The sequence below is a fragment of the Pleurodeles waltl genome, chromosome 4_2 (genome assembly GCF_031143425.1).
Source record: "Pleurodeles waltl isolate 20211129_DDA chromosome 4_2, aPleWal1.hap1.20221129, whole genome shotgun sequence".
NCBI lineage: Eukaryota > Metazoa > Chordata > Amphibia > Caudata > Salamandridae > Pleurodeles > Pleurodeles waltl.
The window spans coordinates 863103321-863247499 of NC_090443.1; the positions used below are offsets into that span (position 1 = coordinate 863103321).

Here is a 144179-nt window from a genome sequence, read left to right on the forward strand (position 1 = left end):
CTGACTGGTGGGTGACTCCTCCTTGTTTTTCTCATTATCTCCCCTGGACTTGCCCACAAAAGTGGGGGCTGTGTCCAGGGGGCGGGCATCTCCACTAGCTGGAGTGCCCTGGGGCATTGTAACATGAAGCTTGAGCCTTTGAGGCTCACTGCTAGGCGTTATAGTTCCTGGAGGGGGAAGGTGTTAAGCATCTCCACCCAGTGCAGGTTTTGTTTCTGGCCTCAGGGAGCACAAAGGCTCTCGCCCCAGGGGGTCAGAAACTCATCTCTCAGCAGCAGGCTGGCACAGACCAGTCAGTCCTGCACTGAAGGATTGGGTAAATTACAGGGGGCATCTCTAAGATGCCCTCTGTGTGCATTTTTTTTTAATAAATCCAACACTGGCATCAGTGTGGGTTTATTATTCAGAGACGTTTGATACCAAACTTCCCAGTATTCAGTGTAGCCATTATGGAGCTGTGGAGTTCGTTTTTGAAAAACTCCCAGGCTATATGTTTAATATGGCCACACTGTACTTACAATGTCTAAGAACAGACTTAGACACTGTAGGGCATATTGCTCATGCAGCTATGCACTCACCTGTGGTATAGTGCATCCTGCCTTAGGACTGTAAGGCCTGCTAGAGGGGTGACTTACCTATGCCACAGGCAGTATTTTTTGTGCATGGCACCCTGAGGGGGATGCCACGTCGACTTTGCCTTTTTCTCCCCACCAACACACACAATATGCAATGGCAGTGTGCATGTGTTAGGTGAGGGCTCCCGTAGGGTGGCACAACACGTGCTGCAGCCCTTACAGACCTTCCCTGGTCACAGGGCCTTGGTACCACTGGTACCTTTTACAAGGGACTTATCTGTGTGCCAGGGGTGTGCCAATTCTGGAAACATGGGACATTTTAGGTGAAAGAACACTGGTGCTAGGGCCTGGTTAGCAGGGTCCCAGCAAACTTCTCAGTCAAGTCAGCATCAGTATCAGGCAAAAGGTGGGGGGTAACTGCAACAGGGAGCCATTTTCTTACATTGATGCTAAGACAATTTGTGCATATCCACTGTCTAGTTCAAGGACCCTGCTGTTGTCCTACCAGACTTCTATCTCTGGGCTTTTTGTGGGTACAGTACATGCTTCAAATTGGATTTTGGTGTTAGGTGAGGGAAGGCAATAGGATTGGTAGCGGATCCTCCCCACACCGAGCACTCAGAGCTCAAGTTTATTGTGGCTGTAAACTTTCAACATCTTGAAAATGCCCTGACACATTGCAGTTTGGGCCTGTTTGGAGTAAGGCATGCAGGAACAATTGAAAAAGTAAGTAGGGCTGGCCCTTGGAATTTGTACCCCTTTGTTTAGGTAGGGCCAGGAGTCATACCACCCACTAGCTCATGTCAGGCATGAATGGGGCATTTCCAGGCACTCACTTCAGAACACTTTTTTGGATCTGTGGAAGCCGAGAAGAGGATTGGACCCGCTGCCTGTGACCTGAGAGGAGCTCTGAAGGACTGGACCTGATCCCGGTTGTACCCAGAACAAAGAAGTGGACTCCAAGAGTCAGTTGTCTGACCTCCTGTGGGACTAAAAAGAGGCAACAAGCTGCAAGAGGCCTTTTTCTGTACTTGTGGCAACTGGACATGGCTCGACCCTGCTGTTGGCCTCTACCTGACATATCGTGATTCTCCTAGTGTCTCCCCTAAGGTGCTGGAGAGTGGCTTTGGAAGAGTGTTCCTGTGCATAACTGTGACTTAAAGGACTCAGTCAGAAGGTAAAATCATTAACCAGGACAAACCTGGTTGGTGTATCCAGCTCGCAGTCTATCACAGTCAGCCTCAAATTGCAACTAAGTCCCTATCTAGCGCGACCAGTGACTATCATTAGCACTTTGTGTTTTTTGGTGCTATTTCTTCTTATAACTTTAAAAAAATCATATCTTATTCGAGTTTGTCATTTTGTTTATTACGCTGCACTCTATTTTTCTAATTCAGTTTGGGATTTTTGTTGTTTTGCCTATTGACTTTATTACTGTTTTGGCACTGCAGAAATACAATACCCACCAGGGACTGAGCTCGGGTTAATTTAGTGACTTTGAGGGTTCCCCCTGACAAGGGTTGTTATAATTCCTTGAGGTGGGTAGTCACCCATCCTAAATAGTAAATCAATTTCATACACCAGTATTGTAGGTTTCATTAAAACCCTTCCTCAATATTCAGAGTCTGGGTGAAGATGTTGGAGAAAAATATTTTTTTATCTAACTCGGGACATCTTACTGGTGACAATGGTGTGCATTGGCCAAGTGTTGTGGTGTTACACCGATGATCTGGGTGTCCTCTATCTCAAATAGCCCAATGCCGTTTATAAATGTGAGAACAGAAATGTACTGATACGTCTGGGCTAACAAAAATATATAAAAATGTAATATGCTGCAGACATATTCCAGTTTATTTTGCCTGCGTGGAATGGCATGATTAAAAAAAATCACAACATGGTCATCACACCACACAGGTGTTAGCGCAACTGTCCTTATTTCGTCTTTTAGATTTGATTTATAAGTGGATGCATTAGAGGTTTGATAGACCTTTTGACTGCACTTAGAGTGATTCCACCATAAATCCCAAATACAATACAATTATATCATCATAATCAATAAACATCGACATATACCTTTGGAGTCAGTAATCTTCACACTCCATGACCCATTTGGTGATGAATAACCACACCTTTATGTAAAAGTTAGAAAGTTTATTTCAATATATTAACAAAGCCAATATCACGTAAATTAATCTCAACACCAAATGCTAAGCATATGAGAATAAAACCGGTTGACCAAATGTTCTAAAGAATCTCAATTTAGCCAAAGCGTTGACCACTAAACATTCAAGAGTCACAGTACAAACCAATAGCAAAAATAACTGTGCAATGGAAATAGCATACATCTATATTCAACAGGCGAATAACATCAACTCTTTAATAATAATTTGTTAGTATCCTCGGGGTCTTCCTATCTAACCTTCTAATTAAAATAGCACGTTTGGAATTCATGCAAAAACAATTTACCCAAAGTTAATTTGGAAAACATCTAACTATGGCTCTATCAAAATAGCGGTTGGTACCTAGAAACAAAGAACAAACTTACAACAAGAACAATAGCATGTTTTTTTATACCTCTCCTCATGTGGATCGGCAAGCTGCAATTATCCTCGTCAGTTGGACATCAGTTTGGTCAGCATCAGCAACGGACAGTGAAAAGGGGATGGTTCAGACACAGGGGTCACTAAGCAATCACTGAACCATTTAGGAAGCAGTATCTAAGGGATCAGCATTCACCATTGGTGATTTAAGCAATAAAGTCAAAGATAAGTAACACATTATCAGGAACTGTTCAGCTCCCCAAACAGAATAGAATAAGCCTCTCCTCCCTCCATGCAATCGGGCTAAGTTAAAATCACCTAAAGAACTTCCCATGTTGCCATTACTTAGAAAATCGTACGTTTACAATTAGTCCAATAGAAATAAAAACACAAATCTAAGATATAACTATACTGTCTTTCACACATCGATGATTGGCTCCTCTTCTCCTGTTAACACACCAAGTGTGTGGGGTCATATGAAAGAAGGAACAGGGCTTTTAAGGTCTTTTCGAGTGGTGCTGGTTGAGCGCGAGATGAACAAAAGGTGCATAGGTATGATCAGTGGCTTAACTTTTAGGGGAGTTCCCTTTACGGACTAGGTGGTCTCACACACATTATAGTGTCTTGCTTCATCATATGACCACCTAGTGCCACCCAGGTGAGATGATACTACCTGGGTGGACTCAACCTCGTTGTTAAAAGAACTGCAGAGGGAGTGCTGAAATTTAGTCTAGCTGGATAGTACAAGGGATCCAGATGTGAGTGAGAATAATAAAATTACCTTACAAATCACCTATTTCAGTTAAGGAACATTTTAATGTAGGTGTTTGTAGGTAAGAGTAAAACCAGGGGGGAAGACTCTGTTGAGGATAATGGCTCACGGGGTCTAAAAATTGGGGACCAACATGTTTCTGCCCACACTAAGAGCCAAAAGGGTCTGGGGCATTCATCAAGGTCGGGGATCCCTACAAATGAAGAGCAGTGTTAAATGCTCAAAAGAAAGAAAAGTGCTCAGAAGAAAAAAGGCCTGCCTTAGACATTCTGGGGGTGGCCCTGCCGGCAGTGGCAGTTTGCCTCTGGTCTGGAAACTGACAGTGGGGGGTTGCCCCTTATAGTCGCACTTACTCCAAAGGCTGCAACCTATTAGTGCACCTAGTGTCCATGTCCCAGCCGCTCGTGGCACAGTTCTTTTAACAACTAAAAAATATTCAATGAGTATTCCAAACTTTACAAAAAAACAAAAAATATGATACACAGAGAGTTTTTTCTACAGTTGCCAGCTGCAGTGACAAAAGCAGTCAGTATGACTGTGATTATAAAATAAAGCAGGGTAAGAAAGAAGAAAAAGTCTGTGGCAGAGATGAGTGTGTTCTCTCTCTCTTCAAAAACATGGTTGTCACCAATAAGATGTCAAGAGTTCGATACAAAACTATTTTTTTTTAAACACTTCTTAACATCTTCGTTGCAGCTTTTGAGTAACTTGGGGATGACATATACTCAAGTAAACTTGACCGGCCGTGTTTTAGAGTCTGCTTATACAGGGATATTTTATGAGCCCACCACTTTTTACCAGTAGATCCTCCACATAATAACTAATCCAATCTTAGGGTGAAACCCGCACTGTGGATACTAAAGGATATTAGTGAAACATCCGGTATTGGTAAATTGGGCTTGAAGGTAACTCGAAGTGTTTGAGGGTACTATTACGCCTCTTCTTGTTAATATAGCACACTTTCTTCCTTCTGTTTTCTCTGAATTGCCTGCAAGAGGACACGTGGTCCAGGAGAAGCCCAGCTGTGTTCCCGGTGTGTGGAATACCCAGAAGAAGCTTACGTGTTCAGCAGTGTGACCAGTACTCACACAAATGGTGAGGGATCAACCTGTCTTCCTGCTGTGTGCATGTGCCAAGCCACATTGTACCAATAATCCCCAACATACCAGCATGCAGTCTAGTATCTACGCCATGACCCGGGAACCTGTTCTTCTTTTGCTGCCAACAAGCTGTGGATACAGACCACCAGATAAAAACCCTCCACGGCCTAGAGGGCGCAACTGCAAAGGCGCATGTGCTATGTTGTTTTCCTGCAAAGACATCGCCTTCATTAGGCCATGTCAAGAGACTGTGTCTTCTGCTAGCACTGCATGTTGAAAGGAATAACAACTGCTGATAAGAACTCTATTGCAAGATATGAACTGAACTAACTTATTGGTCCCTGCATTTAGTGACTGCTTGCATAAACCTGATAGTGAACTCTCATGTAATTCTTGCCCAGATTTTCTGCAGTACTTGGTCAATGTAGGTTGGGAGCTTCAGCCCCTGTGCTAGACTGCTGTGGCGGGGCAGCAACTACTGCCAATGAATAAAGACTGTGACGCTCATTAGGAGTTTGGCAGGTGGAAAAGGCTGCCTGCCAAACTCCTGCAGGTCAGGAGACTGCCAATGCAGTCTCCTTCCCGCTGGCCCTATTATGAGTTTCCCGCTGGGCCAGTGGGAAATGCACAACAGCATTGACACTGGCTCGTAATACAGCCGGCGGCAATACTGTTGTGTGTCGGGTGCAATACAGACAGTGATTTGCATGATGGGGCTGGCTAGGGGGGGCTCACACTGCCCATGCTGAGTGCATGGGCAGTGCAGGGCTCCCCTGGGCCCCCTGACATGCCTTCTCCACCAGCATTTACATGGTAGCGAAACCACCATGTAAACGCCGGTGGAGTGAGGGGTCATAATCCCGAGGACAGTACTGCCCTGGTGGATTGGGACTGCCCCACCTCTAGGCCATCTGGCGGCCAAAAAGTGGCAGTGCCGGCTGTCCGACCATGGCGCTTTTGACACAGTTATAATGTTGCAGGCAGACCGCCGGTTTGGCAGCGGTCCGACTGTGACCTTGGCAGTCTGGTGACTGCCAGCGTCATAATGAGGCCCTGTGTGTTGGTTTGAGCCAGTAGAGTTACTGAACACTGTAGCCACACCCCATTACAGTGTGTAGCATTTCATTTTGTTGAGCAATTAAAGTACTTCTCTTTTGCTAAGATGAGTGATGGACTGGACAGTATGTTATTGTGTCTGCTGAGTGACTGCCGAGTCCCAAGCCTGACTCCCACACTACCTCCTTAAGAGGCCTGTAACTGCTCTCTGTTGCTTGCCTTAGACAAATGCAGAGTTGGGGTACTTGGCCCAGTTTGCAGAACCATGTTTGAGCACTAGAAACAAACACCCTTGACATTCATGGCTGAGGCCTAGTAGCCCCTGTCTGCTCTGTGGTCCTCAAAATGAAGTCTGAATACGAATACCTGCAACATTTACAACATGTTCTACAAACTTCTTCACACAGAACTGTGCCCCCTGACTGCAGAGCACGTCAGTCCCTTGTTAGGGGTAGTCTGCACAAAACAAATCTACTATACAATGTGATATTATTAATGATCAAAGGAAGTGAATGATACCCTTAGGAAGGACACCTCTGTTGTTATGAAACCGGCAGATAACGGTTCGGGGGTGGTTCTGTAATACTGCCAAAGGAGATGTACCATGCCAAATACCAGAGGCTTCTAGGGAATGAGCTACACTACAGAAAATTGAGAAAAGACCCCCACTCCTGAGATACAGGGAGAAATTTAATTAATGGTGAAAAAAAGCTTTAGATTGTGGGTGGGTAACAGAACCAAAAACACCTTATTTTCACATACTACCAAAGGTTCACAAGAACACACACTCTCCCCCGGGATGCCCCATAGTATCAGGGATTGGCTCAATACTAGAACCGCTATCACAATCATGTGATTTCTTTCTGAAACCACTTGTTAGTAAAATACCCTCATAGGTAAAAGATACAAAAGACGTCCTTGATAAACCTAAGGTCATATCCTTTGACCTAGAGACTGATCTATTGCTCACACTGAATGTGGACTCGTTATATACAAATATACCAGAGGAAGCAACATTGCAGGTGGTGAAACCAGCATTAAAGCAGAGATAGGGGTATAATATGACACCCGATGATTTCATTTTAGACTGTGCACACATGGTTTTAACCAGAAATGTGTTTGAATATGAGAGAACTTTTTTCCTGCAAACACAGAACATCCATGGGCAGTACCTGTGCTCCCAGTTTGGCCTGCCTATAAGTACACAATTTTGAGACAGAATTTGTCTACAGTGAAGATAACCCTTTTGTGAATCAGATCGGGTTATGGACGAGATACCTTGATGGCATTTTGGTAATATGGAGGGGGACAGAAGAGGAGGCTGCTGAATTTAATATTTGAGTCAACATCTTGGACCCTTTCCTCGGATTCAACATGACTACTAGTAAAAAGTAATTCCTTTTCTGGATTTACAAATATACGTCGAACAGGGGATCCTAAAGACAGAGGTGTACTATAAACCCATAGACAGAAATAGTCTATTGCGTTTTGAAAGTTTTCACCCTAGATCACTAAGGGAAGCTCTGCCCGTCGGACAATTCTTGAGATTACAACGCAACTGCACGGAGATCTCTACCTATAATGAACATACCGAGAAACTCAGCAAAAGACTCTTGAGAAAAGAACTAACCTGAAACAATACTCTAACAAGCTAAGAAGAGAGCCAGGAACAATGACAGAGAAGTTCTCCTCAGTACCTACAAAAAACACAAATGTTGAGACTAATATGTGTAACAACCTTTAGCCCATGCTCTAAAATGATTTTTTTTTAAAGCTCAGAGGCAAACACTGGAACATCTTAAACTTGGGGAAACTAAAAATAGAGCGTCCCATATTCTCATTCAGAAGAAGCTAGTACCTTTGAGATAAACTGATACACACACACGCCCCAAGAAGGTAGAGAGGAAAACTCACAGTACTCTGTGGAATATACCTGCCCCAAGTGGCCACCAACCATGTTGCACTGTCTGTCATTTTACAAATAGATGCAAGACTGCTGACCTTGGTTTGAAAACTGTCTAGGAATTAAAACATTTCACTAATTGCAATTCAGACAATGTTATTTACGTTTTGAAAAATCCCTGTAAATTGGTGTATGTTGGAATGACGACAAGAAAGGGTCGTTCAAGAATTACAGAATACATGAGTACGATAAGGTGTGGGAAGAACAACACAAAACTGACTAAACATTTTCTTGAACAAAATCACACAGCTGACAATTTTGAAAGATACGTAATTGGCAAACTACTGGAGAGGCAAGGAAATATAAGTAGGACACCGTTGAGGTACAAACAGTGGGTCTTTGGACTATGGACTGATATCCATGGCCTCAACGATGAAATCCCCTACGGCCTTTTGGAATGTTAACAGTAAAGGTCATTTAAGTATGACCTAGAAAAGAGTCAAATAAAGCAAACTCTGTGGATACACTCCTGGCTCCATGTAATGACATAAGGTGACATGAGTAACACACAAAGAGAACATGACATTGATGCTTGTAAACAAACATCATGAGAAGCCATTCGTGTAAAGATAAGAGGGCCCTTGAGGGTGTAAATGGACTCCCTTTCAATATATACACGCACACACACACACACACACACACACACACGTGTGCTGCTGGATTGTATGGCGCTGATGGGGTGCTAAACTCAGTCTCTGAGTGAGTGTGCGCATTCTCTAGTCACTGGCTGCTGTATGGCGCCCCAGAGCGTCCATAAAATGCGATGTAATAGTGTGAGACAACCTGGAACTGCCGCCCACTCCTTCAAGATGCGGTGCAATTCAAGACGAAGTAAGTCTCCAAAGCACGTAGCCTCCAATACACAGTTTCCATGCATTTGTGGACTAACAGAGGTCAGGTGAGACACACACTTTCTGGCTCCAGACTGTGCTGAGTTTCCTTCGATGAAAGTGGGTGCCAGTTGACAGAGCTACGAGCCAACAGCATCATGCAGGGTGTGTGTGTTTGACAGACAGTGGCACAGGTCAGTCCACTGGGAGGGAACTTGAACTTTACACTATAGTAACTTTTAATTTAGTTCAAAACATTTTTATTTGTGCTTTTCTGGCATTATCAAGTAGGTTATTTATGTTTCGCTCGTCTCCATTGCTTGATTTTGCTCGCGAGAAAGTGTCACTCATAGTCATTGAAATGTCACTCATAATTACAGTGAGATTATACAAATGTCACACATAGCAATCTGAAACCTTGGCAGCTATGACTGAGATGGACATTTTTCAGTCGCACCGGGGGCCCGACGGGCTCCCTGAGCAGTGACACATTATCCCATATTAAAAATGCCACAATTTACTGCACACCCTGGAAGGTATGCTGTGGTGAAGCGAACCCGGAAGTGAACGCCCGCAGATGCACTATCTAAACCTATCACTATATAAACCTGTCACCAGGGGCCTCACAGTACGAGACCCTTGAGACGTTCAGAGGTGGGCTTTTACTACAGGGTGACATGGTATTTTTTCATCCTCACGTGTGACGTGTAGTACGCGAAGAGTGAATTGCGGCATACATCTTGTTCCCTCTCAGATATGTAGATAGGACTTTGTGATAAAAAGCTGTCTCTCAAGTGTGTAACTACAGGAGGCGTCCACCCCAATACAGACCATGAGGCATGAAGCCTAAAAACAATAGGTAATGCAGTATGTGTCCCAAACTGTGCAGCACGGATTGATACTCAACATGTGCTGTGTTTCACAATGTTATAGCATGATGTGTGTATGATAGTATCACATGTGCCACTGTTGATTTTCACCTACAGTAAGACTGCAGTAGAATGTTGCTATGCAAAACAATCCTTGGCGACTATGAAATAAGAGGATTGTTGGTCTGCATGTCTCTAAAGGTTTATTTCATGTTCTTATGCTTTACCTCTTGCTAGGTTAATTGACCTGTTATAAGTGGAAGAAAGGTAGGAACCTTGCTTTATTTCTATCAGAACAAAATATTTTAAGACAAAGGGATCCCCAGTAGTCCTGATGAATGCTGGAGGCCAGACTTGGCTATAATATGGGCAGAAGCACGTTGCATAGGGGAGGGACACAAGGGCTATAATACCCAATGTGTCCCTCCCATCAATACTGTATGCTATTATTTTAATATGCCAAGGGTATCACCGAATACAGAAACATCTTGAGGTCTACCCTCAGGTATTTTTAATAGGTTCACATCGATACCAGAAATGTATCCAGATTTGTTTATTTGTAAGAATGCCCTCAAGCAAATCCCCCCTTGAGGTCGAGTCTGTCCTGGTAGTACTACCTTACTAGGGTGGGCCGAGGTAGGCAGTGCTGAAGCATGTCACATTACGTGAGTGAGCCCACCTCATCCAATCTTGGAATTGCCCGGAATGGAGGTACCTGAGTAAACACAGGTAGACCAGTATAGGAATCAGTCAAAGACTCTTAACAAGTTCAAGTTCCCGACTGAGTGGGTACTGCATCTTTTTGATGTGTGGATGATCTTATCATTGATGTCATTACAGAGGACACTGGTGATATCAGTGATGAGATGTTATCAGTGACGTAGTCTGAGGTCAGCAACTGGGCACAGTGGTATGATTTGCATAGCTAACTAGCACTGACCAATTTCAGGGGGGATAGGATTGGTTTTCATAACCTTAACTTTAACTGTGGTTTGTTTTTTTCCAGAGAATTTGTCTTTTTTTAACGTTAAGCAGAAGAAAGCATAACTTACCCTCAACAAAGTGTTTCTTTCAATTAATACAGCGACACACACTGCTTTAAAGTATGTTAAGAGGCCAGGTGATCTGGTCGTGGTCTAACACTCGAATTTAAGGACTGGGATAATTAAGGATCATTGCCAAGACGTTCATTCACATTCTAAGGAGAGTATGGCATGTTAATAACAGTACCAATCAGTGCTTTCTGTTTGTTCTGTCTGAACTCCTCGATTTCACACTAATGCTTCCAAAAAGATGGCCTGCAAGCAAAAGGCAAGGTTTGGACTGTCGAGTTACCAAACCATCGCGCATCTTAACACGTGGGCCGTTAAAAACTTCTCGATGCATTTATATATTTCAGAAAGTTAAGCAAAAATATGTATAAACTGTACAAGGAAATAATACAATCCGTCCATTCCTTAGCAGAACACTGGCAGAGGTTTTCCTTCGTGACGAAAACTGAAAGTTGTATAGTTGAGTGAATAAAAAGAAAGGTGATTACAGATAACGTGCGCGCGGAAAGGCTGCTGACAAGCGACCACTTGCCCTCACAAAACCTCCCCTCGCTGCCTCGTCTTTGTGCACAAAGCTGGGGAGAGGTGTGTCTGCTCCCTCAGTAACCTGACGCCGAAGTGAAAGTGGGGGTAGAAACCTGATCTGCCCGGGACCAGGAAAGTCCCGGTTAAGCCTTAACGAGCTTGCATCGTCCGATGGCTCTAGAGTGGCGTGATCCTCGGCAGGCGTGACCCGCCCACGTCCAAATGTTTATTAAAACACGTGAGTGTGAGAAAAGTTGTAAATGTTCTCTCGTCCTCTTCCTCTCGCTTACCAATTCATTCAGCTCCCTCGTCTCCCTTCAACGCGCCCAATTACTTGACCCTTCTCAGTCCCATCCAGTGACCCTCACCTCTGCTGGGCTCCAGCCTCACCCTGACCGACCCTGTACCCATATCCGGGTATTAGCTTCCCTTGACATACGGCAGGTCAGTCTCCCCGCCGCCCGGGCTCCGTGACCATGGCCCCCCTGCGGCCGCTCCTCCTAGCCGTGTGTGCCCTGCTGCTCGCCCACTACTCCGCCCGGGCACAGGAGGGGGCGACGGAGGACGACGACGAACAGTACGAGATGGTCCTGTCCTTGACCTTGGACGACGAAAGCCAAGCCGAGGGGGGTAAGGAGACCGACCCCGCCGGCTTCTTCTGGACACACAAGGCGAGTACCACCCCATCCTTTCTGTACCCTCGCTGGTGCCAGGTGGTCCGAGTCCCCCTGAAGTCCAGAGAGTCTTTGTGATGACGTACCCACCCCCCCTGTTCTGGACCAAACCGTCCTTATAGATACAACCCCTTCACTAAAGATACCTGCAGTGCTATCACTGAAACCGCAAAACCGCCAAACCGCCAGGGCTTCAAACGGGCAGGTGCCGCCCGCACTGAGCGCCCGCACTTCTTTAATTTGAAAGGGAGAGCACTTGCATCCCTCATCACTGCTGAAACATATTTAATGGGAGAGACCTGCGCTTCTCAGAAGCAAACAGGTACTCTAAATAGTGGGCACCTGCGCCTCTATATTTACCATTTAAAACCATGGCCGTAGCTGGGGGGTGTATGGGGTGTTACACCCCCCCCCCCAATAAATTTCGTTTCTGATGAATAGTTGGGTGCAGTAGCTTTCAGTCGCATATTGTGAGGGCTGTCGGACACACACACACACACACACACACACTCCTCTGTTTAAAAAAAACTAAAAACATGTTCATTATTTTAGGAAACATTGAGCTACCCTCACTTAGTACTCCTACCAAACTGCAGACCTTTCCTTCCCACTGCCTCTTGAGCTCCTCTTGTGCGCCATGCTTGTCCTATAATGTAATTTGACATTGTACGACAGCTTGATTGTCTGGAAATCTGAAGCTCACCCCCCTAATCCTACCGACCAAGCTGCGCCCCTGCTTTAAGCTTTGCAAACCACCAAATCTACATGAGAAGGAGGCTTTTATGACTATTGAGAAAGTGCTTCTGTGGTCAATGCTTACTTTAAACTTTGGGATAGAACCTAATTCTTCCTATATTAACCGTTTGTCCCCTGGTTCATTACTCCAGCCAAGATTTATTAATTCAAGATAAGGGAGTTGATGATGAGAATAATAAATAATAATAGTCATATTGTTATTCAGCGCCATTTAATGTACTAGGCTACTTTAGGGTACACCCTGCCACTAATGTGTAATTAGGCGTCTCAGGACTTTAGGAATGGTTGTGGGCACATACATGTTCCTTTGTATAGCAAACTAATTTAGGAAGTAATTAAAAAAAATATCGCAACAAATGCTCTTTCTGTTTTTTTTTATCACAGACAATTTTTTATTGTTTTATATGAAAGCATTGTAGCAAAAAACACAAGCACATATATACAAGAGTCACCGTCACCGAGCACCATGTACTTTTAGTGTTGGGAACAGAGTTAAACAATAATTGCAGAAGTTATTGAAGTAATATAAGGTCCACCGTGCAAAAACACAATGTTTCTATTGTTGACATATCCTACCCACAACTAAACTTCAACCTCCCTCTGACTAAATCCCTACTCTACAGAACAGTACATCCCAGAAGCCCACACTGTAATCCAGGGGTCTCCAACCTCTGATCTAGAGCGTCTGATTGATGAAAACAGTCCAATGCTACTAATGACTTTGACATTTGTTGCAGTAGTGACTTCATCAGAAACAATCACAATAATGGCCACAACTTGCAGGGTTACTGGTAGTGGAAACCCATATGTATGCCACAATATTGAGTGATGCCAAAATATAATTTTCTGAAAATTGGATAATACAATATTGTGAAAGTACATATCTAGGCAAATATATATTTACTCTTCTAAACCCCACATCAACGTACCTAGAAGATACTTCATGATGCTGTGGTAGTCTATATTCCGGGTACAATATATGGGCTGGACAATATTTAAAATTTGATATTACAGTAATTACATCAATCACCCCAATACATAAGAGGGCGTTACTAACATCAGTGTCAGGAAAATATTCATAATAAAATGCTTCCACATGACTAATGACATAACATTTACAGCAATAAGTGGGCACTGGCACAAAGGAAATACTAAAAGCTATACACCTCCACAACAGTATGATCTATCACTGAAAGAGCAGTTTAAATTGGTTTTGGATTTTACAGTCATCTTGTGTTTTAAATATCAGCATAGCTGTGTCTCAATATAATATGTTTTTCTATCAAACTTGCTCTTTAAATGTTTGTGTTAATACACTAAAAGAAAACCTTGTCCTTTTCTTGAAAAGTGACCATCTTCAATATGGCTAGAGCAGACCCTTGGACCTTGGAATTAAGTACTGTGCAATGCTGAGCTATCTCCAGGGTACTGGCGAGCTATCAGTTTCACCCTAGCAACCCATTGGAGATCCATGCTGTCACCTCACTGGGGCCAGCCACAAAATGGCATGGCAGGAAGGAAACTAGGATCCCACAGTCTAAAAGTTCTCAGTTATTCTCCATAGTTGCTGATATTATAAGCCTTTGATGTCATATTCCTTGCCCTTTATAGTGCTAATAGGTTTATGTTTCTGTTGTTTTATAGTTCTTGTTACATTCGGGGGGCAATATTCCCAGCCAAAATTCAAGGCTCGCTTGTGATTGTCAGTGCGCACAGAGGGGAGCTGCTTGCGTGCAGCGGACTTGCTTGCAGCATAGTATTTACTGAGGAGAACTATTTTTATGATGTAATGCAAATAAGAGTTCAATAACATAACCACACGAGTAACCAGATTTAGGACCTGAAGTAGAGTTTGTTAGATGGATGCTCCGTCACAAATGTGACAGATAATCAGTCCACCATATTACAAGTGCCATTTTAGATGTAATGCTTGTGTAATATGGCTGACAGGATGTCTGTCACATTTGCGAAGGAGTAACTTGTCTGCCGAACTGTAAATCAGGCCTTATGATTTTTGTTCTTTTTATATATCACAGAAAAGTCGCATATTATTGGCAAGTCAACTCACTTTTTCTTCGACTTCAGCAATAAAGTGTTACGTTTGTATAGCTCCTCCTGAAACACTTATTGGCCCACTCACTCTCTGATCGTGGTTGGATAATAGACTCCCTAGGAAAAGGATATATTATTTTTCAATGTGAACAATCATACACTTCGTTTTCCTTCTGCCTCAAACACTTACCCAACTGAGCTACATGGGACTTGGACATTGCATTTCACAATGGGAGGCATCCCATGCTTAACTGATCAATAGGGGGTGCCTGCAGTATTCAAGCATGCCGTCCTCCTTGCCATCATCAGAGCTGTGACTTTACATGGTCCTTGAAACCCACTTTTTTAATGATGCAAAAGAATGTTGCGTTCACTCACCTGCCCTAAAATACCGTGTGTCCACGTGCACCTCCCCCCAGACCTCTCCCAGCAAGTCACCTTCTGCTTCTGTTGGGAGGAAGGGCTCCTTCACCTGAAGTTTTTTTTTTAAATAAATTGTTCCAACGTTACAATCCAGAAAGCAATTATGAAATCCTGTAATCTTGGTGCAAAGCAAGGAAGTTGGAATTACAATCTCTATGAAAGGAGTGGAGACGATTGAGAACTCATAGTGTACCCAAGGGTTAGAAAGGCACATTTAAGCATGAGTTAGACTTAAAAATTGAGCTGCAGCAAAAGCATAGAGTCGAAGGGGCTTCTTAAACAAAAAATAAAAAGTGAAGACCAGAACTGCTGAGCGGAAAGATAAAAGGTGCAAAAAATGAGAGCTAGGCAAGTTGCACATGCATTTATGAGACCCTTTCTCTGAGCACTACCAGTCTGAAGGATGTGGGAGCCATTGAAGCAAAATAAATTGATATGACCAGATCGCATCATGTGGTCATGTGGGTAAATTTGACCAGACTCTGGTCACCTGGTACCACCATCAGCGCCCCATCTACTAGACTAGACCTTTATCTAGGACAGACAGGGATATGTTGACAAAGTACGGATGCCATAATAAACATGCTTCTGGAAAAGTAGCGGCAAAGGGAGAAGGAAGCAAGTCAGTAGTAGGAACACATGATGACCACATCTTTGTGGTTGTCCCTTCCTTCCATGTCAACAGTAAACCAGGTTTTCAGCCCTTAGCTTCTCAGTTACACATGAGTTACTCAGAGAGTGGAATTGGACCATCACTACAACTCAATGCACTTTAGGATGTCATATGAAAGACCTGGACTGTAAGCCAGATGGCAACCTCTATGCAACACTAATTTTGTGATCAAACAGTGGCATTGACTGCGAGTGGTACATTTGGAAATACAGGGCTGTGACTCTAGATCAGGTGACCACGAGCTTCGAGGCATCAGTTTAAGGAGGGGGGGCAAGTTGGGTGAACTCTTTCGACAGTCCAGCTGTGTTAGATCTCACACAGTCGATAACTGTAGGAACTTGATATCATATCTTAAATGGGTGGCATTCCTCCAGCTGTCTTTTGTGCCTAACTTGTGAGGCACATTGATTTTTATTTAGCTTTCTGTTACTTTTAAGCATCGACTCATAGGATTCGTTTAAATAAACAATATGTTGCCTCTGGCCAAGGTGCAGTGTTGGCTGTTACACTGGAGTGACCTTGCTCCCTTAGAGGGAACATGTCCATCACTCCTGCATTAGACATGGATAGGCAGGGGCCATGCAAGCGCCTCTGATTGGAAGGGACAAATGTCTATCACCCTGTGTTATGCCTCGATAAGGGTCTTTTAAATGGGTGACATTATCGTAGAGGTTGATCCCAGCAGTGATTGGCTGGAGCCATAGGCCTCCTTTAAATTAACATGTAAAGAGTTCTGTTGAGGGCAGGAAGCTTGGGGCAGGGCCCCCAGACAATGGTATAGGGAGCTTCAGGTGACTATTTCCTGCACTTTGATGGTTATCTGTATCTGTAGGATCTAAAGAGTTTTATCATAACTTCTGAAACAATAAACCCAAGCAGCACTATAGTTCGATTAATAAGGCAGCATTGTGCACAGGCCGAAACTGGTGCAACCCTAAGCTTCTGGTTGCAGTGATCAGAGGCCAACATATGCACATACATATATGTGATAATATCCAGTAGGTGCTCCTACTTTTCAGCCTCACAATACTCAGAGCAAACTGTGAGAACACTGTGAACATAGGTGCACAAGCTGAAGAGTAAATGCCTTCCGAGATGTTCAGTGTGACGTGCGCTATTCACGTGGCGCCATATTTTGCGATACTGTTTCAGGCCTCCTCTTTCCTTTTACAGATTGTTGTATGCTGACATTTGAGTATACATCATTCAATAAAAATGAACGTAGATTACAACTGCATGCATACATATGTTTGTCTAATGATTCCCAGGGCTCTAAAAATGGTGCTCGGTGACCTAAACCCACAAAGTTACCTTGCCCAAGGTCTCCACCAGCACATGGGTGCTTCCCTAGCCGACAGCCAAATTACAGACCAGCATCCATGATGGGAATGAAGAAGCAATCACATATAGAACACCTAAATGTATTACTGCAGACTCCTGTATGTAATGAGCAGTTGAAATTCTCTTCCTGCGTCCACACTTTACGTGAATGATATCACTCGTTTTCTGTCCACACCGGGGCAATGTCCATATTTGTCTTCCTTTGATTTCTTTAGTCATTGGACACTGTTTTATGAGATGTGGTAACACAATACGCGGCAGCTCATTTACAGGGCTCAATTAAAAATGGGTTGAGCATGGTACACTACTCTGATAATGTAACTGACGGCCGTGTGTGTGCATGCGTGCATGCACCTTTGTGCACCATTGTGTGCCTTTATGTTTCTGTAGTAATCAGCATCTCGGAATACTCATCCTTACACATCTTTTTTTTGGGTTTGGCCCTGGTGCCTCCTCTCTTGCTGCCATTTCCCACATGGAAGAGGATCCATAAGAGGAATCTGACCGGCCCTGCAGAAACCGGGGATGATAACTGCTCTTGGAAAGCTACTGACTTTTAGCAAAAAAGAGTTTACTATTAACTTTGTTTAAACACTTATTTAGTGCCAGGAGCCCTGGTCATTTATCAACCAACTACCAACTTTCCCCTCCTTTTCTACGTAATGGAAATATGGTGTGGCAACCACAGATCCATGTTTCTAAACGCCTGGCTAGCATCCAGTCTTGCATCCTGCCTTATGATGGGCCAGGGATTAGGGATGCATTGTCGCATGACCCCTTTCAAATTGCTGATATAGGTGGGAAAACTTTATTAGTATTTTTTTGGACTTGTATGCTTTATTTGAGTTTGTTGAGGAACCCACACTGCTGCTAATTTGAAGAAATTAAGTCAGTGAGTGCCCTTCCTTGGGTTAAGGCCTTTCTGACTGAAAGAACGCAGTGGGTGAACTTGGGCCCATTAGATGTCTTCTGAAACTATTGTAACTTACCAAGTCAACCTTGCGTCTTCATTGTCCCCTATTAAATGGAGTTGCTAATTTACCTCCTCATCACTGAAAAGACGCTGAAAGTGAGAAAGACCGCCTGGTCCATGTGAACATGAAGGTCGATCAGTTCCCACCACGCCCCACAGGGGGAAGTCGCAGTTAAGAGAAACATTGAGGTGAGGCAATAAATACCTGCACCTTGACAAGGTTTCTGACAGAAAGCATGTGCTGCAGCCAGAGGCCTATGACCTAAGGCCTGGCAACTGCCAGAGGGCCCACAAAATGGAAGCAGAAGTTCAGCAGCTTCCAAACAACACCTACAGAATTGACAACATAAAACAAGATTAGAGACCCTCATCCTTAATTTTGTACACCAGCCAAAACTTCTTCGAAGAGGACAAATGAAAAACCGGAAGTGCTGCAGGCGGGGAGGGCCTTTAGTAGGCAATCATTAAAGAGGAACAAAGTGACATTTAAACACTGTTATTTGTGTTGGATGCTTGCCTGGGCCTATCCAGAGGACGTTGAACTTCAACCATTAGGAATGCCACGAGGAAGAGCAGGACTGAGAGTGATGAACATTACCGATACGCAACCCCAGCATGCTCTTGACCAGTATTCTTTTCCGCAGCATGAACTCTCATTTTGACGCGGGTGACACACAGCTGTACCTCAGGTATATCATTTTGACTGTGTCTTTCAACTGACTGGGAGCTTCTTCAACTTAGAGGAACTTTATATTTTTGAATAGTCCACATTATAGAATGTTGCTTATTGGTTACTCGGTGAAGTTTTATAAGTATATTGTAAGCTGTATTGAGCATTTGCATAGGATGTGTGTTATGATTGTCCGTAATGTCAAAGTCAAAAGTGCAAGGAGTTACAGTTGGAAACTTGGCTGTGTCGGGTCACTCAGACCCGGTACAGGAGAGCCAACAGGATGTTCCGTTAGCAGCTACCTGAGAGCAGATAATACCATTATTTTCTGGGTGAACCCAGCAGATCTTCTTTTATGTGGGGCCCATTCTGCTACCCTGGAAAGGAGTCCCAGACATTACCTTTGAAAGGTGAGTTTGTCCCCTCCATGAGAAAAGTGTCCAGTGGGAGGTGAGCGCCAGCATTCCTTTTAGTTGTAGAATCTATGGTGGAAATTGTCACCTTTACCAGCCAGGGCAGAGTTTGAGTGTTTAATAATTTAAGTGAGAGTGATTAATTGTGATGTAGAAATTGGTAGGTAATGTATAGTTAAGTTCTTCAAACGGATAAAGTCAGTTGCAAAGGAGCTTTTAGCAGAAATCAACCTGACAGGATCACAGGCTTCAAGTTGTGTTTAGTGTAGCCTACCGTGCAGGGTGGAAGTTTTATACAGCTTTGAATGAGATTGAGCACTTACATGCTGTAAAGTATTATGATATATAGCGCTTCACATCCCTTACGAGGCCCCAAAGTTAGTTCCTATTTTTTGTGAAGGGTTTCTGAGTCTGCTGATGTGAATTAATTTGTTGTAGGAATAGAGAGTTTACCATTAGCATCAGTGCTTAGAAGTCAGCTGGTTCACACTGCAGAAAAAAACACAAGATTATATAACCTGGTTTCCTGTCAGAGGGAGAGGTTATCTTAAGTCCTCATGACAGATGGCATTGTCCTAGTACAATTCAACACTGTGCCTGTTGTACACAAAAATTATATATGCAGCCAGTCAATATGGTTCCATTTAGGTGTCAGTTTCACATATACAAAATTAAATTCTCTTCCTTTCTTGTTCTTTTTGTTTCGGGTAGATTTCTGTTCAGGTTCTTTCAGTGTGGTTGACAGATATCACATTTCATGGTGAAAATACCGAATTGTTAGTGCATTTTGTAGCAAGGGGCGTTAATTTCACCGCCATGCTTGATATAGTATCCTTTTGTTAGGGAAACCACTATTACGTTGTGTGTTTCATTTATGTTATGTTGTGCATTTAACACATAGTGCACGTGGAGGACTGGCACGGCTGCGGCTGTTTTCCATCTCCCTATGAACTAAAGGTGTGCATGAGTAGTGGCCGGGAGAGGCATTGATGTGTCGGATTAGGCTACTCGCACCTTGGTAATGCACAAAGACCGTGACACCATATGGCAGAGCCCGGCAGACTACAGCGCGCAGGCGGCCTACCTACACACTTGTTAGAGGGTCAAGATCACTGTCATAGTTAATTAAAACCCCTTTATGCTATGCAGAATATAAGGATGGAAACACTTGTTATTGCTCGCAGAAAGTGACCCATCTCAGCAATGTGAGACTGCTGCAAACCTTGCCAAGATGCATAGATGCAGGTGATCACCTCTAGTAGCTCCCAGCAGGAAGGGCCACATTTACCACTGAAGACTTACAACATTCTTTAACCACTACAGTGACCAGGCTGCTGTTAGTATATATTTACAATATTTAAAGAAAGCACAATTCTTCACATCGCATAAAACGACGGTGGAATAAAAGATAGGTGGTTATACATTAGAATAAAAACACTAGCGATAACAAGTACAAATCCATTTTATGAGACAACAGTTCCTTCTTTTTATGGGTTAGAAATACATCAACGTTTCTTATAAAAGAAAAATCTTTTAAGTACTGAGGCTTTTCCATGGTTATTTTGGGTCCATATTGAATTGGTTTTGTGTGTTCCTCGTGTGGTATGTGTGTGTAAAAAGCTTGTTTCACAGACTTTAGACTTTCATTGAAGAAACAGCTCTTGTCCAGTATCTCTGCGGGATTGTACACTCCTAGCAGAAAGATAAAAGGCAAAAAACAGTGTTCCGTGTGTCATAGCATCACATTTGTAACATGGCGCAACAGCATTGCCATCTGCCTGCCAAGTCATTTTAGGGAACTTTTAACAGCCTAGAATAAATATGTAGCTGTCTTAATGCTTGGAGAGACATTTTACCTAAGTGAATCTCAAAGCTAACTATCATACATTTTTGGCCTGGAAGTAGTAGGTTAGCACAGGATAAGTTTCTTGCCTTGACACTTGCATTTGTTCCTTCCAAAATGTGTTCTTGGTGGAGTAGTAGTTTTGGAGCATGCCAAACACAATGGAAGTTTAGAATCGTTAACTGGGATTGGTTGTATATGCATCATGTATGCTTGTTTGAAGGAGACAGTGTGCACTTCTTGTGGGTGATCACTAAAGAGCTTAGCAAAGGTGGGGGAAGGCGGGAAGCACGGACCAAAAGGAGGAGGGCTTTAGAGCATCTTTCAATTATATTACCCTTGAAAACTTGTTCCACCTTCAGGGGAACACTGGTGTAACTTGTCATGGGTGGAGCAAACTCTCCAGAAAATGATTGGTTAAAGCGGTGGTATCCCAAGTTCTCAGTCCCACAGACAACTTCAGGAAATGATTCTCCATGTCACACCAGCCTAATTAGCGATACATCTTTGGTCGCTTTATCTTTCTATGCCTGAAATATGAGGACAGTTTCCATATCTAAGTTTGAATAAGCAACTCATAGTTGTGTTGGAGACTGGTAGAACTTGTGACTTGTCAAAGTAAAAAATTACCCCAAGTCATTTTACTTTGGAGGTTAGGGTGTTTTTATGTTTTCTTGAGGTCTGAAACTGTAACAAATGAGTGCCATAAGTGGGGATAATAAATAGCCTGGATGGGTAAGGGCACAATACGCCAGCACATATTTTGAATGTTCAATGCTCTCTTTTGCAGCACTGGGTTTCTGTAAAACCTGTCAAACCCAAACAGTTTACATCTGTTCCTAATACCTAATTTGTAACATAATGGAAAAGCAACATAATATCAATAAATTATGATTGTGTACTCGACACAGTTCTATCAACATCCACATTTTCTGTTCAAACATGGGTCACTTTTTCTCAAACAAAGTCACCATGGGTCTGTTTGTTTTTCCACAAGCGACCAGACCTTTGTCCCTTCCCTACGTGGTAGAAATGTTTCACCATACTGGATAAGTGCAAGTTAAGGATTCCTTGATGTTTATGTTGTGGGTTAACTTGGGTTTTGTCTTGCACTGCTAAAGTACACAATTCTTAAAGCCTTCTTTGCCCCAAAATTGAGGAATTGTTAGACGTATTCTGTTTCTGAAACATTTTCTGCTCTTCTTGGGGAGTGACCGATCTCCACTGATGTTCACACACACACACACACACACACACTTTTTCTCACTTTCACTCTTTCTAAATCTATTTCTCTCTCCGTTCTTCCTTTTACCCTTTCAATTCAGATATATAGGTAATAATGTCGTAAGTGGATTAAACCGCTCAGCTCTGGAATTCCATTCTGTGCCATCATTTAACCAGAGATCTCCAGCTCACCAAGGTTTCTCATTACCAAGCAGTGAAGAAGATGCGGTTTATTTTCATACTTGATCACTCCCTTTATGGGGGTCATGTACCTGCACTGGAAAGCTGGGAGCTGTAGTTTTTAGTAATTTTCCTCCTCAAGGCTGCATACATTGTGCAAACATGAATGTGTTATTCCCAGGGTGGCTAAAGATTCCCTCATCTCTTAAAGGCTTCACATCAGCTCTAATTTGCTTGATCTTTTTGTTACTTTGCTCAGTACCAGTATCCTTTACTAGAGGAGCATTGTCATCACAATTTACAAATGAAAAAATATAACTGCCACGTTTGCCCTCTGTAGGAAGCTGGCTCTGTATATACTGTATCAAAGTGAGATATAGTGTGCACAGAGTCCAGGGGTTCCCCAGAGGCTTAACAGAGGCTAAAGTAGAAAATACTAATGCTCTCTCTTGTGGTAGTGTGGTCGAGCAGTTAAACTTATCAGAGGGTAATGCAAAGCAGACAAGAGAAGAAGCATACACTCAATGACTTAACTCCAGACCAACGGTTTTTATATCGCAAAACTAACTTTTCTTTATTTTTAGAACCACAAGATCCAAGTTGCAGGTAAGTACTCCAATAGTTTCGTATTTCACATATGTATCAATAGCACTTTGTTTGAATTTGATAAGTTATACCGTTTTTGAAATATTGCCAATTATCCTTTTAAAAACTTGACAGTACAATTTTCAGAAACAGTTCCTGGGGGAAGAAAAGTTAGATTGATTTACAGGTAAATACAACACTTATAGTTCCAGTCTCTGGGGGTTAGGTAGTCCACAGGTCGGGGTTCAAGGTAACCCCAAACACCCACCACCAGCAACACGGGGCAGGCCGGGTGCAGAGGCCAAGTGTAGGCAAAATTAACGTGGGCTCCGATGGAGACTGGGGGCACTCGGTTTCAGATCTGCAGGCAGGTAAGTACCCATGTCTTCGGAGGGCAGATCTGGGGGGTTCAGAGGAGCACTGGGGGGGCACAAGTAGGCACCAAACATACACCCTCAGCGGCGCTGGGGCGGCCGGGTGCAGGGTGCAAACAAGATGTCGGGTCTTCAATGATTCTTTATGAGGGGACCCTGGGGGTCACTCAGAGGCTCCTGGCAAGGTACAGGGGATTGTCTTGGGCAAACAACAGGCTGGACACAAAGGAGGGCCACCTGCTGAACGTCGTCACAGCTTGTGACCTGCCCCGACACCATTTGTTATCGTTGTCTTGAAAAGGTTTGCAGCTCCTGCTGCTGGCGGGGGATGACGGCACTCCTCCACCCTCATGGAGGAGCTGCCCCTGGCTATACAATGTGTTCAGCTTTTTCAAGGTGCAACTCTAGTCAGTGTGAACAGAATTTAGTGGTTTGAGAGTGCGTACATTTTGGTCTTATGTACACATGCAGTATGTATGTATATATATAGTAAAGGGTGAACCAAGCAAGAAGCAACAGGAAGCTGCCCAGGGTGGAGAAGGCTCACTTAAAATATTTAGAAGTTTGGAGCACATTTCCATCTTAGGTGTATGATAAATTATGCTAGAATGCTTAGCTAACACAAGGTTGTAAGGGCCAAGCAACTGGAAGGGTGTAGTGACAGTCTATTACTAGGCAAAAGCCTCTGGGCCATCCATGGAACATAAATGGGAAGGCCTTAAAAAACCTGATACTGAAAGTTTGTGTACATGGTTGATCGGTGAAAGCCTGATGCAGTGCATCTGTGGCTTTCTTCTGAAACTTGAATCGTTTTATGTCTGTTATTTCACTTCTAAGTTGTACATTGCCTTTCAGTACCAATATTAGATGAGCCTTCGTTTTTCGTAAGCTTGGTAGCTGCCTAGAGCCCTAATCCTCAGAACTCAACCCCCGCACTCCGAATTATGCAGCTTGAGTCTCTTGTTTACCTCTTCAAATCTAGTAGGCATGTAGGTTAATACAGTTTTCCTGATTTTCAGAGACCCATTCCCCTCTTCAGCACCTCTTAGCCTTGATATGCCAGTGTGATGGTGCCTATGTGTATGGAAACGCCTCCCTTGGCATGGTTACCCCCTAACCTTTTGCCTTTTGTTGATGCTAGTTACAATTGAAAGTGTGCTGGGATCCTGCTAACCAGGCGCCAGCACCAGTTTTCTTTACCTAAACTGTACCTATGTTACCACAATTGGCACAGCCCTGGCACACAGATACGTCCCTTGTAACTGGTACCCCCGGGAAGGTTTCTAAGGGCTGCAGCATGTATTATGCCACCCAGGGGACCCCTCACTCAGCACATGCACACTGCCTCACATCTTGTGTGTGCTGGTGGGGAGAAAAATGACTGTCGACATGGCACTCCCCTCAGGGTGCCATGCCCACATCTCACTGCCTGTGGCATAGGTAAGTCACCCCTCTAGCAGGCCTTACAGCCCTAATGCAGGGTGCACTATACCACAGGGGAGGGCATAGTTGCATGAGCACTATGCCCCTACAGTGTTTAAGCCAAACCTTAGGCATTGTAAGTGCAGGGTAGCCATAAAGAGTATACGGTCTGGGAGTTTGTCAAACACGAACTCCACAGTTCCATAATGGATACAGTGAAATCTGGGAAGTTTGGTATCAGACTTCTCAGCACAATAAATCCTCACTGATGCCAGTGTTGGATTTATTGAAAAATTCACAGAGAGGGCATCTTAGAGATGTCCCCTGTTACCAGTCCAAACACCAGTGTTAGGCTGACCAGTTCCTGCTAGCCCGCCGCAACCAGACGGGTTTCTGGCCACATGGGGTGAGTGCCTTTGTCACTCTGTGGCCAGGAACGAAGTCTGCACTGGGTGGAGATGCTTCTCACCTCCCCCTGCAGGAACTGTAACACCTGGCGGTGAGCCAAAAAGGCTCATGCCTGTTGTTACAGCACCCCAGGGCATTCCAGCTAGTGGAGATGCCCGCCCCTGCGGACACTGCCCCCACTTTTGGCGGCAAGTCCGGAGGAGATAATGAGAAAAACAAGGAGGAGTTACCCATCAGTCAGGACAGTCCCTAAGGTGTCCTGAGCTGAGGTGACCCCTGCCTTAAGAAATCTTCCATCTTGGTTTTGTAGGATTCTCCCAATAAGAATAGGAATGTGCCCCCCTCCCCTCAGGGAGGAGGCACAAAGAGGGTGTAGCCATTCTCCAGGACAGTAGCCATTGGCTATTGCCACCCAGACCTAAACACACCCCTAAATTGAATATTTAGGGGCGACTCTGAACCCAGGAAATCAGATTCCTGCAACCTGAAGAAAGAAGAAGGACTGCTGCCCTGAAACCCCGCAGAAATGACGGAGACAACAACTGACTTGGCCCCAGCCCTACTGGCCTGTCTCCTGACTCAAAGAACCTGCACAGCGACGCATCCAGCGGGACCAGCGACCTCAGAGGACTCAGAGGACAGACCTGCACCTAAAGGACCATGAACCTCCCGAGGACAGTGGCTCTGTCCAGAAACAACAGCAAGAAACCAACTTTAAAGAGACTCCAACTTCCCGCCAGAAGCGTGAGTCTTCACACTCTGCACCCGACGCCCCAGCTCAAGTTTGGAAAAACCAACACCACAGAGAGGACTCCCATGCGACTCCAACGACATGAACACCCTGAGTTGACCTCCCTGCACCCCCACAATGACACCTGCAGAGAGGATCCAGAGGCTCCACCTGACTGCGACTGCCTGGTAACAAAGGAAACCGATGCCTGGACCAAGCACCGCACCTGCAGCCCCCAAGACAAAGAGGAACCACCTACCAGTGCAGGAGTGACCGGCAGGTGGCCCTAATCCAAGCCCAGTCGGTGGCTGGCCTGAGAAGCCCTAGTGACCCCGGGTCCCTCCGTTGTTTTCTATGACAAACCAGACACCTACTTTGCACACTGCACCCGGCCGCCCCTGTGCCGCTGAGGGTGTGTTTTGTGTGCTTGTGTGTGTGTCCCCTCAGTGCTCTACAAACCCCCCCACTGGTCTGCTCCCTGAGAACGCAGGTACTTACCTGCTAGCAGACTGGAACCGGAGCACCCCTGTTCTCCATAGGCGCCTATGTTGTTTGGGCCCTTCTTTGACCTCAGCACCTTACCCGCCCTGTGTTGCTGGTGCTGAGGGTTTGGGGTTGCCTTGAACCCCCAACGGTGGGCTGCCTATACCCAGGAGGCTGAACTCGTAAGTGCTTTACTTACCTGAGAAACTAACCAAAACTTACCTCCCCCGGAACTGTTCATTTTTGCACTGTCCACTTTTGAAATAGCTTATTGCCATTTTAACCAAAACTGTGTGTGTATTACTGTTTTAAATCAAAGTTCTATACTTGCCTGTGTGAAGTACCTTACAATTTATGTACTTACCTAAATTCTGAATCTTGTGGTTCTAAAATAAATTAAGAAAATAATATTTTTCCATATAAAAACCTATTGGCCTGGAGTTAAGTCTTTGAGTGTGTGTTCCTCATTTATTGCCTGTGTGTGTACAACAAATGCTTCACACTACCCTCTGATAAGCCTACTGCTCGACCACACTACCACAAAATAGAGCATTAGTATTATCTAATTTTGCCACTATCAACCTTTAAGGGGAACCCTTGGACTCTGTGCACACTATCTCTCACTTTGAGATAGTATATACAGAGCCAACTTCCTACACTATGCATATGAAAGGAGAACTCGCTGGGCTAGTCTGGTTCACAACATCAGTCTGGATTGGCTTGTTGCAATTGGCAGTCTACAAAATGTTGTGTTTTGGTCCACTTGCTGCTCTTGGTGCTACTCTTTGACAGAGAGACATCCTTCCGTCATTTCACTGACACCGAAAGAACACTGACTGAGTTTGAGTCTGTCACCACCCCTTGGGCATACTTCCTTCTCAGCCTCCTCTTGTAGGCGGAGGAGGCACAGATTTGGAGGGTCACTGGAGCACGGTGAGTAGTGTAGAGCAAGGCTGAGTTTGGGTACGGGGCACGGTGGAGGCATACAATGAGTTTGGAAAGGTGGAATTGGAACACAGCGAGGCAGGAAGCTGTCTACTGTGAGTGCATTAAGCATGCCACAGCCAAGTGCAGACGGGGCACTGGGAAACATCTAGGAAAGCAAGATGAAGTGGAGAGTGGGCAGTGGGATTCATTGAGTTGGGCATGGATTCATTGCTGTCAAGAGGCACATAGGTACATTGGGTATAGGCGTTACAGGAATTTCAAACAACATTATAGCACGGACAGGGCTTCGCCAAAGCACATTGAATGGCACACTGGGGCATCAGTTCAGAACTGGGGGGACGCAGGAGATTTGTACCCCCATATTTTAGAGTGGAGTGACCTCTTTTTTTTCTTACTTATTTAATTGCAGTTATTGAGGTATTGAGCAATCTCTAAAATCCTTCTGTCAGGTGAGTCAGGAGTGACATTATACTAAAAGTAGCATCTCCTGGCTTCCCTTACACTTCACATATGACTATACACACACACACACACACTTCCAGTTTGATGTAAGGTGTGATAAGTGTATTTTTGGAACTCTGTGTACTAATACTAATTCATGAAATAATTGAACACAAGGCGTTGACCTTTGGTGCTAAATGGAAGGTAGAAGGATGCCACCCAACAGTTGCCTACTTGCACAATTTACCATCGGGAAACCTGAGCTCAAATCCCACCTGTCTCACTTTGCCAAATTGTGACTCACAGCTCATCACTGTACATCTCTTTGTATGTTTCTCCTTAACTAGCCTATTTGAGGGCACATTAAAGTAGTTAAGGATCTGCAATATACAAAAACCTCACTTGTGTATGTTTAATATAAAAAAATCTTGCCTCACATTTGCAAAACAACATAGGCCATTTAAACAGAGAACACGGCAATCCGAAACGTCTTGGTAACTCGTGACAACGCCGTCAGGGGCATAGGGTAGTCTTTAAAATTTCAAGTAAAAACAATTACTTTCAATAAAAGCAAATCCATTCAGTGATATAATCATATGTACTTAATTTAAACATGTTTTCATTTCAAAGTTTCTTTACCATGATGCGTGTTGCCTGTTTAAATCCTTTGATGTCTTGGCTCGGCTCTGCTGATGTCTCCCACGGACATGTAGTGTCTCCTGTACTGAGGCACAATAATTGGGCCAGTCTGAGACCGGGAAGGAGGTGCTGGGGCAGCTATGCTGTGAGAGTGCACTGCGAAGATGCTCTTGGGGTTATGTGAGTGCAGTCTTGGTGTACAGTGACGGTACTTTAAGGGAAAACCAGAGGGAGTCGAGAGAGACAATGATGAACAATGAAGAGACACCTTGAAAGTGCACTATAGCATTGGAGCCCGCCGTGGCGGGCTATAACGGCCATTAAAGGCCCGCTCCAGCGTTAGAGGCCCTCATCATGAACATTGCAGTAAGTTCCAGGTCAAATGTACTTCTCTTTGATTATCTGCTGGTACTAATTCTGCACCTACTAAGCTGACCTATGCTAGATATTACATATACAGTGTGTAAGTCTTTATGTTACATATGGCATGACGTGAAAGACAGTAAGGTAGCATGAACTACGAAATATTCAAACGTATGCAATCGGCACATGGTTGGCTGGAGGAGAGAGTGACAAGGGACACATACATACCTCCTAAAATCTGAAGAACAGAAGGCTGTATTTGGTGACACAAGTGGTGAGATCAGATATATAGAGATTCGTGCATTACAGTTTTTGTTAGAACTTTTTCTTGCAAAAACAAAGGGTTTAGGGTTAATGCAGCCTTTTTCATGTCTATACACTTATGGAGAGAGGAAACATAGGTATACACGTTGCTAATTATTTTATTGAAGACTTGCCCATTGCTGCCATCTGTTGGTTGTTCCCGGCCAGAACATATGTCAGTGCATTGGTTGGACCACAGGAGGCAGTGGTTACAGTTGGCGGGTGGGCAGGCAACACTGGACCTTAAAAGAATAATAGAACATGATATGGATGAGTATATTAGATGCCTATGGAATTACAATATAAGTATATGTGGAGTACATTTTCTCTTAAATTGTATAATAAAGGTACATTAATATCAGTGTTGGGTTATGGTAAGAGAAGCCATACAAAACTCCAGAGTGTGGTAGTATCATAGATATCAATGTGATTTACCTGTGAGTGTATGTGAGATGCATGTGGAAGCAGCATGACCTAGATGTTGCCCTGCTACTGTAGATAGTAACCCAGCACCTGCTGATGCCACCAGTGCCCTTGGAGACTGTATAGGAAAGAGTGCAGTAACATAGCTTGGAGCATTATAAACTCTAACGAGAGGGGAGGGCTAATTTGTGTGTGAGTGAGAAGAGTGAGATGCCTGACTAACTGTGAGGGGAGATCGAATGATATGCTTTTGCAGTCCAAATGCAGCTGTGAAACACATGGGTTTTGTTTCTTACCTGGCGTAACATTGGGATTTCTGGGAAAAGGCAGGCCATATAGCAGGTCAGGGTGCATGGTGGAAAGGATAAGTTCATTGACGGGTTTGAGAAGAGACCGGAGCCTGGTCTGCCTCCAGGAAGAGCCTTTGTCACCTGGATCCTGTATAACTTCTGCTTCATCTGCCTCCTCTTGTGCTTCCATGTTTTTCTTTAAGTCGCCTACGGCACAGCTCTACCAAAACGCAAGGACTTTATCTGTCACCTCCTTCCACATGGCTCTGTCTTTGCTTCATCGATGGCATAGGAGGCGGACCATGTTTTTGCCTGTTGTATTCTACAACAAAGGTCATTTCAAGGTCTGCCTCCTCCTTATTGAAGTTTCTCTTCCTCTTGAGTGAGCTTGGCTGCTTCCTGGTAACGGTTGCTGGTCTGCAGCTCTCACTCAGGTATTAAAATCAAGCACTCCGATGGGAAAGGACAGAGCCCAGAGAGTGAGCTGAATTTATGTGTTGGCATGGCTACTGTAAGTCAGACATGCATGATTTTGGTCAGGTGAATGATGATTTCCCTATACTTTTCCTTTCTGGGTTTTCTACGGCAGAGGCGGAATCTCTGTCTCCGCTGCAGAGGTCTCTGCCTGTAAGCACAGACATCTGATCATAAATTTATTAGTAGTAGCATTAAGGTAATACGTTTGCCGTAAGAGTCTCCGATCTCCCGTATATGGTGTGATTTGTAATTCATTTTATTGGGTGGATATTTCCACCCAGAACTGGTGAATACCAACAAAATATCCTCCAATCCGTAGATGGAAATCTATGTGTGTGTAGACGTCCATACACAAAAATTCCTTGGAATGTTTGTAGAGCTGAAAGCAGCAATCTGAAGTTGGTTGTTTTCAATATTCACCCTTTAAGTCTCCTCCCAGGATGCACATTCCTAGTGCTCAGGATTTCGGGTGCGAGGCTCACCTTTGAACCCTTGGTGCCCTCCTCTACTCTTGGAAGTTTCTCTAAACAAACCATTGCTGCTGTTCACTCTTCTTGGAAGCTCAGATGTATAACCAGAAGTGTATTCTTCCTCCACAATTTATACTACTCTGCAGAAAATCATGATGCAGATTTCCCGACATGTTTCACACCGCTTGGTGCTTCATCAAGGTGGAGATCTCTGTGCTTCCAACCACAACTTTCTTTTGTTAATGGTTCTCATTTCTTTCTCCTTGTCAGTCCATCCTCAGTGGCAGTCTGCACATGCAGTAGGTCCCTGATACCCCTCAGTATCCTGATAGTAACGCCCATCGTTGGCCAAGGAAATCTGGGAGAGACAGACAAAAGAAAGGAAAAAAAGAGGAGAGAGCAATTTGCCTAGGCTTTAGTCCTAATGTTACTATTTAAATGAAAACAGGTGAATGCAAAATGTGTTGTTCTAAACAATAGTTTAAACATATGCTTACCTCTCTTTGGATACAGGATGAGTGGAGATTTTCTGGACAGTACATTGTTGTACTTAAGGAGGACACTCACAAATCCCAGACGGACCGGACTATTCGAAGGCTACAAGCGCGTGCCGCAAGGCATGGCTACCTGACAAAAATTATCCATGTATTTCATGTGCTTTTCCCGGGCTTTGTGGTCAAGATGAGCAGTGATTTGCTAGATATGGTAAGAATCTCATTATCGTCAAGATGAGCAGTGATTTGCTAGATATGGTAAGAATCTCATTATCGTCAAGATGAGCAGTGATTTGCTAGATATGGTAATATACTCTTTAATAACATGCTGGCACTTTCTCAGTTGTATTTAATTCATCTCTTACATTCACAGATTATGACACTAAATCAAGTTAACTATACCTGGTTGGCATATTACAATTTACAACATCTACATTTGCCTCTGGAATCATCAGGCGTTGTATCTGCCTTGGCCTTTGTACAGTAGTTACTGTTTGATTGGGCCTGGGTTTATTGGCTTTAGCATTTGCAGTGTTCCTTATAGGAGTGTGTTCCCTCTCTCTAGAATAGCCAGTTCCTGCTGCCTGCTCTTGCTTGTGCGCTTTGCTCTGGGAAAGCATGTATGTTTTAGATCAGGGGTTGGTACACTTAACCTCATACACATAAATGCCTCATCTCTTGATGCAAAGTATGTTTTATTACATATATTTTATATAACACTCTCTGCTCTAAGCTATTGCATAGGTTTTCAAAGTACGAAAAGTGAGACTTGTTTTCTGTGTGTTTAAAAACGGTATAGTACTTAACATTTCATAAGCATATCACTTGTTTTTTGTATTTATAAGCACATGTTTGTTATACTTCCTATAATACTATCCATGAGGCATGTGCATCTTTGTAATGTGTGAAGCTAAATAGCATAATTTATATTCCCTAATATAATATAATAATGTTATAAAACAAAAGAGGCTCCTTATAAGCTTTTACATCATTAGCCATTTCAGAGTACTACTACTGAAAGAAATACTGTAACAACGTTTTCAGTGATCACATTAGAAAAGCATGCATGTATATCTGCAGAAAAATGGCGTTAAAGATCTGTTGCAGAAATGGGCAATGAATACACATTGACAGACAGACAGTTTGTTTTGTCTCGAAGGAGGCGGGCACAAGTTGTTATCTTTGTCATAACTTTGTATCTGGAAATGAGTTTTCGAGCAAAACAGCTCATCCAAGCTGCCCACCAGGAGCCCTATTCTGCGTTAGTGGCAGGGCTTTGGGGCAGGACACGCCCACAGAACATTATAAGGTGAAATATTGATAGGAAAACATCACATGACATAAACATTGATCAACGAACACTGGTTGGTGTTTTTTGCCAAATGCTGGTTTCCAAAATTAACTGTTGAGCATGAAAAAATGCAAAACTCGGTTTTACATTGCACCAAAAGAGTTTTCGGGGGTGTGCCGTGGAATTATGTGTTTTTTTCACTACAATCACATAAAGGTGGGGGAGGAAGAGTTATGCACTGGTAAAAAACAGGGGTTTTTATTTCGTAGGGGCAGCGGTTTTCCATTGGCTGAAGAAACATTCACAGTACGGAACTTCTTGTTATAAAATAATAAACGCTTCGTCAGTACTGTAAATGGGTAAATAATAAACTCATGTACACAAAGTAAAAGTGCACGCCTAATCGTCTTTAGGGCGACCTAACTCTTTTAATAAAGCAGACACTTTTTCTCCAGTTGCTTACTACTTCCTAGATGTCGTATATGTGCATCTAAATTAATTTTAGCCACACTGAACAGCTAGTCATAAACATTTCATTTTGTTCTGAACGTCTTAGGATCAACTACCATCTTTGTGTTGGTTATGTGTGCCAGTGCGGAACGGTTCATGTATGTACTTGTGCATAAGTGACTGCTGCTTTCCAGTCCATCAACAATAACATTTTAACTAGTTTGCATAGCGTCGGTCTTCGTGGCACTCCACAGTATTTAACTTGTTCATCTACAAAGCCGTTAACAAATTAAAAATGTGTGTTCAATGCTAGAATCTAATCCAAGACTGTTAAAATTAAATTTGGCGATAAATGTGCTTCCTAGGCAGTGTCTTTAGAAAGTCACAATGAACATTGTGATTTTTTCCTGTTTTCTTAGGCCCTGAAGTTACCACATGTGGACTACATTGAAGAAGACTCTTTCATATTTGCGCAGACTGTCCCATGGAACCTGGACAGAATTATCCCCCCGCAGCATGCCGCCAACCAGTATGACCCTCCAAGTAGGAACCGCCTTTTATTCCTGTATTTGAAATCAGCTAAAGATCACGTGGGGACCAGGGATCCATAATGTTGATGTGGAAATGTTTGCACCTTTCTTCCTGGTGCCTGCGGCTCTAGTAAAATGTTGGTGACATGTTTACACTTGAATTGATCTGTCCTCCAGCCACTAAAGTGAGGTTATCTCTCCTTGCAATATCACAGGAGGTGGTCACATTCATACATTTGGTTGCCTTCTGCTGGTGAGGGGGGTGTTTACTGTTTTATCAGATTGCAAACTGCACGGCAGTATTGATTTATTGAGTTTTAAGAAATTATTAACAAAGTGCATTTGTTTTTGAAAGACGTTCCAGCTTTTCTGGGAAAAGGATGTTATCATAGTATCCAACAGAGTTTCAGGGTCTTCACAAGCCAGCTTTAGACGTTCCATTGTTTAGTTATTTTTTAAAATCTTTTTAAAACAACACGAGAGAGTAGTAGGGGGCAAGAAAGGAACAGATGCTACTTGGCACAAGTATACAGTGGAGTTAATAATCTGTGGATTGTTGTGTGCAGCCTATCAGCTTCCTTCTGGTCTGTAATTAAATGAACACTGTCAAAGCCAAGGACCTAGACCTAGGACTGATATGTCTGCAATATAAGCAATAAAAGTACATCAGATTACTTTGTAAGCCAACACGAGAGCAGTGGTATAAATGTTTACTGATAGCTGAAATATTATCTTTATTAATGATCTATGTTGATAAGGACAATTTAGCTGCTTCTGAACTGAGATCTGGGTGGGATGTCTTAAGATCCTTGGCAGCTAGCAGCAAGGCTTGCATGTAATAAGACAAGTGACAACTTAGTTATCACACTGTTAAACTGTTGTATGTTACTGCATGCACAGTTCTTGTTGAGTTGTCATTCGAGTTGTCTGGAATTGTGGTGAACTTTGATCCTGTCTCAGGTTGTCTGTGTCTTGATTTCGGTCAGGGGCACCATTGTTGCTTCACTGTTGTGGGGATTGAGTTTGGGACATGGCTCCACTAGCCGGCCTCCAACCATCTAGCCAGTCCCGATCCACGTCCGGAGTTGTGACTAGTCAGGTGTTCCTGTGTGCCACCCTAAACTGCGCCGGAAACATCACGGAGTATTTCAGTTCTTATTCCTGCAGAGCTCTTTTAACTTCAACAAAGCTGTGGTGCAGCTTCTGGACTCAGAGTGTGAAGTCCAGGAAGAAGGTGATGGTGGCATCGTCAAATTTGACTAGTGGGGTGCTGTGGGCTGTTTCTAAAATGACATTTTGATCTCACTAGTTAAAGATACGAGCTATGATCAGGTGAGGTGGCACCCCTGGGTTTTTGCTGGGTGCCCGGGATACTATGAGCTCACTCAACTGAGCAATATTGCGAGAGGCCTCGGGGTCAAATCAATTTGTGTATGAAGTCTTCTGCAAAGAGGTCCACTACTGGCCCTTCTGATCTCTCTGGGACCCCGATTATTTGGATGTTGTTTCTTCTTGTGCGGCCTTCAAAGTCTTCCAGCTTTGCCCGTAGGACATCCATGGATGTAAGTAGTTCCTTGACTTGTCTCTTCAGGGTCACTCTCGGCCTAAAGGGTAGCAAGTGAATCTTTAGTGTCTTTCATTTGGGCTCTCATGTTGTGGTGGTCTGCTCTCAAAAGTGTGACTTCTGTAGAGACTGAATCAATTTTGGTGTCCAGGGGGCCACAAATTCCCTGGATTACCGCCATGATGTCTTTGTGTGTGAGTGATTCACCATCAGGTGTTGGCTGGTCCATCAGGCTCTGCAGCATCTCTGTCGCGGTTTCTACAGCTGTTTCCACGAAAGCATGTATTTATCAAGTTTGGTTTGGTGTGCTCCACATGCACCTCTGTCCCTGGCCATTGCTGCTGGGCATGTGAGTTTCCATGCCCCACAGAGGAAGAAAAAGGAAGGGGTGGGAGGGTCTGTTGTGGTTGTTCCTGCCGCTACCCAGGGGGTGATCTCTACCAAGGACCTTCCTTGTGGCCTGTCAGTTTTCCTACCACCTGCCCCTCCGGCACCCAGGTCTCCTACCAGATCAGTTGGAAGCCTATGTGTTCCTGGACTCCCAGGATAGATGAGGAGTGCTTTGCACTGTGCCTTGCCTTACGCCTCAAATCAGTTGGTGCCAAGTCAGTTACTACAATAGAGGGTTCACCTCTTCATTTGTCTTGCGGTCTCTGGTGGTATTCATAGAGACCTCACTACCACTGCTGGTTCAGACAATGTTGTGCACATTGTCTGCCAGTTTATTTCAGGGCAGTCAACACCCTTTTGGGGGCCTCACAACGGGCTTTGTAATCATGGGGCTCACTCGCATAGGACTGTAATTGATCAGGCAGCACAGTCTGCGGGTGTCCCCCTCCACACTGCACGGGATATACATAACTCCCTCACCTCTTAGGGTCTTCACATCACACATGAGGCCGCCTGTGAGAATTAGTTGTCACAAAAAGGCATCTTTGACATCAGAAGAAGCCTGTGTCATTGATCGGTGAACAATGCAATGCCAGCTTCACAGTGCAGTGAACATCACCTATTAGGCTTGACCCTTGTGAGTGCTCGGTGTGTGCACTGGTATGTGCTCTCAGTACCCACAATGACATGCAGTATGTAGAAGTACCCAGTTTCTTTGCTATACCTTGTGACAAATGGGTAGATATCAAAGGAGTGCAGTGCATGTCAAATTAATTGCACTGTTCATCTCTGGTTGCACCAGCACAATAGATGTCTTTATATTTCTGCAGCTGTGTGCAGCGTACAAATAACGAATGTGCAGGATATGTGCTCCAGCAACAGCTCACTGAATATAGGCTTCTACAGGTTAAAATAAAATGCTGATTAGCAACCACCTACATAGAAGTTAAGAGAACTGCGCAGATGAAGCCAAAGCAATATCTCATGTGTGATGTTTTTTGCATAGACAAAGGCGATTTGGTGGAGGTGTATCTGTTGGACACCAGTATCCAGAGCAACCACCGGGAAATCGAAGGAAAGGTTTTTGTGACCGACTTTGAAGATGTCCCGGAGGAAGATGGGACCCGTTTCTACAGACAGGTGAAACTTCTGATTTTGTTGGCTCTTTTTGTGCATGTCCTTTTGTCCTCTTCTCAGTGATAGCTTCTTCCTAGCAACCTCTCCAAGGGAATAGATGATGTTCTCTCTGTTCAGTTATTCTTAACCATGGATTCCAGTCTCAAGGGTTGGGGGAGAAACTCTGAGCCCTTCTTCCCACCTGTGTCTGTGGTCCTGGTGGAGAGCAATTCACTCATCAACCTGGAGGGAATGAACTGCCGCCCCCAAATCCCCGTTACAATTTGCTCCCTCTCTAACATGACAGGTGGATAAACTGGTAGCGAAATGCTATGTAAACAGGCAGTGGGAATTAAGATCGTAGTCTCTGGGTGTAGTTTTGCATAGAATTAGTGATTGGGAAGAGTCTTGCCTTCTTTCCCTGTCTATCAGCCACATTACAGGGATGGGCAATGTGTCTGTGGGTGCTCTAAGCAGAGTATTTCCGACCTCAAAAGAGAATAGATCTTTTTCAGTCGATTTGTTACAGGTTTGAGATGCCACGTGTTGTGAGGACCTCTAGGACGGGGTTGGTCATCCCTGTTTTAGTTTGGTTTACAGTTCATCTTTTATTCACATTTTAGACAGTTTAGCAATGCTGCTATTCAGCAATGATTTTTACACATTTTATGAGTTTGCTTTTACTCTAGGAAAGCAAGGAACACTCTGCTTGTTTAGTTAACCTTTACACGACATACAATAAGTACTTTTTGTCCAAGGCTATGGAACACGGTACACAATATGCTAGCTTGTGTTGCCCGTTCAGGAGATGGCTTCTACAACCTAGACACAGCATTGCATCAGAACTGCATTTCCAATGTGGTTTGGTTTATTTATAAACGGTGCACTGACCCAAGAAGTGTAGATTGTATTGGGGCCACAACGATCCTGGGATACACACTGTGTGACATGCAGCTTGGCTGGCGCTGATCTGCCAGCTTCCTGAGAGGATTGCCACACACACCACAGGCTGATTTCTGACACTCATTTCAGGTACGGGGCTGGGGCTGGGGCTAATCCCTTAGATCGGGCCAGACAGAGGGTTACAACCACCATGCTCTCAGAATAGATATAGGATTAGGTAGGAACTTCTAGCACATCTAGAACCACATACATCATGGTTAGATTGTTTATCTCTTTACCATGTTCGTAATGCTGATTACCTTGCTTTGTTTGATCTGCCTAATTATCACAGCTCACTCTCTATATGCTAGATTGCCATTGTTTCAATAAATGTATTGAAAACGTATCTTGCATGTTTTTGTTTCACCTTGGTATGCATGAATAATAATTTGAAAGGGGTACGATCTGTTTCTCCGACTTCCCTGGGTTCAGGTTGAGATAGTCACCTTTTACCCCAGTGGGTTTGGAGGTTTGGGTGAGGCACTGTGAGCTAGTCAGGAGTTGGGCGAACAGTTACTAACTGCGTGGACAGACTCAGTCTCCCATTCTGTATCATTCTGCCATACTAAATACGCAGTCCTATTACCAAAGTAGGAATTGCATAACAACAGATGAATCTCTCTGCAAACTCACTCAACTCAACCGGTATTTTTTCCAAGGGCGAAGATCTTCTATGGACAAGTCTTTTCTTTCCCCCATTTTGCTTTGATACAGACAGGAGAGGACTCAGGCAATATTGGTGGCCCATGCATGGCATAGAAATCATTGTTTCTCCTTCTTAAAGTGCTGAGACGGGCGTAGGGCTGGCTTCTACCTTTTTACCTAACTCCTGTGTTGTGGTCTCTCCTTCCTCTTACAATCCTGCCACAGCTAAATTTGACACTCTGGCTTGCGAGAAGTTAGGGTTCTCTAATTTGAGAGTCTGTCAGGAGTTTGTCTGGACAATTCAGCAGGCAAGTTTTTCTTCTACTCTTAGGTTATATAGTAAAATAAATATTGTATATAAATATAATAAAATATTTGTCCTCATTCAGACGTTGGTGCTCAAGTAAGGACCTAAAACCTCTTTCTTGGGACCCTCTCACTTTTCTTGATTTTTGTCACTAGGGTATTCTTTTAGCTTTAGCATTCCCTACCCTGCATTTTCAGTTGGTTATCCTTTAAGATTTTTCGTTCTCTCTGGAGGAATATGTGTTTGTTACCAGAATTAGCAGCCTACCCCCTTGTTTTAAGATGATTAGCTTTGGAATGGCCTAAAACCATTCTCCAGTTCCCCATTGGGATCTTACATTGATTGTAAGAGTCAGTCTGCCCCTTTGATCCACTGAAGGATGACCCCCTTAAGTGTATTTCTGCTAAAGTTGTTCTAGTTACTATTATTTATGCTTGATGATAGAGTGTGATTGGGACCTTTCTCTCATCCGCACATTTTCTCAATTTTTCTCCTGAGAGGGCCCAGTCTTGCTTCTTTCTCCTGAGTTTCTTCTTTCAGTCTTTGCTGATTTATGATCTCCCACAAGTGCATGAGGTTGTCATGCCTTATCTGTGCCCTTCTCCTTTTACAGATGAGGAACATTCTTTGAATTAATTAGATGTTGGGAGAGCTACAAACTCACTCAGAACACACATCTAGCATTTATCAGCCTGAATTTTTATTTGCGACATTTGGCGCCAGTCACAAGGGTTATAAATCATTAGTTGTACCTCTTAGCCATTGAGTATGTCATACAATCGCTATGGCTGACATTTCAGTTTCACTAGTTGTGTTAGGTCGTTCTATCAGAGGAATCACTGCTGTGGGATGGTTGCTTGTGGTATTTTCTACTGTTGATGCCTGCAAAGCTGCTGCTTGGGCTGCAACGAGTAACTTTATTCAACGCTACAAGCTCAAAGTGATGAATTCCTGGGCTGCCTTGGGAGCTGCTGTTTTTGAGGGTTGTTTAAATTTCTGGTTTATCATTATCTTTACTTGAAAAGCAATATTCACATGTGCAGTGATGGGGAAGTTGTCGTTTTGGTTTATAGCAATGCCCCTTTTAATTGTTTTTTTGTAGCTTTTGTGAAAAAAATTATGAGATGACAAACTCTTGATTGAAGATAAGATTTTTTCAGCAGCAGCCCTGTAACACCAAAAGTACAGTCACACCACATCAGCAACTGACTCGGACTATTCTAAGGTCAACAAGTCTGGAACACAAGTATGGAACACTCCATTGACATACTCATGGTTCCTTTGCACAGTTGAGTTAACATTACTTCAGCCTCCTCATATGTGAAGACAGGGACGAAGAAGAGAGACAAAGTAGTAATGCTTGGTTTACTTACCATTGATCTTCATTACACTGTGTCCTACTCTTCTTCCTCCTAGACCTACTTGCACGCTCCCACTCTGGGAGTGGTCGGCATTGACAGAGGTTTGAATTGCTTGCTGCTTAACAGAATTTCCTGAATGGGAATTAACATCTCTGCTTCCCAAAGAGAGGAATAAACTTCCATTCCAACAAAAATATACTTGCATTGTTCTTGACCTATGTGTAGTACCTTTCAGGGTGTGAATACACTCCTCGGCCAGAGTGAGAGAGCAATACACATTATATGATATTCATTTACATTCATGACTTTTACTCCTGTGAACTGACTGAATGCACCTTGTTGCAGGCTAGTAAGTGTGACAGCCATGGGACCCACATGGCCGGAGTCGTTAGTGGTCGGGATGCTGGGGTCGCCAAAGGAGCGAATGTCCGTAGTCTGCGAGTGCTGAACTGCCAAGGCAAAGGAACAGTCAGTGGAACCCTTATGGGTGAGTGGTACTGTTAAAGGGATCTCATACCAAATGAATGTTGTTCCGGCTTCTAGCTCGTTGTACCATTGCTTGTTTTTTGTTAGGAATTAATATTCTTATTTGTGGACTCTATTTCTGTCACTTTTGAGATTTGAAAGTATGATTAGAAAACTGAGGTGATGGTTTGTGAAAATATTTTTTTGCATGGCACACATTGTGAACAAAGAAATATTAGTGTTTAAAATATAATATATAATATAATATAATATAACTTTGCAAATATGCTCACGTTTCAAGTGTTAACTTGAGCTTGCAAATATGCAAAATGTGCCTACGGTTAAGGTTCTACAGAAAGGGTCCCCACGGCTTTCCTAAGTCAAAAGTCTCATTAAGCTGTCACCTAGTTGTTGCTTGCCTCATGTGATTTTTTTAATCAAATTAATGTTTATCAGAGTAAGCGGTACGCATGTTTATTCCTGTCTTTGTGTTTTAAGGCAGAATATCAAGACTGCTTAATAGTGGGGGATATTAGACTGTGACAGTTTGGATGATCTTGCCGGCGTGCATGTTCACTGCAGTTCTCAGACAGCCTGCAGGGCTAATGTAACATCCATCCTGAATGATGTAATGTAGGGTGAGGTTTGTGAATAGCAGTGATTGGCCGATGTGTATGGTGTGATTGGCTCCCATCCAATCAGGTTTCGAATGTCTGATGACAGGAGTGGAATTTTCATGTGTGCCTGGCTGCCAGTTTTTTTCCTGGTTTGTTTATTTATTCAGTAAATAAATGTAAAGGGACTATGGCTTTTCCAAGCACCTTTGTCTTTTTATCTATCAGCCAATCATTTATGTCTGGGCGTTCTTAAATTCTGCCGTGGGTTTCAACTTGCAGTTTTGGGACCATCTTCAAAGGTGTTGTATGACCAACATTCCAGCACCTTAAATTTCTCTGGTTGCCTCTTTATGGTAAGCACACATCTTCCCCCTCTTCCAGGCGAACTCTATTAGGGTTCACTGCATGGCTATTTGTGGTCCTCATTCAGGCCCAGACTCTCTAGATCAGTCCCCTAAGCATTTTTATGCTAAGGTAATCCCACATTTATGTGCTTAGATGCACATATCTTTCTTGCATCGGAGAGCACATACTCACATGCAGCTAAAATTGGAATATCACTTTTCATATTTGAAAGCTCGATTAGAAATCTGAGGTGATGTCTGTTCAGGTTTGTGTGTGTCATGCCTGTCTGGTAGACTAATATATATATATGTGACAAGAATCTATATATAATAGTGTGACTGCAAGTTCTAATTCCAGTGGGGCTAGATTTGTAACAGTAAACAACTGTCATCAGCGGCAAAAAACAGTTGGCTGTGAATGTGTGCTTTACAAACTGGGCATGGTATGGTGGCATGTGCAAAAGAGGTGCCACACCACCTACCAGAATTCTGGCTGTTGCCCAAATTTGTTATCATGGATATGTGTCAAATGCTTTTCCTTGAGCTGCAGACTCCACCAGACACAAATGGCAGGATTTATTGCACAATAATTTCCTTAGGTCTCTGCTCCATAGAAGGGAAATGAGAGCTAATGATAATATTCAAGTGCAAAGGGCTCACACATGGAGCTGGGGTATACAGCTGAGCGGTGTGACTACACAGGGACAGAGATACAGATAGGTAGGAACACAAATGAATGAAACGGTGGGTATTTATTGAGAGAGGCTGGCTTACAAAACACGAAGAAGCCTGCCACACATCACAATTTAGTCTTTCAATTAACAGAGCATAGGAAGAGAAGGAAAACAAAGCCCTAATCTAGCTGTATAGAAATCTGTCATCTTTAGGACGAATTCTCTCATCCATTGTAGGTGACATGCTTCATCATAGAGAATCTCCTCACACAGTGACACCCAGTGACTATGCGGGCTACAAATGTCTCACTAAGGGGGAGGAGCTCTTTGAATGTTGTGGGACAGAGATAGATGCCCTATGGTGAGCTAATTACTTGTGAGGCCTGCAGATCGTGTAAAGCATGAAAAAATGAAATGTAGTGAAGTAAAACTAACTCCAGTTTTATTGGTGCATGCGTGGGTCAGGATTAAAAGAAGAAAAACAGACACTGCAGGTACATTGATCCTGCTCCTGTATGTTATTAAGAATAGGTTAATATGATTCTGCTCCATGTACCTTTACATGAGGCGTATAGGTATTTGTCAAGACCTCTTGATTGCTTCTGCTCAGAAAAACAAAATGTACATACAAAACCTAAAGTGGTCCACGATATGATTCAAGGGGGTCCACTGAGATTCAACCTGTAAAGATGCAATAACAGCTAGGTTAAGAAAAGCCATGGCACTACCAAAACATAGTACCTCCGGTTACCCGAAATCTGATGGACCACAGTACACCATATGCAAGTGAGTGTAGTCATTATAGAGTCTTAAAAACCACAATCCTACTCTCAACTGTCTGGTGTTATCCATTTTCTCAAGGACTCTGGTGACAGGGTTCAAGGTGCACTCATTCCGCCTCCGCTCCACCGGGATCCAAGGACAGGCCCTGGACTGGATCACCTCCTTCCTCTCCAACCGCTCCCAAAGAGTCTACCTCCCACCTTTCCACTCAGACCCCACCGAGATCATCTGCGGCGTCCCACAAGGCTCCTCGCTCAGCCCGACTCTCTTCAATGTCTACATGAGCCCCCTCGCCGACATCGTACGCAAACACAGCATCATCATCACCTCCTACGCCGACGACACTCAACTGATACTTTCCCTCACCAAGGACCCCACCAGGGCCAAGACCAACCTGCAAGATGGAATGAAAAACGTCGCAGATTGGATGAAACTCAGCCGCCTGAAACTGAACTCAGACAAAACGGAAGTCCTCATCCTCGGAAACACCCGACCGCCGGGGACGTCTCCTGGTGGCCCACGGCCCTTGGCACCGCACCGACCCCCTCAGACCACGCACGCAACCTCGGTTTCATCCTGGACCCACTTCTCACCATGACCAAACAAGTCAACGCCGTATCATCCTCCTGCTTCCTCACCCTCGTCATGCTCCGAAAGATCTTCCGTTGGATCCCCGCCGACACCAGAAAGTCCGTGACCCACGCCCTCGTCACGAGCCGCCTGGACTACGGCAACACCCTATACGCAGGAACCACTGCTAAACTCCAGAAACGTCTGCAACGAATTCAAAACGCCTCCGCCCGCCTCATCCTCAACATACCCCGCAACAGCCACATCTCCGCCCACCTGAGACACCTGCACTGGCTTCCCGTCAACAAAAGGATCACCTTCCGACTCCTCACCCACGCACACAAGGCCCTCCACAACAAGGGACCCGAATACCTCAACCGCCGCCTCAGCTTCTACACACCCACCCGTTCTCTTCGCTCCGCCAACCTCGCTCTCGCCGCCTTCCCTCGCATCCGCCGCACCACGGCGGGTGGGAGGTTCTTCTCCTACCTGGCGGCCAAGACATGGAACTCCCTCCCCACCATCCTCAGGACCACCCAGGACCACTCCGCTTTCCGGAGACTACTCAAGACCTGGCTCTTCGAGCAGCAGTAACCCCCTCCCCCTAGCGCCTTGAGACCCGCACGGGTGAGTAGCGCGCTTTATAAATGTTTATGATTTGATTTGATTTGATTTTAGTTAAGAGAAAGAAGTAAAAAGACTTAGGCCCTCATTACGCCTTCAGCGGTCTTTTCGTAAGACCGCTGAAGCCGCAGGCGCCAAAAGACCACCAGCGCTCGCGGTCTTAGGACCGCCTATTACGACTGATTTCTGAATTCCACCCGAAAATGGGCGGAATTCCAACACCAGTCGTGTTGGGGGTCGGCGGTGAGGACGATGCACGCCAAATTACGACCCGTAATACGGCGTGGCGGTGTCCTGATGGTGGGGCGCTGCTGGCGGTGAAAGCGCCTGCACCCGTCTCCCCCAGGACGACCTCCTCGACAGATGATTTAACTGAATTGTCCGACAGGGGAGGGGTGTGTGTGCATGTCTGTGTGTGTGAATGTCGTGAATGCGGGGTAGGGGAGGTGTTTGTGGGTGCGTGTCTGCATGGGTGAGTGATTATTTGTGGACGGGGTGTGTGAGTGTTTGTAGATGGGGTTGAGGTGAGTGAGTGTGGATGGGGAGGGATGTGAGTGCGTGAGTGCATGCCTGTGGGTGTGAGGGATTGAGTGTGTGAGTGCGATTGAGCAGATGGAAGGGGTGAGTGCATGTATGCATGTGCATGTGTATGTAAGTGGACGGGGTGAGTGTTTGTGTGGGTGAACAGGGAGAGCCGGTGATAGCGTGTATGCAGTCTAGGGGGAGAGGGGTGTGAATGTATGTATGCGCTGGGGGAGGGGTGTGTGAATGTATGTATGTGCTGGGGGAGGGAGGTGTGAATGTATGTATGCGCTGGGGGAGGGGGAGTGAATGCGTGAGTGAGTGCAGTGTTTCTGTATGTATGTTACTGTGAATGGGGGTGTATGACGCGAGTGTGGGGGTGTGTTTGTGTGTGGCAGTATGTGGGTGCATGTGTGCGGGTATGTGGACGTGTGTACGAGTGAAATGCTAATTCCTGTCGCCAGGATGCAAGACCGCCAGCTTTTTCTGGCGGTGCGACCGGCAAAACAAATGCTGGCGGTCTCCCGCATCGTAATACCGCTAGCAGTATTATGGCGTCCGCCATGCTGGAGGTGCTCACCTCTAGCCAGCGCACTGTGGAAAAGAGACGGGATGGGCAGAGTATGAGCCATTTGGCTTCGGCCAACCGCTGAATTCGTAATTTGTCAATCTTCACTTCCGGCCCATCAGCGGTGAGACCACCACCGCGGCCCTGGCGGTCTTCGGACAACTGGGAGTGGGATAACCGTCTGGAATTCAGAGGATAAGTGCTATACTTTTAAAAGTAACAGCTTCCAGCATAGCAACAGGTAAAATGATCTAGAAATCCCCTGTAGATAATTTTAAAACAAAGAGGGGAGGCATGAAGTGTGTTTTTCTACTTTTAAAGAACAGTAAAAAGATGGTCATGAGGTTTTTTGATGGTGTAAATCCAACCCTTATCTCCAGAGCACCCATGCGAAAAATGTAAATTGTACCAAATATTTATGTGCCTGAGTTCATACAAAAAAAGAAAACAGAACAAAACATACATACAATGTGCTGTTAACCTTTAGGGTATCTAAACATAGACACTACTGTTTAGCAGCAGATTAAGTGCTGTAGGCATTTTGCTTGTTCTCTCTTGATGCTATTTAACTAGTTTCAATGATCTTCTTGGCCATCTTGTTGTGTCCTGCCCTGGCCGCTGCCATCTTGTTCTTCCCTACCAGAACTATCATTAAAATCCCCTGCTCCTCTATAAAGCACCAGAACAGGGAATACCATTTTACCAGCCTTCTGATCTGCATCCTTTGGACATTGCTTGGCCAAAGACATGTTAAAGTTTCAAGTTTAAGTTTATTGACACGGTTAATTAAAACCATTGCAATTCCAAAATGCATAATAATATAAATACTTGTCCTACTCATTATGTTAATAGAGACCCAAAATAAAAACATAAAAGCTTATTTGAAACTAAAACATATCATGGTAAAGAGTTGTGCATAGCTAAAATGTTCTCCACTAATTCCAACCTTGGTCTTGAACTTAACATTAGGACTTTCTAGCTCCCTTACGAACACTATAATAGTAGATGAGTGAAGCTGAATGACAATCCTAAGTAGTACCTTGAGGCTGTTTCCTGGCTGGAACTAAACTTTTGGTGCTTTACTAATAATAAAATGATGGCCCTTGCACACTCTTCAACTTTATTCACTAATTCTTTCTGAACCTGAATCTCGACAAGAAAACGGGATTGAAAGCCAAAGACATGAACTCCTACCAGAGCTTCTTCAAATTAGGACATGGGGATTAATACCCACAGGTTGGAATCAATATTTACTTTCAACCCATCTTGGATTAGTAGTTTGGGCCTGTACAATTGCTTAGGGGAACTGAGTGAAGTGGACTCCTGTGGTACCAACCTTTGGGCAGACATGAGGTAGCATATATACTTCCTCCACTGACCCTCATACTTCTCAGAAAATATGCTATGGGTGGATCCCATTGAATCTATAGTGAAGTCTGCTTATCTCGTAATTTTGAATAGTTCTTTGGTAGTAGTTCAACCCTCTGCCAAATGATGTGTGTTCCGCCACTCATGAACTTGCTCCAAGGTCAGAAGTGACTTCTTTAGGAAAAGCTACAAAGTACTGCAGTAGAGCCTCAGCTACTGCAGGTATTTGTAATAATTTTTCATTAGAGTGCTAATGGAACACAGGACCATTGACATATGATGCTAGATGGATGTGTCCGCGGTCACAGGGATGAGTTACTTGCTACTATTGCTGATCTAGGTCCAGGGGACCAGCAATGCCAATCACTACTTGCTGGAAGGTGACCCCCTACCACTAAAAGTTGACCACTAAACTGTATGCATTTGATAGTCACACAAACTGTTAAACACCAGACATGATGCAATGCAGTGCCTTGCATCAATTCCTTGTTCATTCTGTGGGAGAGCTTAAAGCCCAGAAGTGCCTGTATTTCTGTTCCAGCAGAATCTAGAGGCTCCGCATGTGACACATTATTGTGAATTTGTACTTTCAGATGACTCTTTTCAGAGGGAACGTCTTTAGAGGGTACTCATTGCTACATCCAGTGAGGGTTGAGGTGTTGCACAGACACCAGGGAGAGGAAAAGGACTGTAGCTAGGAAGTGGAAAAGGATTGTAACTAGGACTACTGGTGTGTCGGGTCTGATGCACTTGGAATCAACTATTTTTTGTAACAAGTTGTCCTAAAATCCTGTTTATTCTCCATTGCTGCAAACCATAATTTCCATAAACATGTTTAATGTATTACTATGTAATGACCATCTGTAAATTTGCCCCGGTGTAATATAGAGCATTCACATTCTTTATGATTCTATATTTAATGTATAAGTATCAATTTAAGTAGAATAGAATTATAAAGTTAAGTTTCTCAAAATTGATTTTCTGTTCCGGTCCAACAGGCTTAGAATTTATCAGGAAAACCCTTCTTGAACAGCCATACAGCCCATTGGTGGTTCTGCTTCCTTTTGTTGGTGGTTACAGCCGCACAATGAACGCTGCTTGTCGACTCATGGTGCGGACTGGAGTGGTTATGATTGCTGCAGCGGGAAACTACAAGGATGACGCTTGCTTGTATTCACCTGCATCTGAACCAGAGGTAGACACACTTTGTCCTTACTGAATGCTTTCCTAATGGAATGTTCCTCATAAATTCATTTTATACACAACTTTCTACTTCTGTGTCTTTACTTAATGTTCTTCTTTAGGTCGAGTTGTTTCAATATGGTGTTTTCCTTTGTGATTCTTCCTTATGTCTTTTTCTCTCACAGGGTTCATACCAGCCATCAACCCCAAACAGCTTTTTCTCTTCACCTCTTTTTTATTTTACGGTGTTCCTCACCTTTAAACCTCCCTTTTCCAATTTTCCTTTTCTTTTTTGAATTTTTTTACCTTACAACGGGTAACCCCCACGCTGGCTTTTTTTTTTTTTACTCACCACCTCTTTTCCATGTTTTCTATTGTCCTTTTATCCTTCTCATTTTTGTAGCATATTTTTTTAAATCTTCTTTTTTAGAAGTGTTGAATTTTTCAAATTGTTTTTTAGGAATTGAAAGTTTCTCATTGTTGAACTTCCAAGTGGCAATTTCTCAGAACTCGGAGGCAAATTTTCAAGGAATTGGAATAGGGCAGCACAGCAAGCCTTTTTGTATCACTGCCCTACACCAATTCGAAAGAACAGAAATGCACCTTATTTACAAGATACAGTTCATTTCTGTCCTTTCCCGCCTGTGCTGGCACCCAATTTGCTGCCTAGCGCCAATGCAGGCACCCCTGCACCATGGTGCAAGGGTGTCTGCATTGTTCGCAGGATTGTTTTTGTGCAGGAAGGGACACCTTCCTGCACAAAAACCAATCCTGAGAGGCGTTTTCCCCTTTTTATGTGTGTTGCAGGATGCAGCACACATAGAAAGAGGAAACAACGAGGAAAAATAAAGATATTTCTCCTCGTTGTGTATGCCCTAGGGAGGTGCACAGGTTTGACACATTCCCAAGTTTACAGATCCTTGTAAATCTGGGAATGCATCAAAACCCTTGAGTGTTGCACGGAAACACCCACCTCATTGCCCATGGAACGCCTCCCTAACACAAGCCTTTCACCATATCTATGACGGCATAAAAAGCCAGGCAAAGTGGCTTTGCGTGGCCTCATAGATATGGGTCTGCGCTCTGCACCACCAGAGCGCCATGAAAAGTGATGCACAGGCAGCACAAGGGGCTTGAAAATATGCCCCTCGATTTGCAACAAAAGTAGCAAACCTTCATATGCAGTAGCACCCTTATGAACAGATGCAGATGTATTACTTTTGGCGCTGTTTTCCAGTCATACTATTGGGAATATCATAAAACATGTTTCTCGAGCTATCATATCACTTGTGATGTTGAACAATTCTACACTGGGGAAATGCACCCGATATTTTCCCAAAAGTAAAACATTTCCCAGTGGAGAAACTCTTTCCTGTACATTCTGTACATGGCTGGAGGTGTTCCATTCTCCTCCCCAGTAAGGATGGGGAGTTCTCCAGCCTTTTGCTGTAATAAAACACCAACCATATCTATGATGGGAAACGGTTGGAATAGAATTTATGAATGCCAATGAACTTCTGAGCTTGTAGGCATTTACAAACTTGCAAGGCACACCATGATTTTGTCTGCCCACTTCCCATCCTCTACCTGGGATTAACTATTGCAGACGTTTCTACACTAGAAGCGTAGGAATCTGTAGTATTAAAACCATTTATATTGATTGAGAATCTTTCTGTGAATACCTGACAGGTGTAAATGAAGCCATTTTTCACTGTAAATGAACATTTACAGCTCAAAATGGCTTTCTGAATCAGGCACTCAATGTTGACATTGTCCCCCCTGATTATCTCACTGTGCATTGAATTGTTGAGGCTCTGATTTGGATCCTGGAACAAACAACATGTAAACATTAATTTCTAAAAGAATGGCCATTTAGAAAAGTAACTGTAGGTAGGTCTTGTAAAGATCTTGAATGGCATGGCATGGATCCAGAGTGGTATAATGCAAGGCTAGTTGGGCACAGATAGAGGTGTTTTTAGTATTGTACGTCCTATTCAGCGTAAGCCAAATTGCAGGCACTTTAGTGGGAGTGGGACAGAGCACTTGTACTATCTTCCAGAGTGTGTGGATTGGGTACCAGAGTTCTCTAACAAAGGATAGAATTGTTACATGCCTACTCTTGAGCACTGCTGCTGTACTAATACTGATACTCTGATATTTGCAATACGTAGGTCATCACAGTGGGAGCAACAAATTACCAGGATCAGCCGGTCAGTATGGGACCATTAGGAACAAACTATGGTCGCTGCGTCGATATCTTTGCACCAGGTGATGACATCATAGGTGCTTCCAGTGACTGCAGCACTTGCTTTACATCAAAGAGCGGGACCTCGCAAGCTGCAGCACATGTTGCTGGTAATTATTTTATGTATCATGTCGCAGAAAGTACTTCTAAAAGGCACGTCCATACCAGAAATAATTATTTCGTTTTTATTCCGTGCTTATTTGACTTTTTTTTAAACTCATTTTTGTCTGAGGCAACAAGACAAAAGAAGGGGAGGTACTTTGCACACAACACACACATCTAGTGCAATTTAAGAAAGAAAGTGATAACTGCTGGACATTCCAGTTGACAGGTTCCAAACTGGACACTGGACTGTGTGATTCAAATGATATAAATTGACACTCTGTGCCACTAGAGATTAACTCAACCTTCTGCCAACTGGTATGGACTTTGCATAAGCCCTGGTCGTGACTGACTGAGACAGTGGGCAGGATTGGGGTTTGGAGCCTCCCTCATATAAGTAATTCAGTCCTACCCCTCTGTCCAAATTGTCCAAATGATAACCAGTATTACAGAGTTTGTGGACAGAGGAGAATCACCACCCATTATTAGGTACAGCTTTTTCTGATCTAATCCACAGTGGTGTTTGAAGGAAGCACTGGTGGGTTGGCTCAAAATCCACCAAAATGTCAGAAGAGGCTTCAGTATGGTTGAGCATATTTTGATCCCAGGACCATAAAGGCTCCCCCACGGGTGTGCTCCTTATATTGATAATTTCTTCCTTGTTGTGATGGCAGTCAAAAGTATGACTGGAGAGGGATAATTCTTTGAAGGTCATTTTCATGTGCTGCATTTTCAAAACAAGATAAATTCTACGAGTTAATAAAAAATACATACGGAAATTAACATGTCTAATTATATACCAGTAACCAGTCCAAGAGTCAACTTGAATACAATGAGATATTTTCCATAATAGAAACCTATTTGCCAATTATTGGACCCAGTAGAAATCATTTGTAAATGGTTTGTAGCAGCTATAATTTAGTTCAAGGATAGCCACGGGATTGTTAATACTGAGGAAGTCAATGAATAGAAACTTGGTCTGCACCATATTTAGAGGGCAGTGGTAAAGTTACATTAACCACACAATTTTACCATTGCTACAAATTCTAATCGGTGATGGTATTACCAGGGCACTGAAAGATATTTCTATCACAGATTGCTGCCATAAAGCTTGCCAGACAACATGTGGTGTTAAAAAGCAGGGTAAACATGCAAAATGCACCTGGGTAACCCTTCTACTGATGAGTAATTTCCCACCTCTCCCACTGGGGTCAAAATTACAGTAGTAGTACTCTGAAGTAACTAGGTGCCAGGTGTATGAAAATGCAGTCTTGCATTTCTTAAATACCGACTTCATAGAAATCGCTGTTTAAGAAATGCAAAATGCTCTGTACTACAATACCGATTTTCTAACAGCGATTCCTACAAAGCAGGAATCGTTACTAGGAAATCTCTATTAAGAAATCCCATTGCATTTGAGTCAATGGTCCGGTTTTGCATTTCTTAAATAGCGATTTCTTATCAGGAAATCGCTATTTAGGAAATGCAAAACCCAGGATGGCAATGGTCAAAAGGCCCCCGTTGGTGCACCCCAAAAATAGGTGTGCACCTGTAGAGCACACATATGTCTAAGGGCCTCTATTGCAATTTAAAAAAAAGCACTTCGTTTTTTTTTTTAAATTGTACCTGGGGCATTTTTGAAATTATTCCTGGTTACCATCTACTTCAAGTCAAAGGTAATTGAACTCCTAAATGCCCAAGTCGCATTTAGGAAATGCATTGTACATTAGAATAGGAACCACAAATAGGAAATCCCTATTTGCGATTTCCTATTCTAGGAATTGCAAATTGCGATTTCTAGAGGGTAAAAATCGCATTTTGAGATTCCTGAAAGGGCTTTGTACATAAGAAAAGCCCTGTTTGCATTTCTTAATGGCCCGAAATAGTGTTTAAGACCATTAAGAAATGCAGACAGGCTTCGTACATCTGGCCCTGGATCATTACCATGGATAAAGGGCTGAGTTATAAAGGATGACATCAGTTGGGCATGCATTGCAGCATAAATAGAATAATGGGCACAGCTAATGTAACCTGGGGTCTTGAGCTGCTGTCATTGGGACCAGTCACAAGGATCCAGGGCCAGTGTTTCCTTAAGGTGAAGCAAGGCTATTGCCTGGAAGCGCCACCACGAGGTGGACAGAATTACAAGAAAAAGCCAGAAAATGAAATTTTTCTGGAGTGACGGAGAAGCACTGCAACAGCAAAGTGCCATTAATCCCAGAGGCGAAAAAATCTAAAATGTAAAATTGACACCTGACCTTCATTATAATTTCCCTGAGGATATAGGCCCTCATTAAGAATCTGGCGGTCTTTTGACAGCTAGACTCGCGGTGTCGGTCAGACCTCCATGCTCCTGGCAGTGTGACTGCCAAATTACGACCTTGGCAGTTGGGCCGCCATTGCCAGGAACAGGTTCTGGAAGGGTATAGGCGGCAGTCGAAGTCGTGCTTAGCCACAGCGGTGCTTAAAGCAGAAGTGCCGTTCTGATCATAACTTCATTTTCCACGATCCTTTTTCTGGTGGAACCCATGAGAAGCCGAGGCCAATGCCACCGCAGGGTCTCCAATGGGCAGACTGGCAGAAACCTCAGATTTCTGAGGTTTCCGCCAGTCGGCCCAGTGGAAAGCTTGTAATTGGCCTGGAGGAGACAGCCAGCTTTGCAGCCTCCTCTCTGTGAGGCTCGCCAACCTCGTAATTAGACCCTTAGTCTCTCTGTTCTCATACCTGATTGATTGACTGAAGATTGATTGACTAATCGATCTTCAGTTCAGCTTTTAATTCCAGCTGCTCCAGCACTTAACTGCTACCAAGGTTCACCAGGAACCAAGAGGTAATCTCCCATAAACTTATATGAAGTTTGAGTAATGTAAAGGTCTAACTTCTAACAAAAAAAGATACCCATCTCTTATTGTTGCTTCATTCTTTTATATTTTTAATAAGCAAACTGTCTACCAATGACTTCATCAGGCTTTCTATTATTATTTTTTAACACCAGCGTGAGTTTAGAAAAAACCTTTGAAAGTATCCTTCCCCATCTCACTTTCAGTGATACTTTGGATGATACTGAGCCTACCGGTGGCTAATGGCCTCAGAATGTCATAGGAAGTGTGATGGCAATGTGCAATACTCAGCCCAAGGCAATTTCAAGGGGTTCTTTAAATGTCACAGAGCTCAACACAGAACCTTCTAAGCAAGTGTGGATCTTGTCTTTTGTCATTATAAAAAGTTTGACCATCTCTCGTTAGGGCTAATTGTCACACTCAGAAAAGAAAGCCTAGTCATCATTAACTCTCAACAGATTGCCATCCCTTGAAAGCTTGTTTTAATTTTTTTGTGTTCTAAGTAATTGGAAAATATAAGCTGTTCTGCAGGGAACCACAAAGTCTTTTTTGCTTCATTGTTAAGCACCAACTGAATGTTTGGCATGATATAGATAAAGGTTTCAACAGCATCCTGGATAAGGTGTGTTACGCACAAATAGACTTATTAGACTCCCACCATTAGTCTTTGCGTTTTGCTGATGAATAGCAGAATGCAGACCAGGATTGGCTTTATCAGGCAAAGTAGTTACCTGCTGTAGACAACACAGGTAGAATATACTGAGGAGTGTCTGGAGGAAGCAAAAGAGCCCATCCATTGAGAAGTGGGGGCATCAAAAGAGGGGCAGTTGAGTACATGGGTAACATGTAAACTATGTGTGAACCACACAACCCAAGGCACAAATATAAAGCTTAAGGCAATCTTCCTTCAAACTGAGATAGGAAGAAAGGCAGATATCCAATGTCTTCACTTTAACAAGAAAAAAAGGAGCACCACTGAGGAGACACTACATTGAAATGCCAGGAAGAATACATTTGTGTTGTTTTTATGAGCTGAATTTTGCCTTTTTCAAATCTGGCTCTTGCTGGAGATGACCACTGTGTTCAAAGCAAGTTGAAGGTTGTGCTTTCAAAAGACAGGGTAACAAATATATTTGTTTGCAAACCACTCCTATGCCCCATTATAACTAGAATCTTATTTATAGTCCACAATATAATTGTTGCATAACTGTAATTAAATAAAATGTATTTTCTCTTAGGTATTGCAGCCATGATTTTGAATGGTGAGTCTAGCCTTACTGTGTCAGAGTTAAGGCAAAGGTTAATCCATTTCTCCACAAAAAACGTGATAAATGAAGCTTGGTTTCCAGAGGATCAGCGATTAATCACACCGAACAGAGTTGCAGGACTTCCTCCAAAACTCTCAACAGGTAAGTTCTACTAGATGTGCCACTCCATCTTGGTGTGTAAATGCGAAGTGACTCTGAATCTTGGACCAGATCCTTAATCTATCATCACACACAGAATGTCTTATTTTAAGATCAGTATGGTGTACTGGGCTTGCACAGAGGACAAACAAGTGTATGACAGCCAAGCAAGTAGGAATAAAATTCATAAAGCATCTGCTAGGGCTCACTCGGATGCTTCTTATCAATATCTAAAGGAGGTCTGCTATTTTACTTAAGGCTTTGAGTGCCAACAGTTTATTTATGTTAGGAATTTGTATCAATGCACATATTGCCACTGGGCCCAAAAACATTGTGCAATAAGAACATTAAAATGTAACTGTATGGATTGTACTAAATCTGATGAAAGATAAATAACAGTACAATAAACCTTTGTATCACAAGCATAAAATCAGAGAAGAGATAAATCAACAACATCCTCTAAGCAGCCAATACTGGTGATTGGTTAGATGTTTGACAGATTTGAAGAGTGATTGGTTAGATGTTGGACAAATCTGAAGAGTCAATATTTACCTTCTGAAATAGGAGTGAGACTTAACCAATATTCAACAATATTCAACTCTTGACTAAATATATTTTGCAGATGTGAGAAATCAGTAATAATGTGTACATGCTCAAACATCTTCTGCATCTGGAGTAGTTCTCAGAGTAGCAAATTAAGCACAGTATTAATTTCTCTGATTTCAAATACATTATGAGTGCTACAGATTTTGTTAATCATGTAGGGACTTATGGCCATGAATTTCTCAATTTAATTTTGAATAGCAGTGTTCTTTTGGGAATTGATTCAGTGATTAATGATCTCAAATTGTATTGTAGTTTTAAGTGGGTCAATATGTTAATAAGCACCTTGGCCTTCCTCCATACATTTTTATGAGAACAATCATATCTCAAGAATGCAGATGCCATCTCAGACCCAGCTGTTGCTGGATGTACCTATTCTCCTGAAGGTCCTAGGAAATAAATGTCTCTGGTTAAGTGTTTGCAGCATTTTAGATTCATTAAGATCAACAGCTGTGTTTCAGCAGTAAAAAGCAGACTCCCAGCTGGATCTGTGCATCAGTTTCAGACTGAGGGCCTTATTCAGGGTTTAGCGGAGTGAGAGGAATGCAGTGAGTCAGCAGTCCTTCCACCTTGCTAAACTTGTGGTTTGTCCACTCCATTCAAAGGTGGGGAACTGCTGAGTTGTTGTAGCCCAAACCTCATCCTAACCTCTGATCATGCGGTTCGGCAACTCAAGGATTGCTGGGCCATAGTAACTCTGCTTGGCAAAACGTAAGAGCTGGAAGGGAACTGTGGGACCTCTCTTCATAGCAAAGATATCCCCTCCAGGCCGGTGGGGACCCCCTAAAAATTCTAAAACTGGAATATGGCTGTCCACCAGGGCTGTGAAGGCTGTGGCCTCAACCCCTCTGGTGGACAGGTGGACCACCGGCCAGATTGTGTTTAAAACTGATAGTCCTTAAGGAGTGGAAAGGTGTGTAAATAATTATTACTAATCTGCATTAAAGAAACATTAATTTGTCCACTTAAGCCTTTTAAATGACTGACAGTGGAATCCTAGGATCCCTTGAATGGAGGCACCCACATTATTCTGTTGGAGTTATGGTTGCAACTCTTCTGATGAGACTGGTCAGTAGTCAAAATAACAACTTCTCCATTAATTTACATTTTCACTTAATACGTGCAAACCCATGGGCATCGAAAAGCAAGTTCAGGCTACTAATGTGCAATCAGCTGTGATACATGGCAGTTTCCTGTTATCAAGTACTCCACATTCAGTACACAAAGATTTCAGCACTAGCTGTCTCCTATTAGAAATGAATCAATGCCAAAATTAAGTAAAAGAGCTGATTCTGTGTAAGCTATAACAAAAACATATTCTAATGCAAGTCTGTTCATATGTCATAAGAAGCTCCGCTACTTCATCCCTTGTGTAACTTGGTTCCAAATACTGTAACAATTGTCTGTGGAGCTGCATTGTATTTTAATGAAGGTGTAATTACAGATCGTTCTGTAATTTAGCAAACTCTACTACTCTAAAGCTTAGCTATAATTTCTAGTAAATCTTGTAATTACATTTGACAATATTGGTCGTCCTTCAAGAACACTGCACTCCATAAGTACTTAAATCAGGTACATCACATGCAGACCTTAGGCAAAGTTATGCTGGCACTGCTAGAGCAAAGAGGCTTCTTCAAATTATCATAACATTTTGCTTTCCTCTGTACTGAGTGCCTGACTTGACTTTGGGCATATGGACAGCAGTAGTAAATTTATTGCAGTTTAAGTAAATCAGTATTGAAAGAAGCAATTACAAGATAAATTAGATGAAAGCAAATCTATTAAAACCAAGAAACTTGGAAGCAGAAGATGGATTACAGACTTCATAACATTAGGTTTGAGAGAGAAAAACATGGTAGAAAACAATAGAAACTTGCAGTTGATAAAATTAGTGAGGTAAATTAGCCCACATGTTTTTATTTTAAGCCTCATTGTTCTCATCAAGTTAATTTCCTTTCCAAGACGACCACCAATAGAGTTCATGTAAAAGTAATACAATCATAATACTCTCTTTTTTTCGAGTGCACTTATTTATTTTATTTTTGCCCATGTAGGCAATGCAAAGATTTGAAAACCACCTACCAATTAAAGTAAAATGCAATGCATTAAAAACACCATATTGATCAAAATCTTTTCCAACATAATTTTTTATTTTTTTTAAAAGGTGCTAGTTACAGTCTACGATAATCAACATGTCACAGAATTACAAAACACTGAAGCAGGGTTTGAGCGGGTGTTTAACATAAAGGCCACTTTAGATCTTGATTCAAGGTTTTCCTCGAAGACACCCTTACTTCTGGATCGGTAGCGGACATATCCTTAGCTGCAGTATTCACTTTCCCATTACATGAGACTGAATATCCATTGTGTATTGGTACAGCTGTTCTTATTTGAATTTAGAATTTATTTTGCAAACCTGATGGTCTAACTGATAACTTTCTTATTTTAATAAAGTCCTAATTCAATTTCAATTCAATTTAACTTTATTCGGTCAAGTTATTTAAAAAGACGATAAAAATAAAAACACAAACAGCATGTTAGGATAAAAACCGATTAATATATACGTAACTAAAATTACCTACAAAAGTCTTAAAGTTACAAATCTTCAAAACTTCTGAAAATGTTTCGTTAAAAATCCTTAACCATATCTACTAACATGTCTGTTTCTCAGTTTAAAATGCATATTTTCTTCTAATTCGTAAAGCGGTTAGTAAATAATTTAAGGCTCTTGAACAGATTTGCAGGGATGGCTGTCACTGTAGGTAATACAACCCGTCCCTATAGGATAATAAACCGTTGTTCAAAAGAATGGGACTCACAAATCCCTGTCTGGGTGAGTAATGTAAGGGATAAAACAACATGAAATTATCTGTTACCCCATCGCATGGACACGGTGCTAGAGATTCATGCCACACCCTCAACACTGGAATGACTAAATTCTACTGTAATCGGGTGAGGTAACACCTATATTCGGGCTTCATTGACCCTGTTAAATAGAGCTCAAATGTAGATAATGTGGTTATATGCATATATCTTTTTACTGAAGACATGCCTAGAACACTTGCTATCCTAAGTTCTTCACTATATGACAAGGAACACTCCATCACTTTCACCTTATAACTTGGTGTAACAAGCTCTGGATTTTCAAATAAGTGCCCACAACCCACCTTATAAAACACCTTTTCTATATAGTTAAACCAGGGGATTGAAGCCTTATTGTCCAGTTTCGGCAATCTACCAAAACTTGTCTAGAGAAGGTGGCCTGCGGTGTACTCCAGATTTTTACCCATAGGAGCAGGGGGGGCAACGCAGCACAATCTTCAATATGACCTTCTCCTAGTTCCATATATAGTAATGGGTAATAAAGCTAGAAATAGTTCAAGGAATGGCTAAATTCCTACAAAAGAAGCTATTTTCGATAATCTGGAGTTCCGTTGCTCCAGAAAAAAAACCTACTTATTTTCTTCCAAGATATGTTTGTTACTCACAGCATTGTAGCCCTCTTACAATTTCAAATTCAAAGCCCAGATTGACCTAAATTTACATACCAGGTAAATTTTTTGCTTACTAGATTTTTTTTCAATATTACAAATAATACCCTGTCCTGCTGAACTAATATGTTCCAGAATCTCACTGTTCATGCATGGCATATAAATAAAATACCCAGAGGTATATTGTGCCAATCTTAGTCAGTGCATTTCAGAAATATGTATAGATGTTTCCAGTGTAGAATGTCACAATTGTAGAGTAACAATTCAATATTTTTAACACTTAATTTTCACTTACAACTTATATTGTCTTATAATCAATACTAGCATGTAGTTTCCCCAAATCCCCAGCAACCGCCCTTGCATGACCATTAATGGAATCAAAGTGATTATTGCACAAGTTAGTAGACAAATCACGCCCAAATACCAGTTTTGTGTAACTATTTCAAATGCTCATTTAGCTAGTGTTCAGGAAAATTATACTTTGCTCCTGTTGGGATGCTATTACTTTAGTTCTACCTATGCTAATCTTTGAAAGGTTACACTTGTAATATACACCAAACATATTTAAAGCATGTTGTAAGCCAGTAGGTTTCAGCTCCAAAGGTACAGTGACTGCTTAAAACGTGTGTTGCAAAGGCATTGTGTTTGCTTTAGGGCTCTTTAAAAAAAGTCTTAGCTAAATTGTTTAATACCCCCCAGCAGAAATCCATTATAGTTTCTTGTTCTAACCAAGGTAGATTGCTGTTTGCCAGGGTCGCTTGCCGATGTTGTACAGCCAGTAGTAAGGAGGGAGGTGTACACTCTCTCCACTGACATTGTGGGAGACAGACGTTTACTAACCAAACTCAGATCCATGCCTGCCCTAAGTGGAGCACCCCAATTATTTCTGCTGGCCCTGCTTAGTGTAAAATGTTTTGTAGAGGCTATGCTCCTATCGGAGTAACACATTTGGGGCCATATGTACGAACACATTTTCCCATTGACACAGAATGGAAAAAACCCTTTGCTACATCTGGCCCTTGGTTCTTAGAAAGAGGTACCTAAGTCTCCAAAGAATGCACTGCTCCTTGTTTAGTCTCTCTGCTATAAGGTTAATCTTGTAATAAAGATAGTGCAAGATCATGTGTCTGGAGTGAATGTATATGGAAGCCCATCCTGGAACCAACAATAATTGTGCAACATGATGGTGAATGCTGTCACCGTTCTGGAAGTCACTTTTAAGTGTTTCTTAAGGACTTCAGTCACTGCTGTAGCTCTGCCTACCGACTATGCCATGTCAGATCTCTATCACACACACCAAAGGAGTGAGTAAAGAGGCCTCGCTATTTTACCATTGCTGTTTCTGGATATGTTTGCTCCATTGAGACACCAATGGGGCTATTTTTAACCTTACATCCATTAGAACGTATCCTTTGTAGTAGAATTTCACACATTTATTCAAAACAACCTTCATGCATACAGCTTAATAAATGGTTTTATCACCAGAATAAAGGCACACGCAGTAGCTGAGAGTATGCAGACTTTCACTCAAGCACATCCATGTTTTGCTATAATAGGTCCAAGCAAGAGCTCAACATAAAGTCACTGAGTGTTTAAGTCCTCATTTTAGCATATTATTCAATGCAGTTGTGACTGCTGAATTGGATAAAGCTGCATTCATTCTAATATAACATAATCATTGGACAGTGGCTGTAGACACCGTAGGGCAGCGGTTCCCAACCTGTGGTCTGGGGACCCCTGGGGGTCCACGAAGCCTTCTCGGGGTCCGTGACTACTTAGAAAATTCAATAATATTAACAGATTAATACAGTGTATATTAATAAAGTGGCTGAATGTACAGTTGAGCATTTTAAAATGTACTGTAAATGTCAAGGACTTTGAAATTGGAGGCTAAAAATTAAATTAGTGTCCTCAGATTGATTCGTGGGAGCATTGCAGTTGCATCAAACAGAATATAGTATGGACGATGTATGGCTTCAATTAAATTTAGAAAAGCTTCAGCCGTCCTATAAAAATGAAATGTTTTATTTTTTTTATGTATATTTGTTTGCAAATTAAATAAAATGTGTTTTTATTTGTGCATATGTTTGATGAATACTTGTTTCTGCATTTTGTGTGTATTGTTTTGCCATTCAAATCATTGATAATTTTATGCCCTGGTCCCTGGCTTCCAGTAATGATTCAGTGGAGGGTTCCCTAATTCCAGTAATTATTCATTGGGGGTCCCCAGGTTCCAGTAATGATAAAATGGGGGTCCACAGAAGTCAAAGGGTTGGGAACCTCTGCCATAGGGCATGCAAACTGGATCCTTCTTTTCCAAATTAATGGACCAATTATGGCAGGCTTACCATTACACTCCCCAACCCTAAACAAATACACAGGTAAATACAGATCCAAAGCAAAAATCTTCACCATAAAATAAATCCATTACAAATGCTGAAATAATTAGTGGTGCAGGTGAAAGAAGTAATAGATAGGAGTAAACAACATAAGAATTTATGAGATTTTACTCTTAAAATGCAAAGTTTAGCCACAGAACATCACCCTCTTCCTCCAGAAGAGACATGGAATAATGTGTGATCCAGACACAACAACAAATAGAAAAGAGTATCATGTCCAACTAATACCAGATAGAGGATCGTTAAATATAACATATCACTGTATCTGAAGTAGCTGCTCGCTTATTGACAATTGACAGCCATTGCATCTGAAGTTCAGTATGTTAGCTGCTATAAACCATTACATACATTCCATAGTCCGCCATTAGTAGTAATTGCTCGAAGTCTGGGGCTTCTTTCCATGCAGTAGTTTATTGAGCTACAAGCACAAGACAGTCCTCCTTAAGAATGCATGCATGAAACTTTTATTATTCCTAAACATTGTGAGCTCCAAATCCTATAAAAATCCTTATACCAAAGGCTTTGTAAAGTGAGTTGCTGTGACTTCCTACATGATATTGTCTCTCTCTCTGAGCATGATCTACTTCCCTAGCTGACCATCTCAGGAAGTGATTGCCTCCGTTTGGGAAAATGGTTTGTTGTGAAGCATGGGACCTCTAAGTAGCAGAATGAACCATTTTCAAAATACACCATTTGTCATTACATTTTAACATGTTCTACTTGGGACTCCTACATCTCTTAGTCCCTTACTTTAAAGTGCCATTTGATACCCTTCTTTTTAAACAAATATTAGAGACTTAAACTGGTCATCAGCTGTATTATATTTTATATCTGGTTGAACTCTTAAATTGTGGATAGGTAGTTTAAATTAAACTTGAGGATTGCTAGTTCTTTTCATTGATGCAAGACATATCTTTAATTTGCACTTGACCATTAGGATGGAAAGTCTTTAAAGGTCTTTAAGGAGCCTTTAGTCCTTCACATCTGTGAATATCTGACCAGCATGAGTTACTGGATAACTTTTTGTAACTTCATTGTGTATAAAAAATATACATGGTGATAATTTTCTATTGTTTGTGACTGGAAAATGATGGCATTTGTAACACCAATATGTAAGTCAAATAACATTGCTTTCCCTTGTACAGTTTTAAGCCAGTGTAGCTAAAGTCTGTTTTGGAATCTTACTTTGTTTTCAGAGGAGGATCTGTTTTGTCGTTCTGTTTGGTCAAAACAGTCTGGTCTATCTCGTGCAGCAATAGCTGTTGCTCATTGCAGTGGAAATGAGGAAATGCTGAGCTGCTCCAGTTTCTCCAAGAATGGAAAGCGGAGAGGAGAGCACATGGAGGTATGCTACAGAAACATAATCAGTCTTTCATCAAATTACATTTCAATGGTTGTATTTCATCATTGGCCCTTTTTGTCAGGTCTCACCTACCAGACAGCACAAGTTGTTAGTAGCTCGTTCTTGTTTGCTAGCTTGTGCTGGTTTAACTTCTTCGTCCTGTGCATGTCCCTAACCTAGAGCATTGATGCATTACTTGTGTCCTACCACTGCAAATTTTTCAGGCACTACTTTTTTTCTTTTTATTTAAGGGCTCCACAATAATGCATGTGTTTTCTAGCTGTCTCTCTCATGTACTTTTGCTTCCCCACTGCTGTTATTGTATTGTTCTCTTGCCTGTATGCTTCTCCACCACCCCCTCCATGATGCACTCATCCTTCTGGGCTTATTCTGCCATGCATAGCTTTCATGGCCATGTGCTTCTCCCTCCAGCTCCATTTTTCTCCTGCTTTCTCTCTCGACGTTTTTTGATTTTCTCCACCCTCTTCATGTTGGTCTGTCCTCCTTTGTGACCCTCCCCGTGTCCTTCGTGTTCCTACCCACCACCTGTGCCCCCATTTGGTTCCCCTAGCTCTTCTGTTTTCCCCACCCCGCTGTCAGTGATACACTCCAACCTCTATTACTTCTTCCCCCTTGTTGCCCCCCCCCCCCAGTGCTATTTTTCCCCTTTTATATTTACAGATCCAACTCGGATCGGTAAACAAAAACAAAAAAAAGTGCACCCTTCAACAAAATGACGCGGGCTGCTGCCTCAAAGGCTTTTCTTTTCTTTTAACTATACTACACAGGATCGGGGGTGCTGTACAACATGACTAAAACTATTGTCAAAGCCAGTAGGCCCAAAAGGTGAGACTTATTGGCTTTGCCAATGCTTGTTCTTTGCATGGCATTTTGACCTACAACATCTCATCATAGTCCATGGTAAAGCTTGAGTGAGGTATTACGTAGTACAGGAGAAAATTTATCTGAGAGCGTATATCATCTTGTTGAAGGACATGCTGTAAGTCAAACTACAATGCTTTGAACATTGTCCTAAATAGCAACACGTTTGGATAATAATGCTTCTTATTGATGCAATGACTGACATATAGAGCTGAATACAAACATATATATATATATATGTATATATATATATACATTCTCCACATACAGAGGCTCTCCAAGGAATCACATGTAGCACTCTGCGAGCTGTAAGCTTGACATTTATTTTGCTGATCGATGTGTTTCGGCAAAGCTGCCTTATTCGTGTCAATTGTATGGAGACCGTCACCAAACACTCTTTAAATACGAGCCCATTTACTGTAATGCAATAATGAATCATAAACGGTGAGAGAGGACTGCCAATACGCCAACAGAATGGCTTTTGATTGTCCGACATTGCAGCGTGTAGATTTAAATATTCAAATAGTTACAGTTCTAAAGCCCCAAATAGTTAGTTTGTACCTCTAGTAAATATTGTTCCCACATTAAGTGCAGGGCATGTTATATATCAAAGCATACCCGTGGGCACCTATAGGCATGTTACCGAGAGGCAAGTTTTGCAGCAAAACGTGGCTAATAGCATTACATTTAAGAATTGGAGCCGGCACCCTGGAAAGGGATATTTAAAGCAACGAATTGCACTGCATGCTTTGACAATAAAAAGCCATTCAGTTGGAGTATTGAGGGCTATAAGGTCCATGAATATAGTATTAAAAATTATATTTTTCATTTTTAGACCAATGGCATTTTGGGGTGTTTACAAAAGGATATTGAATAAAAAGTATCCAATAATATATAGATATATTTATATACCGTGTTGTAGCATCGCAACATTGTTTTTTTAGATTAGTTTTATAATCCCTGCACCAGTCCAGCTTTCTAGTATTTGTAGATGTTTTGCTGGCAATGCTGAAATGTTCCTTGTTTTCCTATTGTTTGAGTCACCAGTATAATAAATTGCTTGTAGCATGTGTGGCTGTAGATACACATGTGCTCTGCATGCTCCTAACATTTACTGTTGGGCTCAGGTGATTACAACTTCTTTTTTTTCGAAGGAGTCTTTCGAGTCACAAGGTCATGGTGATTTCTCCTCCTGTCGTGGATACACATGGGCACTGACTCCATTGCTAGATTGTTTTTCTTTACCTGTTGGATGTGATTCATTGTGCTCCCTGTCTCAACGAGTTTGCCGGTTCCCGTCATGCCCTTGGGGTCCGTTTCCTTCCATCCCATATGAGAAGACTCTTCAACCCGTTTCTTCAAATGGTGGCAATTCTGTTCTTCCAGTACATCGTCATCGTACGGCCAGGCGCATTGGCGCCCTTAGGCCACCTCGTGCTCTGTGCTTCTATTCGGTGAATGAGCACCCCGGGGCAATACAATAGACACCTTTCAAGAGATGTCCATAGTGCCACTCTAAATACCCCTGGACTGACCTCCATCTCTTGCCATCTACAACCTTTTCCTCTTGCTGGATCACAAAGAGAGCTGCTGTGACTTTGTCCGGCATTTTGCAGTAAGAAAACTCTGCACCAGCACCAAGACTGATTATGAGCGCACAGCAGTATGGCCAAATCCTCTGCAGAGACACCGGATATCTTCAGTGAGACTAATCCCCTCACTGCCAAGAAGGTGAGCCACCCGATCTTCCTCCACACCAGCCAACTTCTCAGTTCCTCAACTCCGATGTCTCAGTCAGACAAGAAAGAACTCATGGAGGAGAAAGAGCAGGCTTGAGAGGACGCTCCATCCATCTCAGATGTTTCCGCTCCATGCTTGAAGACTGCGTATCATGTGAGTACTGTTGATACCCAAGCCTCCAAATCTCACAAACGGCCGCACGTTGGAGCTGAGTTGTGCCCCACTTTCAGTGTGTCACCATGCTCCAAAGCAAAGCCTTGGAGCTGAAATAAGACCATTCCAAGGCCCCGACCCTTGGCCACCCTCGAGCCTGTGGACACCTACCAGTACTGAATCTTCAAAGCCAGCTTTTTCATCGATGTGAAGCAGCCTGCGCCAAGACCAACTTGGGATCTGAGACCTAGTCTTGATGTCGAGGATCGCCCCATCCTCGAGAGGCTGCAGTAGGAGCTTGATGAAGATCATTATCCACCCTTGCACAGGCAAGATCTCTGCCTTGGCAAAGATCCGGCAAAAAAACTAGGCTTGCCTCCGAGTAGAGGTCATGTCAGCAGACACTTCAATGCCTCTCTTGCCTGCTGAGAGGCCCAAAGACTAGGCCTCTGTCTTTCTTCTCCTCCTCCTACTCCACCACCATCTCCACAACCACCACCTCCCTCACCTCCTATGCCTTCACCACAGGGATCCCCGGAGCCATTCTCTGGTACTGGCAGTATTACCCCTTATTTCTCAGATGAGGACTTAGTCCAGAAACCTCTGGGAATTTGTGGGAGGATTACGATATAGATGCTCAGACAGTTCCACTCAGGACCTCCCCACCAGATGACACCTTGGCATACTACAGCGTCATTCAGTGCATGGCCACCTATCATAAGGTACAGATATATGCAACCTCGAGCAGTATGGCTTTTTTGTAGAATTGTTTTCAAAGACAAAACACTCTTTCAAGTATCTCTTGATGCTCAAGGCGAGGATTAAATCCACCTCTGAAAAAGGAGTCAGTGAAAGCTTGTGTGGTGATGACACATATCGAAAATAAATATAACCTGGCACCCTCTGACACACTCTATATCCAGGGTTGTGTCCCACCAGTCTCCTTTATGGTTACTACTGCTGGGAATATGGCAGCAGCCCAGGCAACTGGGGATGCTATACCTCCTGACAAGGAGAACAAGGGGATCGATGCTGTTGTGAGGCCACACACTTGCGCATTGCCAATTCATTAGGCCTCCTTTTTTGTTGTGATAGAGCCTACTGGGAGGAGATGGAGGGCGCCTTCAGCATCTCATGATCAGTATCACAAGCGAGGGGATGAGCTAGTGGATGAAGGCAAGGGTGTTTCCAATACAACCATGAGGTGTGCACTGAATGGGCAGATACAGCAGCCCGGGGGGTCAACACCTCGATCATCCTTCAGCACCATGATTGGCTCTCTGTGTCTGGCTTCAAGCTGGAGGTGCCATAGCACCTTGTCAAACTGCCTTTTGTCAGGAAACACCTGATGACACCATGCTTGAGAAGATCAAGAGAGACACAGAAACTGCAAGGGCGATGGAAGCCTTTCAGGTTTCTTGATGCAGGGGATACTTTCGTAGGCAGCAGTTAAGAGGGAGCTCCAAAGCCAGTCCTGCCATTGACAGCAACAGGGTTATCACCCACAGGGTGACAGAGGTTTCACACATGAGGGTCCTTTGGAGGAAACAGTTCCAAGAGCTGTGGCATAGGCACCCCTATTTGCTAAGGGGATGTTCAGGTGCTCCTTCTCAATGGAGTCATAGAGCCAGTGCCCCATCAACATCAGAGCAAAACCTTTACTCTGTATACTTCCTCATTCCCAAGAGGGACAGATCCCTCAGATCAATCCTCAACCTCTATCATCTCAACAGATACATCTAGTAAGGGCATTTCTACATGATCACCTCACAGGATGTCACCCAATACTGCAGCAAGGCGGTGTCATGGCCAACTAGATCTGAAGAATGCATACTTTCACATCCCAGTCCAGTCAGCTTATCGGTGCTACCTCTGCTTCATGGTAAGTTGTCAGCACCACCAGCCCAAGGTACTATCCTTTGGCGTCACCATAGCCCCAAGGGTCTTTACCAAGTGTTTACCTGTGGTTGCCACTCACCTCAGGAAGGGAGGAACTCACAGCTTCCCCTGCCTCGATAATTGACTGATCAAGAGCTGAAGCAGAGAGGAATGACTAGCCCACAGTCAGACTGCAAACTCATTGCTGCTCAGCCTGGTCTTCACGGTTCGCACCACCATGTTGCACATGCAGCCCTTCAAGTTCAACCTTTCTTAGGATCAGTACTCAACTCTGTAGTGAGCAAAGGCTTTCCCAGCCTCCAAAGGGTACTGGCATTCCAGCAGCTCCTCCCTCTTTTTCAGCCCCTCCGTTCACTTTCAGTTTGCACTGCAATGCGCCTTCTGGGCAATGAGAGTGCCCCATGCCAGACTACATATGCACCCGCTTCAGGAATGCCTCTCAAGTCGTCATAAGCGAAGGGTCAGTTGGAAGATCTAGTGTTGGAAAGGGTCAGCACCCATTGCCCTTTGCAGTGGTGGAACTACAACAATCTGTTGCAGGGCAGGTCCTTTGCAGACTGAGGCCCAAATTTATACTTTTTTAGCGCCGCATTTGCGCTGCTTTTTGTCGCAAAATCGGCGCAAACTTACAAAATACAATTGTATTTCGTAAGTTTGTGTCGCTTTTGCGTCAGAAAACTACGCAAATGCATTGCTAAAAAAGTATAAATAAGAGCCTGAGTTTCACAAGTGACTATCACCATCGACCATGGGCTCATCTCTGGTCGACTTGGGAGCACACCTCGATAGGACTGTCCAGGATCTGTTGCCACCTCATTAAAGGGGTCTCCACATCAACCACCTCAAAAGTGCATGCCCTTAGTGTACATTGGAAAGTCTTTAGGCCCTCTACATGGACTGGCTATGCTGATAAGTGGAAGTGTGTTGTCCAATACTGTACTGCAAAGCACATAAACCTGTTTATGCCTACAGTGAAAGGCATTATTTGCTGCTTCCTACACTTACAAATGTAAAGGTTAGCCTACACCTCAGTCAGGCTACACTTAGCAGCCATTGTTGCATATATGCAAAACACATATAATTAAAGCCTTTATGGAGGGTCTTAAGCATGGCATTCCACCAAGGGTGCCTCATCAGACTTATGGGATCCCCACTTTGAGCCACTGCATTCATGCCTATTGCATTTTGTTCTCTCGGAAGGTTGCCTTCTTGGTACCTGCAACATTTCTGAGACTTATTAGCCAAGTACAGGCCCTTACATTGCAGGCACCTTTCTTCCAGGTATATCAGAACAGGGTGGTTCTTATAACCAATCCAAAATTATTACACAGAGTGGTTTCTTCATTGCACCGTAACCATACCATTGAACTCCCAGTTTTCTTTCAACATCCCCTTGGTAGCTGAAAGGGCATTTCATATATTTGATCTCAAGCGTGCTCTTATGTACTATATTGATAGAACCTTTTGTCTACTTACTTCCAATTTTGCTGGAGTTGTGCCTTTTAATGGCCTTAAGACTCTGTGCACTTTACCAGTGCTAACCAGTGCTAAAGTGCTTGTGTTCAATCCCCTAAATATGCTTTGATTGGCATATACCTAACTGGCATATTTAATTTACTTACAACTCCTTTGTAGAGTGGTATACTATATGCCCAGGGCCTGTAAATTAAATGCTACCAGTAGTCTTGCAGCACTTATTGTGCCACCCACTTAAATAGCCCTCCAAAAACATGTCCCAGACCTGCCATTGCAGCCTGAATGTAGTGTCACGCTGCCATGTCGACTTGGTATTTAAACCCTCTTGACAAGCCTTAGACTCCCCTTTATTAAATATAAGTCACCCCTAAGGTAGCCCCTAAGTAGCCTGATGGGTAGGGTGCTGTGTAATTAAAAAGCAGGACATGTAATTTATAAGTTTTACATGCCCTGGTAGTGAAAAACTCCTAAATTCATTTTTCACTACCGTGATGCCTGTCCCTCCCATAGGATAACATTGGGGATTCCTTATTATATTTAATAAGCTGTAATTCCTACTTGAGAGGGGGTAGATAGATCATGTTTGGTACATAATAAATTGTAATGATAAATACTCTTTAACGGTAAAGTCAGATTTTTCGTTACATTTTGGAAAATGCCACTTTTAGAAAGTTGGCATTTTCCTTCCCTCTGCCCTTTGTGCCTTTAGCCTGTCTTGGGTCACATGACTGGGTGTAGGTGAAAGTTAGATTTTGTGAATTTGTACCACAGTGGTACAATAGAGGGATTAGGTGTGCCTCAATGGGCCATCTGTTAGGAGGATGGGAGGCACAGCCCTACTTACACCCGAATAGCCTGTGCTCTGCCTTCACACAAAGGACCTAATGACCCTGTATTGTCATTGCAGCCAGCCTGCAGCCAGGGCAAGGAGTACAGAAATTCCATGTACTTCAAAGAACCTTTCCAGAAGCTTCTCCCACATTCCAGAGCCAAGGCACTAGGATATATAAATAGGATAGTCAGACCGACTCTGCAGTTCACTACCGGACCTGTGGAAGGACTCTAAGGGGACTGCCTGCTGCTGTGACCTGCTGTACACTCTGCCAGACTGCTGCTGCTGTACCCGGAATGACTGATTTGCTGTCTGGAGCCTGCATTGAACCTTCAGAGGCCAGCCCTGCTTCTCAGCCCAGCATCTACACCTGCACCCAGGACTACCAAACGTGACTCCAAGGGCTAGGTTGCTGGCCTCCTGTTCAAACCCACAGGGACATAACCGGCCCCATCTTGAACCTGGATCTGAACCAAGCCTGAGTGAATCCTGAACCCCCAAGAGGTGTCCCATCAGTCCTGGGTCCTTGGTTGTGCCCAGCTAACCTGTTTCTAAAACTTAGGACTTAGACAAAATTTGGCCAAAAAGTGCTCTGCGAACCAGTAGGAGATGGGTACCAACTTACTCGCCTATCTTCCCGAGGTACATCGCCATATTGACTTTGCGGCTTCTCCCGCTACATTCTTTCCCACAGCAGCAGTCCTTTGCCAGAGGGGTATCGGACCTCATGGAACTGTCATTGGCTACAGCCTTCTGCCTCATCCCGCTGGAGTTTTTCGACTTCAGTTTTGGTGACTAAGTCTGAACATAGAAATCTTCACAGTGGCTTCGACCCAAGGCCATCTGACAATGATGCTCCCTCTTTGAACACCTCCCGCAGCCTTGCCAACTGAACTTTACCTTCTCAGACACTTTTCTTCGTAATTTTTTCCAAGACCTAAGATAAGTGCTGACCAGGCTGAATCCACTTCTTGTATCCGAACCACACTCCATCGTGGTCGGCCTTTTGACTTTGACCCAGTTTCGTGCGACCGGGTGTCTATGGTTGGCACTTTGATCTTTAAGATGTTATTTGGATCCTTAAACTTTAAAAAATCATAACTCCGGTTCTACTGATTTGATGTTTGTCGTTTTAATGTCAAATAATTTACTAACGTTTACTTAATTTTTTTCAGTTGGCTTGGGATTTTTTCTTGTGTTCTGTATTCACTTTGTTACTGTTTGTGTGCGCCATAAATACGAGATTACCTTTATTTGACTGCTTTTCGTGCCAGGGTTAGGCACCGGTTGACTCAGTGACTCTTTGTGGTTCACCCTGCAAGAGACTGTACCTTTTGCTTGACCAGTGCTCACACCCCAGTCAGCCAATGACCCAATTTCTCACAGTAGAGATTGCCAACTGGATTGTCAAATGCATCCCACAAATAGGGAGCTACAATGGCCTTTCTAGGGAACATACTCATAGCAGATATTTGTAAAGATGCCACTCCAAACACTTTCTCAAAAGCATTACTGTGTGGATATTTTTGCCAGGCAGGAGCCAGAGTTGGTCAAACTGTCTTCAGGGCTAGCCCCTGCTTAGGGGGATACTGCTTTGCAGTCAATGCAGAACATGTGTATGAAGAGCCACACAAGCTACAAACAGATGCTTACAGAGTAACTACCATAATCCTTCCTTATTCCTGCTTCACTTACCCTTTGCCTGTGGTCACTTAATGAAATCTCGATCAATTCAAGATCACAATATCACTGTCCAAGTCAGTTTGTATCATTTCAAGATCACAATATCACTGTCCAAGTCAGTTTGTATAATACATATGTATTCCTTTAACAAAAGCTCACTAAAGTAAGTTTTACTTTAAAATATTTCATATTATCATATTTTTTCTAAAATTATAGGTTCATGAGGGCAAGAAGCGGTGTGTGGCTCACAATGCTTTTGGTGGTGATGGAGTATATGCCATTGCAAGATGTTGCGTTTGGCCAAAAGCTGAGTGTCATATTGCTTCTAGTTCTCCATCAGAAGATGGTACTGGGGTGACGGCTAGCTGTTCAAAGGATGAACACATTTTGACAGGTAAGATGTTAGCTTAACTTAAATGGTTTTGATATCTGTGCCATGAGAGTCAATTCTAATAGTCTGTCATTATTGTAAATTGTATTTGTTTGCATGGCAGCATTTTAGTAACGTTTGCCATTTGACAATGTATCTGCAAAAGAACCTGATCTTTAGTTAACAACTGTACCTAATGTGTGCCATTGGTTGCCAGTGGGTAATCTTCCTCACTTATTTCACAGGACAGGTCCCCTTTGCCACTTCCTAAACTGTCCCGGTTCTTGTCCGCAGACTGGAGCTACTTTAACTCAGAGAGCAAGGGACCGAGTTGCCACTTTTCCAAAAAACACAAAATATTGTGATTTTGGTTCTTATTTTTAGGCTCTGCAAAGGCCCGGGTCTGATACATAAATAGAACTTCATATAAAATCATCCATATTCATTTGTAACATGACTTTCCTCTTTTTGTTTACTTTACTTTTCATCAGGGATCATTAAGGTAGATCTATCTAGAGCACATGTTAAAGTACTTTTTTCTTATATTTCCTGTTTGAAGTATGTAGTGGTAAGGGGAAAAAAGACCGACTTAGGTGATTTTCTTAATTTTTGTACTGGCAGAGGCATTAAAATAATGGTCATACTCGTAGAAAATCGACCAGGCTATAAGCCTGCCAAGAGAAGATAGCAGAGGAGTCCTTTTTCATTTATACAGCAAAATAAGTCCAGCGAATACATTGGACCTTTACTGTTTGTTGCATTGGCAGTCCTTCTTCTGTTTTCACTTAATGGAAACAAATGAAGGACTGTAGTTCTGCCTTGTGGAAGGTGTGCATGCTCCTCTCTGGGCATGTTGAATACTAATTCTTTCTTTTATGGTAATGTGGTCGAGCAGTTAGGCTTATCAGAGGGTAGTGTAAAGCATTTGTTGTACACACACAGACAATAAAGTAAGCACACACTCAATGACTAACTCCAGGCCAATGTTTTTTACATAGCAAAGTATATTGTGTTACTTTATTTCCAGAACCACAAGATTCAGTTTACAGGTAAGTACATTTGCAAGTAAATATCAAGCATATGTGTCAATACCACTTTGTTTCAATTTGGCAATTGAAAAGGTTTTCGAATAAACAGCAATAATCTGTTTTAAAAGTTTACACTGCAATTTTTTGAAACAGTTCTACGAGGGAAGAAAAGTTAGCACAGTTTCAAGGTAAGTACAAGACTTACAGTTCCAGTCTCCGGGGGTTAGGATGTCCACAGGCTGGGGTTCAAGTCAACCTCATACACTCACCACCAGCAACATGGGGTCGGCTGGGTGCAGGGGTCAGAGTTGAGGTAGATTTAACATAGGCTCCTATGGAGACTGGGGGCACTTGGAATCAGGCCTGCTTGCAAGTAAGTACCTGCGTCTTTGGAGGGCAGACCCAGGGGGTTTAGAGGAGCACCAGGGGGGCAACAGGTTAGCACCAAACACACACCCTTAACGGTGCAGGGACGGCCGGGTACAGGGTGCAAAACACAGTATTGGGCTTCCAATGCTTTCCAATATGGGGACCCTGAGGGTCACAAAGATGCTGCAGACTAACTCCAGGGGGTCGGTTCCGGGAAACCAAAGTCTGGAAAAGAAGGAGGGCCACCTGCTGGACGGTGCTGCACTGAAGGTTGGATTCTCCAAGTCCAAGGGGCTGCGTGTGCAGGGGTACCTTTTGGCATTGGGAATCTTCGTCTGGTTCTCTCACAGTCAGGGGGGTCCTCCGGATTTAGGCTGCAGGCATCGTGTTGACAGGAGGGGTCAACCCAGGGTGGACACCAGGTCAGTATTACCTGGGGACCAGCTCTAGTCGGTTTGAACACGTGGACATGGGCCGTCTGGTGCGGAGTGGTTAGGACTCGTGGATCCGGGGTGGCTCTGGAGTCCTTTGTTGGAGTTTCTTTCTGGACAGGGTCCACTGGAGTTCTTGGTCCTCTGGGGAGCAGGCAGTCCTCTTGAGGCATTTAAGAGGTTGCTGGTCCTGCAGGATGCACCTCCTTTTTGTAGCAGGGCTTCAGAAGCAGAAGACAGGCCTGTAGGGCTGGGGCCAAGTCAGTTGGTGTCTTCAGTCTTCTCTGCTGGGGGTCAGCTTAGGAGTCCTTCTCCTTTCTTCTTGCCTTCTTCTTGAGGTCGCCAGGAATCTGACGAGCTAGGTTCAGGGGAGCCCTTAACTCCTGGATTTAGAGGTGTTACAGGGGTCAGAGGGCAGTAGCCACTGGCTGCTGTCCCTGAGGATGACTACACCCTTCTGGTGTCCATTCCCTTTGGGGAGGGGGACACAGACCTAACCCTATTGGACCCTGTCCTCCAAATCAAGATGGAGGATTTTGCAAGGAGGGGGTTACTTCAGCAGTGGACACCTTAGGGGTGGTCCCAGCTGAAGTGGTCACTCCTCCTTGTTTTCCCTAATTTTCCCATTGGACTTGCCGCCAAAGGTTAGGCTGGGGGTGGGTGGGTGGGCGGCTTCTCCACTAGCTAGAGTGCCCTGGGGCACTGTAACAAGAGGCCTGAGCCTTTGAGGCTTACTGCCAGCTGTTTCAATTGCTGCAGGGGAGAAGTGTGAACCATGGGTACTTTTTACAAGGGGTTGAACTGTTTGTCAGGGTGTGCCAATTGTGGAAGCAATGGTACATTTTCAGGGAAAGAATTCTGCTGCTGGGGCCTGGTTAGCAGGATCCTAGCACACTCTCAGTCAACTCAGCATCAGTATCGGGCACAAAGTGTGTGTGTGTGTGGGGGGGAGGTAACCATGCCAAAAGGGGCACTTTCATACAGTTGGGAACCTGATGTACCAGTTGAACGGTTGGACGGTGCCCTCCAAATCAGCCTAGTGAAAGGGTTTCAATGGCCCAACTTGTGCATGTCAAGTGAATAGAACAGCTCTTTTACAAGGAGTGACATCACAGAGTCACACTGATAGTCTTAAATATAGCATGTTAAAGCCTTATAATATAAAATGCTGAATAACCTTAGATGTTACACAACTAGATAAAAGGGAGGGAATTAAGATATAGAGACTATTGTTGCAATGCCAAAGTCCCCCCAAATAATCCTCTGCCTTCAATTGCTGTGTCATCAGGTCTCTATGGGAGTACGGAGGGGAATAAAGGTACCCCTTTGAGCAGTTCTGTGCATGCTAAAGACTCTTGTTACCGTTCATCTGGAGCTAAGAATTTCATGATTTTCTCAATTGCAAGATAAAACGCTGCAGACCTACAGAAAAGTGCACACCAAAATGGTAGACTATTCTAAGTGAATAGGTGGGATTTCTGTTTGTAAATGATTCCAAACCATTGCCGCATATAGTGTTGTGGGTGGCGGACAGGCAGAAAATGCATACGTTTCCCTTGCTGTTGTATATATTCTCTCCACACATACTAAAGCAGTCTGCTTGAGACCACTGCTCTGCTATGCATTAGCTCAAGAGAGATTGTGGTTATGCTGATGGAGTCTGCTAATATCATGAGGCCCGTTCCCCTTACCTCAAGATACCCAAGAGAGATCTTCTACATGTACGAGTATTGAAAAGCTTTCTACTTGTCAATGCACAGTTGTGTGTGGGAATGTAATTCTGTACTCCACTGCGCATATATTTTGTGAGTGGTGAAGTATAGGGTTGTAACACAGACAGCTAGGTCTGCACAATTGTAGGGCTTTAGGGTGTGTGTCTGGCTCAGAAACAGTTTGTAGTAAATTAAGTAGTAGTACAGTGGTACTACTCGTATACCACAAAATTCTATTCACAAACCAAAGCGCGGATACCTTCATCTCTGCCAAGGTGGTGGAGGGATCTACACAAGTAGTCGTATGCATCCATAGTAAATGAGAGAGGAATAGGTGTACGTAGCAGTAGTAAATGATGGAGTAGAGGCTGGAAAAATGGGGAATCTTTGTTTCAGGTGGGAGGTGTTTAGGGAACTTAAGGGTGGTGGTTTAGGGAAGGGCATAGTAATACAATCACTAATACAGTCACACCCACAAAACAGTAATTCTGTTGATATAGGAAAACTGCAATTCTAAATCTACTGTAGCACTAATGGCGTCAGAACAGGTGTAAATATACTTCAGTCCGGCCTTGGTGTAACCTCCCCCATAGAAAAAAGTGGAGGCAGAGACATAAAATAACACCCCATAAGAAATAATGCTAAATTAATTGAATAATAATTTTGATATTGATTGTGTGTATGTACATATCTATATCTATATATATATATATATATATATATATATATATATATATATAGATGTTTGATGGCATGTGTAGCTGCAGATACGCATGCTGTGCATATCTCGCCATCTAGTGTTGGGCTCGGAGGGTTACGATTTATTTTTCTTCAAAGAAGTATTTTTTCGAGTCACGGGATCGAGCGACTCCGCCTCTCGGTAATAGTGCGCGTGGACATCAACTCCTTTGTTAGACTTTTTTCTTTCCACCGTCGGTTTCGGACGTGTTCCCTCTTGCTCCGGGACTTTTGAGTCGGAAACTCTATATTCTCTCAAACTTTTGTCATACCGTTCGGTGTTGTTTTGAACGTGGTTTCTTCTGCACTCAATCCGATAGTACCATTGGTATCAAGAATCACCCTTTTGAGCGCTCCCGCCCTCCTTGGGCCTGTTTGGGCCTACTGTGTCATAGCCTGATGGATCGGACTCCATTCCGATTCTGTCCTCGGTGCCATGCAAAATATCCTTATACCGACCATCACTTGGCCTGTAATCTCTGTCTTTCCCCAGAACATCAATAAGAAAGCTGTGAGGCATGTCGGTCTTTTCGATCGAAGAAAACATTACACGATTGAAGGGCACGAAGACTGGAGATGACGTCCAAGCACACAGAGTCCACCAACTACACCCTTGAAGAGGAGCAGGCACAAAAGGCAGTTTCGATCCCAGAATCCGTCTCCAACCAGGGTTCAGATGACGCCAGCCAGCCAATAGCAGCGGCGCAGAACATGAGTACACCTGCCCCAACACCAGCTTATAAAACATCAGGCAATGCCTTGTGTGCATCACTGCTGTCAAGCCATGGTTCCACCCAGAAAAATTTAATTGTCAACCAACCCTTGGGATCGGCGCCGAAAAGGCTAAAACACTACATCAACAGCTTACCACGTCTGTTTCGGTGTCGGGGTCGAGCTGAAAATTACAAACCTTAACCCCCGAACCGAGGCGACACCCAAAATCATCAGATCCAAAAGGAGTTTGCTCTGCTTCGGAGCCGAAACCTCGGCCAACAGCTTCGGAGCCCGAACATCTCGGTCCGACTTCAGAGTCGAAAACATCATCTTATACAGAGGAGACAGGGTTTTCAGCTCAAATGAGGCACATGCCCAAGACATTGACTGAACATTACTCTAAGGGCACAAAACATACCTCTAAACATCAAATGGAGGAATTAGACATTCACCCTATTTTAGAGATTATGGACAGCAAGCAGAGAAGAATCCAAATCCAGAAAGAGACTAGAAAATTATTTCTCTGCCTCCACAGACTAAAAGAAAGTTAGCATTTCAGGAGACTCTTAATACTGCCCCACCACTGGCAAAAAGTTTCAAGCTGAAGGAAAAGCTGAAACCTATTCAGCTTTCTCCACTACATTCACCACAACTTTCTTTTTCACCACATCCTCTCACTCCACCACCACCACAATCTCAAACTTCTTCACAAGAAGAACAAAGGGGTGATTCCAGTTGCACATTAGACCCAGGGGACATGTATGATTCGGATCCTATACCATCGAATGATCCGGATTTCTACCCTAGTAGACCATCCCCACCAGAGAATAACACAGCTTATAACCAAGTAATATCCAGGGAAGCTGCATACCATGAAGTACAAATACATGCAGAACCTTTAGAAGAGGATTTCTTTTTTAATAAACCATCCTCAACTCATAAGCAATACCAGTGTTTACCAATGCTTCCTGGTATGCTTAAGCATGCAGAATAAATATTTAAAGAACCAGTTAAAGCTAGGATTCTAACACTGAGGATTGACAAAAAATACAAGCCTGCACCAACAGACCCAATTTACATGACACAACAATTACCTCCAGATTCTACTGTGGTCAGTGCAGCCAGGAAGCGTGCCAATAGTCAGACTTATGGGGATTCCCCAACCCCTGACAAAGAAAGCAGAAAACTTGATGCTGCAGGGAAAATGGTGGCAACACAAGCAGCCAACCAATGGCGTATTGCCAATTCCCAGGCCCTGTTAGCAAGGTATGACAGGGCACATTGGGATGAGATGCAAGAATTCTTGCAATACCTACCCAAGGAACACCAAAAGCGGGTGCAGCAAATTGTGTAAGAGGGTCAGGCCATAACAAATAATCAGACTAGGTCTGCTCTAGATGCAGCTGACACTGCTGCTAGAGGAATTAATACCAGCATCACAATTAGACGACATGAATGGTTGAGGTCCTCAGGTTTTAAACCAGAGATACAACAGGCGGTCCTTAATATGCCGTTTAACAAAGAGCAACTCTTCAGACCAGAGGTGGACACAACCATAAAGACACTCAAGAAAGACTCTGAAACAGCAAAAGGCATGGGAGCCCTCTAAACCCCACTATTTTGGGGTTCCTTTTGGAAATCGCAATTTAGGGGAGATTTTAAAACCCAGACTGCAGAGACTTCCACCGCCCATCCAAAGCAAGGACAACAGTACTACCAAAGGGGGTCACATTTAGAGGCTCTTAAAGAAGACAACATTTCAGAGCCAGAGGAAAATTTTCAGCCTCAAAGGGTGCTTCCATACCCACTAAAGAATGACTTCCCAAACATCCCACAATCCCATATGTCTCCTGTGGGAGGAAGATTGCAACAATTCCATTCTCACTGGCAAAATATCACCACAGATCAATGGGTACTCTCAATTATCCGCAATGGTTATTGCCTAGAGCTCATCTCTGCTCCACCAAATATTCCACCTCGTTTTCACAGACTCTCTCCAAAACACACTATTCTACTAAAACAAGAGGTACAATTTCTATTACTCAAGGAGGAAATAGAAATAGTTCCCATCTCACAGCAAGGGACAGGAGTATACTCCCTATACTTATACAGAAAAAAGGATGGTACTCTGAGACCCATTCTCGATCTCAGACCTCTATATCTATATATCCTTTTAGAAATTTTTCACATGGTCACTCTACAGGATGTCATTCCCCTACTACAAAAAAAGATTACATGACTTCGCTAGATCTAAAAGACGCTTACTTCCACATTCCCATACATCAATCTCACTGCAAGTATTTAAGGTTCGTAATCTCAGGCAAGCACTACCCATTCAAGGTACTACCCTTTGGAGTGACAACAGCACCAAGAATGTTCACAAAATGTCTAGCTGTAGTAGCGGCATAGCTCAGAAGGCAGCACATACATGTCTTCCCTTATCTAGATGATTGGTTAATAAAATCCAGTACCATTCTAAAATGGCAGCAACACACACAATAGATACCCTACACACATTAGGGTTCACAATCAGTTACCAGAAATCTCATCTTCAACCAGCACAAATTCAACCTTATCTAGGTGCAATTTTGAATACTCAATCAGCACTAGCCAACCCAAATCCATAATGGATACAAGCCTTTCACTACCTTATATCACAAATGCAGGTCAATCAAACTTACACAGTAGGATTTGTCAGGAAACTATTGGGAATGATGGCATCATGCATAGTGATAGTACCAAATGCACGGCTAAACATGAGACCCATGCAACAGTGTCTCTTGCAACAATGGTCTCAGGCACAGGGTCGGCTACAGGATCTAGTGTTGTTAGACCGCCAAACTTACAAATCTCTGCAATGGTGGAAACACAACAACTTAACAAAGGGATGGCACATAATCCCAACAGATGCGTCAATGACAGGTTGGGAAGCCCATCTCAACAATCTAACAATACAAGGGGAATGGGACTCAATACAAAAAACTTATCACATAAACCACTTGGAATTATTAGGGGTGTTCTTAGCCATCAAGGCATTTCAACCACATATCATACACAAAATAGTCTTAATAAGAACAGACAACATGACAACAATGTATTATCTGAAAAAACAGGGGGACACACTCATCCCAATTGTCCCTTCTAGCTCAAACTACATGGGAATGGGCAATTCACAATTACATTCACCTGCTAGCATTCCAGGGATACACAACCAGCTAGCGCACCTTCTAAGCAGGACGCAGCAACAAATGCACAAATGGGAGATTCACCCACAAGTAATTCAATATTACTTTCAAATGTGGGGAACACCGAACACACACCTTTTCGCAACAAGCGAAAACGCAAAATGCCAAAACTTTGCATCCAGAGACCCACACCGTCAGTCCAAGGGCAATGCTCTATGGATCAACTGGTCAAGGATATTTGCTTACGCATTTCCCCCCCTCTCCTGTTAATTCCATTTCTAGTCAACAAAATACGTCACACTTCCCTCACCATGATACTCGTAGCTCCCACATGGGCACGCCAACACTGGTACACAACACTGCTAGATCAGTCAGTAGTACCACATTACAAGCTTCCAAACAGATCAAATATGTTAACTCAGAACAGCAGTCAAATCAGGCATCCCAATCCCAGTGTGCTCAACTTGGCGATTTGGCTCCTGAGGTCATAGAATTTGGATACCTACAGCTTCCATTGGAATGTATGGAAGTTCTAAAACAAGCATGTAAACCAACGACCAGACAGTGCTATGAAAATAAATGGAAATGGTTTGTATACTACTGTCAACCTAAAATATAGATCCACGTAAAGCATTGGTACAGGATATTGCTTGTTATTTGTTTTATTTACAAAAAGCTAATCTTGCCTATTCCTCTATTAAAATTCATCTAACAGCCATATCAGCCTAGCTACAGACAGACAGACAACATACCTCTCTGTTTAGAGTTCATTTCATAAAACATTTATGGAAGGGCTTAAACACATTATTCCACCTATAGTTCCACCAGCTCCTGCATGGAATCTTAATATTGTACTCACAAGACTTATGGGTCCCCCATTCGGACCCATGCACTCCTCCGCTATTCAATTTGTAACATGGAAGGTTGCTTTCTTGGTAGCAATTACTTCCTTGAGAAGAGTAAGTGAAATTCAGGCATTTACTCTAGAAGAACCTTTCTTCCAAGTACACAAACACAAAGTAGTACTTAGGACAAATCCAATTTTTTTGCCTAAAGTGGTTTCACCTTTTCACATTAGTCAGTCAGTTGAATTGCCAGTCTTCTTTTCACAGACAGACTTGACTGCTGAAAGAACTCTCCTCACTCTTGATCTCAAAAGAGCTCTAATGTATTATGTAAACAGAACAAAGGACTTTAGGAAAACTAAACAACGTTTTGTTGCTTTGCAACAACCTCACAAAGGTAATCCCATTTCAAAACAAGGATTAGCTAGATGGATTGTAAAATGTATTCCAACATGCTACCTCAAAGCAAAAAGGCAGCTATTCATAACTCCAAAAGCACACTCCACTCGGAAAAAAGGTGCCTCCATGGCATTCTTAGGAAATATACCAATGGCAGATATATGCAAAGCAGCCACATGGTCCACACCACATACATTCACCAAGCATTCCTGTGTTATCGAGACAACAAGCCAATGTTGGATAAGCGGTGCTAAAAACACTATTTCAAACTACTTCAAATCCTACGGGCTAACTACTGCTTACTTGGGAGGAGAACTGCTTTTTAGTCTATGCACAGCATGTGCATCTGCAGCTACACATGCCATCGAACGGAAAATGCCACTTACCCAGTGTACGTCTGTTCGTGGCATGTAGTGCTACAGATTCACATGCACCCTTCCTCCTCCCCAGGAGCCTTTAGTCATTGTAGTACTTATTTGTCCATGTGTATGTACATTTGCATGGACATCTTATTAACTTTTAAAATATCTATAGTTGTACATACACAATTCTTCACTCCTTACTTCACCCTCCTGTGGGAAAACAATCTAACAAAGGAGATAGATTGTACACTATCACCGAGAGGAGGAGTCACTCGATCCCGTGACTCGAAAAAAGACCTCTTTGCAGAAAAACAACTTGTAACACTCCAAGCCCAACACTAAATGGCGAGATATGTACATCATGTGAATCTGCAGCACTACATGCCACGAACAGATGTACATTGGGTAACTGACATTTACCATATAAACACACACACACATATTTATAAATTAAATTAATAAATCAAACTTAAGCAATTATTTAATATGCATATAATTTATTGAGTTAATGTGCTAGTACTATGTGAAACAATTTAGAAAAGTAAATTTATTTGCATTTTTACTTTACATTAACATATTTTAATTATTTTTTAAGAATAATAATCTTTATTAATTTTTGCTGTAGTTTCACGTAGGTAAATCTCTGCCATAGTGACAGAGCTCTACAGCTACATGTGCACAGTAACTAGCAGTAACTTTACACTTGTACATGTATTGTTGGCAGCTCTACCCTCTACCCTCTGATTTGAGGGTTTGCCCAAGAAATGTCCAAAAAAGACAAGACTCACTAGGAGGCTTAGAATAAATAATGTTACCTGGTAACCTATGAGGTAGTTCTTTTTGGGCGAGATCTTGAGGCTTTTGCTTAAATCAAGGAGAAGTTACCTGGGAACATGCTGCATAGTAGTGAACAGGATTTTAATCTAGGTCACCTGTGAACAAGGATTTCCACTTTTAAATCAGAGCACTTAAAGCAGGATCAACACTCATTTGCATATGGCTGGGCCCAAACTAACGTGGCATGGTGTGCAAAATAACAATGGACCGGGATGTGTTGCTGAGTAATTAACAGTGGCTGAGATTAATTCAAGTATTTCATCCATCACTTTTTTGTATATTTTAGTGTGTTGCTGTAAATGGGATGGGTATGGTCAGATGAGGGTCCGTTGCACACAGGTTCACTGGAACCAAACTATACCTGGCTGATGACCCCAAATCAGGGCAAAACTGGTCCTAGATTGCTTATGTTTTAGTTTAGGAAGGACCTGGCCGGGCAGTTCAGGCTGCACTGTTCCCATTGGAGCAGGGTCAAGACCAGAGGTGGCTACTGTCAGGGCAAAGCAGCGGGGTGGGGGCACAAAACAAAGACAACAAACTTAGAAATAAAATAAAAAACCTGACCCGCTGCATCGCCCCCCGCCGCGCTGCTCTTCTGGCTTCTCTCACTGCAGGTACAGGCTTCCAGCCTGCCCTGGGGCCAATCCTAATGCTCCTCTCATGCTGCTGGCAGCATGAGAGCAGTATTAGGGATTGGCCTGAGCGCCCTGGCTTTGCGCTCCCAGGCAGACTGGGAGCCTGTGCCTGCTGTCTCCAACCCGACAACACAGCTCGGGTTGGCGAGAGCTCAGTGCTCATACGTGTTTGGCCATCCTTAGACGGCCTGCCAAACACGCATTCGCACTGAGGGGAGTGCACACCACTCCCCCTTCCTGCCTGTCATCCCCCATGGCTCCATCCCTTGAAAAATGAAACAATGATAAACATTGTTTATTATCGTTTAATTTTTCAATTAACAGCTGCTGCTGCTGGCCATAGCGGAGGAGCCGCCGCTGGTCAAGACTGAGTTGCAAATGCCTGGGTCCAAGCCGGGGTGGCATGGTGTGCAAGAACATGAAGGACTAGGATGCGGCCCAGTAATTACCAGTGGCTGAAATTAATTAAACCATTCCATTCATCACTTTTTGAATACATACCTGGTGCTAGCAACCTTGCTCACTTTCTCACAGTTGCACTAAGATATTGACAGTGAAAGAATTAATGATAGCTTACATTAGAAATGACAGAAGAGTTAGGATTGTTTGATGGCTATAGTCAATCTGTGTAAACATCCAGGACCTGATATTATATCGTCAATGTTTGTGGGGCATAGTTATACTGTATACGTGTGATGTCTCATTGGGAGGAATGGATGAGGATCCCTTGCACACTTTATTGATTTTCTAGATGGGTGAATGAGATAAATATTGAAGAGGACTACGCAGGGGAAGCTCCAAATGCCATTTGGTTTGAGTCTGGAAGGATCTCCCTTTGGGTTCCTCTGAAGTGAATCTCACGCTAACATCTTAAGTGGGAAGGTAGAGTACGAGCATGTGATCTATAATGCTAAATTCTGCACCTAGAACAAGTATTATCAGGAAGAAGGTTTCTCCTTATACCCTACTTCAAGCTCATTGCCTTAATTATGGAGTAAAGTAGTTTGTGTAGGAGATTTTCGTTGTACAAATGCATCTTTGTTAGGCAGCTATGGCTTTCTTGTGGAATTTCTGTATGGCATTATGTTAGTGTTAAATCTCCCATCATTTGTCAGCGTTGCAGGGGGTGGGTGTCCAATAGCACATCGGAGTGACCGTGCAATTTTTCCACTTTCTTTTTCTGGAATCTACTGAAATAATTTTTATATTCACTTTGCCACAGAAAATCGTGAAAATATTAATAGCAACTGTCACTTCTAGTATTATGAGAATTGAGTCAGGGGGATGGTTGAGCTAATGCTTGCCGCTGAAGCATATGGGGATATGCAGGTTACAAATTTAGATGCTGGTGCAGCCGACTCAGTCTTCTGTCTCCCAAGGAGGATGAACTGAGTACTGTTAAGATCGGTAATAAGAGCACCTAGTACTTACAGTGCTTAGACTCGGCTGAAGTGTTTATGAAGCTGTAATAAACAAATGTATCATTATATAAAAGGATAGGAATTGTAATGTTCTAATAACAATAATTTACGTTGCAGAGTTAGCCTCCAACCCAAAAAGAATAAGATACATGACCTAATGCTGGTTTAGCACTGATGCACCCAAATTTCCAGGGAATGTTAATCTGAACACGTTTAGCTCCGTGACTGACTTAAAAATGTGTATAAATATTTGAAGAATGTAAAGCCTCTCTTTTTTTTGTATGCTTACACCGAAGTCTTTCTCTTGTGCTTGCTGTTTTGTGATGATGTCATACTGCACTGAGTGGCAAAGTATATTGGTTTCTTCCACGTTTGATATTTGATCATTCGGTCTGCATTCCATTTGATACAGGCTGTAGCTCCCATTCACTTTCGGCCCCATTCAGTGACAATGTACGACCAGTTGTAAGCAAACCAGATGAGAGAGACCTATGCGTGGGGAAGAGTGATGTGACCTCCCACGCATCCTGCTGCCATGCTCCCAGTATTGAATGCCACGTCAAGGAGCATACTCCAGTAGGATTCACAGAAAAGGTAAAGCGTATAGTGAACATCTAAATCCTCTTATACTGTATATCTTTTCTATTCACACAGTAAAGTTGCTCACAAAGTATTTCTCAAAAACTATACAGAAGTATTATTAAATGTATGTATTTATCATATTTCAAGTATGTTCCATTGTGCTGTTTGTTTTAGCAACTGCTCCCATGCAAGTACATACATCACAGTACATAAGGTAATTTGTCCTACTTTGCACACGCTGCCTTTATTCACCTAACCAGTCACAATGTTCTACCACGGAAGGAAAGCAGGTAGGTCCAGAAAAGTGAACCTCCAGGTTGTCTAGGGAATCTGACTAGAAGAACAGTTTAGGATGTGGCGGACTTTACTGCAAGCAAATCATTTTCATGATGGTCCTAATCACATGCATAGCATGCTCCTCTCTGGTGCAAGATCTTCGCTCATTGCTCCTTCCTATCAATGCATGTCACTTCTAAATGTATATGTAACTAAATGCATTATAAAGTAACGTTGAGTTTTTCAAAATTCTTTGTTCCTTCTTTTCAAATGGCAACTTTATTTAACAGTAAATATTGTCAATTTGTCTTCATCTGATCGATCTTTTAATGAATGTGCATAGTTTATGTTGTTGTAAGACCCATTTATTCCAAATGCTAAAATCTTTTCACTTCTTTGATTCAAGTGTCTTGTGGGATCTTCCGGGGGTGTTTTTTTTATCTGAAAGAAGACACCCCTTCGTGAGGGGTAGGGTCCTTTTCACACAGGATATTGGACCCCAAAGACTGAAAAAACATAACAAACAAGACCTTGCATAAAAATTCGTAATTCTTTTTTAGACAAGTCCGATCTAAGGAACACTCTTTCGATTGATCTGTATAGACATTGGTAAGGGTGTATTTCGGTCACTTCAAATACATTTTGCATAAATACCCTATTATGCACACACCCAGAGAAACGTAAATTTAATTTCATTCAGACATTAATTTGATCAGTCACTGCGTCAATGTGAGGATTATATAATCAGCAGAAAAGGAGAGTTAATAAAAGTGTATTACCTCAAGAGAACTTCTTCCAGCAGCACAAAAGAATCGTGAGAGGGTGTCCTATGTCCCTTGAGTCATACTCACACCATCCAAGTTTGCATATGATTCAGCTTCTTTCGGCCTGTGCTTTCCATTCACCAAAGTGAAAGTACCCAGATCCAAGTCATGTTGAGACCCTCCACTGAACTAGGGTCGAAACCTCTGACATTTATCCCAACAGAGAATAATTTGATTTACAGCTTTAGATCAGAAAAGCAGGCCAGTTCAAACATAAGAAATTACTTTTTGTTGCTCCTAAATCGTGCAGCCAATAGCCTCCCCTTGGGAATGCATGAGGAATGAGGATGATTTCCCTAAATACAGAATATTATTTCTCGTAGACCTTGTTGCAAACCTTTCTGTCTCTCCCACTTCATTTTCCTTTATTTTTCCACATGAAGAATTATGGAACTGGCCCATATGAATGTGAATCCAGATGTTTTCAGATTGCACAGATTGATTCATGGGTGACGGGTCACATGCACAATAGGAAGCTTTGAGTCGTATGTTTCTCTGTGTATGTACACGATAAGGTATTTATGCGAAATATATTTGAATTGATCCAAGAACGTCCTAATGAACGCCTACACTGATCAATCAACTGTTACATTGATTTGACTAGTCTAAAAAAAAAGACCTAAGAATTTCCGTGCGAGGTATTGTTTGTTTCGTTCTCACTTTTTTGAGCATCGGAGCACAGTCGTTCCCAGATCCTGTGGAGAAAAAGTCACCTTCAGATGTGTAACTTCCCCCAGGAGAGAAGGCGATCTCTTCTGCCTTCTACATTTGTAGTCTATCATGCTGCAATTGTTGTACAACAATCCAGTGCACTGTTCGGATGCCTGCTCGAGTTGTAACCTAAAATTGTAAGCTAAGATTTGAAACTGCATAGGCTTTCGAAGTCCCACTTTATCATCAGAAGGCATGTGGTCAGTGCCATGTGATGAAGGTCTTTGTCTGGACTTCAGCAGGCTTGCACTCTGCAGCACGTATGCATAAGGCTTTTGATCAGTCAAATAAAATAGTTTTGATCTAGGATTTGTACACATGTTTATAGTGTAATTTCGCATTTTCAATGATGGTACTGTCCTGTGTTTACTCAAATCCTAGGCTATTGTTAACAATGTAAATACAACACTAAAGGGGTTATTACAACTTTGGAGGAGGTGTTAATCCGTCCCAAAAGTGACGGTAAAGTGACGGATATACCACCAGCCGTATTACGAGTTCCATAGGATATAATGGACTCATAATACGGCTGGTGGTATATCCGTCACTTTACCGTCACTTTTGGGACGGATTAACACCTCCTCCAAAGTTGTAATAACCCCCCAAGACTGTGTGGTTGACTGCTTGACAAATTTCACTCTCACTATGTACATTGGTTGGGTCTTTACAAGTAAATCTTCATTAGCAAAAGAAAAGGAATTTTCCCAGATAAGCAGAACTAAATAAGTTTCATTGTGCTGATTCTAGGTGAGCATCTCTTGCGATGGCGGCTGGACCCTGACTGGCTGCAGTGCTTATTCGCGAGGTTCTGGGACGCTAGGAGCGTACGCTGTTGACAACACATGCTTCGTGGTAAATGCAAAAGGAGGCAAGGGGGCCGCAGCGATAGCAGTCTGCTGCAGAAGCAAGCACCTGGACAGTGACAAGCACAATACTAACTACAAATGATAATCGGATGCCCTGAACCTTCACCCTCTTGCACTGAAGCTCAAATGACATTCTCAAAAGCCACCCCTTTCACTAGCATGCAATAGGAAAACTGTATGTGCTTTCTGCCCTGCCCTTCGCCCATCCAGAAAACCTACCGATCCTTTCTGCTGACAGGCTGGCTTTTTTGGTGTACTGGCCATTTTTGCTTATGAACATTGCTCGTTAATATGGAATGATTGCTTGCCCATCAGTGCTCGAGGTTTTCTCCAAAGCAACATTGTGTAGGCCTTCTGCTTTTTTAAGTAGGACTTTACCACTATATTAATGTTTTTAAGAAGCACGCAAAGTTGAATTGAATTGAGTTATGCGGAGCTGAGAAGGGGCGGATTTCCAGATCGACCACACATCTGCAATGTTCGCTTCCAAAGAGCCACTCAAAGGCATGAAACAACACTGGTGGGATTTCTGACTCCTCGACTGTAAAATAGAGAATTGGCAGAAAGCATAAATCATGATAACGCATGTGTATAATAGTCAAACAAACATCATCCAAGTTTTAGCTTTACAGTCCCAAAACCCACCAGGTCTTTGACCTTTTCCGTTTGATATAAAGTTTGCCATTATCTTATTATACATTGGGGACACTCATTACGTCCATATGCCACCTCCTGGAAAATGTACGCTCACGAAATGATTAGTAAAAATCATTTCTGTTCTAGTGTATTATAAAGATGAAGTATTTTTATACAGATATAATGCAAAAGCTAATTTTATAACTAATGATTTACATAGTTTAGTAACCAGCACATTACCTACTGCTGGTGCTATCACTGAAGAATCTCAAAGAAAAAATCGAAAATCCAAGTGCAGCCAATATGCAAGAGCCAAGCACAATACAGATGTGACAGCTGGAGGAGGCAGTCGGGGCTTGCAAAGAAATTGTACTGTTTTTGTTTCCTCGCCTCCAAAGAGAAGATTCCTTTGATGCGGCAGCTGTTATTACTATCAAGCCATCTTCTCATCATGATGAAGTTAGCATCCTCCAAGTCCATGCACAGTTCACCACAAGCACCCCTGTGTCTGGCGGATCGTCTTTGGCTGGTTTCTCTAAAATTGTAAAAACTCCCGCTTTTTAAAGAAGTCCTTATCTAATTAGAAACGACGGTCCTGATGCAGTATGTCTGCTGATTGTGCCTCAGGTTGCCTGTGAACAAGGCTTCTTTTGGTGATGTGACTAATGTACCAATCCGTTTTACATACATTTCCTGGCAATTACAAACCCTCCTGCCTCATGAATTTTTCAGCCCTATGCGGATTGAGGGATGGAAGCCTAAACGAGACAGAAGGCCTCCTTCATCCATGAACTTTTTCATAAAGGAGGCAGTATCCCTTCAAGAGACAGTGGGTGCTTTTATTACTCAATCGGGAGGAATACCATTGAGGGGCTCTGGCAGTGGTCCTTTGGGCCACTGTCTGCTCCCTTCAATGCGCCTGTCACAATTTCAAGAGCAGAAACTCTCCCGGGGGAACACTTCCCCTCTGTGAATTAGCTTCCATTGTGAGTTGGGTGTCGATAAGTGATCAATGTTTTGCAACCGCAATTGCATTCTCAAACCACTGATACGTGGTATTGCGACTTGCAAACAGGAAGAAAATGCCCATTTTATGACCCTACTATTTGTGATGCAGAATGAGACACAAAAGATGTCAGAAATACCTTACCCGCAAACTAGATATCTTTAGTATATTATGACAGTGCTTTTTGTGGTCGCAAAGCCTGTGATTTTGTTAATCGTGGGCTTTCCAACTGCAAAAAGCTTCTGTACATCAGGTCCCGAAATGCTGCATAAGCATAACACAATGTCCAACTGCCAAGCTCCGTATACAGTCTCCCTCAAGACCATTATACAGGAAGTCAACAGTTTTGAGTCACTATACTTCTGTATGTGGGAGGGAGGCCACACAGCTGAACAACATTGATTTTTGCTGTTTTTAAATATTATTTTAAGGCAAGTGAATACTTTATTTTCTTGGTGCCACTATGGTACGTTCGAACTGAATGTGCAGGAAAGAACCCCTGTTCTGCTTTCAACAAGCAGGTTGTAATGTCTTCTTTGCCATTTTGTTTGTATTTTGTTTGAGAATGTCCTAATTGTCATGATGTGTTTGCTATGCCTTTGTTGGTGATTTGTCTTCTTGGGCTCTGAAAGCTATTCGATCAGTAAAACACTGAATGGTAGATAAAGTAGATGAATGAATGGAATCGCTTGTAGAAGGTGTTGATGGGTTAGATGTTTCTAAGTGGAATCTTCGCTCATTCTTCAGTAACTGTTCCTAGGGACCATAAGCCTTTGTTATGTAATTGCACATTATATTGTTATTCTCACTGAGTTTATTATGTGCTGAAAACAAAATGTCTAACAACTTTCGTGATCAACTGGAGTGTGTGTGAAGCATGGGTTTGGAAAACTTCCTGGACGCAAAGCTTATGCAACATGCTGTGTGATATTTGTGAATGTGTTTTTTATTTGTTTTTTAAAAGTTTGATTGTGTATTACTTTTTTATCTTGAAGCTATTTATTCTGAGTTTTGTATACGACACATTTTGTACGGAAGTTGAATATTTTGGAATAAATACACTACAACCCCCTTTGTGCTGGCAGTGATTTACTCTTTCCATTATAGGAAGGAGGAAGGGCCTTAATACTGGTTGATGATGAAACAGAAAAGCAGGATTAAATACTTGCAAACATGGGCCGCAATTTCAGCTACAGTTTATTATGGGAATAAGTACTATTAGTATTTGATTGGACTATTTTTTGATATCACTGAAATGTGCTTCCTAGAAAGAAAAATAAGAAATAATATTTGGGATTATCGGAAAGTGTCCTAGCTCCGGTATTTGCAGGGCCCTCATCTGAATTATTCCTATCATCTTATATCTCAGTTCTCATTGCGATGTTATGACCACCATCCACACTTTGCCAGAAAACTGGGACTTAAGAGAAAGAGGAAGTGATAGTCCTCTATGTAGATAAATATACAATGTGTAATAGTGACTGGTAGTTCTCGAGTTTCACCCTTGGCTCTGCAAGTCAGGGGACCCACATACATTTTACTTTATTCTCAAGGCTATCCAATGCCATTGGTGCAAAAATATTTCTGGACCTTGAGGTAGGTAGTTGTGTCATGTCTCTGATTGGGTGATTTGGGCCGACGGGTATTTGTTGGTTCCTTAAATGTTTGCGTTTACTCGTGTGATGCTGATTCGCCAACTTAATTGTACACCAGAGAGCAATGATTGCTTTGTTTGAACTGGGTACTACAATGACAATACTTGTGTTTTCGGGAGTGCTGGTTGTAATAATTTTTTTGTCTTGGATATTTTCTTCCTAAAAGCAAGTATATTAGCAGAAGACACCGTAAGAGTTACAGAGTTAGATCTAGAATAGTCTTTGCACACATCAGCATATGTTGTGCCTGATGCGTGCTGCTAAAGTGGAGAGGGCAAGCAGCAACCTACAGCAAAAGACAGCTAAGGGTATAACGTCCTTACTTGTCCTTTCCTGACATGCTGAATGGCTGGTGGTGGGCATCTGGGAAAAGGAAAACAACACAAGGGAAGGAAAGAAGAGCCATGCCCCTGACACTGCTGGATATTGTAAGCATGTCTAAGCTAGCAGCCAGGGTCAAGGGTGCTTGTTGTCCATCGGGACATGTTGCTCCATAGGGCAGAGGTCCTGCTGCAAGTGTAGACCATGTCGTTGAAGCAGAAGTTAGCTGTGGAGTCTGTGTCTGCAGGAGAATGTCCTTCTTGTTGACTAAGGCTCTTCTAAGCAAAGGAAATAAATGAGCCCCATGCAGATTAAGGTACATAATGTAGAGCAGCGCATCCCTGACACGGTCGAATGTTATAGGTACAATGAAGTACGTGGTGAGAGCCGTGTGTGCCTCTTTCCAGCCTCAGGCGACATGGCGTAGGGAGTTGAAATCTTTCCAACAGGCAGCAGTCATGGTGTGAGGGGACAGCAGATTGTTGAAGCCCCAGCAGGTTGTGGCACCCTTGTCCACCAAAGAGTGTCCTTCCTGTAGACTCATACACTGCTAAACAGTTGAGCTGAATGAACCAAAGGCAAAGTCAGGCACTTGATGCTGCATGGGTCCTCCCTGGTGCCACCAGACATAAGAAGCATGGCAGACCCTGCCATGGAGGCATTGGGGGGGTTCCTTCCTTCCAGTCTCGGTTGGCACGGCATGCCCTGTTTTGAAGTTCCTTCATTGGGCAGTGGTCCTGCTGCAAGGAGAGAGCGGGTCGTTGAAGCCACAGTGAGATGCTGAGCTTGTGTCTGCGAGACAACATCATTCGTCATGACTCTTACACCAGATGAGCCAGTTGTGTTTCGAAATATTCTTCAGGCCTAAAATATAGACACATATGTATAATTTATTTTGTTTAGGTCCACTATCTGTGCCTGTCCTTCTTGCCAAGGTTATGTTGAAATGTTTCTTGCTTCCAAGGAAGCCCAGCATTCTTCAGGACAGTTGTTTATCATTCTTTAATCTGGTTGATCATTTTGTCAGCTATTTAAACAAGAAAGAGAAAAAATGCTTCGTTACCTGCAACACACAGGCCTTCGTTTGCTAATGTTCTTCTCGTGTTATTTTTGTGGGTTTTACCGTTTTCCTATTTATTATGCCCAGTGTTCAGTGTACAAACGCGGGTTCGGCTGTTTTTCCAGAGATGCATTATAAGGTTGTGCTGGTTGAAAACTATGGAATACAATTCATATTATTTATATTTGTTTTAAACCTAGCCCCTGCTCTGTACCTTTGATGCGACTCATCAGGTGTATACATCACGTCACTGACTTCTGGCCATGCTTCAAAAGTTAGGCCCGTATTTATACTTTTTTAGCGCCGCATTTGCGGAGCAATTGTATTTTGTAAGTTTGCGGCGATTTTGCATCAAAAAACGACGCAAATGCGGCGCTAAAAAAGTATAAATATGGGCCTTAGTGCTGGAGGACAGTGGCGTAAACACCTGTGAATTTTTTCTTGTCTCTTTCACATATAAAATCCAAGTTCATCTTTCTAGCTAAGCAGCTCTATAACTTTAATTTATTACCAATTGAGCACGCTATACAGAATGAGGGGTTGTAACCCAATGACGCTAAAATGTAATTTCTTATGGCTCCCTCATCTCACCAACCTGGGTATGCAGCTGTAAAATGGTGACATACAATGCCTCAACCACCACCTGCTTACTCGGCAATCTCTGATTTCAGGTCCCTGTGATTTTCTTCCACCATCCCCACCTTTCACATATGGGCTGCTGACCAAGATGTGTTCTCACCAGTGGCTTGTCCTAGGCTTAATATAAGACCTTATTGACCATATTTTCCAGAAAGTCCGGTCATTCTAGGGGTCGACTGTATCTCTAAGATCCTTCAAAGAGGTGATCTTTAACCTGGACACCCTTGTTGGGCCTTGCAGGGCAAAGGACCTGAAAGGCTGTCCCACAGGCTTTGTCCCTGAAACGCCTGGAGACTTAGATACCTTAGAGGATTATGCCTACCTTTGGAAAATTTAACATTTTACCAGCGAGCCACGCCCTACATAACTCAGCATTCAGATCACAGCAGTCCTGTCATTCATCCTGGAAATGGCTAACATCGTCTGTTCCTCCCGAAGGACATGCATGGTTTAGTTTCTTCGTGTGCCTCACCTCCTATGGCATATCTTGTTGTCTGCAAATAATTGCACCCACTGCAGCCATCTAGGGCCTCTACAGTCACACTTGGTGTAGTAGGGAAGGCATTTGTATAAGTAAAGGATTTAGACATGGGAAAATAAGTGGCTGAGGAGATACTTTAATTCCGACCTTAAGCATCCTCAAAGGTTTCATGGTGAGTCAACAGGACCAATTCAAAAGCCCAAGGAGAGACAATAAGAGTGCAGGCATAAATAAATCCACATAGTTTGTAGAGTGTGAACGTTGCAGAGAAGTGGGCAGCTGGACATTGGCAGTTTCACTATATATTTTTGTGATGAGGTGAGTGAGGTCACACGAGCAATCCAAATTAAAGGCATATGTCGTACATACGTGTAAGGAAATGCCACCTTTTGTTTGGTAGCTCCCAGGTTTTTCGACTGATGCTGCTGGTTTTTCAACTCTGAGTGCACCGAGGCCTGCTAACCAGACCTCAGTGCCAGTGCCCCGACCCTAAGTGTATGTCAAATTGCCTATACCCAATAGGATATGGGTAACTTGCCAGTAGGTCCCTATAAATAGCATCTTGGTGCCCAGGGCATGTACCTTAGAGGGGTACCCAAGGGTTTGCAGCACTGATTGTGCCACCTTGGAGGTCCCTTAAGAAAAGCAGTAATGGTAGAGCAGTTGTGGACTGCTAGCATGACTTTGTCATTGGAAGCAATGGCAAAGCCACCACTTCCCCTGGACTTGTGTATAAATCACTCCTCTGGCAGGCCTAAAGGCAGGGTGCAACATACGACACATGTACTTTACATGTCCTGACAGTAAAACATGCAAAACTACAATTTTTACTGTGGCAAGACTTGGTCGCCCAGTTAGTGAGTATACGGCTACACGCTGACCTCTCAGCTGTGCTAACTCCTGAATTAAGCCGGTCTTGTATCTCAAGTCGAAATTAATGTAGCCTGTTGCAGTGTGCAGCTTTAGAAAAGCTACCACTTTTATGCCTTTAAAACTCCTGTGCCTTCCCGAGCACACATGGAGTCTGCTCCATGAGACAGCTTTCTGTCCTCCTGGAGAGACATGCTAACGACTCTCAGGAAGGAGAGCAATGAGTATTGCAAGCCAGGGAGATGTCCCCCACTACTGCAGGAAGCCACCTGGGGGTTAGCCCTAAAATGCAGGCTTCAAAGGTGAAGCCACCTTTGTAGGGCACGCATGTAGTACCAGTGGAGGGCTGACTTATTGTTGAGGTAGACAGGCTGACACTGGAGGCAGAGAGGGGAAACCAGTTGGCAAACTGTTTTCCCCAGGGGCATGTAGCCCTGATGTAGCCACATCCCAGGGGTGGGCCATCGAGATCTGTACACCAGAAGAAGGGTCTCCCCGTCTTGAGAGTGGACAGAATGGTACATATTGGGACAGCCAGACGCTACACTCCACAGAAAGTGTTCAACAGGTGGGAGGGAACCTGGTAGCCCATTGGCTAGCAACCGCATCCTGCCCTGTGGGCACGTTCTAAGCATAAAGGGGACACCTCTTGCACCCAGCCCTCAGAACTCGGCTGACTTGGAAGAAAGACCAAAGAAAGACTGCCCTGCTGCACCAAGGGACCATCAAAGAGAGGCTGTACCGACGAGGGCTGAACCTGGTGGCTACGGCAAAAGAAAGGACTGTGCCAACATGTCCTGCTCAAGGTGAAGCCATCTCCAGAGCCCAGTCAAGCCAAGAGAACTCCATGGGTCAGCTAATTGGTCTCCCATTCACACCACAGGGACACAACATCTGAAGAAGTCTGCTTGGGCAAGCTTGTAGGTAAAAGTTTTCAAGTCACTACCAGCGTCACCCTGCAGCACTGAGAACCAGGACCTGATGCACAAAGTTGCACTTGAGTTCACTGAACCAGGGAGTGCTCTCGAAGAGTTGTTGGGATCCTCAGAATAAAAGTTATTGACCCAGGAGGATTGGCCTGCTACCGTGACAACGAGTGACTGGTAGTCCAGTGGCGACTGGACTTTGGCCAGACCAGAGAGGCCTTCCTGAAATGTTGACCCTCCAACCAGAACTACCTGACCATCTTTGTGGACAGGTGAATTCTTGCAGGGAGTCCCTCGTCAACTGTGCCGCATCCACAGCATCCTGGGAGCATCTTCAGCATCCTTCATCCCTTGTATCAGTGCCACTCCATAGGAACCAATTGCAATGCAAAACTGATAAGTGCCTGGAACTGCGGAAAGACTGCTTCTTCTGTGAAGGTAACTGTTCTTGAGGACCCTGCTAGTCCCCCTGAGTAACTCCCTGCTGGAGTTAGTTGCCCCAAGTACTTCTAAATGGCCACATTGAAACTTGCCTAAGTTTTCTTTGAAAATGTTTGTGTCCAATTTGTTGATGTTGCCAAGGTTTGTTCGCAGTTGAGTGTAATTGCATTGATTTATTATTGCTTTTAAAATGAACATCTCCGGTTCTCTCCAGTAGATCTTTTTTGTTCTAATGTCAAAAATCTTGTAAAATGCAGTCTATTTTTAAAAATTGGTGTTGGATTTCTTGAGTGTCATGTCATTTCTTCTTCAGTTGTTTTGTGCTGTTTAAATACTAAACACCTGTTCCTCTGTGTAAGCCTTGCTACTCGGTGCCACAGCTACCCAGGGTTGAGCTGAGGGTTTACAGATGAAACCTACTGACCTAAAGGTGTTGGTAAGGGTATTACACAGTGAGGTCACAACCACACCCTATAATACACTCCATTTCCTCACAGTAGCCATTAATTAAAGGGGGGGTGTCACATAAAAAGCGATGAAGGACATGCATGGGATAGGTTAAGACAAGGAGAGTGGGAATTGAAAAGGGAACAACGCATATGCAAAACACCCATAGGGACAGGAAAGAGGATTTAAACTGAGGACAGCAGGAACTGGGCAAAGTGCAAGTTTCCTGGAAGCTGTAAATACTCTCAAGTAGGTAAAGAGTGTTCACAGGAAATTGATTTGTATGGATGGCAGAGTTGGTAGCTAAACCATCAGTAACATATGACAGTAATTAGGAGAATGCTTGCAGTATGGCTGTGAGCAAAACAGAAGAGAAGTTGTAAAGGAACCTCTCAACAGTCTGTGCTGCATGCAGAAGAAAACCTATGGAAAAGACAATAAAGCTCATTGGCAAATGTGGGAAGGAAGTGCAAGGCGGGAGTGGTTGAGGTAGTGCAGATATTGCTAGGAACCCAATAGCACCTAAAGGGAGTATGGCAAAGGGAAAATCATGGCTTAATACAGTATGGCTGCTGGGCAGGTGCACACAGCCAAACCTTAAACATTCCAGAGGAAAAGCGCCCCTTGGAGAGAGAAATGAGAGGAACAGGTAAAAGGAAAGGCTTGGACAAGAGTAAGCCACGGAGGGCAGTTGGTAATCTATTAACTGTCAGTTCGTACAATAAAACAACTGCAGTTTGAGCATGTTTCTTGAATAGACCCATCTTCATCTCTCCTCGGATAAGGACAATAGAGGGCCCTTACCTCAGTCCGTGGGAGACAGAGTCTCAGGTTGTGGGGCACTGCCAGAGGATGGCTGACCAAAGAACAATTGATCCTTGAAGTTAGGTATCCCTAATCACAGGTTCTGTTTGGTGGGAAAGTGTCTGCAGCCTTCAGAGAGAGCGACTTGGATTTGCCAGGTATCTCAATAAACATAGATGTTGGACCTTGGGAAAGCCTGAGCTTGAACTACTGAGCATAGGTTAGAAAGTAGGGTGAGATGATTACCTTTCCTGGAGACTGAGCACTGTCCATCACATTTTTCAAACTCAATAAATATTGTATGAAACCGTTTTAGCCTTGAGAACATCAAAACATGACCAACACACCCCACCTGCCCCGTTCCTAGTCAATGCACAGCACAATGAAATGTCCATCAATTATGAGGCTTGTTAGAGCTATCATAGAGTGATAGTTCACTTTGTATCTTGATTCCTTATTATGGGAGTATCTAGAGTGATATAAGGAGCATTGGGCAGATCAGATTCATAGAGTCTATGGCAAAACAGCCCTAAAGTGGCTCCCATTTCTTTGAGAAATCCTTCATGGTATCAAAGAGTTTGTGATATTTTAAATACCAATATATACACGTGTTATACTAATCATGAACCTGTGGGACAATTGGGGGTGCCCCATTTAGACAACTGCAACAAAAGTAGTATATAGCCCAGGGATCGGGATTGCCTCCTACTCCCTCACAACATTCATGATATACACTGCAGGAATATACTCACTGAGCCTGAGAAAGATGTGTTCTCAGAATACACCTTATCGTCACCAGTATCCCCAACCAAAATAAATCTATCTGGGAGCACCCCCACAGGATATGGGAAATGTTGCCTCCCTTCCCACACCCTCTCCACCACGGGGCTGGCCTCCTGCTTTCTATTTTGTATACTCGTTGTGGTGTCCAGTGCCACCTTAGGAGTATCTTCTCTGCTTATTTATTCAACTGGGCCAATTGTATCAAATTTTTCATATGGATCTCGGAGGACCAACTTGAAAACTTTGCCTTTGTGTGCTATTTTGTGCCTTTATGGTGTTGGATTCATTTACACAGCAAGGTCGACAGCCTAATTGGCACTGCTCTTGCAAAACTGCAGTTCTCCCCACTACTACTAGCTCCCAGCCATTTCTGTTTTCTCCTGCTGTTTCTGAGTGATACATAAACCAAACATAGAGTGTGTCTTCCAAAGCAAGCAAGCACTACCCTAGTGCTCACCAGGCATACAATGTGTGTTATAACACAACCCTCTCCCACGTGCTAGTTGTAGGAAAGTAGTATCTTTCTGACATATTTGCCCTCACCTTTTGCCTGGTGTCAGTTTGATTAGACTGAATTGCTAACCAGGATCCCAGTGTCAGTGCTTTCGCCCCTACATTTAGTTGTATGGTAACTTTAACACCCCACAATTGGCACACTGGTGCACCCATGTAAGTCCCTAATATTTGGTACTTAAGTACCAAGGGCTTTGGTACACCACGGTGCAGGATGTATTGTGCCACCCATGGGGGCCCTTGCAAACTGTGACTACAGGCCTGCCATTGCAGCCTGTGCAAAATAGTGCATGCACCTTTCACTCCAGATATGCACTGCGTCTGTTTGCCTTATATCCTGGTCACTGCACTCTGACCCTGTAAGTCACCCCTAAGGTAGGCCCTTCAGCCCAAGGGCAGGGTGCATGGTTCTGAGTGTGAGAGCACCCCTGCATGAGCAGAGGCATCCCTACAAACCCTGGGCTTTGTGAGTGCAGGGAAGCCATCTTAAGGTATGCAGTGGACACTGATCAACACGAGTTGTCCAACTACATAATGGCTTCACCGAACCTAGGCATGTTTGGAATCACACATGGTGAAATCATGCAACTACACCAATTCCAGTGCTAGTTGCATGATACTATGTACTCCGGGGGTTCCCTAGGGGATATCCAAAGTCTGCCTGTACAGCGTTTCAGGGTCTGCATGCCAGTCCGTGCTGCTGCTGACCCCATACACTGCTTCTAACCTTAACTCTTCTTTTGAACTATGTGTCTCTGGGCTGGGTTGGGGGTGCTTGTGAGCACCACCAAACTGTTTTGAAGGGCACATTTGGTGCCTTCCTTGCATAAGCCGGTTTGCGGCAGTACAGGAACCCCTGGTTCCCGCTCTTGCACAAAACCAACCAAAGGACATTGGAGTGACCACCTCCATGTCCAGGTCCTCCCCTAGGGAGGTACGCAGAGCTCTGCACGGTGGATATTTGAATCTGCCATCTTGGAAACAAGATGCGCAGAGGCTCCTGGGAGCATCTGATTGGTTAGTTCAGCTGGATGACACCCCTGACCCCTCCTGATAGGTGGGTCACTGCAGTAAGTGTCCAACCCCATTCCTGAGTTATTTAAGGGCTCCCATGGGAGTGGGATCCTAGATTCCTCTGCAAGACTTCAGCAACCATCTGCAAGTCTTCTCTGAAAGACACTTCTGCATCCTGGACACCAGAATCACTGCTGCTCTTCGCTGGAACCAGAAGCAAAACTGTAACCAGTAGGAGGGCTCCTACTGTAACTTTGTTTCCAAGTTCTGCAAAAACATCTGCCGCCCTGTGGCCTTGCATCCTCCAAAGGCACTGGGACTCTGCCTGCACTTAAGAAAGCAAGAAGGAATCTCCCTTGGAGTGAAGGAGTCACTCCCCTATATCTGCAGGTACCTCAACGACGATGACTGGCTGTGCATCCCACTGTCCCATGGACTTTTCAGGGCTCTATCTACAACACAGGTGGTCATTCTGTGGCTCTACAGATGTCTGCCCTAACGTCCTTGCAACTGGGAAGTATGTGGTCCCTAACAGGAGCTGCTGTGCACCCCTGTGCACCGTGTCTGTCTGTTGTTGCCAAGGCTTGTTGGCTCTTCAGTCCATAGATCTCGTAGCTCCAACAAGCCCCAGTCTCCAGCACTCTCCAGCTCCAGGAACGTTGTCCTCTCTGCAACTCCTGCGACGTGGGCATCCTTCTTTGCATGCTTTTGAGGCCTTCCTGTGACTCGCTGTGCCTGCTACAAGAGGGTCCCGCTGGGGGCTCCATTGATTCCTGCTGGCTCTTCTGCGTGCTGAGGGTTGGCCCTGACTTACCTGCCAAGGTTGGGTCACCTGTACCTTACTGGTCCCCACAAATCCTGCAAACTCTTTGCAACGCATCCCTGCATTTGCCAAGGCTTTTTTGTGGCCCCACCATCCACTGACCTAGCTGAAATTCGACGACCGGCATGTGATCTTTCTGCATCTCCTGGACTCCACAGCTGCACTTCTTCTAACACCGTCTTACAGAAAAGCATCCCCAAAAAAGGATGGGCGTTGCCCTCCTACACTGCCTGGGCACCTCTGGGTGGTCTGGATGCTGTCCCCTCTCTTCTCCTGGAGTCCATGTCTGGGTTCCACCAATCTGGTCCATGGGTCACGACAGAAGTTGGACAACGAGATCCCCTTTGACTGAAACCGGCAGTTCCAACACAAATTCACCCCTATGCACCTGGGCTCTCTGGTGAAGTTACTCTACTGATCTGGGTATCCACAGGTGGAAGCACTATCCAACCTCCCTTGTCCCAACGGGTTTCCTCTGGGTCCTCTGGGAAGGGTCCTAAAACATGAAAACTCCAACTTCGACTTCCTTATGTTGCCCATGGACATTGACCTGGGATTTCTACTCTGCACATGGGTACCTGGGGAATCCTACCTACTTACCTTTGGGGTTTTACTACATCCCCAGTCCTAAGGGTCCTTGGGCAGTAGTGTGATTTAGGAGTGAGTTTGGCATCCAATTTTCTTAGTATATGATTTGGCCCCCCCTTAGAGGCCCATGTTATTTTAAGCCTTTACGTACCTGTGGCTAAGTATATTTTTGTATGACCATACCTCCAGTTAGGAGATACACCCAAGTTAGTTCTAAATTGTGTGTTACAATAAATATAAAAAAAAAATCTAACACTGATGTGGTTCATTCCTGTGTGTACACCACTGACTGACCTGTGAGGTATTTGCAAACGCTTTACACTCTCTTGGATAAGCCTTAGCTGCTCTCCACTGCTACTCTGATGAGCGCTCTTCTTATCTAGAACCTCCTACACTATCACTAAAGGTTGCCTGGACTCAGTGCAGGTTGCCTCACCTATATTGGTGTACACCATATACTGAGCCAGCCTCCTAGAGTAATGATGAGTCATGCTTCATCATCGGGTCCTCATCTGATGAGGTACTCACCAACAGATGGGGTCAACCTCGGAGTCGGAGGAAACACTTTAATATTCTCTTTTTTCTTATTAGGATCTTAGGACAGAAAATATAAAAATATCTCCAGGGAACTCTAGCCCAATTCTTTATTAAGAGGGACCTTATGCTATGGTTAAAAACTTAACATGACACAAAGAGGCATTTATGGAGCCAATGTGTCTATTCTAGATTGACATGTTAAATCTGCTTTGCAGGATGCCCAAATTTCATTAGAACCTCTATGAACCTTGTACTCCTAACCTATAGAGAGCAGGATTTATTCATCCGCACACATTCCATGCAAGATCAAGAGATAGTTGTGCAAATCTTCTATACAGGGTGAGGTGATTTTAAAACTGGGAGGTTATCCTCTTCAAGAATTGTTGCAACAGAGATTATCCTGGCTTCATAGGAGCATATGTGGGGGCTTGGTGGGATAAAAGGTCACATATGCACCAATGCTCAGCGGGGACTACCCAACATAGAGCCAAATTTAATAAAAGCGGTGCTGCATCATATGCAACACCACTTTTCTTGCACCCCTTAGCGCTCCCCTAATGCCACAATGTGTGTGCAGAAAACAATGGCGCAAAGAAATCTTTTAGATTTCTTTGTGCCATTTTTTATTCCCCCCCCCAATGGAGGACCGCCTCCCTTGCATACATTATGTCTGGCTCAGGCATAATGTGGCACACGGGGTTACAAAGTGGCACAAGGCATGCATTGCACAACGTTGTAAATATGGCGCGTGGAAAAAGCCACTTTAGTGCCGCCTTTGCTAAAAAAAATGACGCTATGGCAGCACTAAGGCTCCTAAAAATGCCCCATAGTTGAGTGGGTCGCATCTCCTGCTGCCACGATTCCGGAGGTGGACATTCTCCAGTTTTCAAATTAACTCCCCTTTGAATGCCTTGATTTGTTTTTATCATATTAAAATCTTGGTTACGGTCACATTTTAGTATGAAAAATGTGTCTTAATTATGCTTTCTGGCTGATTAAACATTTTGAAATATTTGTACAGTTCATTTACAGGTGTTTAACTTTTGTTGTGGGATAGAAAAATATACCATTCTACAGCCTTTCCTTTCAGTCTCCCTTTACTCCAGCAAGACTGTCACATAGTTCACTTTACAAAATATGACCCCTGTCTCTGAACGCATTGCAAATGCGACAGAATAAAACAAACTTAGAAGGCATCTATATTGCTCAGTCACCTTCTGATCTGTAGTAAGGTTATTTTGGGATTGCTGCCGCCTCATCTAATTCCAGGATTGCTTGCGATCTACACACAACTGTATCTCAACTACAGGTTTTTATTTGAACGACTAAGCAGCAGCCCCCCCAAAAAATGGGTAACAACCGACCCTTCTCAGCAAATAAAAAGTAACGAAAGCTGGCACTTGAAAGGAACAACACTGTACTTTCCTCTGATGCTCACCAGTCTAAACCCCTTCAAGGAGGTCAAGTATGTGCCACAATTTCACTACATCACTACATACTATGAACACTTTAAAACCTGGTTGGTGGAAAGAAATGACATCCTCTCTCCCCCTGCATAACGTCAGAGATGCTGGCGGGCACCAGCTGATGGCACTGGAGAACTGTAGTGAAACAGCTGTCTGATGCTGTCTCCCTGGGATCACCAACAATACTCTGCTCTTCCCTTGGCTGTAACAGCCTTATTGGCTACCCCAACATCCTGGCAGCATGATATTGGATATAATCTGGACCCCTAGCAAGGTGCCTTCACCGTCCACCATTGTCGGAAGAAGGCACCATTTGAGCTGTCAAGCAGAGATTTGAAACACCTCTGCTTCCCTTCCATACCACTCACCTCAAAAGTGTGCACGTCCATATCTTGCAGGGTCTTTGACCCAGTACGGCAGCCTGCAGAAGGGCAGATGAGACTAGTGGCTGCTTCTAAGTGAGTCTGGCTCGCATCTACCCACTAACCCCTGGATTCACATTAAGATAATTTATTTGGTACATAGAGCCTTCTCTGGGCTCAGAGACATAGATAAGGCCAGTTCCAAAGAAGATCTCTAGTTTTTGGCTATCTCCATCCCGCTGGGACAGCTCTAGTCTAAATAATTATAACCCATCCATCGCAATGCGTTTAGGACAGATCAAGGACAATGAAATTAGTTTGAATACCACAGTTACTAAAATATTTGCAAAACAATTGCTGTGTAAAATGACCGCCATGGAAACACGAAGCCAGGCACCAGGCAAGACCACCTTTTTATGAATATCTTTAGTAGCATTTCTTAATAGTAAACAACATATTTGCATGTAATTTTTCACAATCTACAGTAATGAGTCCAGTAGTATAAGCTGTATCCTGACACAGTAAAGCATTTTAGTACAGTATTTCGTATTTCTTGATAACAATCCTTTACATGCTTTTCGGAAATCATTACCTCTAACACCCATCTCCTGAATACTGCTATTTTAGTCTCCGAGAGGCATATTTATACTCCGTCTGCGCCGAATGTGCGTCAAAAATTTTTACGCACATTCGGCGCAAACCTTGCCCCATATTTAAACTTTGACGCCCGACGCCGCGGACGTCAAAATCCCGCCGTCTGCGTCATTTTCTGTAATGCGGGAAACCGACTTCCGTTAATCATATGCAAGGTAGGCGTTCCCGTCCAAAAAATGACTTAAATGCCTGTGCGTCGTATTTATGCTTCCGGGCAAAAATCCTGCCAGGAGGTGGAGTCGGAAAATGACGCACAGCCCGATTTGCGTAAAAAATTAACGTCAGGGCAGGCGTTAAAATGGGGCAAACATACCTGTATTTAATCAGAACACACAGAAGCAACAGCAGAGCAGCAAAAGGGAGACATGGAGGTGCTTCTCATCTAGCGTACAAGCAGACGCAGAGCGCAGCAACAACAGCAGCTACCACAACACCTGCAGGGACCCCAAAGGCAACACAGAAGGCATGAGAGGATATTCTGCACCAGGACAACCCTTCATGGCCTCAGGGAACATGACATCATCCAGAGGTAAAGGTTGAACTGGCAAGCCATTCAGCAGCTACTGCACAACATTGAGCCACAGTTGGCACCCAGCTTGCTGACACCCCGCACCATCCCAACAGAAACCAAGCTGCTAGCTGTACTACACATGTTGGCAAGTGGCTCCTTTCAAACCACTGGCGCCCTGGTTGCCGGGATATCACAGCCATCATTCTCCGCCTTCTTGCCCAAAGTACTGGATGCCATCATCGGACTCACACCCCGCCACATCTGCTTCCCAAACACACAGCAGAAGCAGCAGGAGACCAAACAGGGGTTTTACCTCATTAATGGATTCCCACACGTCCTTGGTGCCATTGACTGCACACATGTACGCCTTGTGCCACCTGCTGCAACTGAACACCTATACAGCAACAGGAAGCACACACACTCCATCAATGTGCAGGCCATTGTGGATCACCAAGGATTGTTCACCAACATCGTGGCAAAGTATCCTGGGAGTGTACATGACTCATTCATCTTCCGTCACTGTACCATCAATCAACACTTCCAGGATGGACGATATGGCAATGGACTACTTGTTGATAAGTACAGAACCCTACTTATATACACACTGCACAGCAACCTTCTAGGACACACAACACATGCACCACGACAGCAACATGTGGACAGGAACACACTGAGGTTGTGACACCGCTAGCCATGTTTGATAGGTCTGCAGTGAACGTGTCACACATCTGAAATTAGTGTACAGTCTAATGTCAAGATGTCAATGATCACAACGTATGGAGAGGTTTGGCCAATTGTCACCTTGTAAAATGTAAGCATCTAACTGATGTTAAAATTAATCCATTGCATATGTCTAAAGGTATGGGATGTCCAGGGTACATAGATGCTAACGTGTTACCACCACTGTCAAGTTGAAAATGTGTATGGAACTATCATCTCACCCCCAGTTAAGACACAGGGACACCTGTATCACAAGTCACAATGTTAGGGAGTGCACACTGTACTGCAAAACATACTGCTGACAACCGGTCATCAGGCAAACACTCGTTCAGCCAAGGAAACAACCCAATGCAGATGGTGAATCCTAGAAGCCTAGGAATCAACACAATAACACAAAAGAGCCACAGACAACACAAGGCAACTACTGCCATGCAAGGTGATATGAATGGGGCAAGCTACGTCAACATGATCCCAATAATTTTCTCTTTCAGCTGATCAGGGGTGTGGTATCCAGCCATGGATTATGACACCATTTGGCAACCCAAGCACTGCAGCAGAGTGTGCCTACAATGAGGCACATAGGAGGACATGCACCATAGTCGAGAGGACCTTTGGCATCCTCAAGTCGAGATTCAGGTGCCTTGACATTACTGGTGGCAGCCTCCTATATTCACCAGAACTGGTCTGTAAGGTCCTTTTAACATGTGCCACCCTGCACAACATTTGTATACGAAGGAACATTCCCCTATTAGAACCAGAGTCACAAATGCCTGAAGAAGAGGAAGAGGAGGATGCTGGCCTGCAACATGAGGGGGAACAACAAAACACAGCTGCTGGATTGCGTAGGCGCCAACATATTGTGAACAATTTCTTTTGAAAAAACTCATCATCACCACTGTAGCAACATATGTAAATAAACACTGATAATAATCACCATATCATGGTCTGGCTAATCATTTTTGCTCACCTTATCTCTAACTATCAAAATAAGAGTGTAACCTCATGGAGCATTGCTGACATACCGATCAGAACACAGAAATTTCCAAAGCAATTCTGATGTGTATTATACAACAGTCACATACACACACACTGTAAATGACATATATCCTGTACGTTTCACCTTTGAAGGGCAATAGCGGAGGACCACACCTATTTCACACATACATGTTGGCAACATGGTTCATCTCAGTATATGGCACACAACTAAGACACCATCAGTCAATAAGGAAAAAATCATTCATGAGGCAGTGGATGTGCTATTGCATTGGTAACAGGAATGTATGACCAGACCTGTGACAGCAGTAAGTCGTACAGCACCTATCTTTTCAAGGACTATCTGTGACTAGAGTTCCATATAAGCAGAACATAGACAGCACAAGTGCCACACCTAAGACAAGCATTGCGCACATGACATTCCATGTACACGTCAGCCCATGTCCTAACTCCTGACACACCAATGCTCCTGGTCTCACCCCACCTGTCTTAAAAGGTCCCTGGAATGGTAATATGTGTACCCAGATATTTTCCCCTCTACACACACACACACACACTAACAATAGTAATCCAGTGTGCTTCACCCTTTTGTACAGTATGCCATAGTCATTGTACAACTGACTGCATGACGTCAGGTCAAATAATGCACTGGCTTGTAGTTTCTAAGTCCTGCTATCACCTGTAGATTTCTTCCCATGTGAAAGGTATTGTTGACCATTTGAACTCAAATCTCAGCTACAGGACTTGTGAGAAACTGATGCAGCACACACCTGTGAGCACCTCCATGCAGACCACCCATTTGAAAATGCACTGCCCTTGCAGTTGCTTGGAGCATAGAAGCTGCCATTTTGGCAATTACACTGTTATGCATTGCTAGAAAAATAAGCCGTGTAACACAGCCCTTGGGTTTATGTGTCACCTTCCAAAACACAGGACTAACACAGTCTTCCATGTCAACTGTCTTGTTCTTCCTCCGACCAGTCTTAGTCCGACCACTGAGTATGTACCTTGTGAAATTGCAGAATCCTGATTGACCCTGCATCCTGTCAGCCTGACTGGCACCTGTCTGTGTGTTACCCTAAAGGTTCCTTGTGGCTACATATGTAGCATACTTTCTTTCCCAACCCTCACATTCCTCCGGGGGTATTTTGTCAGGTGCTTCCTCAATGCATACTCAAATACATTGTATAGCATAATCGCCTTTTCTATCGTACCATATTTGTAAACGTGTCTCCAAATACCAAAATCATGGCCTATCCCTTGTCTGGGTCTCATGTATGCATGAGTGACAAAGTGTGACAGTGTACCAGGGCCGTATGCAGGGATTGGGTATGGTGCCTCCAACAGAACCAGCAACCTCTGATAATGTGCATCAAAAGTCCACACATGTTAGGACCCGGACAGTTCACACGCTGAATCAGATTGCTCACAACATATTGATGGCCTGTGCCTGCTGAATAGCTGCAAGATTAATCAACACAGAGGCTATGATGTTCCCAGATGCACTGGGAACTTTACAGGCCAACCTGTGTACAAATGTTTTAATGACACCTGCAGGAACATGACTCCTGAGATATGATCTCACTCAGCACACCAAGGTTGCCCTGTTGACAATCTCATAACAAGTCTTCAGTGACAGGGTGGGACCATCCCCATGTAGGTTCTCGTGTCCTCATTGGCTTTACTTCCATTGATCTCCGAAGGATACTCAGTAGATACAGGAACAGCCGCCACTGACTCATGATGAGACCTGGACGTAACTGTGACAACATAGACCCCTAAAAATATACAGGATCAACATTAGACCACACACATGAACCAGACACCTCTGTGCAATTGACCACTGGAAATATGTGGCCACGTGCTGCCTCGTCTGCTGGCCCACCACTGCCACAGGAGAGTTGTGGCTCAGTCATATGACCACACCTGTGCGGTGATATTACAGTTGTGGGTCACCTTTGGCTTTCCGTGTCAATAACATGGTACCCACTTAGTCTGTACATGTGCCTGACTCACGGTGGGTTCACCAACAAGTGCCTAGGAAGCAGTATCCAAATTTCCAAGACATGTGATGGGCAACTTTTGGAGCATTGACATGAACAAGCGTCTGCCATCTATCCGGTGCATGCTTTGTCATTTGTGGTGTCTACGTTACCCAAAATCTTGGTAGTGCACACAACAGATGTTGCTACATGTATGACTAACACATGTCCTCTCTCATTTCCACACTGACTTGCATCTAAGGTTTGGACACATTGACTTCACATTCACGAAAGCATATTTGCAATAATGCATCTTGTGATGCACACACACTGGGTCAACAACTACATTAGTAGCCAATGCACACACATTGAGCCATAGGCACTGAGGTATTGTACTTATGTGTGTCACATTGCTATCCTCTCCTGACGCCAAACATGCCCAATTTGTGCAATACATATATGTAGGCCACACATATGGCCATCTAGTGCGTCAGCTAAGAGTGAAAATCCTGTTAATGAAGTAGCGGATCATGGTCCGCAGCAGTATGATGTCTCACATGTACCCATACACCGTCAAGACCAATCTTGAGTGCAATCAGCATATCTCAGTTGTGTCACAAATGTTACATAACATTAAAATGGTAAAATGACCCAAACCCAGTTAATGCCCTGAAATTTTGACGCATGCGCGTCAAATAATTACACACAATCGTAAAAAAATGACGCTTATGCCTGAAAAACGACTCATAATGCCCTGAAAACACCATTTACTCTGCCACACTGTAACTCAGAAAATTGGTTAAGTGTTAGACTATTTCCAAATATAAGGATGTGGGCTCATTTCTACTCCTGTGCGTCGAAAAAAATGACACCCAGACTGTATGCGTCAATTTTTTTTTACGCATAACGATAAAAACGGCCGCCAATTTAGGCAGGAAGTGATGTAATAGGATATCCTGTTTACAGATTATGTACAGTGGGATGACTTTCACTTTCACTTTGCAGTCTGTGATTCTTCTAGACTGTGTGGCTGTGTTGAGAGTTTTGTCTGGTTAAATTGTGCTTTTGTCTCCTGTGTGGTCCATTACTTGTCATTTTGTGAATAAAATATTGTTGTTGTATCCTGTCTGAGTGTTTATTGTGTACAATTGTCTTGTATTGTATTGTCTTTGTTGTTTTTGGAAGTCTGTTGTGAGTAGTGATAGTTTGGGTATAGTCGGGCTGTTTTAGTTGTTTAGTTTAAGTTTTTCATATTATACTTTCCCCCTATTCTCCTTTGTTCCCCTTTATCCCCTATTTCCCTTTTTTCTGCTAAGATGTTGGGTAGGCCTCGTCTTGGCAAGATAGGTGAGAAGGAGCTTGGGGGTTTCATATGGCTGGTGTGCCATTTCCTACCCCTTATGATTGAGGCAGGTGGGCGGGTGATACAGGGGTATCACACTGAGGCACGGAGGCTCCGATGGGGAAAGGTTTTGCATCACCTGCAATGCATCTATCGGACACCAAGGAATGACTACCAGCTGAAGCACTGCTGGGCTGACCTCATCTCCAGGGAGCAAGATCTGCTGGACCACCTGGGCATTGTGATTGGTGGCCCTGCTGGTGAGTACAAATCATGCACATGTGCCTGATTAAATGCTCTGTAGTGACATCAGATGATTTGTACAATATCTGCAGGCAATGTTGAGTGTGTGGTATGCTTTGGAAACATACAGGGTCATTTATGTACTATGTTAAGGACCACATTTGCTAGCTGTTAGGAAGCAAGAGCTCTGCAAACTTACTGAATACTTTTGCTTAATGTAAGTTGGTGCCGCCTTTGTGTCAAACAGCAACACAAATCAGGAGCCAATTATGTATAGATATAGGTCACATTTGCCAGTGAGGTATAGATTTTCCAAATCATTAACAACATTTGTTGACGCAACAGCTAGACTGACTTTTGAAACACTACATGAGGCTGAAAATGAGTGCAGGCTTCACGTCAATTGATGATAGCAATGTGGCCCAAACATATGTCTCATGTGTGTCTGATGAGTGTGTAAGGACAGCGATCACGCAAATTCAAAAAATCTTAGGGATTATTGTGGTCCTTCGTCATTTCGTATACATGTCAGATCTGGATTTGGAGATATAGGGGACCAGTTGAAGCTGCCCTCAGCTAACACCTTAGACTGGTATTTGGTGTTTGTTGTTCCACCTTTCGTTTACGGATGGCTGGGCAAAGGTATGCACATGGGTTCATATCTCTATGGTTGGTGCAACTCATCATAGTTGGGCCACATCAAATGAAGAAACTGTAACAACATGAGGGCTTACAACTGTCCCTGCCCCTCTGTACATTGTACCTGTGTGTCATAAATTTGTCATGGGCACAATGGCTGTTTGACTGGTAATGCACTCCTCAAGGAAAGTGGCTTTGGATGTCTCTCTTGGATACACATGATGAGACGAATACACTCCATTATTATGTCTGCTCACTAATGAAGGAGCATGTTTGCCACCACATGATAGTTAGGGCCACTGCATGTGTGCAGATATGTGTGTAAAACTCACAGGAGACCCATGGTATGTACATGTTAGCCGTGCAATATCGGATGTAGTATCATCATGTCTGAGTGGCTTTACTGACTTATGTAATCTTACACATTGTATTTGTCTTTGGAATTGTTGGACAGTGCACAGAATTTGAGCACATTTCTCCCTTCCATGCCTTACAGGTGGACCCGCACCCTACACTGTTGGTGAGGTGGGTACATTTGAGGACTCAGACAGCTCCAATAAGTGTTGATATGTCTGTTATGTGTTGTGTTTGCTGGTGATGTGTGATGGACTCCTGTGTGTTGAACACATAGCAAGGTGTGATACGCTGGCCAATCGTTTGTTTTGTTCCATGAGTGGGTTTTCATTTTATCACCATCTTTGAGTTGGCCAATCCTTATCCTCTTGTCTTATTTAGGGATTCTAGGTCAGTCCTGTAGGCCCCGCAATGTGAATGGGGATGAGTCATGTGGATAATACTTGTATCAGCAAAAGTCGCACTGGACCTAATCTGTGATTTAGTCAGCCTGTCAGACACACATTCTCCCAGAATGGGGCTGCTAAATGCTTACCCACAGACTTCTGCTTCCCTATTCACTGATGTACTTATTAAACTGTAGGTTGAACTTCCTAGCAGCATGTAGCTCCACATGTAGTGCTACGAGTATGTGGCACTATAGTGCAATGGCCTAAGTGTGCATGCAACTCATGGCCAGGGGTGTTCTTGCATCTCTGTGTTTGTTATAAGTCATGGCTTACTGGAAGTATATGATACAGACAAAGGTCTGCTTTCCCAGACATGTGTGGCGCTGGGATTGGTCAAGGTTTTGCTGTCTCCTATTTGTAGATACACCTTATCTGTGGTGTGTCTGTAGAGCCAAACACATGTCCAGCTTTCGTAAGCTTCCTGGGTGTCCATGTTGTTTGCAATTGTTAGTTGTTAGTCCACCCCCCCACCCTCAAACACAGGCACGGCTTTGTGAATACTGTACGTAGGACTGATGATACAAGTTTGGTACAGAGACATGAAAATCAGTGGATCTTTTGTCTGAACCTAGTATACACAACCATTTTTCCCACATGAGTACCATACTAGCAAGTCCATTTACAACTTGTAGTTCATGTGGCCCTAGATTTCCATCTCGTACAATTACATTTGCAGCCCTGGCATTGGCGGAGGATGTGCTGCATGATTGTCAGCTGACAACTGGCAGAACTATGATGCCATAACATCCCAGTTGTTACCCATCTTGTAGGGTTTGGATGTGCTATGTGTCATAGAAGCTTTGTAGGCTGGCCTTGCATGTACTTCCTCAGGGACAATCAATGATCTGTATGATGATATGAGCTGTTACAAGTACAGTAGCTGTATTGTCTGATTTACTTCTTGTGCCATTTCACACAGTGCAGTTCCTAATGTTAGTTTTTCTATTTGTCTTCACAGCTGCAAATATGACACCCATCCAGGTGTGAGAATTCCAAAAGCGGGCAATGAGGTACCAGCATATACTTCAGGTAGAGTCTGGGTACCGAAGAAGGGCCCGCAGATACCGGCATGAACGGGCCTCCGGAGCCTGGAGGGCATTCCCACAGGGCGGCCCTTCTTTGCTCACCACAGCCACCACCAGCACCACCACCACTACCACCCAGGTGGCACCACCAACAGCTGGGAGTGTTGCGGCAACCACCTCAGCAAGTGCTCCAGGCCCTAGCACAGCACCACTTGTAGGGCAGCCCACAGCCATGGACACTACACGTCCCCACACTTCCTCAGCTGGCACCCAGACCACCCCAGCTACAGCTATTCACCCTGCTGCTTTTGTTGAGATGCAGCGTAAATTGGACCGTGTCCTGCGAAAAATGAGTCGCCTGCGGCAGGATGTGCGACATGTGAACCAGCGGGTGCGGTCAATCAAGCGGACCCTCTGGAGGGCCAACCTATAGACATGTTGATGGACATGATTCCCTCCTCTTTCCTTATTGTTATACTTTGTGGGTTTAGGGGGCTTAGTGTTAGGTTAGTATAGGCTTTTAGTTTAGTTAGTGTTAGTGGATGGGGGGTCCTGATTATTTATACTGTTTCTTTTCGAGTGTGGGGGTGGGTGGGGGGCAATGTTGGGGTTCTTGTGTGTTTAAAAAAAATAAAAAAATATATATATATATCAAAAAAAAGAATACAAAAATATATATATTTGTTTAGTATAGGATAGTATGTGTTTAGGCTAGTATCTGTTGTCCTCCATGTGTCCTGTCTCATGAGGGGGCTGGGGGTTGATGTTTATAACGTTTCGTTAAATGTGATATGTAAGTTTAGCTTAGGTTAGTTAGGGACAGTTGTGGGTAATGAGTAGTTAGGGTAGATTAGGGTAGGTAAGGCTTTTCCCCGAGTTGTCTCTTTTGTTTTTACAGTTTAATAAATATGTAGTAAACCCTTTACAGTATGTGTGACATGCTTGTAAATCAGGGCCTTGGGATGAGTGTACATGATTTCTTTTGTATTACAATTTGTGTCCTATGCTACAAACAAATCCAAAATTAGCTGTAACACTGGCAGCTACCCCAAAGCAACGTTGCAAAGATTAGACCATTCATTGCAACCACCAATCACAGTTACTGTGGATCCCAACGTTTTTTTTTAAATAAGTTTGTTTTCAATGTCACATACAGTGCTTCCAGATTTGGTATTGGGGACACTGTGTTATGTCTGACTGCAGTCTGACGTTCAAGGAAACCCTTATAAGGTGAATGGTAGTAAGCACTCTTGTAGTATCGTGTTCATGACTCACATAGATCATTTGTTACACTGTTCAGCATGATTAGTTATTTGGATGTAAACTCAGACACCTCCATTCATGCAGTTTGGTGACTGTTTGCTTAGATTTGTGGGCAATCTTATATGTGTTAGTTTTGCATGGAGGCAACATTTTTCAGGCACTATTTAATGGCTTAGATATCCCTTAAGGAAGCATTATTCTGTCCAAAACAGCATTATGGTGTATAGTTTCTCAATTCATCATATATTACCCTCAGGAAGGGCAGAGTATGGTAGAATCCATGCAACTGTGCATAGTTAGCAGACTACATTATTTCCGGACAGTTGTACTGACAAGCAATGTAATTTGACAGGAGGCAAGATTCAGTGGTCTACTGCATGGTTGATGTATCACATTACACAGTGACAAAGTGGTTGTGTAAGTGCTATTTATTGAAAAATGCTGTAGTGCTATATGTACATTGTCCATGATTGTGAGTCCATTATAGTGACATCTTCCATTGTGATCCTACACAAGTGCTAAAGGACAATTCATTGGACATGCTGAGGTGATGTGTCAGACAGTGCAGAGGGACAGGATTTGCCAATGAGTAAGTGAGAGACGATCACAAGGCAGGCTGACAAGATATACAGTGGTTTGCAGAACAGTCCTTGAGTACAGTTGTTGCAAGACTGGCATGTTACGAAGCGCAGGACCTTGGTAATAGGTGACCATGTGGCAGGGACTAGTGCTCCTGGGTACTTTTACGTGTGAAGGTGATCTGTTCCATGTCTTCTTCCGATGTGTGTGTTGCCTCCTCTGTCCTTGGTGGTGGTGGTTGTGAAGGGGGCAACACACACCTCAGTGTTTGAAGACGTGGAGTCAGACATCCCGGTAGCTGATACCTGTGGGGGTCTTAAGGGCAGTACTGCTGCAAGGAGGATCTGCTGGTTCTTAAGAATAGCAGCCACATCACGATGGTAGGCAGCCAGGTCGGCACTGAGGGGTTCAATGTTGCATCCGTGCACACGGTGACAGGATTGCTGTTGTAGGTGCTGGGTCAACTGTATTACAGCTGTGCTGATTTCCTTCAGCCTTTTTTCTACTTCCTGCAAGATAGCTGTTCGCCCTTGCATAGATGCTTCCTGTTCTTCAGTTGACGTCGTGCACGAACGCAGCGCCTCTAGGCTGGCTGCCTTAGTTTGCATCCCCATGCGCACCTCCTTGGCCAGCTCCCGCTGTACTCCGACTACAGTTCTCTCAAAGCTAGTGCCTGTGTCGTCTGAGTCCTCAGCTGTAATGGAGCTGGCAGGTATTACAACTGGGGTTGTGGGTGGGTCCTGTGTGATGGCTGCTTGTTCTGTGCTCCTCCTTGTGACTGAAGGTGGGGTCTGGAGGGTTCCAAGGACATCTTGTAGGGTCTGGTGGCTGATGTTTGTCAGCTCATCATCCATTTCATCAGGGTAGTCCTGGACAGGCATATCCACAGGAGATCCATCGTCCTCTGCAATGAAATAGGGTACAATTAGTGTGTCTGTGTTGTGGCATTTGTGATGTGACATGCCTGCCTTCTGATGATTTCACATTGTGATCTTGGTTCCTGTTCATTGATCCAGTCTCTCAGATGGACATTCTCCCAGGCCTATACCCCACCTGCATGTCACATGTATTGTGGTAAGTTATTAGAGTTGTCGGCATCATCTCCTCTAGGTGTTGGTTTTGGCCAAATAGTGATTTGCCATCTTCTTGTCCTACTCAACCCTCCCCCTACTTCCGTTCTCATGGTGAGACCTTTCACTGGCTGTGGGTGCTCTGATGGCACTAGCAGCACTCTTAACAATCTGCCCCAGTCTCTGATCTTTTACATCCACTTATATGTAGTTGAAATGTAGCGTATACTATGCACAGCATTGTTATGGCACGATATGGGTGTGAGCATTGGTGATGTGTACAGCTAATGTAGGAGAATGTGTGGTACATTGGAATGCCCTGATAGTCGTAGCAGTGTCCTATTTCCTCCTCTGACTGTTCAGGTGTATTTCAGTGACCAGTTACATGTGTCCTCCCCCTCAATGCTGTTGTCTGAGCAGTATGACAATTGGGATGTTGCATCGTGACCCAGGCACAGGATGGACCCTGACATATGCAGCATGGGTGTGACCTTAGTGCTGTGTAGCTCCTACTGTTGATGACATTGGCTGATGTTTGCGGGAACTATGGGCATTCACAATTGACAGGACTGGAACATTTGTCTTGTTTCAGGGGATTGTTAAAGTTGTCATCCTAAACCCTCTAATTTAGGTGTGTATGATCCATGGGGACGTTACTGCCATTGGCTACCTGAGCTGCACACACAGCGGAGGTGGTAGTGGCAACTGTTGTCACTGTTACATTCCAGTTGTCGGTATGGCTAGAGGTTGTTAATTGGGCCCTATTTAATGTAGGGGGTATAGTGGCTGACGTGTGACAAGATGTCAGTTTGACATTGTACTCTCCCCTCCTGGCGTGGCTTTACCTTTGCAACATCGTTGGCATGGCAGCATACCCCCATGGAACTGTTGTTGGTGTTGTTTTATGGTGTGCCCCAGCTTTTCTCTGTACAGGCCATGCCCCCATGCCGTACACCTTTACCCTGGCCACTCCATGTATATGATGACTTCCATGCATTTTGTAGTCGGTATCCACCCCCCGCTGGCAGTTAACATTTGTGCATTTTAATTCCCCATGCGACTTACCCTGCATGTGCGTTGTCTCCTGGTAGTCTGCACTGTCCTGTCTTTGAATCCCTGTGACGATCTCCTCAGGGAGACGGCTGCGACCATCTCCTCCATGTGGTCCAGGGCCTCCTGGTGTGCTGGACTCCCACCTCCAGTCTCCAGTCTGCAGTGCTGCCTTCCTGTTCCTGGCCATCTTTTCCTTCGTCCTGAGCTTGCAGTCATGCCAGCGTTTCTTGCACTCAATGACTGTTCTGCGTACTTCTGCCACACTGTTAATCTTGTCAACAAATTGTTGCCATATTGCCTCTCTCCTACTGATTGGCAACTTTGAGGTGACAAACAGTTGGTGCTGGTGTTCTGTCACCTCTTTTACCAGGATTTCCTGCTCCTCTGCACTGAAGCAACACTTTCTTTTCTTCTTCTCCGTGTCCTGGTTCTTGTGTGGGTCCTCCTGGCTTGTTCCTGGTCTGTTGTCATCTTCCTGGAGTCTGTACAGGCATCTGGGATCCATTTTGGCTCTCCTCTCCTGAAATGGCTGTGTTTGAGGGGCATTTTGACACAAATTCTGTCAAAAAACGCCGCATATCCGGTTTGCGGTGTTGTAAACCGGCTCACAGTCATTTCCGCAGCGTTAACGTTGTTTTCCTTTACGACGTGATGCTGCGGTGTGCGTCCAAAAAAATTACTTACACCTGTGGTTTGCGCCACCGTGCGTCAAAGTATAAATTTGACGTCCGCACGGCGCACAGTAATGGGGTTAGCCGGCGGTAATATTTTTGACGCAAAACTGCGTCTGCGCAGTTTTGCGTCAAAAAGTATAAATACAGGCCTGAATACGCTTTTCTTTCGTTATGTTCCTTAGTCAAAGCTATAGCTGTTCTTTCAGGTATTTATACGGTAGTGTAAATGTATGTACATTGCACACTGTCACACATGCACATAGCTACTAAAGGTGGAAATATGTGCTAGTGTAGCAAGAACTTTTTGCATATAGAGGGGGGGAGAAAAGTTCGATTGTAACAGCCCAATCAAAGATGAACAATGTGAAACTGGAAACAAGTAAAAACAGGAAAAGAAAGAACAATAAAAGAAAGAAAAAAGAAAAAAACATGTAATTCCAACTATGGCGACTCAGGTATTATGTGATGGGTTAGGAATTGGAGCAAGTCTGTGATAGTTCACAAGCTAGTGTGTTGTACCTGAAAACCTCACTTTCTAAACGAAGCAAGGGCGAGATGGTCCAAGGGCCCAAGGGCTTGAGATGCAGTCATTAGTGTCGCAGTCAAAGTAGGCCAGAGTGATCACCTCCAACCATCTCCAGGATCTGCCCCCACCTCAGCTTCTTCATCTATAGTCATGCCCTTTAAGCTGGTGCCCTCCCCACTCTCAGAGTCTGTATCGCCGTTAGGATGCATCCAGAATTCCAGAATTTCTGTCCAGAGGTGTGCCATAGGGCACTTCCTAGGCCCTCTTCTTTTTTTTTTTTTTTTTTTTTAATCTTTTATAGGAAATTGAAGGATAATACAGAATACATTGTAACAAAGACTAGTTTCACAGTTAACATATGAGTGAGTTTAACTGAAAGATAATATGAATGATAGGATATGAGGTTAGGAGTGATGTAGGGATGGATTGGGGGGAGGTGGGAAGAAATATTAGGGACGGAGATAGGTGAGGAGGAAGAAAAGAGGGGAGGAGAGGGGATAGTAGAGGTGGACAGAGAGAGAACGGGGAGGGAGGGGGAGGGGGACGGTTGGGTCAGCGAGCCAGGATAGCTGGAAGAGTATGTTGATGATTATCTTCATAGGATGAAATATCATGTGAGCTAATGTATAAGTATGCATATATATATACTAATAATGTGGGGCACGAGGTCCAGGGTGTCAAGTGTGGAGTATCCGGGGTATTGGGGTGATGGGGGGAATCGAGCGGCGGTTCGGGACATAATTATTGTGTTTGTTCGAGTGACCAGGGGGAGGGTTAGGGCGGAAGCTCCTAGGGATGTCTTCCCACGGAATGTTGGAGGTATGTAGCTCTAATTTATAGATGTGTATGCGCGCTATTATTGGACTATGGGACCATCCGACAGGAGAGTGATGTCCCGGCGCATTCTGTTAATATCTTTCCTACTGGTTAAGAGAGAGGTGAGTGTTCTATGGGTCGATCGATTGTGTGTAGAGTACGGTATGGGTAATTTCTCTGCTATTGCCTCTCTCGTATCTCAGGGGTCGCCTCCTCATTGATTGAGAGGAAGAGAGTTCGAGGGGTGTCTGAGTGGATGTCCTTGACAGCTTTAACCTCTTGGGAGCGGGTCTAATAGTTCTGCACTGGTCGGACTAATGTAAGCTGGATAGAAAGAGAAGGATAGAAGGAGAAGAGGGGGAGGGCATTTCGACCTGGGGGGGAGTTAAGGAGAACGAGGCTATTGATAAATATTTAAGCATTTTGGGGCCGAGGGCTCTGTCCGAAATAGGTGATCTAGGAGTCGGAGAAAAGGAGGTATGCGTTGACGCGGGAAATAAGAATAGAGGTGAGTAAAGACGAGACGTGGGACGAGACGGAAGGAAGAAGAGAGGAGGGGGGACCAAGTTGACATCTGTCGACTGTCCACCAGCTGGAATGATACGGGGGGAAGGGATGTATGGCAGAGGTGATAGTTATAAGGGAGGGGAGAGGTTTTTGTCAATTATGGTGCTATTAGAAAAGGTCTCCAAACTTCTGTAGACAGGGCCGACTGATCCTGTAGATTGTAAATTACCCGTTCATGCGTAGCGGTTTGGATCATAGCAGTCATCCATTCTGCCGGGGTTGGAGCGGTGCTGGATCTCCAGTGCCGAAGTATGCAAATTTTTGCTGTGGCGAGTGCCGTATGTAGTAATCGGTGCTGTGATCGTGGCACGGGGGTATGGACGCATGTCGTGGAGAAGTATAAGTGGCAGCGGGATCGGGTACGGTACCTGAAGGGAGTCCGCCAAGGTGTGGCGCACAGCGTCCCATAAGGGTTGTATCGATGGACAGTGGCACAAAATGTGTAATAAGTCGCAGTGAGAATCTGCGCAGCGTCAGCAGTTCGCATGTGACATAAGACCCGGCCTCAAGAGTTTCATGGGGGTCCAGTATCCGGTCCTGGAGGACTTTAAATAGACAGAACTTCAGACGGGCCTCGTGGGTGCCTCTGTCGAGGGCCTCCAGGATATCCGACCAGACCTCCTCGGTATAGGTAGTCCCAAGCCGGTCTTGCCACTTGAGGCGCAACCTTTCAAGAAGGGGTTGCGAGTAAAGGTGATTTGCTAGCACTTCGTATAAGCCGGCCATTACACCTCTGTGGCGACCCCATGTCTGTAGATCGGCGACAATTGGTGAGGCCTTGACTTCCCATGAGAGGGTTCCCAGTACTTTGTGCAGGCAGTGCTTAAGCTGTAGGTATCGCCATTCTTGACTATTATGAATGTCGAACTCCTCTCTTAAGTTATCAAAGGGTCGGAGCCGATCGCCATCTATGATTTGGCCGATACACTGGTCCCGTAGGAGTTTCTCTGTGACTACCCACTGCGGGGGGTCTGGGGTTCCGGGAAGTGTATATGCCAATTGCGATAGCTGTAGGGCTAGTGAGTATTGTTCCACTGAGGGGAGTCCTAAACCTCCGCATGATCGTCGTGCCAGTATTTTTGCCGGCGTCAGCCTCGGGCGTGTAGAGCCCTAAACAAAAGTTCTTATTGAGGCGTCTATCATCCCGAGCGAGGGGAGGGGCACATGTAGGGGAAGCATGCCCAGTATGTACGTAAAGCGTGGGAGGGTGACCATCCTGACCGCCTGCGTCCTGCCCTACATGGAAAGGCCCAGCAGCAACCATTTTGCAAAGTCCTGTTTCATCCGTGATACAAGAGGGTCTAGGTTATCTCTAACCATGTGCTCCAGTCCCCGGTTGACAAGCGTTCCCAAATATTTGCGGCGTGTCGGAGTCCATTGGAATGGGAGGCCGTGGTTTGCGGCCCTCGTCGTTACTCGTGAGAGGGGTAGTGATTCGCTCTTGTCCCAGTTTACCCAGTATCCAGATAGGGACGCAAAGCCCTCTATGATTGAGAGCAGCGATGGTAGGGTTCTTTCTAAGTCAGACAGGGTTAGCAAAATATCAGCATAGAGATAGATTTTGGAAGTGCTGCCTCTTATAGGGATACCTTGTATCTGCTGGGAGTTTCATATGGTAGCTGCCAGAGGTTCCATTGCTAACAGGAACAAGAGCTGTGACAGGGGGCAACCCTGTCTCGTACCTCTTCCAATGAGGAACGGGTCAGATAGAAAATCCCCGCAGTTAACTTGCGCCGTAGGATGGTTGTACAGTAAGCAGACTTTGGAGATAAATTGTTCTCCGAGGCCGAAGTGTTTCATAGTTGCGAACAGGTAGGGCCATTCGATGCGATCAAACGCCTTCTCTGCATCGAGGGACAGGGCCAGGGTTTCCTTTAGCATGTTTAGTGATTCGTATAGAGTATGACAGAGAGTGCGCATATGGTTTCTGGAGGTGTGGCCCGGTACGAACCCTACCTGGGTGTTATGAATTAAGGAGGTATTACTTTACGTAAGCGTGCCGCCAGGACACTAGCCAAGAGTTTGACCTCTCTGTTCAGGAGAGAGATAGGGCAATAGCTACCACAGAGTAGGGGATCTCTACCCGGTTTGGGTAGGACAACAATCGTGGCCTTGTTGGACAGTGCACCTAAGGAGCCCTCTTGGCATGTCTCCGCGAGTGCCTCATGCACAGCAGTGACTGCCTCTTCTCCTGCACACCTATAAAACTCAGCAAGGAAGCCATCCTCGTCCAGGGATTTGTGGTGGGGGAGATTCATAATGGCTTGCACTATTTCTTCCCTGCTTATGTCACCCTCTAGGGGAGCCTGGCCTGCCTCTGAGAGGCGGGGTAGGGTGGCCGTGGTGAGAAAGGACTCGATTTGCGCATTACTAGCCGCTGTTTCAGCGGTATAAAGATGTTGGTAGAAGGCCGCAGATTCATTTACGATATCTTGTGGGCGAGTTAGTGCTGCTCCTGAGGGGGATGTTATGGCCGGGATGGCGGAGGCAGCTTCTCTCTGCCGGAGTTGTGCCGTAAAAGAGTCGTCCTGCCTTCTCGCCTTGTTCATATTGGCGGCCACGTAGTCGTTGCAGTGCGTATTCCGCCTGCGAGGTGTAAAGCTCGTTGTGTGCCATTCAGACTTGTTCGAGGGAGCGACGTAGTGCGAGAGACTGCTGGACGGTGTATTGTCTGGTAAGACTCTGAATGTCGTCTTCAAGGGTTCGTTGGCGAGTCGCCCTGTCCCTATTAGCCAGTGCTGCATCGCGCATCATATTGCCTCTCAGAGTTGCCTTCGCCGCCGCCCAAAGAACCCATTTGGAGGCCACAGTGGCAGTGTTGTCGGCCATGTATGTGGACACATGGGTCCTCAGTTGTGCTTTCCCTAGGGGGGAGCGGTATCTATGCACCGTGAAGCGCCATGGTTTGCGACCAGGGGAAGTGAGGCCCGTTTGGATCAGGAGCAGAATAGGGGAGTGATCTGAAAGTCCACTATCTAGTATACTGGTGTCTTGGAGTTGGGGAATTACGGTATGCGACACGAAAAAATAGTCCAAGCGAGATTAGGTGCTGTGGACAGGCGACAGGAAGGTATATTACTTGTCCTTTGGGTGTATCAGTCTCCAATAATCGACTAAGCCCGCATCAGTAGTTAAGTCTGTCAACAGCGCCCTGTTGTGGTTGTTACCCGTATCGATGGGATCTGTCCTGTCTAATATGGCATCCCGGGCAAGGTTCCAGTCTCCCCCTATGATGTAGTGGGTGGCCCCGATTTCGGTCAGGAGGCGGTTTAGTTGCAGGAAGAAGGGTCGCTTAGTACCGGTCGGTGCATAGACTGAGCCCACGCATAGAAAAGTGTCTCTTACCTTCAGTTTGCAAATACATATCTCCACTAGCTGGGATGCCCTGTGGTGCTGTAACAAAAGGGATGAGCCTTTGAGGCTCACCGCCAAGTGTTACAGTTCCTGCAGGGGGAGGTGAGAAGCACCTCCACCCAGTACAGGCTTTGTTCCTGGCCACAGAGTGACAAAGGCACTCTCCCCATGTGGCCAGCAACATGTCTGGAGTGTGGCAGGCTGGCAAAAACTAGTCAGCCTACACTGGAAGTCGGTATGTTTTCAGGGGGCATCTCTAAGATGCCCTAGGGGTGTATTTTACAATAGATTGCACACTGGCATCAGTGTGCATTTATTGTGCTGAGAAGTTTGATACCAAACTTCCCAGTTTTCAGTGTAGCCATTATGGTACTGTGGAGTTCGTGTTTGACAAACTCCCAGACCATATACTCTTATGGCTACACTGCACTTACAATGTCTAAGGTTTTGCTTAGACACTTTAGGGGCATACTGCTCATGCACATATGCCCTCACCTGTGGTATAGTGCACCCTGCCTTAGGGCTGTAAGGCCTGCTAGAGGGGTGACTTACCTATGTCACAGGCAGTGTGAGGTTGGCATGGCACTCTGAGGGGAGTGCCATGTCGACTTAGTCATTTTCTCCCCACCAGCACACACAAGCTGAGAGGCACTGTGCATGTGCTGAGTGAGGGGTCCCTAGGGTGGCACAAGACCTGCTGCAGCCCTTAGAGACCTTCCCTGGCATCAGGGCCCTTGGTACCAGGGGTACCAGTTACAAGGGACTTACCTGAGTGCCAGGGTTATGCCAATTGTGGAGACAAAGGCACAGTTTAGGGAAAGAACACTGGTGCTGGGGCCTGGTTAGCAGGGTTCCCAGCACACTTTCAAGTCATAACTTAGCATCAGCAAAGGCAAAAAGTCAGGGGGTAACCATGCCAAGGAGGCATTTCCTTAAAATGGGGAAAGGAAGAAGGAAGTGGTTAGCGTAGAGAAGTAGGAAAGAAAGGAGGGGGGATGTAATCAGGAAGAGAGAGGGAGAAGGGAGAGGATGGGAGGAAGAAGTAAGGAGAAAGGAGCTGGGCTGGGAAAGCTAGGGGAACAATGTCCCCTGGGGGTAGATCTGTAGACTGCGTGTCTGATTCCTATAGGAGCTCCCAGTGCCGCCGACCAGGTCCCGGCCTGGGGAGGAGGGGTGGAGAGGGACAGGCGCTGTCACCGTCTGTTAAGGATCTCTCTGTCTCTGGAGGAATGAGGGATGTTGTGGGTTTGTTGCGGAGGAGCTTAGGAGAGGGTGGTGGTAAAGGGAATTATTATCCTGTGTGGGGAGGGGAGAGAGTTGGAGCGGAGGGTAGGGGATGGAGTATCTATAGCTATTGGCAGGGTAGCATCCTATTGTTATGTATAAAGGGGGATCGTTTGGCTGACGGGCGAGGATTGATATTGTTTATGTACCCCTAGTGGTGGGGCAGGGAACCGCTATGTCTAGTTGTCGCTGTTATGTAGGATCCTATACCATAGAGACGGTTTGATGAGAGGAGGGGGGAGGGTGGGTGGGTGGGGATGGATGGATGGGTAGGAGGGGGAGAGGGGGCGGTAAGGAAGAAGGGAAAGGGCAGGGGAGGGGGGAGAGGGGCAGGGGGAGCAGATCAGCATTGGGCCAGGAAGAGGCTTAAAGTGTACATACATACATATGCATATATACTACCAGTCATAGATAACATCTCTGTACCGTAATATCATAATGTTGCATGTAGGACCTTGATTTATAAGGCATATCCCTGGCCCATGCGTAAACAGTGGGAGTCAATAAGGTCTAGTCTAAATACAGGCAATGTAAACTCGGTAATGGGCCAGAGATGACTTATATTACGTTGTTGCATCATGTTACTTTGCATTATAGGGGTAGGAACGTGTTAACTACACATTAGCAATATCATCATAGGGCATGTCCCTGGCCTAGGCGTAAACTGCGGGTGTCAACAAGGTCTAGCCTGAATACAGATAATGTGTGCTCGGTAATAAGCTAGAGATAACTTACATTACATTATTACGTTATGTAACATTGTCTTTTAGGGATAGGAGCATATTAGCTACTTATTAGTAACATCATCAACAACAGTAAAGAAAATGCAAATGCAAAGTCTGGGCAGGTACTCATCCGTCTGTCGGGTTGGCGACGATCGTGCTCCGAGGCTCCCGCCGTTGTCTCATATAGTCACTGTGTCAAATCACCGTCTCAGGGGGGTGTAGATGCCGGTTTCAGGGGTGAGCGGGATTTGTCCCTCTCTGAGAGCTGAGTGTGGAGTGCCACGGCATGTAAGACTTGGCCCCTATTGTCATGTGACCTGGTTAGCCTCTCCAGGTCTCTGCCTCTAGGGCAGGTGTCGGGGTCTTACCGTTCCATTCCTCCCCTCTCCGGACCTAGGGAAGGGGTATAGCTGTTGTCTCCCGAGATGTCTTGTGGTCGGGTCGAAGTGGTGGAATCCATGGGTTGGTGCTGGAAGGAATCCAAAAAGAGTCGCAAGTCCTCAGGCTTGTAGAAGTCTTTAGATACCCCATTTTTGGTGACCCACATTCTCGCTGGATTGAAGAGGCCGTATTTCATCTCCAGCTGACGGAGTTGGGGTCTTAGAGCCAGAAAGGCCTTTCTGCGTTCATTGGTGTCTTTGGAGTAGTCAGAGGTTTTGTGGATTTCATATTTGTCTATCCGAAAAGGTCCGTGGTTTCGTGCTGCTTGGAGGAGTTGGCGAGTCTGGGCGTGGCGTAGCAGGCATGCGATGATCGGGCGGGGTCTTGAGGCCCCATCAGGGTGTTTCGGGCCCACTGTGTGTGCTCACTGGAATTCCAGTGGCGGGTCGAAGTTCAACGAGGTTAGCTTGGGGAGGATAGAGCCAAGGAAGACCTGTACATCTGGTCCCTCCTCATTTTCCGGGATTCCGAAAAGGCGAATATTATCTCTTCGGCTTCTGTCTTCCAGGTCTGTTATATTGCTCCGAAGATAGAGAAGGTCCTGATCCCTGTCCTGGACTGTGGCCACGTGGGCTTCTAGGGTCCCCATGCAATGCTCCAATCCCGTCACCCTGGATTGGAAGCCTGCAATGTCTGATAGCATGGATTTGGTCTCCAGGGTCAGGGAGGATATGGAGGCATCCATCCCTTCTATCCGGCGGCTGACGGCAATGATCTCCTGTAGTATCCGTTCCATGGTTGTAGGCTGTTCCTTATCAGACAACGTAGGAGGCTGGGCTGGAATTAAGGATGTGTGAGGTCACACTATTGGGGAAGTAGAGCACTTATGTTGGAGCGCCTCAGAAAATAGCAGTTCTCGCGCCGGTTTGCCTGTGGATTTGTGTCCTGTATTGCTACTGGGCATCTCAGTACCAACCTGTAGGAGAAGCCCTATTAAGCCCAAGACCCTTTTTCCTTCTCGGAGACTGGTGAGGTTGGTAGTGGGCAGGCCAGTCGGCACCCGGTCCTCCCTCTCTTTTTTTTTTTTTCTGTGCGGAGCTGGTGTCCACTATAGTATGCAGGGGTCTTCTTTTATCGCCGGTTAGGAGAGTTGCGATGAGGGGCGTGAGTAGAAATGGTGATAAGGGCGTAGGTCCGGCAAGGTTATGGATACCAGGTGGTGGGGTGATATTGTCGGACGATTATGATGTTCCCTTGAAGACCATAAGGTGGCAATAGAGCAGGACCTGCTCGTTAGTGTTGAGTGACTGTAGTAGGGAGGCCCGGGATAGGGATATCTTGAGGGGTAAAGACGAAAAATCAAAGGCCTCTGCTTACTTGTGTCATTGAACTGAACTCGCCGCTGTGGAGCTGCCCATCTTTTGGGGTGCTGGAGGTTGTTAGAGAGAGGGCGGGTGATCTCATTCCAGCGTGGCTCTCTTCTATGTTATGTTAGGGTTGCTGTGTCCAGAGGTATATTCTCCGGGGGGTCCCCTTTCCTAGGTAGGGGCCCTGTTGATTCCAGAGCACTTGAGGGTGCTCTAGTAGTTGAGCAGCCGGAAGGGGCAGGCAATGCTGGCCTGTGCCAGTGTCCCGTCACCCCGTTTTTTCCTTGAGAGGGCAGGCACCTTCCCCCTCTAATTACTGGCTTCCGTTCTCTGGGGGTGGGGGGATGTATGATGTTCAGATGGGTGGCACGACGCTATAATCCGATGATGAGGTGCACGGGTCGTTGTCTCCGTCTTTGCTGGGTTGATCTACTCTGGTTTCGAGAGACGCGACTCCGCCCGCAACAAGGCCTCCACTGCCGAGTTGTGCTGCAGTCTTCCCGCCTGTTTATTTATGCGCCTCCTCTTCAGGGATTGGGGCTCGGCATGTTCGTAGAGCCTCCGGAGTTGGTGGTGTCGTGTTTACGGCGGCCGCAGGGCTCCCGCAACCTCCCCGAGTCCGTCGCAGCGTGGAGCTCATGGGTTAGGTGGCCATCTTCCGTCATGGCCCGACCACACCCCCAAGCCCTCTTCTATCCTCCTTCCGAAGTGCCCATTCCTCTGCCCTGCCCACTTCGCGACATCCTTTTCCCATTCTACCAGGGCAGGGCACCTGGCCGACTTCCAGGCCATCGTAATGCATCTCCTTGCCAGGGCCAATGCTAAATCTATAAACCGGGACCCCACCCTGCATTTCATGGGTCTAGGGAAATTATCCACTAAACAAACGTCAGTGGTGTGTGAAATCGGTTGCCCGAGTGTGAGGTGTTTTCTGTGGATAACCACCCCCCAAAATACCTGCAAGGGAGAGCACCCCCATTTCATGTGGCTGAAATCTGCATCTAATAATCCACACCTTGGACAGCTCAGGCAAGACCACCTTTTCGAGCTAAGTGAGCTGCCTCTTCTTCAATGGCCAGAAGCCTGTTGGTGGACCAAGTTTTCTGCCAAGTGGAGCAGCATTGAGGGTAGCAGTGTTGTAGAGGTCACTCAAAGAGGCTCGGGGGAGACGCATGCAGGAAGCCATAGGGGATCTCTGTGGAACAAGGCAGAGCAGCAAGATGGCGTTGTGGTGGAAGCTGACCCTGGCTGTCAAGGGTTGTTCAATGAAAACTGCCTGTGGACAGCTATGCTGCTTCTCCTCGGGAAAGATAAGCTAACCTGGGGTCATTGAGAAAAAAACCTAAGCCTGCTTGACATTGCCTTAGAGAGGACACCAGTGTGTTGTACAAAGGTTTTCAGTGTGTCGGAGAAGTTGCAGTATAGACCTGCAACCATATCCGGAAATGGACAGAAAACAGAAAAGAAGGATTTTTTCTCAGCCCTTGTGTGACAGAGGAAAGAAAAAGTATAAGAAAATGAAGGCTGAACAGAGATGTTAGGAGGAGAGACAGAAACATTTGATGGTGGCAATTGATAGGATTCTGCCAAACTCAACATTATGGAAAAAGTGACCATGGTGGTAGATTCCCATCTGAGACTAGTGGTGGATAGAATTTCTTGAACTGAGACCTTGATGAGAGACCTGAGCTCTGGGACGGTTCAGCTGGAATGTCAGGTGAGCCTTTTGCAGGCGAACGTGGGAGACCTGGTGAGTTTAAGTGATGGAATCACTCAGGTGATGGAATCACTTGACAGCAGGTTGAAGTTGTTGGCAATGTATGGTGCATGACACATGTATGAGTCCTGGGAAACCCTGTAACAGCAGGGGACACTACAATTACAGAATTGATTAGGACTTTCTTCAGTGAATGCCTTACACCACGAGGCTGGGTGCCATGGTCAGAAGAGCATATAGACTGCCCACTTATCTGTGACTGCATGAGGTAGTGGTACTATCATTGTTGTCCTGCTTTTTCCTGACCCTCCAAAATCCTTTTCTGAATAGGACAGTGCACCTCAAGCAAGGCTTGGATGGAAGGCATGTTCTTCTGGACGTGAACTCCATGACAAAAATGAGGAACAAAGACGTGCAGCTGATCCGCAGAGGACTAGGGTATTGGCTCCCTTGTGTTATGCTACATTGTTGAAAGTGATGACAGAGGAACTCCTATGTTTTTGCCCAGGTTGAGCTGGTACCGTCTGTCTTGGATTCTCTGAGAGGACACTCTGATGCCCAGGAATGGACTGAGGTGTTGTGATCAAAACCAGGCATGAGAACTCCTAAAGCCATTAGGTCATATGGGGAAGGCAGATAGCTTAGATGTTGGGGCATTCTGGAGTTGACTAGTAGTGGGGCGTGCTGCCCTGTGCTTACCCTGTTTTTCCTCCCTTCTCCCCTTCCTTCCTATCCTACCTACCTTCATCCCTACCATCCTTTCCCTCCCTTGTTTACCTATGGAGTGAAGCTTTTATTGTTTGAAGATGCTCCTCCTTGTAAAATTTGCAGCAGTGTTCCTGCTGGTGAATTTGGTAACAATCTACTCTACATTTTTGCTGCATTGAAAGAGTCTGTTGCTCTTGTCGTTCTGTTCATCTATAAAACTGATTTAAACTTAAAATGACCTTTGCAGAGACAGCATGTTTTGATTGTGCATGCGGCAGCCCTTATCTAGTATGGTGCTTTAAAAATTGGATAACTAGTCAGAGAATTAAGTATATTTTAAATACATTTCGTTTAGTATGTAAGTACTTAAGGCTTGATTTAGAGTGCATTAAGATATAATGCACTTGTTTTGTCATGTTTGTGATGGAGTACCTGTCTGCCAAACTGTAAATCAGGCCTTAGGTCTGCTCAGAGCCTTTAGGTTCAGAAAAACATTTATTTTCGATTCATGGGCTATGGAAAACCAAAAATAAGCCATGTCATTCATAAATCTTTGAAAACAATTAATTCTAATGCTTTTCCTCAAGTATTTTGATATGTTTTTTCTTTTACTCTTTTAAACAGTAATTTATCGGCAAAAATTGGCAAAACCACCAGCTGAGCACTAGCATTAGAGAGGCACTACCTGTTGCCAATGCTTGTTTCTTTTTTACCTTTGCCTGTGCAATGTAGATTTTCCTAGTAATTTATGAAGGAAAGTTTTAACTTTATTAAAGACACGGAGGTGAGTATTATGCTTTAGTCTTTTCTTTATTTTCAACAGCAGCTGTAGTCAAGAACAAAACTCCTGATCCCATAAGGCTAAGAAAAAGTAGCCAATGAGGATCAAGAGGTATTTCAAAGTAATGGACTAATCACTAACAATACTACTAATAATACCTATCTTGACTGGGAACAGCCCTCTTTTCTTGTGCGAGGTCAAACCGTAACGAACAATGGAATAATGAAATCACAAATACAAATAGCCAGGCAAAGTGCTAAAAGTTCTTGTAAAATGAAAATCAGTCTTTGAACAAACTCCGGAAGGGTGTTTTGATCCAACAGTTGATACATCGTGAAGGTAGGCGTGGCAAAGGACGAAGTAGTCACAGAAACCAAGGAAGAATCCTTATGAAGCGGACTGTTGTCCTGATGTTGATGCTGAAAAGGGAGGGAGACAAAATAACAGAGTTAATCTTTGTAGAGGCGGGATAATACTCGCCTCCGTGTCTTTAATAAAATTAAGACTTTCCTTCATAAATTACTAGGAAAATCTACATTTTATGGCAAGACCGGAGGCTCCTATTATGCTATTTTAAAGCGTATTAATCACATTTAGAGAGGCATGTTGAATCGGTTTACAATAGAAAACCTTAAAAACATTGTCATTGGACCAGTCAGCCGACCTGAGAATATCCTTCAAGCGGGAGCCGGCCAAAAAACTTTGGACGCCATGGCTCCCCTAGCCGAATGGGCCCCAAAGGCAGAAACATCAATGCCAGCTAAGGACATAACCCAACGGACCCAACGTGCTAAGGTTGGAGAGGACACAGGTTTGAAAGGTTTCCTGAAAGAAATCAGGAGCTGGTAGAGGAGGAATTCCTCAGACCGGCTGTCTGTTGTTCATAAACTTTTAAACATTGACCTACACAAAGTTTAGGGTGATCTGGAAAAAAGGGATAAAAAACTGAAGAAAGATTAGTTTTAGTACGCCTAAACACATTAAACACAACACCAGAGGGTGTAAAATGACGAGCTGTAACTTCCAAAGCTCTAACGTCAGATAAACGTTTGAAAGACACTAAACATAAAAGCATGGTAAGTTTAGCGGAAAGCTGTTTCAATGATAAAAAAGTATTGTCTGGCCAAGACACAAACAGCTTTAGCACAGCATTAACATCCCATAACGAACTATATTTCGGTTTTGGAGGATTGGAACATTTTACTACCTTTAAAAGGCAACAGACCAAGGGGTGTTCTCCAATAGGTTTTCCCTGGAAAAAAGAATGTGAGGAAGAAATAGCAGATCTATACAGGTTAATGGTATGGAACGATTTACCTTTGCAGGCTTCTGCCGCCAGGAAATTAATAATCATTGTTGCATTTGCTGTAAAGGGATCAACTTGTTTTCCCACACGCCAGCTATGCCAGAGAGCCCAAGCTGATCTATATGCTTTCCTTGTTTCTGGAGCTCTTGCCAAGTCCAAGAAGTTTGAAGATTCTGTCGAAATAGAAGCGCCAAGCTGGGATTCCCTGAGATTTTCCAGGCTGAGAGGGTGAGGGCATTCTGGAGTATTAGATTTTGGCAGAGACCTTGAGGTTTGGTTAAGAGATCTGGGAATGAGGGGATCAAGAACAGAGGTTCTATCGACAGTTCTAGGAGAGAGGAAAACCACACCTGGGAGTGCCAGAAGGAAACTATGAGTACTATTAAGGCCTGCTGACGCCTGACCTGTGCCAGAACTCTGGAAATCAAAATGAAGGGAGGAAAAGCGTAATTGAGGGAGGATGACCAGTCCTGAGAGAAAGCATTGAATGCTAGAGCTAGCAGATCCGGATGCCAGCTGAAGAACTTCGGGAGCTGTGCGTTGAGACGTGATGCAAAAAGATCTATGCCGAAGGGACCCCATTTGTGGAGAATGTTGTTGAAGACCTGCACATTGAGCATCCAGTCGCTGGAGTCCTGGAAATGGCGAGAGTACCAATCCGCAACACAGTTGAGATTGCCCGGTAAGTACTCCGCTTGAACAGAGATCCTGTTTTGGAGACAGAATTCCCAGAACCCTTTCGCCAATTCCGCTAAAGGTTTGGATTTTGTGGCTCCCAAGCGATTGATGTAACGACCCGCAGAAATATTGTCCATTCTGAGAAGAAGTGAACAGGAAACTCTGTCTCTTGCAAGGCTTCTGATTGCAAAGGAGCCGGCAAGCATCTCTAAACAGTTTATGTGCAGTTTTGCCTCCTCTCGAGACCATGAGCCTCCAGTTGAGATTGTACCACAACAGGCCCCCCAGCCCAGAAGACTTGCATCTGATTCTAATTCAAGATCTGGGGCTGATGCGAGGATAGTCCTGCCGTTCCAGGCGTCTAAATGGTCTATCCACCATTGAAGTTCCGATTGAGAGTCCTGGTCTAGAGCTATGGAATCTGAATAGGCTAGCCCTCTTTGGAGATGACGAATTTTCAGTCTCTGCAAGGCACGGTAGTGGAGAGGACCTGGGAAGATAGCTTGGATTAAAGAAGAGAGGAGTCCTACGACTCTTGCAAGGGATCTGAGGGAAAGTCGAGAATTGCGTAGAATGAGCAGAATTTCTGACTTAATAGTTTTTATCTTTGAAGATGGAAGAAGAAGAGTAGCCGAAACTGAATCTACCAGGAAACCTAAGAATTTGATCTTTTGGATCGGATCTAAGGAAGATTTTTCGTAGTTTATGATAAAGCCTAGATCTGAAAGAAGAGTGCAAGCCAAGTGCACCTGGGAAAGAAGAGAGGAGCGATTTTAATTCATGATCAGGATATTGTCAAAGTAGATAATTAATCTGACCCCTTGAGCCCTGAGAAAGTCTGCTACTGGTCTCATTAGTTTTGTGAAACACCATGGGGTGGAAGACAGACCGAAAGGAAGGGAAGTAAAACGGAAAGTCTTACCGGCCCATTGGAATTGAAGACATTTTTGGGAGTTCGGGTGTATAGGTACCATAAGGTATTCGTCTTGCAGGTCTAACCTTACCATCCAATCTCCTTGGAGCAAGGTATCCCTGAGATGTAGAATGGTTTCCATCTTGTAGTGACAGTAAAGTACAAACTGGTTGAATTGCCTTAGGTTGATAACCGGGTGCATCTTCTTATTCTTTTTCTCTACCAGAAAAACAGAGCTGAGAAACCCTAAAGGATCTAGAGAACAAGGGGTTATCGCGTGTTTCTGTAGAAGAGATTGGATTTCGGAGGAAATTAAGTTCGTCATTTGAAGAGAGAATTGTGGGGGAGGAGGACATTTTTTTGAAAAGGCTCTGAAAAGAGTTCTATAACATATCCCTGAACGGTATTTAGAACCCAGGGATCTGCCCTGAGTTCCTTCCATTTTGACAGGCATGTTGAAATACGACCCCCTAGAATAGGTGAAACAATCTTTTGACTTACCGGCTTATGTAGAGAATCTGGGATTACGGTTCCTCTTTTTCCTGAAGCCCCTGCTCCTTTGGGGGTAGAATTGTGGCCTGTAATCCTGTGTAGCGTTGTTTCCGTAGTAGCAGTGGGAACCTTGATTGGCATAGGTACGGCTGGCAAAGCGGTTCCTGCCTCTGCCGGGCGAGGCAAAAACACGTGCTGAAAACATCTTTTTTAAAGATTGCTTGCTGTGCTTTGTCGAGGGACGAGAAAGTTGCCACATATTTGCTTAACTCTTTAATAAAAGAGTCACCAAAAGGCATACCCTCTGCTTTGACCCCAGGATCCGTACCTGCCAGGTTGACCAGCTTCGGATCTAATTTAAGAAGGAGACCCTTCCTACGCTCATGCGTGATGGAGGAATTCGCATTTCCTAATAAACAAATGGCCCGTTGAGCCCACAAGGAGAGCTCAGCTGGGTCAACCGAAGCCTGTTCCAAGCGAGCAGTTTCTGCCAAATCAAAAATGCGGGTTAGGGGTCCCACAATGTCCAACAGCTTATCTTGGCAAGAAGACCAAGCTTTGTCGACACCCTTCCGTGGGTCCTTGCCATATTTTGTGAAAAAGGTAATAAGGGAAGTGTCAATAGACGGAGTTGCAGTGATTTTTGAGGAAAGGGCGGGACGAGGACATTCGGATTTGAGTTTCGCTCGCACCTGTTTATCTAAGGGGGTGCGCAACCTGGCCGTCACATATTCTGCTACGTGGTCAGCAGGAAACCACTCGGTCGAATTAGGATGATGGATTTTAGCCAGATCGAACATACGCACCCCTTCAGCATCCAGTATTGTGCAAGAACCCGCAAAGTCTTGGGACCCAACTTTAGCTTTTTTGAGAGGAGGAGGGGAGATAACATCTCCAACGTCCATGTCGGAAATATCCGAATCCAAGTTAGGGTCTTGCACTTCGTCATCAGTGTCCATAATTTATGATATCGAGATTGGTGAAGAAATATGTTTGGATTTTACCATGCATTTTTTGGACGGTTTAGCCAGTAACCCCTCCTTAATAGGAGGCCTTTGAGGAACCACGTCCTCTGCCACATGTGAACTTTTGTCACTCACCAACAGCATCGCTTTAGTGTTTTTTGATGGATTGTGACGCTTTCTGCATTCCCCCGCTGATTGGGCCAGCATGGTTTTTGACACTAGATTGACTACAGAATTTTCCAAATTCTTTGATAATTTCTGCCAAGAAACTGCCATAGCTTGTTCCATTGAGGACTGAATAAAGTCATTTAGATTCTCTTTGAGGACGTCTTCCTCCTCCTCCTGAGTCAACATTGGGTGGCCAGAGCTGTCCGTGGTGCTAGCAGTAGTTCAACAAAAGGGAATAAAAAAATTGACTGAGGAAAGGATTAAAGTTCTCACTGAGGTGAGAATAAGGAGATGGCCCCGCCCCTGGGCGTATTGAAAAAGCTGCCAGAAAATTTAAACCGGAAACCTCCACAGAAACGCGGAGTCCGGCGCTGGGAGGAGGCAGGAGAAGGAAGAAAGACTACCTGAAGCAGTAAGCAATTAAATTAATGAAGCGTGTCACTAAGCACGCTAAAGGGTCACCAGGAGAGGCAGCAGGTAATGGAGCGTGTCGCTAGGCACTGAAAATGAACGCGGTGAGCGGCAGAAAAAATCTGATACCGCCCTGAGAGAACGTGCTCCGAGAAGCGTGTCGATCGGTACTGGAATTCTCCTCAGCGGGCGGCGGAGATAACGGCACACGTTGAGGAGAACGAAGTTAGAAGTAACGGCAGCAAGCGGCGCGTGCCGCGCACGGAAGAAATGGAATGCGGCTACAAGCCGACTTTGAAAGAAGAAATAACCTAAAACAAAGGAACCTCTGGTCTTGCCATCATTTTTTTGGCTGTGGCGCATGAACCAATGTACCAAGGCCAAACAGTGTTAGAGTGTGCAAACCAATTAACTGATGCAGACAGGGAGTGAAGTAGGGGCGAAGTAGAGAATATAGGTAGGAGGGCAGCATATTGAGGGAGAGGACAGAACCAGGAAAGAAAGAGGGGCAGAAGGAAACACAGAAAAATGAGAGCAAGGACGGAGGAGAGAGGAGCAGGTCAACAGAGAGAAGGGGACGCTGATAAGGAAGAACTCATGGATGTCATTTAGGGGGGGCTGCTGCGAAACCTTGCTCTTTCCTTGCGACCCCGGGCACTGCCTTTGTGACCTCTGGCCCCCAGCAGCAGCCCCCGCAAATCTCAAGAGGAGGGAAGGGCAGGGGGAGGGATGGGGTGGGGGGAGGGGAGAGAGGGAATAAAAAAATAATGAAAAAAAAAATGTACATGTTCCCGTCGCCGCCTGCCACCTTGCTCCTCTACTCCTCTTCTGTTGTCCCAGCATAGTCTCCCCAGCAATCCTGTCACTGCTCCCATGCTAAGCTTAGCATGAGAGCAGCACCAGGATTGGTCTGAGCAGCTTGTTCTGCCGTTCAGACAGTGCACTGGATGGAGCCTGTGCAGTTTCTCCAGCCCGGCTGAGAAACCTAAGTGCACATGTGTGTTTGGATGGCCTGAGACGGGCCGCTAAACACACATGCGCACTTAGAAGTGCACAGACTCCACCCCTTGCCCTCCTCCCTTGGCCCAGCCCCATCCCGTCCCTCCTTTCACATGCTCCTGGCTGAGACATGACCTGCAAAATAAAACGATAATAATATCTTGCTTTATTTTTCAGCTCCTGGCTTAGCTGGGGGGTGCCAAAGAGCTGCCCCTGCTGGCCCCAAATGTGGCAAAAGGAGTGGCAGGAACACAGGGGCAACTCGTCCTTTCGGACGTTGGCTAGAGCTCCACTTTGTTTTCTGTCAATTTTCTATTAAGCTAATTGTGAACAATGGTATATTATTCACTATTAAAGTAATATAAAATGGAGTACACTTACCTGGAATATGACCCTCTATGCTTGTAAATATTTGTTGTGTGTGTGCTTGTGTGTGAGAGTGTGTTTATGTGAGAGACAGTGTGTGTTTGTGTGAATGTGTGTGTGTGGGTGAAAGTAAGGGTCTAGTGGTGTGTGATGTCGCTTGTGATGTCGTTTCCGCTACTCCTGGCATTTTGGTGAAATTACCTCCACGGAGGAGAGGCAGAACACTGACAAAGGACCGTAGAAGAGGAGGAGAAAAGTGGAGAGAGAGGAGGATGGGGGAAGAGAGTAAAATGGGAAAGAAAAGCGGGCAGAGAGGAGAGCATAGGAAAGGAGAGTGGATGAAAAAGCAAGAAAAGAGAGAGGAGGGAAGAGTTAGAGAGTGAAGGTGAGAGTCTGAGGAAGAGAAGAGGAAAGAGTGAGTGGGGGGGGGCTAGATGTGCTGCAGTACACGTAGCCAATGCTGATTCGCAAATGTGCCTCATTGAGGCCTGAAGTGACTATTCTTGTTAGATCCCTGTACCTCCCTGTCCACAACTCTGGTGTTCAACTAGGCGCTACATGACTTTACTTCTTCCACTAGGGGGCAGCAATTGTAAGAATATGAGGGCGCAGCTGAGCATCGCAGGGTGGAATCTGTTGCTGTTTTGTGAAGTTGCACTCTGTAAAGGGCCCTTTGTTTCCCCTGATACCAGGTTCCGGTATCAGGGGGCGGGACTGCCACATCCCTAATGACTGTGATTGTCTGAAGGACACCAATGGCACTGCCTTCCCTCTGTAGTGTATCTCATCACAGGGACATAAGTGCACTGAAAACATGAACATGTCATTCACGAGCAAATGGAAAACTTGGCAGCTGTGACTTTCATCCCCTACCCACAGTGAATAAAGCACTGGATCGAGAGGGGACGCCGTGGACATTATTGTAGAGATTCTATTGATTTTGGAAAGGTCATAGGAAAGTATTTCCCATGACACACTAGTACAGAGAGAAGTAGCCGAAAAAGTATCGTCATGATCAAACGTCTTGTAGACTTGTTCGCAATACTCAGAACTGAATTAAGTGAAAACAGTCGGGACTGAAACGGCCATTCTTAGTGCGACAGCGCCACCAGCTGTCGAAATATCTTTATAACAAAGAAGAAGTTGCTCCTAAAAATGTTTGCACATTCAAATAAATCAAACATTGACAAGTCTGGAACTTGTATTATTTAGATTTTTTTGTAAGCGTATGCAGTAGACATTAAAAGTGCAAATGCAAATAAAAAATACATGTGCAGACATCTAAAGGTGGCATCAATTCATTTGTAAAAAAAATGTAAGTAAAAAGTGGACCAGCACAAATATAAATAACACTAAGGGCCATATTTATACTTTTTGACGCTCAACTGAGCCAATGCAGTTGTGCGTCAAAAATTTTAACGCCGGCTAACGCCATTCCAAAGCGCCATGCGGGCGCCTTATTTATGGAATGACGTTAGCCGGTGCAGCTGACTGGTGTGCGTAAAAAAAAATAACCCACACAAGGCTGCGCCGGCGTAGGGGAAAATGGAGCTTGTGCGTCAAAAAATGGGGCAAGTCAGGTCTGAGGCAAAATATTGGCCTCAACCCGATTTGCGCCATTTTTTTTGACTCCCAACCCCCATTGAAATGACTCCTGTCTTAGCACAGACAGGAGTCATGCCCCCTTGCCCAATGGCAATGCCCAGGGGACTTAGGTCCCCTGGGCATGGTCATTGGGCATAGTGGCATGTAGGGGGGCACAAATCAGGCCCCCCTATGCCACAAAAAAAATATAAAAAAAATACTTACCTGAACTTACCTTAAGTTCCCTGGGATGGGTCCCTCCATCCTTGGGCGTCCTCCTGGGGTGGGCAAGGGTGGCAGGGGGTGTCCCTGGGGGCATGGGAGGGCACCTCTGGGCTCCTTCCGAGCCCACAGGTCCCTTAACGCCTGCCCTGACCAGGCGTTAAAAAATGACGCAAACTCCAAGATCTTTGGCGCTAGACGGGTCTAACGCCAAAGTATAAATATGGAGTTAGCTTTGCGTCGGATTAGCATAAAAAAAAACAACGCAATTCCGGCGCAAACAGAGTATAAATATGCCCCTAAATATGAAAAGAAAGCAGAGTAAATCTGGGAATGTGTCAAAAAGCTATGCCTCCTTGAAGCAGGTGTAAGAAAGAGAAATATCTTAATTTCTTCTTGTTTCTCCCTCTTTCTATGTGTGATGCATTCTGCAGCATGCATAGGAAGAGGACCACGCCTTTAAGGATTTTTTTGTGCAGGAAGGGATATTTTCCTGCACACAAACAATCCTGCCTGTAATGCAGTCACACTTGCCCTATGGTACAAGGGTGCCTGTGTTGGTACTACGTAGCACGCAGTGTGCCAGCGCTAGGAGACAGCAGACATGTGATAGTTGATATGGCCCATTTCTGCTGTCTCCCATTCACTCATCAGAGTGCAGCAGCTTTGCTTGCTATCCTGTGTTGCATGAAAAATGAGTGCATCTGCCCCTTACATTTTTCTCAGAGGCACTAACAGAATATGTTACTTACCATAACACACTAGCACACAAGCAATACAGTGCCAACGCTATATATTGCGATACCAAGTCGGCTCTAGTGGCAGTAACAAGTCTTTCAAGTAATGGAGAAGTGTGCATCCCATGATAAATGGCAAAATCTTAGAGCACAATTACACAAAATACTCTACTAGATCCGTTTAAGGATTGGACTCATTATATATACACAACCCACCTCAGTAATAGGAACCCCCACTTTCTAATTCAAACAACCAGATCGCATTATATTTAAAAAAATGACACCAGACCACCGTGACTCAGGTCAATAACAAATCACGGAACCACGTGAAAAGGGCACTTAAACTCCCAAAATTGCTAGACGGCCTAGTTGTGCAAAATATTGTGTCCATTCCTGTGTTACTGCAGCAATGCACATTGGCACAAGCATGGCATGCTCTGTTCTGATCTTACAGCAAAATAATTTTCAGGGAAAGGATTAACAACAAATGGCCATAATTTTCCCCAAATGTACAAACTGCTCATTTGAAAGTGAAATGAGCACACAAAACATCAATCTGTGCAGTCTGTATTTTACAGTAAGAGGTTCTTAATTAAGTATCCAGTATTTCCTGTAACAGAGGCAATTTGTGTTCAAAACTATTTATTATAGCCACTTGAATAGTGTTAGAAATGGGGTCTCTAGATGGCAGTCGGTTTGCACCCTGTCCAAGTAGGGACCCTCACTCTAGTCAGGATAAGGGAGATACCCGCTCAGATAACCCCTGCTCACCCCCTTGGTAGCTTGGCACGAGAAGTCAGGCTTATCTCTGAAGCAATGTGTAAAGCATTTGCACATTGTAGCAAAACAGAGTCCAAAACCAGGAGGTCAGAAGGCAAAAAGAAAGGGGAGACACGCCAAAAAGCTGCCAGGTCTAACAAATAGCTTCAGGTTAGCTTATGCATCATTCAGGAGAAAACAGACCGGGCCTAGTATCTTTTGACATGGAAAGAGTGAGCTGTATGTTGTAAATTTAGAAAAGGTGAACGATTGAGACCTTCATACCAACATTGGTGGGCTTCCAGATTTAACATATCCGCCTCTTGGCCCGGGCCTTGGGCAGGCTTGTGTGGAAGGGAAGCAGCAGGACAACACCACATCTACTACGATATGGTACTGTTGCTCTCTTGCCATGTGCTGGTGCACATTAGGCTGCCGTGTACCATGCACACATCTTTGCAAGGGCCTCTGTGTGATGTCTAGCATAAGTATTATATTGGAAGGGAACCCTTTCAGTACCAAAAACTGTGCTTAGACATAGGGCCTGATTTATATTTTGATGGTATTACTGCCAATCTGCGGTGGCGGACCCAAGTCCTCCAACAAGTCAACGGTGTTCTGACTGCCGTATATTTAGATGTATTGCGACTGAGCCACCAACTGCCACGACGCAGTGCTTTTCCTAGCTGTTAGGCTGACTGGTCCCCACCGACTGTATTTAGATGTCCCAGTTCTGCAGGCGGTGTACTGGCGGCAGATTGCTGACAGAGGGAAACCGTCGTGGAAGCCAATGCACAGTGTACAATGGCAGTGGCTATGACTAGAGGTAAGTCTTACACACACACACACACTGTACCTTAGCCATATGTGTCCACCTGCACAACACACTACACAACATACTACATACACACTATTATCCACTACCATTCCACAACACCACATGTACATGCTGAAACACACATTGCCATACATCCATGACACAACATATCCACACTATTGCTACTACACATATAACACAACCCAACAACCAGCACAACTACTCACTCATCTACACAAACACACACACACAAACGCACAACTACGCACATCATGACGACCACCACCCAATGAAAACACTCACCTGAATGTTACACACAACTAAACATACACAACAACATCAGACCCATATGTAAAGGACACACATACTGACACATCAACATCACCCACTCCAGCTCCCTCCACATTACCCAGCCAATCCAATCTCACCCACACAAACACATACTGACTCACAATTGTAAGCACAACATTACAGGTACAGGTTCTCTTGCAGTGTGCACACATGGTCATAGTTGACAAGTATGATTGTAACGTAATTGTGGTGCCAGCATTCATTTGGCAATGAATACTGATACCAAAATGACATTTGTGTATGTGTACGATATGTGTCTTGTACCAGTGTGTCCCCATCCATGTCCGACACAATTCTTTGCCTGACATATATATGTCACAGTAATTGGAAAGAAATTTCTGTGACATGTATAAGATTGCAGTGGTCCCGAGCTCCTGTGCAGTGACCACACAGCGTAGACTGACAATGTCGATTCCCTGCCTTCGAGTCCAAAGACAGGGGGGTCATGTTTTCTCTGTGATGCAGTGGAGCACTGACGGAAGGTCTTGTCCAGTCATCTCCAGACAAAAACAGAAGTGGAATCGGGAAAAAAAAGGTAGGTTTTTACCTCATTTCTTCTCCAATCCGCCAACTCATGTGTGGAGGTATCACCTCCACAGTTGGCTTGGAAGGAGGCACATCAAAATCTGCTCAGCGGGTGTCCTGCTGCCAGCCATTATTTTCAGTAGTGCTGTCGACGCGGGTGAGGATTCCTGGCGGAGTCAGCAGGACTTGGGCAGTCTTTTGCTCATGGTCCCGCAAACATCTGGATCAGGTGGCGGACAGGTTTTCAGACAGAAAATCAATGGCGGGACGATTAGCTCCAGGATCTAAATCAGGCCCATAGTTTAAAACGTTTCCACATTTATGTTTATACCGCACAATAGAGCACATATACAAAGGAACAGAGTTAATAAATTCTCACGCTGTGCAACAGCCAAAAATGTTGCGCTGCATTGCATAAGAAGGAGAAGAGCAGGAGAGCGCCATAGCTACAAAAATATATTCTCCCCTCACCCTAGCGCCGGTGCCGACTTTTTCTGCTGAGCGCCATGCACACACCTCTGTACCATAGTGCAAGGGTGTGTGAATGAATCTAGCATAGGTTTTGTACTGGAAAAGTTCACTTCCAGTACAAAATAATATTCCTAGACAACTTGTAAAACTTTTCCTACTTTGTATGTGTGCTGTACAGTGCAGCACACATGCAAGGTCTGAAAACAAAGGAGAAATGAAAACAATTTTTCTTTTAATGCCTGCTTTGATTTGGTGTTAATTTTTTATGCAAATCTCTGTTTTTGGTAGATAGGGTAACATGCGTGATTGCAATGGAACACCACATACCAACCACGGAACACCCCCCGATGATCCGTTTTGCACTAGAAAGTAAATAACAAAAAAACATTTTGTGCTAGTATGCGCCATTATTGGGATGCAAAAACAGCACAAAATGTTTGTAAATCTGGCCCAAAGTTCTAAAGTGTATCTTTTCTCCAACTTTACACCTGCCTCGAGGAGGTGTAATTTTTTGGTGCCAAGTCCTGTCTATACATGTTAGTAGTTGGAGCTTTGTGTAAAATCCTTTGGTGATGACATTGGAACACCCGTGTATCACCCATGGGACCATGGGCGTAGGAAGTGTGGGGGACGCGGGGGATATGTCCCCCCCAGATTTTGGAGTGGGGGGGACACGGGGGACAAGGGTGGGGGGGACGAGGGGACAGAAGAATTTTCCCTTCTCCTGTAATTCGCAGGGCCATTAGCGCCGCGTGAAAGGCTACCTATTCTGGCCCTGCACTTGACCTGTGACCTGCCTCCAGGACACTTGCCCTCTGCCCTTTTGTTGTGCTGCAGCACACAAGGGATTCCTTCTCACCTTGCCCCACAGCTGCCTGCAGTCTGCACTTCTGAGAACAAAGGGAGAGGAGAGGCCCTTTGTTGATTGCTGTCTGCATCCCGTCCCTCCTGTGCCCTACCCTTCCTGTCCCTTGAAGAACGAACCCTGAAGACAGCAGCAAGATGTGAGAAGGTAAGGAGGTTTGTGTAATTAAATAAAGTATTGCCAAGTAACTCCCTTTCTTTTTAAAACCAGTGCTGTGTTGCAGAGTATCTCCCTTTCTAAAAACAGTATTGTTGAGTTACTGTGAGATATGAGCTGGGCAGGCTTTAGCGCGCTGGTGGCACCCTGTGCGCCAATGTTTGTTAGGGCTCCCCTTTCTGTCACCTCTCTCTCACTCTCTTCCCTCCTCTGTCTCCAGCTTGCCTGCCCCAGTGCTAATTATTGTCCCCTAAATTGACATTCTACCCCCCCCCCCAACATTTCGGTCCCCTGTCTCTCCCTCAGCCTTCCTGGTATTTGTGAAAGCCCGCTCTAAAGGCCAAGGGCTGTCTGTAAATCTCATTTCCTGCCAATGGCCTGTGGATGCGAAGCCAGCACTGGGGCAGCTCACAGGCTTTGCAGGACTTCACAGGCTGTCGTGGTACAGAGCCTGGCACTGCTGGATAGACAGCGGAGAGACCAGCACACAGCACGGGTCCCAGGAAGAACCAGATGGCCTGAGAGATGGACAGGACTAGGTAAGGCAGCTAGGGTGATGCAACCGGTGCTGCCGCACTGGGTGCTGACTTAGGATGGGGGTGCTGCGTTTGCAAGTATATTGTGACTTTAAAAGCACCTGCTGGATGTTCCTTGCCACCAACAGTTTTCGGGCAACAATAAAAATCTTCAGATAATTCCGGTGATTAATGGTCATTCTGGAGAGAGATTGAAGTTTTGTCTAGTGGAAGTTTTGACTCATCATACCGTACAGGGTTACTATGCCTGCTACAAAGGCCGTCTACATGCAGATCATAAAGTGTATATAATGTGAATAGGTTAGTGGGTTACTGCTTTTGTCAGATGCAGAAAAGTACCCTCTTTTTGGCATGGTTACCCCACTTTTTGCCTGTTGTCAGTATGTTTTGACTGTGTTCACTGGGATCCTGCTAACCAGGACCCCAGTGCTCTCTCCCATTAAATTTGGTTGCTTGGACCACACACACTCCACACTTGGCATACTGGTGCCCCTTATAAGTCCCTAGTATATGGTACCCAGGTACCCAGGGCATTGGGGGATCAGAGGTTCCCCATGGGCTGCAGCATTTATTATGTATTATGCCATCCATAGGAGCCCATGTAAACTGTGTCTGCAGACCTGCCATTGCAGCCTGCGTGAAAAAGGTGCATGCACCCTTTCACTTCAGGTCACTTCACCAGGTCACTGTATGTCACCCCTATGGTAGGCCCTCCTAGCCCAGAGGGCAGGGTGCAAGTACCTGTGTGTGAGGGCACCTCTGCAGGAGCAGAGGTGCCCCCACGAACTCCAGCTCCATTTTCCTGGACCTCGTGAGTGCGGGGACGCCATTTTACGCTTGTACTGGACATAGGTCACTACCTATGTCCAGCTACATAATGGTAACTCCGAACCTGGGCATGTTTGGTAACAAACATGTCAGAATCATACCCCAATACTATTGTCAGTATTGATTGTATGATTCCATGCACTTTGGGGGCTCCTTAGAGGATCCCCAGCATTGCTCCTACCAGCTTTATGGGGTCTTCCGGACAGCCCACGCTGCTTCCACCCCTCAGACAGATTTCTGCCCTCCTTCTGCTGCTTGAGCAGATCATGCCCAGGAAGGCAGAACAAAGGATTTCCTTTGGAAGAGGGAGGCAACACCCTCTCCGTTACAAGGCTTGGGAGGGGTAGCCTCGACAAGCTACTAGTATGCTCTGAAGGGCACATTTGGTGCCCTTCTTGCATTAAACAGTCTGTACCAGTTCAGGGACCTCAACCACTACTCTGGCGTGAAACTGGACAATGGAAATGGCGTAACCACTCCCCTGTCCATCACCACCCTAGGGGTGGTGCCCAGAGCTCCTCCAGGTGGCCACTTGATTCTTCCATCTTGAATCCAAGGTTGGCAGAGGCCTCTGTGAGAATCTGAGTGGCCAGGTCAGGGAGGTGACATCACAGCCCCCTCCTAGGTGGTCACCCGGCTAGGTGACCAATCCCCCTTTCTGAGCTATTTTGGGTTTCCCTCCTGGGTGGGTCCTCAGATTTGACGTCTAAGATTCCAGCAGGACTCCTCTGCAACGTTTACTTTGACTTCTGGCCACTGGAACCGCAACTGGACTTCACAGAAACCTACAATCTGCAGCTCCAGCGACGACTTCGCCACGCAACATTGTTTCTCTGACTCCTTCCAGCAACTGCAACATTTGCCCAGCTGTGCTTCCTCTGAGGGCAGCAAGTCTTCAGTCTGCATGAGAAGAAAGAAGGAAAATTCCTTGGAGTGAAGGAGTCACTTACCTGCATCCGCAGGCACCAACTGCAACAACAACCGGCTGCATGGATCTCCTCTCCTCCTGAGCTGCGTGGATCCTGCATCAGGGGTGGTAGTCTGGAGTGGTCTCCTTGGTCCTCTCTACCAGCTGCCCAACTTTGGAGTAGGTAGGTCCTTGCCTTCCCATGCAGGACAGTACACCCATGCACTGCGTCTCTTGCAGCTACCAAGGCTTGTTGTTACCTCCTCCAAGGGATCTTCAGGCTCCGTGTAGCCTCAGCACCTGGCACTCTTCTCTGTGAAGCACAGCCCTCAACGTGTTTCATCTGTGAAGTAGGAACTCTGTTCATGTTTGCTGTGGGCCTCTCTACAGCTCCTGGGCTCCTTGCCTGTAGGTCTTCTGTGGGGGCTGCCTCTCCTCCTCCAGACTCTCTGCCTTGCTGATGGTCACCTGGACCTTGCTGGTCCCCGGCAGCTCCACTTTTCTCCTACTGCGAAATTTGCTTTTGCCAAGGCTTGTTGGTGGGTTTTCCACACCACAGACTGACTGCAATTCTTCATCTGGCATGGGACGTCGACTGCATCACCTAGGAACTCTTCATCTGCTCCAGTGCTGCATTGCTGACCATCTTCGTCTCCCCGTCGACCAACTCCTTCATCCACAGATGGGTGGGTAGTGGCTTCTGCCACGACCGGACCATCCTACGTAAACTGGACTTGGTGCCCTTCTTTTCTTGGTCTTACTCTTCCAGGATCCACCTCTAGTTTCTTGCAGTCTTGTCTGCGTTTTGCAATATCCTTCTCTGTAGTCCTTTTGGTGGGTCAGGTTAAAAACAGTAACTTACCTCTTTTCTCCTGGTCGCTGGGGGGCACTCTGGTACTTACCTTTGGG

General features: G+C 44.5%; 1 protein-coding gene across 2 annotated transcripts; it reads left to right on the top strand.

Annotated features, from left to right (window-relative positions):
• The first annotated feature begins 11538 nt into the window (after positions 1 to 11538).
• PCSK9 (proprotein convertase subtilisin/kexin type 9) lies at positions 11539 to 89778 on the top strand. Of its 2 annotated transcripts, XM_069232605.1 has the most exons (12): positions 11539 to 11953; positions 31374 to 31565; positions 33515 to 33638; positions 36586 to 36719; positions 40296 to 40437; positions 47484 to 47680; positions 49839 to 50022; positions 54093 to 54263; positions 61950 to 62098; positions 70977 to 71154; positions 84219 to 84400; positions 86947 to 89778. In XM_069232605.1, exons 1-12 carry the CDS (start codon positions 11759 to 11761, stop codon positions 87145 to 87147), a joined length of 2049 nt encoding a protein of 682 aa, XP_069088706.1. In that variant the 5' UTR covers positions 11539 to 11758; the 3' UTR covers positions 87148 to 89778. The 2 variants fall into 2 exon arrangements, with proteins under 2 accessions (XP_069088706.1, XP_069088707.1); XM_069232606.1 differs by lacking the exons at positions 11539 to 11953; positions 31374 to 31565 and adding an exon at positions 31631 to 31659.
• Positions 89779 to 144179: the final 54401 nt, after the last annotated feature.

Bases quoted from the DNA above. Each gene is read 5' to 3' on its own strand.
- PCSK9 (XM_069232605.1), top strand. From the start codon at position 11,759: ATGGCCCCCCTGCGGCCGCTCCTCCTAGCCGTGTGTGCCCTGCTGCTC. The intron at 47,681-49,838 runs GTAGACACACTT...TGCAATACGTAG, and splicing joins CACCTGCATCTGAACCAGAG to GTCATCACAGTGGGAGCAAC. The intron at 54,264-61,949 runs GTAAGTTCTACT...CTTTGTTTTCAG, and splicing joins TCCTCCAAAACTCTCAACAG to AGGAGGATCTGTTTTGTCGT.